Source organism: Misgurnus anguillicaudatus, chromosome 12 (genome assembly GCF_027580225.2).
Source record: "Misgurnus anguillicaudatus chromosome 12, ASM2758022v2, whole genome shotgun sequence".
NCBI classification, from domain to species: Eukaryota; Metazoa; Chordata; class Actinopteri; order Cypriniformes; family Cobitidae; genus Misgurnus; species Misgurnus anguillicaudatus.
This window is the reverse complement of record NC_073348.2, coordinates 9,125,374-9,244,994: the sequence shown is the minus strand read 5'-3', so window position 1 is coordinate 9,244,994 and position 119,621 is coordinate 9,125,374. Positions and strand designations below refer to the sequence as shown.

The following is a 119,621-nucleotide window of genomic DNA, read 5'->3' as shown; positions in this document are numbered from 1 at the left end:
CCTATCGTTGTTTGGACTCTTAGTTGTGTTTTTGTAATCATTATATCATTATAGTAGAAACACAACAAGGGACAAGCATGATAAACTTGCACGATACTTGCTCAATGTTTGTTTACAGCCGCCGCCATTACCTCACGTGTTGCTCATGAAAGCAGTCGGCTTGTTCGCTTTCATGTGGCGCTGCAGGGATCGGCAGCCGGGTGACGTCAGACTACCGCGAGAGTGATCCGCGAAATCATATGGAAGAGTTTGCTTTTAAATCGCTCTCGCGAGACTCTGACGTCATTCGGCTGCCGGTTCTTGTGGCGCCGCACCAAGCCGAACAAGCCTATTAACAATGTGTGCACATGCGAGTGATCCTGTGTTTAATAAACGTGCTGTGCGGAGATATATGCTTAGACGCAACTAAATAAGGATTGTAGTGTTTGCAGTCGCGTATTTTATAAGAATACCAAAAACCGCGTCGATTTCCTGACTCGCGTGTTTGTGCATGCGTTTCCCATCGCGTGAACTGTTTGACGGAAGACAAAGAAAACACTCGCGTCTGGAGATAGTGACACAAATACGCAAGTAAATAAGGATTGTAGTGTTTTCAATCGCGTATTTTATAAGAATACCAAAAACCGCGTCGAGTTTCATGACTCGTGTGTTTGTTTATGTGTGTTCCCCTCGCGTGAAATGTTTGATGGAAGAACAATGAAAACACTCGCGTCTGGAGATACTGACACACATACGCAAGTAAATAAGGATTTAGATGTCATGTTTTGGTGCAATCGGATGAAACAACAAGGAATGGAGAGACTGGGTTGTGGACTGGATTGCGTATCCATTGACTGCAGGAGGCACAAGTTATGCATATGGATGTCTCTGCTCATTCACTTCAATGGCGCGGGGGCGTGGCGATCTCTTCTCATTACAGATAATCAGGTAACATTAGAAAGACGGTCCCTCTCCTACTTTTCATACAGTTTACACCGAATGACAATATATGTTTTCGATCTCACTTACATCATTTAAAAGCTGACATTCCAATCATTATGTAGACATTTATCTTTTGTTTATATGACATGTATTCGTGAATTTACAGTTAATTTTCTGACGCGTTTCTGAAATGGCTTCACTGAGGGAGAGAGAATAAAACGCGCATCATGTTTATTTTCTTAATTTTGCGAAAAGCACAACATTCTGTTTTTATTGGGAGTGGACAGACAAAAAACTAGACACTTTAACGTTTTAAATGATGTATAAATCATATCTGTATGTCCAAAATCAGCAGAGTTATCTAAATCTCTTTACGGAGTGATTGAAAAATAAAGAGTTGGCGGCGCCCGCGCCGCAGTCGACCCCAGAGTGTTAACCAGCGTACTGTTTTATTGTGTTATGGTCATTTTCATTCTGTATACTATTTATAGACTTAAAACAAGATGCCAGTAAAATATTCCTTGAGTTCATCATGTTAGGCCCATATTATGTACTTGTACATATGACAGCCTTATTCTACCTCCCCAGAAAGGGAAAAGACTTTACAAATAAAACTTCAGGAAATTAAAGCCAAGATACCCAAGCCACATAATCTTAAGAGAAAAGTAAACCTTCAATGAAGCTGTTACAGGCGGCCGCGGCAGAGACAGAGATGAGGGAGGAACCAGTAGCTAAGAAAAAGGTCAGTGTTGACTAGAATTTAGTTTCAGTTGAACTTTTCATGACAAAACACATACACATATAATGTATATAAAAACATTAACAAATTAATAGTAGTTCTTTATTGTAAAACATGTGTTAAAGGCACACTTAACGCCAGACGTACATGATCTAAAGGTGTGGAATGAAAAAAAAAATTGAGCATCTACAGCGCGTAATTAAGGAGCTGAGAGAAGAGAACATGGCTATAAGAAAAGAGAATGAGAGACTGAAAAATAAAATACTTGAAAGTAAGTAATAACACTGTTAATATAATAATATATAAACGTGTGCACATTTGTGTGCGTGTTTGTGTGTCTATAAATTACCAGAGTTTGGTCTTTCTGCTTTATTTATCACATGCTATTCACATTTATTTTTACTTTCACAGAAATCCCTCCTCTCCTTCTGGCTACAGAGCACTTACTTAGGGAGGTAAGAATTATGCTCATTTCCTTTACATAATATAAACACAGTTATGCATTTAGATAACTAGACAAAATTAAACTTTTTAACTGCAATGCTCCATACTAACATTTCTGCTTATTCATTTTAGCCCATTAAATCAAGTGCAGATGAAATTGATGTAAGTTTTAAATCTAATTTATTGTTTTGTATAATAATCGTCACTTATTGTAAGTGATTGTTGTGTTCTAATGGTTTTTGTTTGAAAGCAGTTTACAATTATACAAGTAAGCATCAGTGTAACAATCACCAATGTACAAAGTGTTATAACACTCAGCGTTATAGACCTTTTGCGAGTCGACGTCACAGTTATGTCATGCGCGCATGTGGTGGCAGAAAAACAGTGGAAATGAATGAGACACAAATGAAACGAACAATATAACTCACTAGAAAATGTTTTGTTGTGCTGTTGAGTGTCAGAATAGGAATGCCAAAATAGATTACCTTCATTTTTATAGTATACCATCCTCGAAGACACCATTTGAAGATAAACGTAAGTGTTTATGGTTGCAATAAAAGCCCTCAACCGGACAGACTGGAGTGATGAAATCATCTGAAAATCTTTTAATAATTTGAATAGAAAATAATTAGAGAAGATATCCGGTGTTCTGTCGAAGTCTGATCCCTCTATGTGTTTCTTATAGCGTTACGTTTATAATTTATTTAGAAAGATTTGAATTAGTTCATAATATCAATAATATTACCATTTATTAAAGTTTTCATATTTTTTTCGTTTTCTATTACTTCTTTTTACCTTATATCTTAGCCTATGTCTTCTTCATGTTTGTTCTAAATTATTGTTTACTAATAAATAAATATATATACATAGCACACACACACACACACACACACACACACACACACACAATGTAAAGTGTTAATAATATATAAATAGGCCTATACAGATTAATTTGGATGTAAACATAATATTTTTAGATAAAACACGTATGCTAAAAATATAAGGAAGAAATTGAAAACAGGAAATGATGAAATATTTAATAAATGATATTATACAGAATACATGATAGTATTGCTCTTATAAGTAGTTCAGCGATTCATACTGTAAAAATAATTGATTTACCAATAAAGAACAATACATATACATTACATACATGCACACAATTAGTAGCCAAGCCATTTAAACTTTTAATTTATTTAAAAAATAAATGTAACTTGGTCAAGACGTCATAAGAAACATTACACTTAAGAGAAATATAGGGGAAACAGACTTCTGCAGAACACCGGATCCTTAAAAATCACAGTTTAATGCTAAAACACTTCACACAGCTATTGAGAAGCATTCACTTTCTGCCACCAGTTGGGCTACGCCCACAAAAAACGTCATCTCTGTTTGCAAACACGCAAAAGGTCTATATGTATTTTCTTAATCTAACAGCTTAGCAACCACCCATAACACCCTTACATTTACCCAGTTTACTGTCTGTAAAACCTAATGCTTTTATAAAATGCATACATTCAATGCAGGCTTTGTTAAGTCCACACCACCAAAAATATAATTGCACAGTTTGTCTTTTTTGTCCCAGTGTGCTGCTCACTGCATTATTGAACACACAATATTTTTTTCCTGGGGAATTTGTTGCAAGTATCCATGATGTACATGTAATGTTGTTAATGGTGTAACTTTAAATTACTTATGCACACATACACACACACACATATGTATGTACAATATGTATATTTGACAAGTAAAGGAATTTTTCACTTACAGGTGCCAAAGCCTTCATCTTTTAATCCTGTCTCAGTTGCTCCTAAAGTAAGTATAAGATACATTTTATGTAATGTCTGTGTTACAGCATAAATATAACAACCCAGTATCACGAAATTGCGTGACTATTTCATGCATGGACCAGCGTGAAAATGTCACGCTTTGCCGCGTTTGAGCGTGAGCATGTCACGCTTTTCTGTTTGTGTCACTGTCACGTATTGGTTACTCAACTTTTTTGTCCTAATTTCTTACCATTGTCGCTTCGGTTTAGGGTTAGATTTACATAAAATGACATCCTTACCTAAACAAACTCTAACCCCAACGTCAGGTGACAATTGGTTAAAGTTTAGAAAATATAAAAGAATAAGTCTTGTATCTTTTTTTTTATAAACCAATATTTAAAGTGACAAATACTTAAAGTGACATACTGTATAACACAAGCACCAAATCTAACCCTAAACCTAAGCGAGAATGGTTTGAAAATAGGACAAAAAAGTTGAGTAACCAATACGTGACAGTGACACAAACAGAAAAGCGTGACATACTCACCCTCAAACGCGGCAAAGCGTGACATTTTCACGCTGGTCCATGCGTGAAATAGTCACGTAATTTCGTGATACTGGGTTGAAATATTAATGACTAATGACTTTTTCAGACACTAGCTATGTTTGCTGACAAGTAGTTCTGTTAAAAAGTAACTTACATTTATAATAAAACAATTTATTTGTTAATGATAAAATAATCACCTGTATAAACATGTCATTATACACTACTCCTCATAAACCACTTATACCAAACCACACACGCGCGCGCGCACACACACACACACACACTTAAATATGTATGTATTGTATGTATATGTAACATGTACATGGATTTTTTACTAACAGATGCCAAAGCCTTCATCTCTGAAACCTGTCTCAATTGGTCCTAAAGTAAGTATTGGATCCTTTTTTAATGTCTGTGTATTAATGACTGTTTTTAAACAGATTTTCCCAGATACTAGCCATGTTTGCTAACCAATAGGTTTGCTAAAAAGTAGCTTACATTAATAATTAAACGATTTATTGGTATGAGTAAAATAATCACACAGAACAAATGACTGTACATGCAAACTATACTGTGTATTTTCTTACTTATAGACCATTTCAAAAGATGTAAACAACACTGGTCCAGAAACACTTCCTGTTTCAGTTTGTGACTGTTTTTTATTCATTTCACATATATCCTTATCTTTAGGATGTTTGTTTAACTTTTTGGTTCAGTTCTATATGTTCTGTTGGACGAATTTCATCCCAATGTTTATCTAGTGTTAAAAAAATTAAACAGGAAGTGCTTCGGGACCAGTGTTGTTTACGTTTTTTGAAATGGTCTATATCTGCATTTTGTTTTATCATTTAAATATCCGGATAGCACATAGATTTCTGATAAAAGCTTATTTTAGAATAACAATTTCAATATGAATACTGTTACAGTACTAACATATTGATTAATGTTTTAATTGTAGCCTGTGGAATCAAATGATGATGTCACTGATGTAAGTTTTACATTTTTTCATGACTTTTATGTTTAGTGGATCAGAAAGATAAGAGATTATACGATTTATACATATAGACATACAATGCAGACTATGGAGTAGTGTTTATGGAATAAAATATGTGTTTTACAGCATTGTATGTATTGTGTTAATCTATGAATATTCTACAGGTGCTGAAAGCTCCACTCAAGACTCCCCCGTCTGGTGCTGCTCGAGTAAGTATATGGTTTTCGTCTTGGAAGAATACATGGTGTAGTTGCACTAGTGTAAATTATGGATGAAGTGTGTAGAATATGTTTTTAAGCTCATCCTTGTTTCCATCCTTTTTGTAACAGTTTACCTTCAACAGCAGTCTATAATAATATTGTTTACTTTAATTCTGTTTTGTTTTTTAGTGTTCTAGTGATGCTGACTATGTAAGTACTTGAACATTTTGCTAATGTTTTAAGATTATAAAAACAGATTTGTTATTTATTTGCCGTATGCATCTTAGAATGCCTAAATAAAAGCTTGAAAAGGATTTTAAGCAGTGGTTCTCAATCTGGGGGCCATCAGATGGTGCTTGGGATCATTCAGTATATTGTTTTTCATGATCTTAAAAAGCTTTAGATCTGAAGTGTATGTTTAATAAATTTTACCATGTCAGTTTGGCTAAAACAAATTTCACTCCTCTTCAACAAAATGAAAAAACAACATTCACTTTAACTGGTATTTTACATAAACCACACAGGTTTTTCATGTCAAGTGAACATGTAACATCATTTGTTTGCAAATGTTACAGCAGAGTTACCGCTACTTATCACCAGACAAAGTTGAGAATATTAATTTGGAATAAATAATTAAAAAGGTAAAATTTTTAGGAGTGAATAATTAAAATTTTACTTTTGCCAAACATATTAACTTCTTTCATAAGAAAAGTAAAATTTTATTTAAAAACATGAAGGAATTTTTATTAAATATATGAATTTACAGTATCATACGATCTGTGTAATAAAACTTCAATTTCTTTTTATGTGATCACAACTACATGTGGAGTTAGGTCATGGCACAGGCATCAAAATTTTGAGGCATCAATGGACTTCAGCCCTGCATGCCCCAACGGCCACTTCAATGGTCCGTGTTCTTTTAATGGCTGCTTTCCCACTGGATGTGCTTATCCACAGCAATTTGAAAGGTAAACAATTTCAAATGCCAGGTCAACCTCTTAAACATTTATTTGAGTAGTTTTGTTTCTGTACAAGACTGTTAACTATTATAAATAGAAAATGCTTACAAGAAAATAACAGAAAACGCTTACCTGCCAATGACGATTGTGGCGCTCTTACGGAACCATCAAAAGGCCAAAACAGTTATACTTCTGTGTATGTTTTGATCATCACTTTGAATCTGATATCTATCAAAAGCCACTCATTAAAATGCTCTGGTTTTTGCTTAAAGTTGGTATTTAAAAAAAAAACTACCCATATTTGAGAGGTGATAAAAACAGAACAAATGAAGATAGGATCTGTTTTTTCATATATATATATTATATATAATATATCATATATATATGATATATTATGTCTATATGTGTATTTGTTTCCGTGGTAGTTTCACTTTTGATGTTTTTAGGTCAAACCGTTGTTGTCTGTCAGTCATATAATGCAGGCATATAAGAGCATGCACAGAGAAGTCCAAATTAAACAACTGTCTATCGTAAGCACACATCCATGGCCCAAGACACGAAACGAGCGGCCCGTGCGAGAAAACGAACACCACCTATATTGTTTTTGCCCCATTGCACACAACCACGTCTGTGCCCAGTCCGCGCATGCGCCGGAAGTGATCCCCTGGATGAGTTTGCGCGAGCATACGTAATTGTTTTCTTTTACGTCGGATTAAACATCCCGGATAAGCGCAAATTAGTACAATTTCTATTAGCTTCTTACCTACACTGTCTGTTCTGTGTAAACAATGAGTGACGTACACGCACGAGATATCACTTCCGGCGCATGCACAGACTACCCTACTGAAAAATCCAGCTAAACCCAGCATAAGCTGGTAGCTGGTTTAAGGTGGTTTACGCTGGTCCTCCCAGCCTGACAAAGCTGGTCATGCTGGTGGGCCAGCTGGTATTCCAGCATGACCAGCTAAGTCCAGCTAGACCAGCTTAAAATGTGACCAAAACACAGCTAGACCAGCTTACTACACCAGCAAAACCAGCTTCCTACACCAGCAAAACCAGCTAAAACCAAGCTGGGGACCTGCTAAAACCAGCTCACCAGCTTATGCTGGTCTTAGCTGAATTTTTCAGTAGGGTAAGCACAGATGCGGTTGTGTACGAGGCAAAAACAATATAAATAGTGTTAGTTTTCTCACACAAACCGTTCGTTTCGTGTCTTAGGCCATCAATGTGTACTTACGATGGACAGTTGTTAAATTTTGACATCTCTGTGCATGTCCTTTGAGGTAACGTTTAGTAAGTGACCATAGACCTGCATTATATGACTGACAGACAACAACGGTTTGACCTAAAAACATCAAAAGTGAAACTACAGCGGAAACCAAGACACCTACATCTTGGATGCCCCTGAGGTAAGCTAAAACATATCAGAATCATATGATTCATCTCTAGTTGCCAGAAAGGTAACAAAAAGCGTTGGCCATTGCTTTGAGCATTGACACATACACAATATAAATGATTTCTTATTTAAATGATTACTCTAGCAGGCCGTCAGGGCAGCACTGATTCGCGCTGATGATAAAAATTACGTTATGCTGGACTACATATGACACACAGAAACTTGTATCAGACAAGTAAATGACAGATTTACAACCACATGTCAATGCTTGATGTCAAGCCATCATGGCCACCAAAGCAGAAGTGCCTGACAAAGGTCTCTGGCCGAAACGTTGCTGTTTTAAACTTTTTTGAAATAAAGGGATTTTAACAGTGTGTAGATCTTTTTCTGTTTTTTTGCACATGCAATGCAGAAGTGTATAAAAGACTATTTCTAGCCATCCTCCAGTATAGTTAGTTTCTTTACTGTACTGTCTAGAAGCATTCTGAAATAATATTAAAAATATCAGGAAATCCAAAACTAGTTTAAGAAAGATGGCGCAGGCCTTCAACACAGTATTATAATGTTTATGTGTCATGTATTCTTTTTAGGAGGCAAGAGCAAAACCAACAATGGTTCAGACAGAAGAAGTGCCCTTGACAAGGCAACCATGGCAGCCATATATAGTAAGTGTAAAATATAAATCAATTTTTAAAAAAAATCTTCTAAAAAAAATGTAAAATAAAGCTATGACTTTGTCTCTTTCAGTGGCAGTTAAGAAAAGATTCCCAAACGTTTCCAATGGAGCTTTGGGGATTGCAGTAAATTCAAAACTGGGGGAACTGAGACTGCTTGAAAAAAACAAACATATTTAGTTTAATTATCCATGAGGATGAAGCATTAGATCTGAAGATGAAGGCAGTTGTAGAGGTGAAAACAGAGGATGTTAATAAAGAAAAACCCACTTGAATTCCAGAGTTCTGGGTTACAATATAAGTTTAATTGTCACATATTTTGCATGCATTACACATATAACATTTTGCTCACATTGGTTTTCTATATTTACAAATGCTGGAAACATCAAATAAAGTTTATATTTAAATATATTTTGCAATGTATTTTCCTTGGACTGAAATATGTGGAGTGTTAAATATATTTTAAAATATATTTCTAGAAATATACAAAACTTGCCAAAAATATATTGATATGAAATATATTTTCAAAAATATATTTAAAAAATGTATTTCAGCAAATATATTTTTTGGCCAATTTTTGTATATTTTGAAATATATTTCAAAATATATTTTGAAATATATTTTTTTGCCGTATGGGGAGGGCCACTGTCCTGCAGAGTTTTCTTCCAACCCTAATTAAACACACCTGAAAAATCTTGAAATACTTCAGGATCACTTGGAAATGAAATGCAGGTGTGTTTGATTAGGGTTGGAAGTAAACTCTGCAGGACAGTGGCCCTCCAGAGGGCTATTTCATAAAACTCGCTTGGAAAAGCGAGGATTAAAGTTACAAACTCGACTTGAATTAACCTAACAAATGAGGCGAGGCTAAAGCGGTTTCAAAAAAGCAAGTGAAGCTTACGCAATCCAACTAATGTGATCCAGATTTCCCTAGTCAAGATAATTGCGCGTGCACGCTATTCTTGTGCAGCCCTAGAGGTCGAGCGTGGATCAAATCGATCAAAGTTAAAGTGAAAGCGGTAATTTTTGATAAAAATGTATGAAAAATGTACTACTGACTGAAAATTATAATACTGCTTCAATACACAAACACATAAAATAGTTGGAAAGGCCTTATGGATCAAATCCTTGCATGCAGAAACGAAATTTAAATATATTGTCTTATTTTAAAGCGATCACATGAAAGCATGAAACACTGTTAGAAATGATGGGCTAGTGGTTAGTGCTCTCAGCAATGCATGCGGCGATCCGGGTTCGATCCCCGTCAATGCTCAAGTGGCTATACTTTGCTTATTTTTTATATACTGTACTGTTTAAAAAATAACACAAATCTTAACTTTTAAAATACAATTTGTAGTTTACTAAGTAACCTAAATAATACATATTTAGCAGATGAATGATTTTAATACATTTAACTTTAAATGTAACTTACATTTATTTATTTTTAATTTGGGAGTACATTTTAAAAGCAGCAACTTGAGTGGACAAAAAAGTAACAGGTGAAAATAAAACATAAATATATTGTCATAAGAACTGTAGTTGATGTAAGCATAATTATATGCTAGAGGTGTCTAATCTCATTATGTCAGCTGCCAAAGATGTTAACTGGCAATGAGGAGAGCACTGACATCTATCAGCAGCACAGCTTTATTCCTGCAGATGAACTGTTCTTCAAAGAAAAAAATGGGGTCACTGAGAGAATGGTGGGTGAACAGCATATGCATTTCTGAATTTACAGTAGTACAAGAAATGATTGTGTAAAATCATATATGTTACACATATTCTTGACCAGTCATTATTACTTGACATGTTACTCAAAACATTTTTGATGGCAAGTTATGTGTGCGTTATAGAGTCACAAGTCATCATGTTAAACCCTGGGATATGAGAGATTTTAAACCACTGGTTTATTATCACACTGTTAAAAAAAAATTAGCTGTAGTTATGCAGCTGTTTGCCAGTAACTTATGTAGATTTAAAGGTTTATTATTTACTTGCAACAGTTTCTTCAAAGTTAAATCAACATTAAACATTAACAAGTCTATGATTTTACAGCATAAAACTATAAAATAACAGCCTCATGCAAAGCATTTTGAGAACCAGAAATCCTCATGAACCTTTTTCTGTTGTTTCCTTCATATTTTGGTTCCCAGAATGCTTTGCATGAGGCTGTTATTTGATGGTTTTATTCTGTAAATAAAAAGACTTGTTAATGTTTAATGTTCATTTAACTTTGAACAAACTGTTGCCAGTAAATAACATACATATAAATCTACAGTAAGTTACTGGCAAACAGCTGACAGTAATACTGTAAGTTCTACATAATTTTTTAACAGTGTAGTGTTAGTTGTTGATAGATAAATAGAGTTTTATGAATGGTTACAGGGTGAGGATCAGTTGAAGAAAAGCCTGAGGTATAAGTACATTATACTGTAAGTCAGTACAAGCCTTGTGAGCTGAAAAATTATTGTATGCAGGACACTAACAATCTTCTCTGTGAAAAAAAAAAGAATTTTAACTCATTACAACGGTATTCCTTCAGCCATGCAGACACCATAATTTTTTTTTAATTTCAAGAAAAATTTAACAACTAGAGAAAGATACAAATACTGTAGATCTTTACAATAATGTGCATTTTTATGCACACCAAGCATTAAAAAATTAAATGACTGTACTTGACATTTGTGTGTTGTATATTTAAATTAAATTTCCACTTTGTGTGACAGACAATCTGAATTAAAAAAAAAAATATTTCTTAAATTTGTTAATAAACTATTATCCTTATATTGGGGAAGTTAAGATTATCATTTATATTCAACATTTGATAGGCCTATAATTTACCATATTATGAAACACATGTCTATATTTTATTAATTATGCCAGACTTAACAAAATAAGCCTGGCTTATTCTGTAATCTAGTTTTATGAAATAGCCCTCAGGACCCAGGGTTCCCCACTCCTGACATAGTGGATACCTACACAAATATTCATATTATATCATGTTGTTACAAACATGAATTTATAAATGTATTGGTTCTGATGAACAAGAAGGAAGATACTTTGAGTAATGTTTGTAACCAAACCGTTCATGACTTCCTTAGTAGGAAAAGAACAATACTATGGAAGTGAATGGGGCTCATGAAGTTTGAAGTTGTTTTGAAGTTTGTTTACAAGGTTTGCTCAAAAAATCTTCCTTTTGTAGTAGGTCATCAGAACAAATAAAATGTATAATACAGGTTTGTAACAAAATACGAGTGAATAAATGAGGAAAGCATTCATTTTGGGTGAGCTATTCCTTTAAAAGTTTGTCAACAATACACCCCAGGACCACACACGTCGACGGCCAATCAGTCAGCTTAACATCATCTATTTCTGACATTCAGAGTTATTATACCACTCTTTTTTATTTGTTTAAATGTAGTTGCATGCTTACCTGCAAGGTGTGTGCTTCTTCATCAGAATCACTGGTATCAAGGAACAGATGGATGCTTCCGTCATCATCAGCTATATAACGTAACAATACATACAATATTTTGACAACATCTCGTGAATGATTACAGTAAGCACAAACCTGAGAAATCTAGGCAAAAACACATTATTAATAATAATAAAAAGAGGTTTTAAACTGCAACGCTTACCATTGTGTGAAATGTCACATTCTTGATCATGTACTTCTGATCCAACATCTTCGAGGACATCAAATGATTCTGCATGTATTTCGTCAGGATCACAGCTGAATAACTAGCCTGGGTGCGAGCCGATCTTAGCCCCGCCCACAACATTTTGAGAACGGGAAGATCGGTCTGGGGTTTCTCCGTTGAGGAGCTACTATGCTAGACCCAAAGCTGGTCGAACCAATCAAATTGTCAGGGTGGGCTTTATACGATGATGGACAGATGATCAACAGTAACTAATGAACCACGTCAAATGGCGAAATGGCTGCCGCTGTAGAATTCAGATGTGTGGATTCTGACATTGAGTCTGTTCTAAAAGATATCGAAAGAGCATTGATTTTAAAAGAGGAACAGAGAAAAGAGAGCAAGGCATCTGTTGATGTTTTTGCCGTCCTTCCTACGGGATTCGGCAAAAGTTGGTCACAACTAGGGATGTCCCGAACAGGGTTTTTTGCCCTCGAGTCTGAGTCATTTGATTTTGAGTATCTGCCGATACCGAGTCCCGATCCGATACTTCTATAATAAATAAAAAAAGAATAAATAACAGCGAAAAAAACAGAAGGATGTTCCTTATGTCATGCCGCACGCATCGCTGTTTCTGTGTGGAGTCAAAAGAGTCTAACTCTGTGCCAGCGCATAACTACAGATGTGTTAAAAAATAATGAGAATATATATAGTATATGTACAGGGGTTAAATTGGGATTTGTTTGGTGGGGAGGCTCTGTTGGGAGGGAGGGTTCGAGGGGTAACATGTTTAACCCTGATGACAGCAAAGCCACTGGTGTGTTTCAATGACATTTTGGACCTCTGATAGGATTTTATAAGTTTTAGTTTTAAAGCTTTGCCACAGGTTGACCCAAACTTTAAAACCTGAACTTTAAATTATGCAAATCTATGAGTCTGACACCCTATATGCATTTGTTGCACATGTCATTATGCACAATTGATCAAACTTTGAAGGAAGTTATAAGAATCAACCTCCTTGACTAATTCTAGGCATAAGATAGGCTACCCAGACTCAATTATTAAGAAAAACAACATACTGATTCAGCAATATATCTTATAAATTAGCCATAGAGATTCCCTAAGCTGGTCAGCAGTTAGTTATAAAATACCTATAGTTAGGTCGTAATTAATTTGTATAATCAAAATACATTATTTTATTAAACTATACAATGAGTTGTATCCAGTTATCTAGTTAACATATAATGAGATGAGTGAAATGGCTAGACATACTTTAATACTTTGTTTCTAGACTTCTATTAAGTTTTCTCGACGTGGGCACCATTCTTACCTCTCTCTCTCTATCTCTCATCTCTACAGTATCCTGCGCGAATGCGCGTTCTTGAGGTTCTGAGTGAGATGCGGAGCTGCGTCTGAGCACATGGTGACAAAAACGATCAACGTGTCGTTTAAATCAGCGGTAAAAACCCGGTTTTGTCGTGGGTTCCTTGCACGCACGAGTGTGAAGCCTATGAATGAATTTGAAAGCACGTCAATAAGCTTGTTCGTCTTCATGCCGCGGCGCAACAATCGACAGCCGGGGGGCGTCAAACCACCGCGCGAGCGATCCGCGAAATCATAAGGAGGAGTTTGCTTTTAAATCGCTCTCGCGGAACTTAGACGTCATCCGGCTGCCGGTTGTCGCGGCGCTGCACGAAGTCGAACAAGCCCATTCTCTTCTCATCAGTTCACACGCACCATCGCAGCGCATACACTGGCGCGGAGCAGAGCGAGACCTTAATGGATTTTAAACCCTGCATATGTATCCGAGTCCTGATCGGGAGGTAACGTCCGATTCCGATCGAGTCTGAAAGCACGTAATCGGGGCCGATTTCCGATCACGTGATCGGATCGGGACATCCCTAGTCACAACTGAAATTGGTATCACGGCGATGCAACTCGGCGTGCATGACGAGATGGATATAATTAGAGGTCGTTGCCAGCTTCTTTTCGGAAGCCCGGAATCGTGGTTGCTGAATAAGTGGAGGGACATGCTAGGCTCCAATATTTTCAAGGCAACGTAATGGGTATCGTCGTGGATGAAGTTCACCTAACGTACAAATGGTAAGAGATAGTCTTACTGTATGACTTAGTAAACACTTAATGTTGTGATATAAACGAAATGTTGTAAACATAGTAGGTGTTGATGTACGTTCGCTAACTCAGACTTAGTATAATCACAATGTTAGTGTCATTGTAGCGAAATAACTAGCAGTTCCCTCAGGCTGCAAAAGACGTAATTTCAACATATGTCACACACTCCGTTGCTCTGATTGGTCGTAGGTCTATCCATTTTTGCAGAGGCATTTTTCGGTTGAGACACGCCTCATAATTATAGCTCAATGGAGCGGTATCAGACTCAAATTCTAACTGGAATTGAGTATGACAACGTTAGGCTACTGAATAACAGGTCCGGTGGTTGTGTACAAATCTCGTAGGTTATAAAGATCACGACTGGATGACAGGTCTGCTGCATCGTCCTTTGCACATTGTGTATTTTGGTATTTTCTTTCCCAAACTCAATTTTTGCAATAACGTTTCTTATGATCATAGTATTGTGAGCATGACAGTTCATTGTCACAGTGTTCACAAAAACGCTGCTGTCTTTTTGTCTTCGGTTCAGGGAGTTCCATATTTCGACGAGACAAAGAAAGTCTTGCAAAGTTTTTCTGACTGAATGCTCTCAGGCTGATGGTGATGAAGTACAGCTCCAAGCACTACAAAAAAGACCAATGCGTTATTAAATGTAAAACAATGGTGGTAAGCAATCAACAGTTTATATCATCGTAAAACTTACAGCTTGCTCCTCTTGAGTCAGAGCGATCTGCATACTCGAGGTTGTCCCCCTCTGTAAGCCAATCAAAACCCTGTCACACAGCTCGGTCCTGTTCACCCACTCTGCATCCTGGAAAATATTGAAAAGGTGTTATTTACAAATGCATAAGTGAGACATTATTAAAGCATAAAGGGTAAACTCATTAAAATATATGAACTTACCGTCAAGGCTTTCACGGCTCGTGGACACTGCATGTGGACAAACACCAACAGCGCCTTGCAGTAGTAATGGTACACTGTCTTGTCGATATTGGAGAGCTGTGGTTTTGCTGATAGTAATACAATACAAAGGGTCGTCAGTATCAGATGAAGTCAATGAAGTCCAAGTCAAAGCAAAGATGTCCTCCTGCAGGATAGTTTAAAACTATTACCATGGTCTCTATTAACCCTGGGTCTGGATTCAAACTAGTGAATGAGGTCGCAGCATTTCACATGCCCGTGCCAGGTGAGAATTGCACTGAAACTGATCTAGCCAGTGAGGTTCAAGCAGGTGATAATGGCCCCAAAATCTGGTTTGAGTCAGTTATCAGAAAATTGTTTGTACAAGTTTTTATAATTTTCTATATGTTTCTAATTCACATAATTTATGGTTATGTTATTTATTTATTTTATGTTTATAACCTCACATCAGATACCCGTTTACATATGGGACAGGTTTCAAAAAGCTCCATTAGGCACTTCTCAAAAACAATGTACTTTGAGTCTTTGTAGCCAGATCTAGTTCTGTCACTGTGAGTAACATAAACAGTGAAAACATTATGTTAGTTTAATCATTCCTATGGCATTGACAGTGTCTGTCTTTCTATGAAAAAAGCCAATTGCACTTACAAAAGCTGTGATGACTCTGTCATGTCTGTCACATCGGTGACATCTGTCATAGAGTTAGCTGGGTCATATGTTGAGTCATGTGGTTCTTGGATGATTGTTGAATGACTGGTGTCATATTCCTCCTCTTCTTCTAACCGGATTCTTTTAGCTGGCCTTGGATGTGCAACCTTGATTGGCGTGGAGGTCAGAGGTCCCCAAGGTGCATCTGATGTAGTTGTGCCAATGTTCACACTTTCGGAACAGCCAGTAGTTTGTGTTCCTAAAGCACATTGCTGTATATTACTGATTTGTAACAGAATTTAAATAACAGTAACAGACAGGTTACATAAAGTACTGCCTCAGGAGTGTAAACTATGGGTGGTCTGCGAAACATGATAACCATTATCTTTTCAGCCACAACTACAGCACTGCATAACTGCACTTATTTACACACATGAACAATTTAAAAATACAAAACAAATCAATAACCTCTGCTTTTGACATGATGTCGTAGAGTACCCATGGATAGCTGAGTCCCCTGAGATGACAGACTAGGTGGGTCTGTTTGTGAAAATGTATGGCTGAAAGATGTCCCCGATGTGCTCTGTGGCATAAGACACAACACGACGATGTTAGCAGAGAACAACTAATAAAGCAAATCAAATCATGTCCTGAAACCAACTAAAAGGGTGGAAAACCATCTGACCAAAAAAACTTGCATGGATGTAACTCTAAATGCAATAAAAACAAATTAAAACCATGCATGAGATCCTTGTTCAAATTAGGGTTTTACTCTTGATTAACTAACTCAGGGCCGTGCACAGCCCTTAGAGGGGCATGTGCTGAAACTGAAAAAGGGCACCCCCTCCAAATAAATAGCACATAATAATCGTCTTAAAAACGTTATATTTATTTACTATTAATGATTTAAAAATTCCCTATTAATAAATGAAAAATGACATTTTATGATACCTTGGCATTATAAGGATATCTGGCCTTCTAAGTTGGCTTTAATAATTTGCCTCCTGGGTGTTTGTCTGTCCCTGTTAAAAAATCCAGCTAAGACCAGCATAAGCTGGTGAGCTGGTTTTAGCTGGTCCCCAGCCTGGTTTTAGCTGGTTTTGCTGGTATAGGAAGCTGGTTTTGCTGGTGTAGCAAGCTGGTCTAGCTGTGTTTTGGTCACATTTTAAGCTGGTCTAGCTGGACTTAGCTGGTCATCCTGGAATACCAGCTGGCCCACCAGCATGACCAGCTTTGTCAGGCTGGGAAGACCAGCGTAAACCACCTTAAACCAGCTAAAACCAGCTTATGCTGGGTGAGGGTGATTGCCGTGTGTGGTTTTTGGGAATTTATTGACTTTGCTCTGCACCTCCTTCTTTTCTAAATAAACATTGTTAACTTGCTATTGACTCCGAACCCTTCATTGTGACACTTAGGTTGGTTGTTCTCTCTCGTGAACTACACTTTCCTTAAAATAAGCCTGCAATGAAAATGTATAAAAAATTTAGTCTAGTCATTCAGGGCTAACTTTTTGGTGATTTGGAGCACTGTAGCCCCTGACAGAAAATGTTAGAAGCGCAAGCAGAAGATTTTGAGCACACCTTAAATCAGCCTGCAATTATTCACATTTTCCCAAAATAACTGCATTACTGAAAAATACTAAACAGACTTAACTTTGTGCAGTTGATTTCAGAATAAAAAGGTATGAACTAAAGAATCATAGAGCCCTCTTGGCTAATTCTAGGCATAAGATACATACATGTCATATCCAGATAGCATATTGTAATGAGATGAGTGGCAGGGCAATATACATACTTGTATCCTTTACAAGTTTCTCGCCTTCTATGATATCCACAGTTTTCCTTAACTGTGCGTTTCTAATCTGTAATGTTTTTGGTGTTCATGTAGGCTAGAAGTTTTCTCTCTCTCTCATCTCTGCAATGTTTAATTTTAAACCCGCGCGGGCGCATCTTCTCACTGTTCACCCGGGCCGTGTAGACCCATCGGTAAATGATTGTTATAGACATAGTAGTGTTTGCCGCTATTATCTTGTTAATTTAGAACCCTGATTGCCATGTTATGTGCCAAGCTGGAAATACCACAGAGAAACCGAGGATGCACCTAATAAAAGGTAATTTCTTAGAGCTCTTCAAATTCATGTCAAAATATGCTCCAGAAATTGAAAATAGACTTAACGAGCTGCCCCAAAATGGTACATTCATGAGCCACCACATCCAGGATGAGCTGCTTGAAGCTGCAGCATCGATCCTACTCTGTAAGATAAAGACTTGAACTGCATGGGGAATATTTTGCCATACTTGCGGATGAGTGAAAGGATTTAGCTAAACGTGAGCTGGTTGCAGTGTGTGTGCGATTCATACATAGAGGAATTATCAAAGAGTGCAATCCTCATTACAATTCTAATTGGAACTTAGTGCTTTGCACTGCCGCTAAAGCATCTGGACATGTGAGTACTTTTTTTGACACTGTGAATCAAATACACAGCTTCTTTAGCAGAGCCCATCGGTACTCTTCTTTGGAACGGATCGCCGGACCGCATCCGAGCACAGTGTGAAAGCTCTAATATGGACCCTGGCAATCAGGTTTGTATAAGCTTAAAAAACCAGAGACCCCTTGTATATTCACCAGGCCCACCTATTAATGATGTTCTGTATCCGCCACTGGTGAGTAGTTGCATTAATTTGTAATAAAATACAAAAGTTTTATATACTTTTATTATATGTATATATACTGTATTGAAATGTGTGCATTTACACTTTCTATATTAACAATACACAGAGAGGCAGATACAGACACTGAATGATCTTTAAATAAAATCATTACATTATTAAAATAAATGTTGTATGACTTCTTTAGACTGCAGTGGAAGGATGTGATGTGAACAATGTTTATTAAATGTAAACAAAGAGAGAGTATTCAAAGTCAATGCGGAAGTAATCCAGTCCGGTGTTGTGGTGGGCAATGGTGACGATGACTACGGTGGAAGTTGGTGATCTTGAGTGCGGCGTTGGTGAAGTGGTGAGCAGTGGTGATATCCAGGCTGAACACGGGAACATCCACACGAAGACGCAACGACAACAAACATCCAACTAAAACACGTAATCCAAAGTACACGAGACAACCAAGCAACATGGGGACTGAGCAAACAATAGGATCTGGCAGGGACCAGAAAGTCAGGTGAGTATTTATGGAGATGCTGTAATGATGAACAGCTAAAGCGAGACAATCAACACACAGGTGAATGGAATCGCTCTAACGAGCACATGGCAGGGGTGAGTGAACAAACACACACATACAAACATGACACGGAGGAAACAGTGGATTTCCTACCGTGACAGTACCCCCTCCCCTAGGAACGCCCCTTGACGTTCCCAGCCTGCTTTACCTGTTGATTGAATTCATCAATAAGGCGGTGATCCAGTATATCCCGGGCAGGAACCCACCTTCTCTCCTCCGGACCGTAACCTTCCCAATCTACCAAGTACTGAAATCTGCGTCCCCTCCGTCTAGAGTCCAGAATACGGTTAACCGAATATGTGGTCTCCCCATTAACGATACGAGGCGGGGGGGGAACGGGGCAGGCGGATAAAGACAGGAAAAAAATCACCGGTTTAATTTTGGACACATGGAACACGGGATGAACCCTCCTGTACGCAGGAGGAAGGCTAAGACGCACTGTTACCGGATTAATGATTTTGGTAACAGAAAACGGGCCAATAAATTTGTGAGCAAGCTTATTCGAAACGGAACGCATCGGAATATTCTGGGTTGTAAGCCACACTCTTTGACGGACGACGTAACGGGGAGGCTTCGACCGGTGGCGATCGGCCTTAGCCTTGGTGCGCGACCTCGCCTGGAGCAGAGCTCTGCGAGCTCTGGTCCAGGTGCGGTGACACCTCTGGACTAGTGCGTGTGCGGAGGGAATCGACACCTCAGACTCAGTACTGACAAAATTAGGTGGCTGGTACCCTAAACTACACTTAAATGGAGACATGCCCGTAGATGACACTGGCAGAGAATTGTGTGCGTACTCCACAATTGAGAGTTGTTGACACCAGGACAAAGGATTCTTGGAAACCAGACATCGCAAAACCCTTTCGACATCCTGATTGGCTCGTTCGGTTTGACCGTTGCTCTGGGGATGGAACCCGGACGAAAGGCTAACAGTTGCTCCTAGCAATTTGCAGAACTCTCGCCAGAATTTGGACACGAATTGGGGACCCCTGTCAGAGACCACGTCTGTCTGGAGGCCATGTATTTGGAAGACGTGGTCAATGACAGCTACCGCTGTTTCCTTGGCTGAAGGTAATTTGGGCAAGGGAATGAAATGAGTCGCCTTCGAGAACCGGTCCACTACGGTTAAAATCACCGTATTACCCTTAGAGGGTGGGAGGGCGGTAATGAAATCTAGCGAAATATGGGACCAGGGTCTCGAAGGGACAGACAGCGGTAAAAGTAACCCATCTGGAGGACGATTGGAAGTCTTACCAACAGCGCAAACCGAACAAGCCAAGACGAAGTCGTGGACGTCACGAGCCATACCAAAATCATTGCTTGACTAGAAACCTAGTTTTACTAACCCCTGGGTGACAAGCAACACTGGAACAATGACCCCACTGGAGAACGTCTGACCGTAACCCCTCCGGCACAAACAAACGGTTCGGTGGGCAACGAGCCGGGGGCGTTACCCCTTCTAAGGCTGTCAAAACCTTCGATTCGACCTCCCACCTGAGCGCGGAGATAATGATGGTCTCCGGTAAAATGGGCTCGGGAGTAGCAGTACGATCGGAACGCTCAAAAAGACGGGATATTGGGGTTTGGGCATGGGGTTTGATGTTTTTGGAACCCGGCCGGTAAGAAAGTGTAAAATCGAAACGACCGAAAAAAAATGCCCACCGAGCCTGCCTGGAGTTAAGTCTTTTGGCGGTTCTAATGTATTCGAGATTCTTATGGTCAGTCCATACAATGAAAGGTACACCCGACCCTTCAAGCCAGTGACGAAATTCTTCCAGTGCAAGTTTGACTGCCAATAACTCTCGATTGCCAATGTCATAGTTAACTTCCGCAGGAGATAAACGGTGAGAATAATACGCGCAAGGATGCCCCTTTCCGTCTGAGGATGCGCGCTGGGACAACACTGCTCCTACCCCCACCTCTGATGCGTCGACCTCCACTATGAATTGACGTGAGCGATCAGGGGTGACAAGAATGGGAGCTGAAACAAAGCAGCTTTTCAGTTTGGTAAACGCAGCCTCAGCTGCGTCTGACCACCTGAACGTCAAACCAGGGGAGGTCAAAGTGGTCAGAGGTGCGGCTAGTTGGCTGAAATTGCGAATGAAATGGCAGTAAAAATTGGCGAACCCCAGAAATCTCTGCAGGGCCTTGCGAGACTCTGGGGATGGCCAATCTACCACAGCCTTAACCTTCTCAGGATCCATGCGAACACCCTCAGTCGAAATGATGTGTCCTAGAAAAGAAACAGACTGTGCATGAAAAACGCATTTTTCCGCCTTGACAAAAAGCCCATTCTCTAGCAACCGCAGAAGCACTCATCGTACGTGTTGCAAATGTTCCTGGAGAGACGAAGAAAAAAATCAATATGTCATCCAGGTAAACATATATGAACTGATCTACCATGTCTCGCAACACGTCATTAACGAGTGCTTGGAAGACTGCCGGCGAGTTCGTTAGCCCGAAGGGCATGACGCAATACTCAAAATGGCCTCTAGGGGTGTTAAATGCAGTCTTCCATTCATCCCCCTTCCTAATACGAACCAAATGATGTGCATTACGTAAGTCCAATTTAGTGAAGACGGACGCTCCCTGCAACCTCTCAGCCCTCGGTAGTCAATACAAGGTCGCAAGGATCCGTCCTTCTTCCCCACAAAAAAAAAAACCCGCCCCCGCTGGAGAAGAGGAAGGATGAATTAACCCCGCTGCCAGAGAATCAGAAATATATTTCTCCATGGCCTCCATCTCCGGAACAGACAGAGAGTATAATTTGCCCTTAGGCGGAAACGTATCTGGCAATAAATCTATCGCACAGTCATAGCTGACGATGAGGAGGAAGAGAATCAGCCCGCGACTTACTGAACACCTCCTTCAGGTCGTGGTACTCCACGGGCACGTTAGCCAAATCCACTGATTCCCCCTGAAACACAGACTCAGAGACAGAAACACAGGCAGAGACAAGACAGGACTTATGACACTCCTCGCTCCAGCTGGTAACAGAACCCAGTTTCCAGTCAATCCTAGGGTTATGGGAATGAAGCCAAGGGTGTCCAAGAACTATGGGGGAGAGAGCAGTGTCAGTGATCAAAAATGAAATAGTCTCAGTGTGGTTTCCTGATGTGATGAGTGTGATGGGTGCTGTGGTATGCTTGATAGTGGGTAACGGATGTCCATTGAGGGCGAAGGGCGCAATCTGGTGGGTGAGTGGAATGAAGGATAACTTAAGCTTACGTGCAAGTGAGCTGTCGATGAAGTTGCCCTCCGCCCCCGAATCCAGAAGTGCGTGCCCAGTGTGTGACTTGGTGGACCACCGTAGTCTCACCAGAAGAAGAGTAGATGTCATAGAGGTCTTCTGCGCAGAGATCCCGCCCGATAGTAGCCTCTGCCTTACTATCGGGCTTGGTCTTTTACCGGGCACCACTGACATTGGTGACCCGGCTCGCCACAGTACATACAGAGTCCCCGGGATCTCCGCCGCATTCTCTCCTCCCGGGGTAACCGAGCTCGACCCACCTGCATGGGCTCCCGATCTGAGAGATCGCCGGCGGAGACTTCACTGGATGGACCTGTAGACTCCCCTCTCAGCTGGGACGTGGCGTGAATCTTTCTTCTGGCTGCAATGGACAGGCGTGCGTCAACCCGGATCGCCAAATCCACCAGCCCATTGAGAGAGGTAGGTAATTCCGCTGTAACAATCTCCTTCCCGGGAGGAAGACCCTCTTCATTTCTTCGGAAAGCGAGGCGAACGAGGAACAACAGTTGTCCTTGTTTTCCCATACCGCCGTCCCCCAGAGGGCAGCCTTGCCTGTTAGTAGGGAGAGTGTGAAGGCCACTTTCGTCTCTTTGAGAAGAAATGACCGGGGCTGTTGGGCAAAATGCAAGGAACAATGAGAGAGAAAAGTGCGGCAATAGTTGGGCTCACCAGAATACTTCTCCGGGATAGGAAGTCTTGGTTCCGGGGTAAAGCTACCCCCTGGAGGTGAAGATGGTGCGGGCGGCATGGGCGGCGCAGTGGGAGGCGTGATGTTTGGAGATCGCTGAGAGAGCTCGGAAACCTTCGCCACCATTGCCTGGATGGCCTTCCGCATATCTTCGATGACTTTATCCTGATGATCCATACGAGCCAATGATCGCTGGAGAAACTCCTCCAAAGCGGACATTGTTTGATCTCCTGCTGCTTCCATGTTTGGCCAGATCCTTCTGTAATGATATGTAAGAGGCGGAAAAAAGCGCAGATGAAATCAAAACAATGTTTATTAAATGTAAACAAAGAGAGAGTATTCAAAGTCAATGCGGAAGTAATCCAGTCCAGGGTTGTGGTGGGCAATGGTGACGATGACTACGGTGGAAGTTGGTGATCTTGAGTGCGGCGTTGGTGGAGTGGTGAGCAGTGGTGATATCCAGGCTGAACACGGGAACATCCACACGAAGAAGACGACGACGACATTAAACATCCAACTGAAACACGTAATCCAAAGTACACGAGACAACCAAGCAACATGGGGACTGAGCAAACAATAGGATCTGGCAGGGAACAGAAAGTCAGGTGAGTATTTATGGAGATGATGTAATGATGAACAGCTGGAGCGAGACAATCAACACACAGGTGAATGGAATCGCTCTAACGAGCACATGGCAGGGGTGAGTGAACAAACACACACATACAAACATGACACGGAGGAAACAGTGGATTTCCTACCATGACACAGACACCCAGTCTGATGAAAATAAAAGTGAAAAGGTAGGAATTCATAAATGATATTATTTTACATTACTTAAAATTATTGAACTGGATATGCATATATAATTACATACACAAATTAATTATTTCTTCCCACCTTAAATTACGTTACACAGCCTATAAGCAAGATTTTTCAAAATGATACTGTTGTTTGTATGCAATGCATTACACAGAGATCAAATTGAGTAGATGAGATAAATATCCAAATGCAAATACCTTTGATCACATGAGTGCTGTTATGTAAATACAGGCCATGGTGGTGACACAGATAGATGAACTACCAACAACAACCCCAGAGAAAAGTCTCGAAGCAGAACATTTGGTCAGTGTTGTAGTCCAAGCAAACCAAGACTTCCTTTAGCATAACAATTTATATTACAAGATTAAGGAACTCTAATGTACCCTTTGTTCAGAGTGTGATAGTGATGAGTAATAGTGAGGAGTTTGTAGAGAGAAGAAATGAAAGCAGACTTTAAAAACTAATTCTCCGAGGTGAAGACCTTAATATGTTTGTGTGTATCGTATGCTTTGTTTAGACTGCAGTGGAAGCATGTGCTACATGACAGATGGAAACAACAATAGATGTAGGCTACTGATCCAATGTGGTGACACTAAAGGCAAAAAGGTATTAATTTACCAATATTAATGAAATGTAACACTTTAACACTCATTTTAAAAAATGAATAATCTTTAGGCTATGAGTGTGGTACAGTGTTACGCCATCTTATGTAATTGTATTAGCAAAAATCTTGTGAATTTTAAAAATGTTCTTGTTTGATTACTATCCTATTTATGAACTTATAACAATGTGTCTCTTATTTGTTTATTTATTCCTTCTAAACTGATAAACAAAAACTAGTCCTCTGCCTCAGGATGTTAGGAATCTTGGTCCATACTGGCATGGGAAGAACCCCTCTGAAATATTTCCTCTATTAAGACTTTAGAGAACAAAGCAAGTCTCCAAAAGCAGTGCCATAACTTCAATTCTGCACCCACAACATTGGCTCAGATGTGATGGATTTTGCATCTCACCTACTTGGAAAGGAGTACAGTAGCATTGATGGATTTCAGTAATCTCTTTAATTTAGTGTTTTGGAAAAAGGAGGGAATGTGGGTATGCCAACCAGGCAATTTGTGCAAATTTTACATACAGGGGGAAATCAAATCACTGGGTGACAGCAAGCAACCTCTTTGCTGAAAAAAATGAGGTTTGCCTTTATGATAGCCTCTTAACACTGATGGACAACAACACTGAACAGGCCTTATCGTGGCTGTTAAGGCTAAATGAAGACCACTTTGTGGCTTCAACTGTGGCTTCCTTGCTATTCGATTTGCATATGCACTGTGCCGCAACATTAGACCTGAGAACTGTCAGCTCCGTGAGGGTCGAATGAGGGCCTAACTCATCAAGAGTTTAAGAACAGGGAAGATAGAGTTCAATATAGAGGCAAAATTGCATAAACCAAACTCGACACAAACCACTCTCAGTGTCCATTGTGTGTGCAGGACGCACACAACAAAGAATTAATGGTGCCGTGTTCAGTGTGCCATGGGTGGTATCATCCCACCTGTTTAAACATACCCTCAACTACCATTTTGGGAGAAAATGACTGGCAGTGCCAGAATTGTAACGTAGCATAACTACTGAAACACCAGAAATTATTTGGACTGAAAGATCTTCAATGATATACACAAAATGTAAAAAAATAACATTTTATTTTTAAATAAAATTATAATTTATTTATATATTTATTTAAAGAGCACCTATTGTCCGATTCACGTTAAATTTCCTTTGATGTGTAAGTGTGTATTAGTGTGACGGTTAATCCATGGCTGAATCCCAAACTGCCTACTTCCATACTATATAGTACGCAAAGTAGCGCTTTTTACATACTATATAGTATGGAAGTAGGCGGTTTGGGATTCAGCCCATGTCTTGTTTCTGTTTCGATTGTGGTCACCTGAACATTCATTGATTAATTGATTAATTACCTGCCTCATCACACCTGTATGTCATTTAGTATGTGTATTTATACTCCTGTCTGTGTCACACTCACTGCTGGATCATTGTCATTACTTTCATGTTTATACCTGTGCTTCATATTACGTGGTCCTTACCTGCCCGTTGTTGTTTCTCATGTTTTATTTCCTGTTTGTTAATAAATGTTATTTATTTTCGTGAACTCTGCACTGCGTCCTAACTCCTGTTATCCAGTCGTGACAATTAGTACATGTTAACGATATGCAAAAGGTACAAACCCCAAAGTATCGTCTCCAGCGTAAATCTCTTTTCTCAACAAACACACGGATTATAGGCAACAGTTTACTTCCTAGGATTGGTGATGTAGAGAAGACTGACATTATCATTAGAGGTCTACACGGAAGACCCGAAGACACGGGACCCGACCCGGGACCCGTACGGGTTCGGGTCTATATTTTAAATGATCAGCCGGGTCCGAGTCGGGTCTCAATTTAATTCTTCGTGTCCCGGGTCTGTTTAACATTGTGGGTAATACCCGAAGTCGATCGGACTCGGACAACACACACTCACATTTAAATAAAATATTTCAAAAACAGCAACAAAAACTTAGATGAACTGTCGCATACATTTTTTTCTATGACGCTAAAATTGAGTTAAAAAGTTTATATTTGGTTGCTCCAACCAGGCAGCTAACGCGCATGTGCTCTTTTAATGTTTCTCTGGCTACCAGTCAAGAGCTTCTGCAGTGAGACGCAATGACTTTACCTTTGACAATTGGCTCTTTTATTTAGAAGGCGGGACCTATTCCGCCGTACCGCGCATTTTGCACTGACTTCTCTCATTTTTATAATAACATTATAAATTAACCGTCTTGCTGATATATCTAAAGTTTTCGCGACTCTGCTCAAAGAGCACAAAGATGATAGCAAAGAAGTAAAGCTAACGAAAGCAGCAATGGCACTGAACGAGCAATCGTTATTACAGTATTTCACAATTGCTAAACACATTTCTTGAAACCTTCACCCATATTTTCAAAACCTTAAACACAAAACCCAGTCTTTAAACTACATACACAAAACCCCTGACTCCTCTGGCAAATCAAACACTTGCCTCAAAATCATTTGATCTGTGCTCAAAATCAAACAATGCTTTCAAAACATAAACACAGCCAGTCAAAATATAAACACTCATCAGCATTCAATAGACACTAAATTAAAAAATTGTGAACACAGCGACCAGGGCATGCAGTTACAGAGAAAAATGTTTATTGCATATAGAAAATAATTTTGGCATAAATAAAGTAAATAATTCACAACTCAGTATAGCAAATATATTGCATACTGTAAGTACTGTGAGTAATACAGTATTGAATTTAGGTATTTTCAGCATAAAAATAAAGACAACTCTAAATGAAAAAAGCATATTACACAAAATATTGTGCAATTGCAAAATCAAATTCAATTACAGATTCATTCTGCCTCAGCATCTCGTCTTCGTGCTGGGTCCGGCCAGAGGACTTCGTCCACATCACATGCAATGTTGTCCCTTGCTAGGCAACGGGGGAAGAACCTTCTTGTGTGCCGGATCCAGCCTTGACAACACTCCACACCTATGTCATCACAGGCCAATTCCATTGCCTGTAAAAGATTTAACCTTGTATATGGGTTACGGTCATAGACCTTCCATCGCCACGCAGAGAAAAACTCTTCTATTGGGTTAAGGAAAGGGCTGTATGGTGGAAGGCAAACATTCATGAATCGCTGGTTGATGTTGAACCACTCACGTATTCGGACACTACGGTGAAAGCTGACATTGTCCCAAACCACGACATAGACAGGATTCACTGCCTGCTGATGATCCTGCTGCTCACGTTCAAACAAAACATCCCGAAGACCAGCCAGAAATGTAAGAAGATGGTCAGTGTTATATGGCCCCAGGGTTGCATGATGGTGGAGAACCCCTCCATTGCTTATGGCTGCACATAGGGTGACATTGCCACCACGCTGGCCAGGGACTTCCACAATGGCACGTTGGCCAATTACGTTCCAGCCTCTCCTTCTTCTCTTCGCCAGATTGAACCCTGCTTCATCTACAAAAATATATTCATGGGGCCTTTCCATGGAATCCATTTCAAACACCCTCTATATATAAAATAGATAAATAAAAAGTTTTGTAAGTGTTACAGAAAGACATACTTCTGCAAAAGTGTATGTATATGCACTCCTGATTTACATACACAACAACAAAGTGCAGTTACAGTAACAGTATAGGACGATAACTGTAGGCTACAAACTTGTACTGTAAACATCAGTGCTGAAAGTGTACACTTACTTGCACATACTGATATTGGAGATCTTTGACCCTTTCTGAATTGCGCTCAAAGGGTACTCTGTACACTTGCTTCATTCTTACCCTGTTGCGATGGAGGACACGGGAGATGGTAGAAAGGCTCACACTGTTGATACCTTCAAAGTTTTCATTGTCTTCTACAAGTCTTTGCTGTATTTCACGCAGTCTGATGACATTGTTTTGACGCACCATATCAACAATGAGAGCCTCTTGCTGTTGTAAGAACAAAGGAGTCCTTCCACCGTCATTTGGTAGTCTTGCAATTCTACAAAAGGGAAAATGCTCTTATAAATGTATACATAAAGGAACAATAGTAATGGACATCAGATTCACATGTAAAATGTATTGTAAATCTTTTTCTCTTTTTCCCCACTCCCCTTTCTATTGACAAATTGATGTACCTTATCAAACGTATACAGTAAACTTTCAGTTGCAAAATAAAAAAAACAATACATTTACCTGTTCTCTTCTCTGAATGTCCTGATTATGGTGGCCACAGAGAATCTAGACAAATTGGGTTGTACTCTTTGTCCTGCTTCCCTCATTGTCATTCCGTGAACAAGAACATGGTCTGTCACAGTTGCCCAAATTTGATCTGAAATTACTATTCTTGGTCTTGCTCTTCGTGGCCCTTGTACTCTTCCTCCTCGTCCACCACCTCTTACACGAACTCTTCCTCTTCTGTCTCTTACATTGTTTCTATCCATTGTGGTATCAACAATCAACATACCTGGTACACCTGTGTATTCTGAACTGGCTTATATTCTAGACCACTGATTTGATCACATCATTAGAAACAAGTGTGAACAATTTTGAGTTGTTGTGTGTTAACGATGACAACTGTGTTGAAGTTGTGTTTACATTTTGCCACATGTATTCACCATTTTGCATCACAGTGCAAAATGTGTTTTAGTGAATAAGAATGTGTTTAGAGTTTTGCAAAAAGAGTGGATAAGATTTGCAACAGTGTCTTAACTACCTGAACTTGTTTAAGGTTTTGCCTACAAAGTGACTAATTCGACCAATGGGTTTAGGCCACTGAGCATTGGGTTCAGAGAATAGGGTTTAGTGTTTTAGCAATTGTGAAATACTGTATAATCCAAATGGGCAAACATTATTAAGCAAGTTGACCCGATACACAACAAATGTAAAACTGCGTTATCAATCATACTTGGCAAAAGTAGCGGAACATGTTGATCCCTACATATGTAAACTCCATAGTTGACTATCATTATATAAAGCCTGATGTCTGTCAATTATTATATACAATAAAGACACTTTACACCTCTTTTTAAAGGTCATTGTATGTTTTACCCTATACTGGGAAATACCTTCTAATGATCTGCCCTGTCCCTCTCTAGTCACAGTAGCCAGCCTGTTCTCTAGCCGCAGGAGCTCCTGGAATCAAAATCAAACTGAAATACCATAAACATCACAGGCACCGTTCTCAAGGGTGCCGAGGACAACTTGGGGAATTTAGAATTTTCGATTAACCTAACCTGCATGTATTTGGGCTTTGGGAATAAACCAAAGTACCTGAAGTAAACCCACGCTGAAACAGGGAGAAAATGCCAACTCCACAAAGAAAGACCTCCTGTCTCAGCCGGAGCTTGAACCGACTCACAACAGTGCTAACCACCAAGCCACTGTGCCTCCTAAATAAGAAACAATGACAACAAATAAAGCATCTGAATAAACTGTGGCAGAATATTAAGTCAGCTTCATTGTCATTCCATGTATGCATGCATGTATTTGAATAAGAACACAATGTCATGCCTTACAAGAACACAGTGTTACAATTTAACATACAGTTGAAAGAAAAAGTATGTGAACCCTTTGGGCTTACTTGGATTTCTTCATAAATTGGTCATAAAATGTGTTCTGATCTTCATCTAAGTCACAACAATAGAGAAACACAGTCTGCTTACAGTTTGTCTCAATTGCTAAAACACTAAAACCCATTGGCTGAACAAAGTTCTCAGTTGCCTGAACTCATTTATCTAATTGTGCAGTCTGTTGTCAATACCTTAAACCATTTCACATCATAAAACACAATTTGCAGATTTCACTTAGACTTTTTAGCAAAACTCCAAACACATACTCATTCTCAAAACACAATCTGCACTCTAATGCACATGTCATGCATACTGCTAAACACAAGCGGCAACAATCAATTGCAAATATCATCACACATGTCATTGATTAAACACAACCACTCAAAATTGATTTAACCCGTTTCAAATGATGTGACACAACCAATATAAGTCAGTTCACTGTTGTATACAGTAGTACAGTGCATTTTAGGCTGTATACTGTAAAATGAACAAATTGTATGGCCCTGAACATTGTGCTTTCCTTTTGTAACTGTACCCAGATAGCACATGTACGTCGCGGAGACGTCTGCTAAATATCGCTTCATCTTCTGTAGATCGGCTTCGAACATTGAAAAGTAAGACGTCTGCAATATCTCTGCAAGACGTCTTGGCGATGTCTTGAAACATTCGAAATTTTTACGAGCTGAATGCATCTTCGGGAGATCTTGAATCCGAGCAAACGCAGACAAATTAGCTGACGTAATAAAACAACTCACTAATTTCTTTTTTAATTGTATTGAACACAAATATAAGGCATTACCTCGCCACATTTTTTTAAGAGTTTGGCTTTTTTTGCACGCATAAAATATTATACCTCTTATCAACGTGCAATACAGAAACATGGAATAATTCCATTCAATACGTTATGTATACGTGAATACGCAAGTACCTTCGTGTAAATACGTTTAGCAGTTTCACTTCAGGTGGCACCATTTAAATAGCAGAATAATAAAACTAATAAAGGTAAAGTTACTCACAGAAAGTATCTTCTATCTACACTAATCAAACACATTATGTATTTTTTTGACCAGGTATTATCTAGCATTACATCATGAATTGTTGTTCCGACAATTAGATTTATGAAACCTATGTGCTTATTGTTCATTACATCCAGAGCCTACCCAATATGCTGCAAACTATGACATTTAGCACCTCTTTATTTAATCACTGCACACGACCCACGTTACATTTTAGACTCTGCATGTTCTACATAAAGAGGGAATTCTTGAAAAATGTATTAATAATAATCATAAAAATAAAATGCATTAAGAATACAGTGATGTAGTAAGTGCTGAAAGGTACCATGTTACATTGTGAATAGTCACAAATAAAGGAGACTTAGACTTAGGGGCTGTCCACACAGAGACGCGAATCACTGTATACGCATAAATTTGTTATCGTATTGGCGTTTCATCCACACGGATCCGGCGATTTCAGAGAGTGAAACCGCTATTTTTTGAAACCTGGTCCTAAAGTGGATAAATCTGAAACCGACACCCTTGCGGTTTCGTCTGTACAGCCAATCCGTATATTTTGTGAAGCGAAAACGTCATCACATCACGTGTCAGAAGCGTCACACGTAACAGCAACAACAATAACGGCGTACTATGTGATTGTGTTCATGCTACAGAAGCAACTAAAGCCTACTAGCTTTATTACAGCAAACTCTATTGCTTCTATGCAATTGTGGTGACCAACAAGCGATCATCGACAGCACCATACGTTGGTTATGCGCATGCTCAAAGTCTTCTTCTCCGTGTATAGTGTATATCTGTAGCAGATTTACAGCGCCCCATACTGGTCCGGCATATATACTACACCGGTTTCAGTCGGTTTCAGTGGTTTCGTGTTTACGGATTATTTTTTTAGAGCAAGGAAAAAAAATGATCGGATAGGGAATGCACCGGCTTCGTGTGGATATAGCCTTAGATGGGACTTTAATTACAATACAACATTCAGTACACCAGGGGATTTTTTTAAACTGTGGGTCAGGAGGACCCACTTGTGTGTCAAACAGTACGTTACTGTGTGTTGCAGACCTTATGATGCAACAACAGTTTGGCCAAATTAATAATTAGCCATGACATGGTTTTGATAGAATATCAAAATATTTTGGTAAAATAAACATATTTACTCTTACATTATGAAATAGAAAATAAAATGAAAAAGTAGATTACACTTGTCTAATAGGTTGAGGAATGAGGAGTTTGAAAAACTCTGATTTACACAATAATAGTCTCAATTAAAGTTAAAAATAAATTGTAATAGAACTGAAATGATAGCATTTGCAGTTGGCAGTCATTAAATGAACATGGCAGATGAGGTGTGGGAATGATGCTGGGCCAGAGTTAAATCTGTGCATCTTGGCATATCAGGGTGGTTCATCCTTAAGTGCTGCACGAAGAAGAGAAAGGATAAAAAAGATTATTTTATAAGAAAATAGTTCTCACAAATCAACATTGTACCATCAACCCCCATATTAATAATAATGCAATTACATGCAAACAAACCAGTCAATCGTGAATATATATCAGATACTACACACCTGTGACTGATACATTAAGATTCTCACAAAATTTTAGGGCTAGCTTAATACCACAGTTCTGGCTATTCTTCATATTCTGTGTGGTGGTTAGTTTGCAATAGTGACAAAAATGAACTTTTCATAACATTAAAATTTTTAACTTAAACTGACTTTCAAGAGCACAGTTATACAACACAGTCCAAGTGTTTTTATATAAAAATATATAGATTGAGATTTTTATTTTGAAGATACAAGGACAAATGTATCTGCTTGCTGCCTTCATCAGTGTGATCAATGGTTGTGTTAAAAACATGGAGAATAATCAGGTGGTGACAATAAGGTGAAATAATTATGCTGCATTACAGACAACTTGGATTTCGGATGCTATGTCATTAAAACATAATGAAATGGCAGAAACGGTTACTGGATGCTGTAACATTCATGTTCATAAATACTATGTGCTGTAAATATAGTTTAAAGTTTGTTTGCGATTCATGTAAGTTTGTGAAAGGCTGAAAAGTCAGATGACACACCTCGCTGAGGTCGGTGTTGCTTGATTTGCCCGAGTTGAGAGTTTGGATACTCAACTTTCTTTGCAGTTCCAGACTTTTTCCAGGTTTGAGGTCGATGACAGCATTAGTTCAAAGACTCTGTAACAACAGAGCACAATAGGAACATCATATCAGACAAAATATGTCATTTATATTAACTGCACCCACATAAAAATAAAAATATGAAAAATCAAAATCTTCATTTAAACCCAAACGGGGTCGAATGCATTGTTTTCTCAATACTAATACATTAAAGTTTTTCAATATTATGGTTGTAATCAATAAAATGTCAGAAAATTTTATTTAAAGATCATATCCCCTTTGGGTTAAAATTAAGTTTTTAATATTTCATGCCATAAAGGCAGGGGCGTAGGAATAAGTTTAACTTTTGGGGGGGGACACATATCGAAAACCTGACAGATCCATTAATGGCTTGAACAGAAATATGTCTTAAATGAACTACAGTGCAAAACATTCACCAACATACTTTATTCAGGCATGAAAATGGGTTAGGGGTGAAAATGGTGAGAAGGATACCCCTCTAGGGGGGTCTGGGGGAATGCTCCCCGCAAGAAAATTTTGAAAATTCCATATTTTAATCCATCAATCTGATGCATTTTGAGATGCATTTTTTTGCCATTAATGCCATATTGAAGTCTCCTGAGGCATATGGTTACGGTCACTATAAAATTCAGGACAAAAGGTGAGCTACAGCAACAATACGGGTATGGTTTGTGTGAATATACAGTGTATTGATTTAATGTGGTGAGGATGTTAATTAAACTAAATTTAATGACCCCTTAGATAAAATAATTAATGAAATAGTTTTTTATATGTCCTTTCCTATTTTGTGCTGCAAAAAAAACTATAAAGAGAATAATACATGGGTAATAAGGTATTTAGCAAAGGTATTTATCCAATTTGAAGGACTGTCTGTACACACTGTGTATCACAACTATCCAGGTTTGATTTGTGTGACCGCTTTTTCTTTTATCCAAAATAGCTGAATTGGTTTATAGCAATGACGTTGCTTGGATATGTTTAAAATAAAACTGATTGAGTTCATGCAGTGCTGTGCAGACAAATGGGCGTATGACATTAAAAAACAGCGAGAGTGAAGTGCTTTCAAAATCACTCTCACAGTACTTTGATGTCGTACGGTGCCCTGTCAGTGCAGTGCCATGTGAATTCAAATCACTTAATGTTGTCTTACAATATGACAATATGTGTAGCTGTGGTTCTGGACTACTACGTCTAATGAAGCAGAATCAATAACATCAACATCATTACACATCAAAAGTAGCACAATTACCATGCTTCTGATGCAACTTTTGAAATGCTTACATAATGTTCGTGGTGTGAGAATGTGAAATAAGTAAAAAAAGAGGACTAATCCAAAAAGACTGCTTAGAACTTGAAGGGATTTTCTGAAATGGATTTGTAAAATCAGATTTCATGTATGTTTTACCATTCAAATGTTCTAAAAATAAAATAATTTCAAACTGATATGTAGAAAAATAAGATCTGATAATGTGAACAAGGTCCGTCTTCAATTTGCACGGTTTGAAAAAAATCATTCGGTAATTAAAAAAATGTAGCCTAATAAAATAAACCTTACATTTGAAGACATCATTCCAAACAATTCATTACCTTGTCTACATGTGGGAAGAGACTCACAGGTGGAGGTAGAGGTTTGGTCTGCACTTTTCATAGCTGGTGCACATGGATTGTGGTAGGCTAGTGAAAAAAATGAAGAAGATTGGTTGTAAAGCAGAGTTTAAACAAGAAGTTGCATTAAAGTCTCATTGTGTGTCATTTTGACAAATAGGTGAATACCAAATCGGTCAATAAATTCTGACTAAGATATCAACAAAACACTTACAAAATTTACAAAAAACAACTATCTGAATCTGCCTGAACTTAAACCTTGTGGTCTGGATGGACATAAACTGGGTGTTTGTCTGTGTGTAATTAAACCATCATGGAAGTCTGATGCAGTTGCCATTAAGGCTGATTTATAGTCAGACCAATGACGTATAGCGGCTACATGTCACTTTTTATTTACATTTCTGCGTCATTGTTTACATCGACATACAATTTTACATGCAGAAAGCTAGTAGCAGATGTTCATAGGCATTTAACAGAGTATCAACGCAAAAGCCGAAGCAGCAGCAGCTTGTTGTGTACATTGTTGGAAGAACATCGTCAGTGATGGATCTAAATAGACAGACACTTTTGTTGGTGATTTGAGTTGTTGAATATAGCTCCTTAACTTGGTACTTTTTTGTTTTTACTGTTGCAAGTGGACAAATGTATGAGGAAATGAGTCAAAGCAAAGTAGTTTTAAAGAAGTACTGTGCAACCATATTTGTATCCGGCTTTAGATCTCACATTAGCTTTAGAGAAACACAGTCTCGGGCAGGTTTTATTTGGTTATGGAGGCTCGATCTCTGCTCTCTGTTACCTAAGCCACAGGACATAGAAACAAAGAACAACAAAGCATGTCAGTTTAAATGTAGTGTAGGATGGGATATTTTAAGTACAAGTTATTTCTTACTTAATGTAATAAGTAGTACTCCATTCAAAGCTATGTTATAATCATAGTCAATAATGGAGGTACTCAATTTAAGAGTAGCAGATATTACATCCTTCTATTACTAATATCACAGGGTAAAATAACCTAGTTAAAAAACCCACCCTACCTAGGACCACCAGTTCTCATCTGACCTGTTACAGCTGCAATACACAGCACAGCTGCAAAGGAACAGAGGAAAGAGACCCAGTTAACGATTACAGATACAACATACTGTCATTATAGTATATATTACAGAATTTAGTATAATATACAATTGCACCCAGTAATGTGTTGTGATGACGCATCCTTATGATGACATCACCAGAGTGCAATCTACTGTGTCCCTTTATTTACATTGCGTTGCCTCTTGTTTTTCAATGTTAAACCATTCTGTTATCATTTAACATCACTTGGAATTTAATATCATTTGTAAACTATGCTACATTCATCAGTTCATTCTAAGGTATACGCTGTTATGAGATCATAGTGTGATTGAACTGTTCATGTTGAAAGTGTGTGTGTGCATAAAAACAATGTCTTTACTGACTAATGAGATACTTTATTCAATACTGCAATACTGCTTTACCATTGACATGGAATGTACCATTTAAGTGATGGGGGTTGATAATTCTGTGTATGACCCTGTTGTGTCAATTTATATTTTGAGTATTGTCTATATTTATGAGATGCTGATTAAGTCATTTTTTAGATTAAATTATATGGTGTTTTAATGTGCATTAGTTCAGGTAATGCCATGTACTTTGATCCTCTGAATGACGATTGTTTGGTCCCTGCTATTGTGGGCTGTTCCTCAGTGCTGGCGCGAAAGTTCAATTAGTCTGGGAGTGTTTGCAGCTGGACAGTCAGTTTGGCATGGCTGTGAACAGAGAGGTCTGCTGTGAGACATGTTTAGAGAAGTTAAGCTCATTGAGTGAAAGTGTTTGACAAACACTAGTGTTTTGCTGCTTGAAGCAATTTTCTTTATTTTTTTCCTTTATTGTAGTGGTGGGCAGAGCGAGGCTTCGTGAAACACTGAAACAGTTGAATCAATTGTGCCGTATGTTTCGAGGCTTCGAAACATCAATCCGAAACCGCCTCCACAGTGACACCTAGCGGTCGTTTGCAGCCTTGACAAGATTTTAGACGAGCGCTGACAAATTGTATCCCACATGTTGTTTGATTGACACACAAGTGATAGGATGGGAGAGTGGATAGTGCTCTCGACTCTCATGCGTAGATCTTAGGATCGAACCCGGGAAATGCATGTGTTACATCATAATAAAATGCTTTTTGTTGTTTTAACATCTGTTTGACAACTACATGAGCTTTTAGGCTCACAATTGTCGATAACTATAGGCTATTCGGGTCTATTTAATAAAAAAAAATGGAATAGAGATATACCAAATAAATAATAAGAGATTCATAAAATATATCAAGCCATAATATGCCACATTGTTTACATATAAAGATCTTTATTCAAATATATAAATTGTTCTGTGTTGATAAACTCAACCAGATTCTTTTTTACATATAATTTCTCCAGCCTTTGAAAACATTCTCACACAAGGGACTCTTTTGCTGGCATGCATTTTTTTGTAAGTGTTACATACATATGATGAAAAATTACTTCTTTTCAGTAAATTATAGTATTTGATCTTGCCAAAAACGCATCTATGATGTATTGTCAGATTTGTTTCCTACCCTGTCAGTTTAAGATTCGACGCAGATTCGACAGGTACGCCACCTTTCGAAATACTTGTGAAATGCACCGCTTGGTGTTTCGAATCACTTCATCACGTGACATGGGTGTTTCGAATCACATTTCGGAGCAGTGTTTCGAAACATTTACGCTTCGGGATCTCGACACAGTGTCGAAACGTCAGTTTCGCGGGAGCCATGCCTACTTTATTGTTTTGATTTAAAACTCACCAATAAATCACATTGGGATAATTTTTCTCACTCCGCCCAAGTAGCAGTGCTTCACCTTCTGAAAATATAGTTCCCAGTATTTATACTGTTAAAAGATGTCTGTTTCTCATATGACCTTGTTATTTGTACACAGTGTGACTATACAAATCACAACACACAAATAGGAAAATGTTTGCGTTATTTTGTCACTTATTGGGAGCAGGATGATGGCTATAGCCATTCACTTCCAGTCTTTGTGGTAAGCTAGCGGGGGCTGCGTCGGACAGAGTTGCATCGCGCACAGAGATGAGAAAGGTATGTATGGACTTATGTAACTCTGGGGGATACAGTGAATAAGCCTCCCAAAATATGGGCGTGTTCCTTTAAAACAAGTTATTTGGACCTAGACAGACCATTCGGTTTCCTAGTTTATACTGATATTCTGTGAACAATATACTCTGTGTGTCATTGTTGCAACTTAAAAAACAAAAAATTACCTGATAATAGAGAGATAACAGAGCTGTAGCACACCTTTAGGACAATGAACGCCAGAATTCTGTATGTGATGGAAAAGCAATAAAACACTGTAAAATAACACTAGTAAAACACTCAGCTTCTTTTGACAATATTGCCAACAAATAAAAAACAGCATATGCTACACTTAACAACTGCAGTTTTTACAACCTGTAAAATTAATCAATATAATTTATACAAGCCTTAACCATAAAACAATAAAAAATGAAAACTATGTACAATCATATTTAGTTAATTATATGCAAGATGCTTTAACTCCACCAGTCTCAGCTCCAGAAATGCACCAGAGCAGGGGTCCCCAACAATGGTTACCACAATGGATAAGACAATCAGGACAGCTACTTTTTAAAAAAAAATAGTATATGCATAACGTTTTTATTTGTTTTATCATTGTTTAAAAATGATAAAATATGTAAAATACATTGAGGTTATTAACAGAATGTGCTTTGGCAGGCACCATGTTGAAGACACTGCACCAGTGACTTTCCACCAAGCACAGAAGATAAATGCTTGGGGTGAACACCCAGATATTATTCTAATTAAAGGGAAAGATCACCCAAAAATGAAAATTCTGTCATTAACCCAGTGCTTCTCAAATAGTGGGGCGGGACCCCCAGGGGGGGCTCGAAGTGACACCAGGGGGGGCGCGCAAGACCCCGGAGAAAATACTTTTTCAGTAAGTGATTTTTTTTGCACCCTCACTTAAAGACATTACACCCCAATCACGCTGATAAGCCGCTTGAGTTTTTTATTATTATTTATTGATTATATTTAATTTAATTTTTCAGTATCAAATGGTCAAAAAATATTATACTTTAAATAAGGATTGATTTTTTATTTCCGGCAAATTGATGCATTTTTAGTCTTTTCTGTTACAGACTAAAAAACAATGTTAATAAAGTTATTCTTTGTTGTAAGTTGATCGATAGTTCTTTTTTTGTGTGTTTTCTTTAATGTTAATAAGGATACAATGTTTTGCAGATGTGTCATTTTATAGACAAATTATACTATTTACAGTCGCGGCGGAGAGTTGGGGGACGCGAAATGTTTACTTCTTCCTAGGGGGGGGGCATGACAGAAAATAATTGAGAAGCACTGCATTAACCCAACCTCATGTTGTTACATACCTGTTTAAATGTCTTTGTTCTAATAAACACAATACATTTTGAGAAATGTTTGTTACCATTATTTCGTGGACCCCATTTACTTTCATAGTATTCTTTTTTCCTACCATGGAAGTAAATGGGTCCACGAATGGTTTGGTAACATTTATCAATGTATCTTCCTTTTGCGTTCATTTTATTTTTGGGTGAACTATCCCTTTAAATGTGCTGTAATGAACAATGCATATGACAATGTTAATGTAAATTGAAAAGTTTTTTTTTAATTACCTTATAAGGTGAACAGATCTTTAGTGGAAGACATACTACGAAAATGTCTACATGTAGTTGAACACATGCTGTGGAACACACACAAAAAAAAAACATCCGTGTTAAAACGCATATCAGATTAAAACTTACTTTTTAATCCTAAAAATAAATATTAATGCAGCACAAATCCTGTCCCAGCTGGTTTCATACACTGTCAAGGCGAATAAATTGCTAAATTAACAATTTAGAAAAGCATTACACAAATCTTTTGTACAGTAATATATGACAAAAACATCCAATCATTGTAAACACAGTACGACCATTACGTGTCATTTGTGTCCAGCTCTTCTGTGGTATACGTCAAAGGACATTAACGTGACCACTGGCTCTGCACTTTTGAGCATTCACACAGGGCGTCAGCGTTAACGATTCTAATTCACTTTTAATGGGTGACGTCATGCGTTGCCGAACTGAATTGTGGATCCGTCGGCGCCGCGTCAGTCCCGTTGCTCGCGGCAGAAGCTGAACATTTCTCAAGCGGCAACGCGTGCGTCATCCAATCAGATCGCCTTATGCAAATTACCTAGACAAAGCCAGCCAATTACGTTTATGGAAGAACGGAGCATGTGTAGCGGCCACTGTGATTGGCCACGCTTCAGACAAGCCTTCCGTTAAGCTTTAACGCTTACGCCCCGTGTGAACGCGCAGTTGAGATTTTTGCTCGATCCTGCAGCTCATCCTTTAAAAACCTACGGTCGCTTGATCCTCGTCTTTAATTTACAAATAATTTGTGTAGCTTCATCCTCTCATTCAGTTAGAAAATATAATCTGTAAATATATATTGGTACATTTACGTTCATTTTGAATCAGTTTCATTTAGGTTCAATCAGTTTGTCATATTGTTGGTTCGTCAAATTGTTGGGTTTGTTCGTCAAATTGTTGGTGGTAAGTATTAATATTTTGTCATCTAGACTTTTGTTAAATAATTTCATAAATACAACTTATTTGTCACCGTAAAAAAGCGCCTCAAAACGTTAATGGCGCGCTTTTCCTTCTCCCTCAGAAAACCGGCTGATAGCGCGCGCCTAACGAACACCCATTCCCCTACCATTAACAATTACATTTGAGCGTGGTGCTTTCATTTTAACACCCAAACATGAAATAAACGCATAATTTACCACGTCAACTGCTTGAGAGATAAAATAAATAAAGGTAGCAATAATAAAATGCAAGTTCCAGTCAGCTCGAGTATGAGCAGGACGATCCTGTTAGCACTGAGGTAATGAGCGGGTTATTTATTTAGCACACCAGTGCAGCTAAAATAATGGGTCACATGACCTGAAAGTACAGCCCTGCATTGGCGAAATTTAATCTGCAACACTGAATATCACAACAATGCAGGCCCAAACGTTGTATATGCATACTTTGCGGTCAAAACGGTTACCTTAATACTGATGGAGTTCCGAAGCAGATGCTTGTTCTGGTACTGTTGCATTTGTGTGAATCATAAAGTGGTCAACAACATTCTATAAACAGTTTTTTTGTGATCGGATGAACCTACACCCTTGCACCGGCACCCCCCACCCCACGTGACACTGCTTAGCACCCACCCACATATTTCCTTTATTTAAAAAGCCAGGTCATTGCCAAAGAGCTATACAGTTCTTAACTCAGTTTCTGGAAGCCCACTGATCTGCACAGTTTTTATATCTCTCTTCTCTGACAGACTCAGGTCAGTTAATGAGCTGAAGATTTGAATCAGGTGTGTTAAAAAAGGGAGACATACACAAATGTGCAGAGCAGTACCTCCATACAAGTACATAGAAATTTTATGTAAACATACACAAAAGGCATCAATTGAGTTATGCTGATAAAAAGACAATTTATAATTTGAACAAAAACCAAAAGTGATAGTTAACCCATTTAAACAAACTTAAAAGTAATACTTCACCGAATTGAATTGAAAAATTGAATTGAATGGTGCTCATGAACGATTTTGTTACAAGCATTGCTCAAAATATTTTCCTTCACGTTTATCAGAACAAGGAAATCTATACAATTTGTAACATCATGAAATCGAGTAAATAATGACAATTTAAATTTTTGGGAAAACTATCCCTTTTTATACTTTGCAAATTTTTTGACTATGTACAAAAGTGATCTGCGAATCATTGCATTTTAGCTTAGTTATATCTAGCACAATACCAACCCTTTAACTAGCTGAACTGGTATGAAATTTAAATATATAATAAACGTCAGACATACAACTAACTTTACTGTAGTCTTGATGTCTGCCAGCAGAAATTCATTTGTGTAGATGAAAACAGCTTCTTTTGAAATTGTGCGATAAAAATACAGTAGCGTAATGCATGTAACAGTTAATAAATTCAAGTACAGTGTCACGACAATGGATATGCTCATTGGCATGTAACCATGACATAACCCAGCGCCATCCTCTCCCAAAGTCCTGTGAAAACACTGAAAACCACATCCAAATTTACAAATGCACTTTACGGTCTTGCGGCCAAAGCGCAATGAAAATGATGCCACACCAACAAAGCTATTTGACTTTTGTTTGAACCCATCATCCAATAGCCATTAAACAGGCATTTACAGAAAAAGTATGTTAGTGCTAGCAACTTGCCATATTACACTATATATATATTTTTTTCGAATTTAGCAAAGGCCTTTCTCCTCAGCTAGGCACCCACCAGCTAAAAAATAAATTGCGAACTATGTGCCATCCGTTAACTTCATCCTTGTTTCCATGTCTTCCCACCTTAAATGAAGGCTGAAACACAAGAAACATAATAAACTTAGAATGCATTCATCAATAATTCCCATAGCATATGTAAATATCTCAAATGCAGCAACAGTAAAATCAAAACCTAATGGAAAACAATATACAGTACATAAACATTAGACAAACTAATATCCATTTCACACATGTCCACATTTATTAACTTTTGCCTTTTTTCATTTGACTACAGGTGGTTATCTCCAGCCCTCATACACAGTTAATCAAGGTATGCTGATCTTTTATTATTGTGCACAAGGATTGGTATGTCAGTAAAGAAAACTGTATTGTATATGTGTTAATGTCTTAATATAGCATGGCTTGCAACGAACCTTCTTATTGGACACTAAGAAGAAAGGCTAAAGATAAGGTTGCAAAACAACTGCAGTCACTAGAGGCAACAGCATGGGGAGATGAGCCTGGTAACATGCTTAGTGACACAAATAATACCCATGAAAACGATGAGGATGACATATTTATGGACTGTGTCTCTCATGTTGATGACACTGAATACATGTCAAGTGTTCTTGATGACACGGAATCAGAAACCGAGTCTGAACTTGAGGATGATCCAACTTCCCTTGAAGATGATTTGGCAACCTGGGCTACTGAACACAAAATAACACATGTTGCATTAAATTCCCTTCTCAACACATTACGGAAACACAAATTAAACCTACCAAAGGACTCCAGAACATTGTTAGGAACTGTGCGTTCCAACACAGAAATACAAGAAAAGGCTGGTGGCAAGTATTACCATTTCGGTGTCCTAAAGTCAATTGCAGGGGTGCTACGTCAGAACACTGACATTTTGGAGAGGATTAACATTTTGGAGCTTCAGGTCAACATCGATGGCTTGCCTCTATATAAGAGCTCAGCAACACAGTTCTGGCCCATTCTAGGTACAGTGCAAAATTTAGTTAATGAGGAACCTGTGACAATAGGGTTATTTTGCGGAACTTGTAAACCTACCTCGCTGGATGAATATCTCCAAGACTTCATTTCTGAAATCAACGAATTAGCCAATGGTTTCGAGTTCGAAGGAGTGAAGTTGCAGTTACAGCTATCTTCCATGGTGTGTGATGCACCTGCACGTGCATTCCTGAAAAACGTTAAAGGGCATACAGGCTATCACGGATGTGAAAAATGCACCCAGGAAGGTCTGTACCTAGAAAACAGAGTGACATTTCCAAGAAATGATATGCCTTTAAGAACTGATGAGAGTTTCAGAAACAAGACAGATCCTGATCATCATCATGGGACCTCACCTCTTGAACAAACATCCTTGGATATGGTGTCTGGATTCCCACTCGATTACATGCACCTTGTGTGCCTTGGAATCACAAGACGGCTTCTCCACTTGTGGCTAAAGCTGGGTCCACTTAGTTGTAGGTTGTCAGGATTCCAAATAAACACAACAACAGAAAGGTTTATAAATGCTCGGAGAAGTGTGCCCATAGAATTTGCACGTAAACCAAGGTCACTTAAGGAAATCGACAGGTGGAAGGCAACAGAGTTCAGGCAGTTTTTATTGTATACTGGACCTGTCATGATGAAGGATATTCTTAGGACAGAAGTGTACAACAACTTTATGCTGCTCTTTGTGGGAATCTTCATCCTAAGTAACAACAGTTTGATTGAAGATTACTGTGATTATGCCAATGACATACTGGCCCTATTTGTCACTCACTTTGGTCAACTGTATGGTCCACAATTCCTGTCGTACAATGCACACTGCCTTGTACACCTTGCAGATGATGCAAAACAGCACGGCGTCCTAGAAAACTTCAGTGCTTTCAAGTACGAGAATCATCTGAACAAACTGAAGAGACTACTGAGAAAACCAACATGCCCTCTGAGTCAAATAGTTAGAAGATTTTCAGAAATGCAAAGAAGCGTAAGAGACACTCACAAAAACAGGCCACATCTGCTCAAAAAAACAGCATGCAACTGGGGCCCGTACCATGAAAATGGTTAAACAAACTCAGGGTTACAGGATTAGTTTCAGGTTGACAAAACCAAGCCAATGTGCAGGCCTTGTTGGTAAAAGCTATTTTCATGGTACCCAAAACCCAGGATTTGCACAAACTAATCCTAAACAAAGCTGGCTAACCAACTAAACCAGCTTTATGGTATAGGCCCCTGGTCCTCTGCCTCCAACTTTTGATGATGCAACACAATACAAGGAGTTAAGAACAAGCCCTTACACACTCAAGCTAGATCAGGCAAACAGTCATGTATACATCAGTGGGAAAGTTGCTAAGCTGAAAAACATAATTTCATTCAGGAATGAAATATATGTAGCCTACAGTACCTTTAATCACCAGGAATCTTTTTTTGACTATCCCCTGCCATCTTCCACTCTAGGCATCTATTTAGTTGATGACCTCTCAACAACAGTTGACTTCTGCAAGTTTGAGGAAATAGAGGGCAAAATTTTCCTTGTCCCACACCACCATTACTTTGTTGCAATGCCACTTTTGCATACAAAGTAATACTTCAACTGTGCTTTTTGTATTATAGTTTACATTTAGATTACATAGTTAGCTTCTGAAATACATAGATAAAATTTATAAAAAAAATCAACAGATTACACAGTTTGCTACATAGTTTGCCTTGGAATTACATAGTTAAATATTCATCCAATCAAATCAACAACACGGTTTCAGGCTGGCAGCTTTACAACAAAAAATGTACATAATTGTGGAATTTGAGGAAGAAGGGACAACTGGACCAGCTGCAAAGTCCTGGTATGCAGATGGCTATTCTTGGTGGCCACCATATAAGGACATTGATAGGATCCTTAAGTGTGTTAGAGTAATGGAGGCACCACAGCCAGACAAAGGGTGGACACGACCAGGGGTTAAATTGGGAGTTGTTATGTGGGGGGGCTCTGCGGGGAGGGGTACTTCAAGGGGTAACATGTTTAATACTGATGATAGCAAAGCCACTGGTGTGTTTCAATGACATTCTGGACCTCTGATAGGATTTGATAAGTTTCAGCTTTGAATCTGTGCCAGAGGTTGACCCCAAATATTTTATAAAGAGCGTCTGAATTTTAAATGATGCAAATCTATGAGTTTGACACCCTATATCCATTTGTTGCACATGTCATTATGCACAACTGATCAAACTTTAAAGGAAGTTAAAAGAATCAACCTCCTTGAATAATTCTAGGCATAAGAAAAGACTCAAATAAAAAGAAAAGGTGCAACACACAGTACTGTATCATCAACATGTCTTATAAATTAGCCTATGCTGGTCAGCAGCTAAAACAATCATATAGTTAGGTTTGATTTGTGTAATCAAAATACATTATTTTATTAAACTATAAAAGTTATATCCAGTGTCATCCTTAACATAATGTAATTAGATGAGTGACATACATACTTTAATCCTTTACACGTTTCTAGTCTTATGAAGTTTTCTCGACGTGGGCACCATTCTTACCTCTCTCTCTCTCTCTGTTTCTCTCTCTCTCTCTCTCTCGTCAAATGATCCTGTGTGAGAGCGCGTTCTTGAAGTTCTGAGTTTTTTCGCTTAAGTTGCATAACTTGCACGAAGACGCATTTAAAGGGAAAAGCGCGTGTTTTCGCGGCAATTGCGGCGCCCAATTCGCGTCATTGCCATCGCCCCGTGCGAGGACGCGCCTGGTTGCGTCTTTGCATTGACTTTGTATGTAATCTGCTCGCGCAAATCGTTGAACTTGCGTTGGTGAGTATGCCCCATAATGAATGAAAACGCATTATTCCCTTCGCGTCAGTGCACGCGCACCAGCGCAGCGAGTACACACGCACAAGCGCAGCGGGTACACTGGCACAAGCAGAGCGCGACCTTCAGCCTATGTGCCGGAGCTTAGCCCCGGACGGCCCCGGCCCAATTTAAACCCTGGACACGACATAAGGCACGAATTCTGCATGAATCAGGTGAGAGGAGTAAATATTATTATAAATTAAAATGACCTTGCCCAGAGTAAAAAACAATATCTGAAGAGTTTCGATGCAAAATGAGATAACTGCGGGGTTTTATTCAGAAATCTCATTTTTGGTTGTGCATTCCAATTAATATAAATTCGACTTCAGTCGTTTTGTGTTGATTTAAACCTTCATAACTTAAAATCCAGCTAAGTAGCACCATACAACAAAATATTAACATAATAAACACGTTGTGACAAAAATTAAAAAACTTAAGTTTTGCAACAAAACTCTTCATCTGTTTTAAGTTTTTTATCATCTTGTCAATTTTCTGCATTTTCTCTACAAAAATAAATAAAAAATAAACATTACCTTAATTTCATTTTCCAGCATCTTTTCAGAATGTTGCTAGCAATTGGAAAAAGGCCAGCTACACATCAGATATTAATTCGGAATCTGAAATCCCAGAAAAAAGATCTCACAAGTAAGTTACAACAAAAGAACATGACAAAACATGGTTTAACATGAAAACTGCTGTAATTTACCTTAGTTTCAAACATTCAATTGGATTAATCACACATATACTTGCTACATAGCAAATAAAGGGCTATGAAATGTGTGTGCAATTGCCATCTTGTCTTTGTTTTCCTAGAAGAAAAACCTTCTCCGATTTCATGTGTTCCTCAGAAGACGAGGTACAAGAACCTCAACAACAAAAAAAAAGAAAAACGATACACAAAGGAAGTGTTGCACCCGCACCCAAACCTCCAGCAGTACCTAAACGCCCCAAGAAAAAAGGTAACAGAAATTAAATAAATGTATTACTGATAAAACAATGCATTAAAGGCCCACTGAAGTGCCTTGGGACATGCAGCATTATTTTATGTGGTGACGTCAGTTTAAATGAAACAGGATGTCAGTACAGAACTATTGAGAAGACCTTTTTAAAATAGCCAATAAAAATTCATTATGGCCATCCCAGCAAAACCAAATTTAGCAGTTTGTGAGATCAACAGCTGTTTTAAAATAAAATCTTTAAAGAGTCCCGATGTAGATACAATATGAAACACTTATTAGATAATATAAATACAATATGAAACACTTATTAGATAATATAAATAAATTGATGTGCAATGTATGTTAGTGTGTATGCAGAGATGTTTGTCTTCTCTTCTACTCGTCAGTGCTGTTTGTAATGTCAAGGCTGTCTAAACAATTGTGATGTATGATCTCCTTCTCATGGTTTTTAGCAATTATTCTTGAATATGAGCCGCTTTGTGTTATTGCCCTGGAGTGGGACACACCCAGTGATGCAAATTTAGCACACAGAAGACAGTCTGAAGTGTTACTGTGAATACTCGTATACCTATGGAGTTGTTTGGCTGATTGACGCAGAATACACATGGGGCGGTTTCTCACAGTGCTTATTCTATCAACAGAATAAATAAACAGAATAATTAATGTTGAAGCTAGCTTTAATTAAAAAACACCGACTTCTTAACACACATAATGCAGAGTTCAGACTAAACGATTTTAGACCTGATTTTGACTCGCTGACAGGTTTTGAGAATTCGCAGACAAATGCCCGAAAGGTACAAACCATAATATCAGCAAGCATGGTTTTGATTCAGAAAAAGGGGTTCTTTTCTTTTACATTTTTCTTCTAATCGCTGCAAATGAGCACACATGCAATTTGTATGGCAAGCTTCTTCGGGCTACCAATTTTAATATTAATCCCAAGTCTCACGTGAGAACTCCGGTCTTGCACGTGTAACCTCAGGTTGTTCCTTGTCACTTCTCACGTGCGTTTGGTTGCGAGACGTAGTTTGCGGACCAGGACAAATTTGTCCGCGATTCTTCCAATGGTAAAGTCATGCAGTGTGGAACCCCCTGTCAACGATCCATCGTTCAGTGTGAAAACAGCAGTAACTGAACGCTACCCCAGATAGTCATGCAGTGTGAAAAGATCTGTGACCCGACAACTTTGAAATTCATGCAGTCTGAACTCGGCATTAGTGTGGGAAAGTGCCCCGTTATGAATTAAGTTGGCATTTAAGTTCATAACAGTGGAGAAAACAAAAGCACAATTTCTATTTTATCAGATCCTGTTGCACAACCTCCTGTCAACAAAATCAACAAATGTAAGTCAGAATTTTCTTTTTTAATCTTTTATAACTTCACATACCAAAATCTACAAGTGTTTAAAGGTACACTTTGTAACCAAGCATAAACCTGCAACACTACAATTGACATTTGGTCTTTCTTTAATGTGGATAAATCTAAAGGTTAAAGATAAACTAGTAAACTTGTTTAAAGGTAATGCTCTTTAAAAAAAAAGTGTCTAATGACCTCCTAACTGTCGACAGCATTTGTCAATCAGCAAAATTGGACAAGAAAAGAAAAACAACAGACGAGGTGTCAGAGTGTACCCAGTTTTAAAGGTAAATTATTTGTTTTTTCAGGCTTGAGGTGAATTATGAATGTGCTTATAAATTGACTAATTGTGCATTCAGCCTGAAAGTGTAGCTGTCCAAAAAAATACTTGTTCCTTCAGTACCTAGACCTCAAAAAACAAACATTGGCCATTTCTAAATTGCTAAAAATAGTTTAAGTTAAATGCAATTAAGTAAGAAAAGTTAAATTATTTAAGTGAATAGACATCTACTCTATTAGAAAATAACTGATGTTATAAATGATGCCATTAAAGGAACACGCCCAGATTTTGGAAATTTAGCTTATTCACCGTATCCCCCAGAGTTAGATGAGTCCATACATACCTCTCTCATCTCCGTGCTTGCTGTAACTCTCTGACGCAGCCCCAGCCAGCCCAGCACAAAGACTGGAAGTGAATGGCTTTAGCTAGCATACTGCTTCCAATAAGTGACAAAATAACGCCAAGATTTTCCTATTTATGTGTTGTGGTTTATATAGTCACAACGTGTACAAATAACAAGGTCATATGAGACACAGCGATCTTTTAACAGTATATATACTGGGAACCACACTCTCCGAAGACGAAGCACCGCCACCCGGGCGGAGCGACTCGCACAACTCTGACCGAACCCTCTGCTCCTAACCAATGGCTTCTCGGGTGCTGTGAGCAAATCACTCCGTCCAAGTTGCAGTGCTTCGCCTTCTAAGAAAATAGTTCCCTGTATGTATACTGTTAAAAGATGGCTGTGTCTCATATCACCTTGTTGTTTCTACACGGTGTGACTATACAAATCACAACACATAAATAGGAAAATGTTCGCGTTATTTTGTCACTTATTGGGAGCAGTATGCTAGCTAAAGCCATTCACTTCCAGTATTTGTGCTAAGCTAAGCTAGCGGGGGCTGCGTCAGAGAGTTACAGCACGCACAGAGATGAGAACGATATGTATGGACTTATCTAACTCTGGGGGATCAGTGAATAAGCTAAATTCCAAAAATCTGGGCGTGTTCCTTTAAATAGAAAAAAATATTGTTTATTAATGGTTTTCAATGCAAGGGTGCTGCCATCTTGCAATACCGCAGCATGTGAAATCACGAAGTTTGTTATACTGCATTAGCTTGAAAGATACAAATGGCAAAGAGACGGATAAAAACAGACAGCAAATGACACATGAAGGAAGATAAACACTGAAAGCAACAGGGCATGAGAAGGCCCAATCGTGATCATACAATTGTGACCAATGCAATAATGGCCTCCTTTTTGATGTCTTTTAATGGCCTGTTGCTTTTAGTTTTCATCTTTCTTTCATCTGTCCTCCACTGTCTATTTTTTAATTATCTCTTTACCATTGTATCTATTAAGCTTACTTGGGGCAACCAAGCCTGTGACATCACACTCTGGGGCACTGCAAGATGGCGGCACCATTGAGAACTGTAAATACACATTATCTTCTATTAAATGGTTACATTTATAACATTTGTTGAATTTTCTAAAAATGTATTTCATTTACTAAAAAATTATAATTTTCTGCTGAAATACAAAATAAAATTTGTTTTAAAAAAACACGTTTTTTACACAGCAACATTTTTTAAATGTAAACCTTTATATTAAAATATTTACATATGCAGGTTTTGGGGAAATTAAATGTTACTGGAGAGACAGTAATCTCACCAATGTACAAATTATGTGCAACTTACCCACTCCACCTTTCTTAGCTCAAGTAGGCATCTCTCAGGCAGAACATACTAAAGATGGCAGGAATATTGATCTACCCAACACACAAGGTAAAAGAACACAATTATGATGAGAAAATAAGAAAAACATTTACACCATTTAGAGACAATTTAAAAATTATACATTCAATTATCAATTAAATTCGTAGACAAGACCTATTGTGTCCAGAGACACTCAGGGGACCAACAAGAAAGAACAAAAAGTTAAAGGAACACGCCCACATTTTGGGAATTTAGCTTATTCACCGTATCACCCAGAGTTAGATAAGTCCATACATACCTTTCTCATCTCCGTGCGTGCTGTAACTCTGTCTGACGCAGCCCCCGCTAGCTTAGCTTAGCACAAAGACTGGAAATGCATGGCTCCAGCTAGTATACTGCTCCCAATAAGTGACAAAATAACGCGATCATTTTCCTATTTATGTGTTGTGATTTGTATAGTCAAACCGTGTACAAATAACAAGGTGATATGAGACACAGCGATCTTTTAACAGTATACATACTAAGAACTATATTCTCTGAAGACGAAGCACTGCCGCATGGGCGGAGTGATCCGCTCGCAGCACATGAGAAGCCCCTGGTGAGGAGCAGAGAATTCGGTCAGAGTTGTGCAAATCACTCCGCCCATGCGGCAGTGCTTCGTCTTCAGAGAATATAGTTCTCAGTATGTATACTGTTAAAAGATCGCTGTGTCTCATATCACCTTGTTATTTGTACACGGTTTGACTATACAAATCACAACACATAAATAGGAAAATGATCGCGTTATTTTGTCACTTATTGGGAGCAGTATACTAGCTGGAGCCGTTCACTTCCAGTCTTTGTGCTGGGCTGGGCTGGCGGGGGCTGCGTAGGACGGAGTTGCCGCGCGCACGGGGATGAGAGAGGTATGTATGGACTTGTCTGGCTCTGGGGGATATGGTGAATAAGCTAAATTCCCAAAATGTGGGCGTGTTCCTTTAAATGCACATAAATTCAGAACAGAAATCTTACCAATGTACAAATTACATGTTGAAGGTGCAACTTACCCACTCCACCTTTCTTAGCTCCAGTAGGCATCTCTCAGGCAGAACATCATAAAGATGGCAGGAATGTTGATCTACCCAACACACAAGGTAAAAGAACACAATTATGATGAGAAAATAAGAAAAACATTCACACCATTTAGAGACCATTTAAAAATTATATATTCAATTATCAATTCGTAGACGAGACCTATTGTGTCCAGAGACACTCAGGGGACCAACAAGAAAGAACACAAAGAACACAAAGTAAGTTAAATGCACATAAATTCGGAACAGAAATCTCACCAATGTACAAATTACATGTTGAAGGTGCAACTTTCCCACTCCACCTTTCTTAGCTACTGTAGGCATCTCTCAGGCAGAACATCATAAAGATGGCAGGAATGTTGATCTACCCAACACACAAGGTAAAAGAACACAATTATGATGAGAAAATAAGAAAAACATTCACACCATTTAGAGACAATTTAAAAATTATATATTCAATTATCAATTCAATTCGTAGACAAGACCTATTGTGTCCAGAGATCCTCAGGGGACCAACAAGAAAGAACACAAAGTAAGTTAAATGCACATAAATTCAGAACAGAAATCTCACCAATGTACAAATTACATGTTGAAGGTGCAACTTACCCACTCCACCTTTCTGACAGACAATCACAGAGACAGTTGGGATGTTGATAGACCTAGCACACAAGGTAAAAGAGCATAAGGGTTGAGGGAAATCAAACACATTCAGGGTCGGGCTGGGCGGTATATAACGTTACCGCGGAATAAAATGTCAGACGTAACAGATTTTTCTATTCCACGAAATGCAAATAAGTGGGTGTGGCTAACTCTACCCTGCCCCATGTTAGACTTAGTGTGACGGAGAAACATGTAAAATAATTCACTCATAAAAAATGAACGACTTATTTCTGTAATTTTTATAATAAGTGCCAGTGAATCCACCGCGAGTCTCGCAGCGAGACTAGCAGTGAGACTCTAGCGCTCGCTCTCTCTCTGCTCATGCAGCAGCCGGTCTCTCACGTGCAGAGGTCTCTCAAGGAGCTGCAATGCCAAAGAGTTTTGATCGCACATAATAGTAATAGTTGTAAAGTTTTCTGAACTTTAAGCAAGCTAAGACAAAACTTGCGTTTATATCAGTGACACGTGCGCTGCTGGAGCGATGTAGTTTGACATCCCATTTGCTTATTAGGGGTGGGAATCGCAGGGTACCTCACAATACGATTCGATGCACGATACATGTCCCCGATAACGATAGTATCACGATTCACCGATTCTTCGATAATCGATGTATTGCTTGCAAATTATATGCCGATACCAGTGCTGGGCAAGCTACTTGGAAAATATAGTGAGCTAAGCTACCAGTTACTTCACATTAAATGAAGCTTCACTACACTGAAGCTACCCCCCTGGGAAATGTAGCAAGCTAAGCTACATCAATAGTAGCTTGCTACATCCAAGCTACTTTTTTATTTTTAACCAGTTTTATTATGTAATTATTTATTCAGTTTCAATTTATCATTTTGGTAATTATAGGCAATACAAGCATAATGTAGGCCTAGGTACTTCACATTTTCGGGCTGTTTGCTGGACTTTACTCCCAGAATAAAATGCATGTTTGAGCTGCCTTTATTCAAAAACACCTTGCCCTGACGGGTCTCCAACGTGGGCCCGCAGGCAGCAGGTAGCCTGCACAGAGTCTGTGAGGTGCCCGCCAAAGCACATTCTATTAATAGTTTCAATTGTAATATTTATTAATGTTTTTATATTAGCTTGGCTTGGTGACATAACCCAGTCAGAGGTAGAGCACGAGTCTTCACAGAATGCGAGTGGTAATGTTTTGTATGAATGAAGGCTGCACAACTCGAAAATACGGAACAAACGACGTCCTGTGTCAAATGACGCGCTTATTCTCAAATTCAGGACGACTTCAGAAATGTTTGGAAAATTGTAGCTTGTGTGGAAGCTACCTCACTACTTGGTAAAAAAAGAGCTTAGCTACTGAAAAGCTATTCGATTTAGAAAGCAGCTAAGCTACCGCCAAGCTACTGAAAAATGTAGTTAAACTACTAGCTTCGCTACTTGTAGTGAAGCTACTGCCCAGCACTGGCCGATACAAAACGATATCTGCCAAACTATAAAAACAAAATGTCCAGGGAAAGATTAAGTGGAACTTTTCTCTTTATGCAAGTCCACAAAAAGTTTTTAGGTATAGTGTCCAGCCTACCTTTTCTACTTAGAGCACTGTAGCCCCTGACTGAAATTTTTAAGAGTGCAGACATGTTAGGTGCACACGTTATATCAATGAATGCAATTATTTACTTTTTCCCATAATATCTGCATTAGCCTACTGGCAAATACTTTGATAATAAATAGACTTCTGTATGCATTTGTTGCACATGCCATTATGCACAATTGATCAAACTTTAATAGGAAGCAACATACCCTTTTGTCTGTAATGTAGGTGTTCATTTATAAGTTGTCTGGCACGCACTCTCTCTCTCTCTCTCATCTATGCCATATTTAATGACCCTGCATCTTCTTGTGGTTAAATTTGTGTTTGATTTTAAGTTCACGCGGGGCTTTTGTATTTTTCATTTTGTCATAATTTCACAGAAGGCTTATAATTAGGAAATATCCACAACAAGCTAAACGTATATTCTGTATGTATATGTATGTATTTTTAAGTTGAAAACATTGTAAAAATATTTATTTTAAACTCTTCTTAAAAAATATCCTACAGAAAAAAAGGCGTTAAAACCCCATGCGGAGCGAAGTCTGAGTCAGTCAAACCCTTAGTGTCAAGTCGGTCGTTAGTATGAATTCATTACTGTTTGATCTTACATACATTATATTATACCAAATATTATACACTAACCCCAAATCTAAACGAAGTTTGAGGACTTGCGAAGTTTAAAGTTTGAGGACTTGCATCATTTAAACCCTTAAACAGACTCCAAATAAGAGAACGAAGCAAATGAAAAAACACATCTACATAACCAACTGCTCAGTCGCCATATAAATATCTTCTCAGTTTAGTTTGACATGTATTTGTGAATAAAGAAAACCCTATTTACCCTACCTGCTTCGGTGAAAGCCCGTTCTTCTGACTAGATACAATAATGCCGGTGCTGCGGAGAAAACTCTCCCTCGTGATTTTTATTTTATTTTTATTTAACCTTTATTTAACCAGGTAAAATCAGTTGAGAACAAGTTCTCATTTACAACTGCGACCTGGCCAAGATAAGGCAGAAACAGTGCGACACAACAGAGTTACACATGAGAAAAATTATTATCAAATCAAGTAAAAAAAAAAAAAAAAAAAAAAAACAGATGTACAACAGGTGTAGCGCTACATACAATATAAATAATTAAAAATAAACATTACGTTTACTCTGAAATAGACCTTAAGAAATTTATAAATGTATAAAACTTATATTTAAACACTTTTTAAAATACTATAGATCATAACTGGACTGTTAACATGAGCAAGAATCAGTAAGCAGTTTTAAAAGCTGATGCTTAAAACTACCGAGGGAAATCAGTTCGTCTAATTTTAAAGATTTTTGCAATTCATTCCAGTCGTTAGCTGCAGAGAAGTGGAAAGAAAGGCGGCCGAAAGCGGACTTGGCTTTGGGAACGATCAGAGAAATATACTTACAAGTACGCGTGTTATGAATTGGAGTTGCTACCATGACCAATGAGTTAAGATATGAGGGGGATAAGCCTAGTAAAGACTTATAAATAACTAGTAACCAATGAATTCGACGGCGAGTATGTAATGAAGGCCAACCAATTAAAGAATAAAGATCGCAGTGATGAGTAGTATACGGGGCTTTGGTGACAAAACGAATAGCACTATGATAAATTACATCTAGTTTATTTAGTAAAACTTTTGGAGCTATTCTATATATAACATCGCCAAAATCGAAAATAGGTAAAATGGTAAGCTTTACAAGAGCATATTTGGCCGCATAAGTAAAAGAAGCTTTATTACGATATAAAAAACCAATTCTAGATTTAATTTTTGATTGTAGATAGTTAATATGAGTCTGAAAATTAAGTTTACAATCTAACCAAACACCTAAATATTTATAAGAGTCCACTAATTCTAATTTGGTCCCGTCAAGAGTAGTAACAGTAATCGGATAAGCTGTGGGCAGTGAACGATTAAAAAGCATGCATTTAGTCTTTTTCGGATTTAAAAGCAATTGGAGGTCAAGAAAAGCGTGTTGTAAGGCATTAAAACTAGATTGAAGGTTACTTAACACAGAATCTAAAGATGGTCCGGATGTATATAATATGGTGTCATCTGCATACAAATGAATTAACGAATCACCAGCAGCACTAGCAATCTCATTAATATAAATAGAAAAAAGGGTTGGCCCAAGAATTGAACCCTGAGGCACTCCCATTGAGACTGTCAGAGGTCTGGACAGCATGTCCTTAGATTTTACACACTGGACTCTATCTAAAAAATAATTTGTGAACCAAGCAATGCATTCTCTTGAAAAACCAATGCTATTGAGTCTGTCCATAAGAACACAATGATTTACGGAACCAAAAGCCTTGGCAAAATCAATAAAGACAGCTGCACAATAACATTTGCTATCAATTGAGATTATAATATCGTTAAGTACCTTTAGCGTAGCAGAAGTGCATCCGTGACCGGCTCGAACACCAGATTGTGTGGCTGAAAGTAGATGATGTGAATTAAGATATTCAATAATCTGTTTATTAAGTAAACTTTCAAAAATTTTAACAACACATGGCAGAATAGATATTGGTCTATAACAATTTGGATCTAGACTGTCTCCCCCTTTGAAGAGGGGGGTGACCGCGGCAGCTTTCCAATCTTTTGGAGTCTCGCATGATACCAAAGAGAGATTAAATATACTAGTAATAAAAGGTGCAATAATTTCAGCAGATAATTTAAAAAAGAAAGGTTCCAAATTATCCATCCCAGCAGATTTGTAAGGATCCAAAGTAGATAATTCTTTCAAAACTTCGGCTGTTTGTATTTGCGCGAAGGAAAAGTGAGGACGACTTGAGCAAGATACTGTAAATGATGCAGAACTCGCTACCGAGTCGGATGTAGGTGAATGAAAAACATGACCAGCTTTAGCAAAGTGTTCATTAAAATTTTCAATTATCAACTGTTTGTCTGTAGTAACAGTATTTCCAAACTTCATTGCAGCGGGCAACTGGGCGGGTATATTTTTATTCTCCATAGACTTCACAGTGTCCCAGAACTTTTTGGAATTAGTGCTACAGGATGCAAACTTCTGCTTAAAGAAACTAGTCTTTGCCTTTCTAATTGACTGTATATATTTATTTCTAGTTTCCCGAAAAAGTTGCATATCCCGGGGGCTTTTTGATACTAAAGCAGAGCGCCACAGAAGATTTTTCTGTTGATTTAAAGCGGACAACTCTGGAGTAAACCAAGGGCTATACCTATTCTTAATTCTCATTTTTTTTAAAGGAGCATGCTTACTTAATATATTTAAAAATGTATTTTTAAAAAGAAACCAAGCGTCATCTACTGATGGGATCAGTTCAATTTCATTCCAAGATGCCTGATACAAATCAGATAAAAAAGCCTGTTCACAAAAATGTTTTAAAGTACGTTTAACAGTAATAAGAGGTGGTCCTTTGGCCACAGACCCTTTTCGAACACAAGCAATTAAGCAGTGATCGCTTAGATCCTGGTTAAAAACAGAAGAAGTGTAATTGAATGGCATGTTAGTCAGAATAATATCTATAATAGTGCCCGCATTTACAGATTTGGGATTGTATCTAGTAGGTTCATTAATGATTTGTGTAAGATTAAGAGCATCTAACTTAGAATGAAAGGCTGCCGGAGCGTTAAGCATGTCCAGATTGTGATGATGGTTATCTGATAAAAACAACAGACGGATTGAACAAGATTGAATATCTGTATTTAACATTATTTTACAAATAATGTAAGCTGGCTCGATAGATTATTGTTGACTGTGCAAAGTTACTAACGTTAGCTTAATTTAACAACAGTTCACAAAGACGGAGCTTTGCTTTTAAACTGCCATGTGCAGTTATCTTGTTCATTTTCGAAAGAGCACTGCATATAATAAATGTTCTCTGTTTCATTTCTGTCACGGTACGTATAAACCGGATTGTAGTAATAAAAGGAAGAACCCAAACGCAGAGGAATGTATGAAAAATATAACTGTATTTGAATAAACTGAACAAAACAAACCCACGTGGGGGTAAAACAGAATATGAAATAATAACACGGTGTTGGAACACAAATCAGAAACTGAGAATTACAGGAACAAACAATGGAGTACATAAACACAGGATATACAACAACGCACGCACACCACACAGAGAACACAAGGGCATTAAATAGACAGCACATCAATGGGGAACAGGTGAACATAATTAATCACTTAAGACATGATTACATAAGGGAGTAGGGTAAAAGTGACAAGACACTGGGAATACGTGTTACACAGATATGATGTGAATACACACGTATTCCCACATAAAACAATGCTGCCCTGGTCCTGCCCTCTGGATAATAACCAAGGTCAGGCAAGACCATGACAGCCACAAAACACTGGGAACACGTGTCACACAGATATGATGTGAACACACGTGTTCCCACGTACACACACACTGCTGCCCTGACCTTGCCCACAGAACATAGACCTGATCTACACTAAGGTCTGGCAAGATCACGACAGCAACAAGACACCGGGGACATGTGGCAGCCACACACAGAATGTGATCCCACATGTTCCCACACAGAACATGATACTGCCACGGTCCTGTCAGATGCACTCAGACCTACATCTAGCACGGATGTCTGACAGGACCATGACAGTACCCCCCACTTAAAAGACGGATACAAGACGTCACAAACAAAAACATTAAACACGAGGAACTAAAGACTGCACAACAGAAGACAACCACGACAACATTACTACAAACAACAAAGGTAAACACACATATGTGACAAACGGGTTGGGATGGTGTAACAAAAATAATAAATGATGAAGGGGAGGTGGGGAAAAAACAGGGGAAACAAAATGTCCATGGGGAACCTGAGTCATAAAGTCCTGCGGCTGAGAAGCCGACTGGTGACTTGTCCCCGGCTGCGTCGGCGGGTGACGTGTCCCCGGCTGCGCCGGCGGGTGACGTGTCTCCGGCTGCACCGGCGGGTGACGTGTCTCCGGCTGCACCGGCGGGTGACGTGTCTCCGGCTGCACCGGCGGGTGACGTGTCTCCGGCTGCACCGGCGGGTGACGTGTCTCCGGCTGCACCGGCGGGTGACGTGTCTCCGGCTGCACCGGCGGGTGACGTGTCTCCGGCTGCACCGGCGGGTGACGTGTCTCCGGCTGCACCGGCGGGTGACGTGTCTCCGGCTGCACCGGCGGGTGACGTGTCTCCGGCTGCACCGGCGGATGACGTGTCTCCGGCTGCACCGGCGGGTGACGTGTCTCCGGCTGCACCGGCGGGTGACGTGTCTCCGGCTGCACCGGCGGGTGACGTGTCTCCGGCTGCACCGGCGGGTGACGTGTCTCCGGCTGCACCGGCGGGTGACGTGTCTCCGGCTGCACCGGCGGATGACGTGTCTCCGGCTGCACCGGCGAGTGACGTGTCTCCGGCTGCACCGGCGGGTGACGTGTCCCCGGCTGCACCGGCGTGTGACGAGTCCCCGGCTGCACCGGCGTGTGACGAGTCCCCGGCTGCACCGGCGTGTGACGAGTCTCCGGCTGCACCGGCGTGTGACGAGTCTCCGGCTGCACCGGCGTGTGACGTGTCTCCGGTTGTGCCGGTTCCGAAGCCCCCTTCGTCCTATTCCTTCTCCGTCTGGAGACTGGACGGACCTCTGGTGAAGGCGTGGTCTCCGGTGCCGGAGAGATGGGAGGCGACCTCCCCAGTCTGACAGCCCCGGTCCAGATGGCTCTCGGGTTGGATTGAGTCTGGCGGGATTCAGCCGATCCGGGCGGTCGCCACCTGGCATTACCCTCGGACCCGCATACGAGTGGGTCATAGAACTCGTAACCCGACTCGTATGCGGGGCGGGATCTCCTTCCCCGAATCGCCAGGCGGCTGCCAGCAAACCTCCCTGCTGGGTTCAGTTAGGTGCGTGCGTTCTGTCACGGTACGTATAAACCGGATTGTAGTAATAAAAGGAAGAACCCAAACGCAGAGGAATGTATGAAAAATATAACTGTATTTGAATAAACTGAACAAAACAAACCCACGTGGGGGTAAAACAGAATATGAAATAATAACACGGTGTTGGAACACAAATCAGAAACTGAGAATTACAGGAACAAACAATGGAGTACATAAACACAGGATATACAACAACGCACGCACACCACACAGAGAACACAAGGGCATTAAATAGACAGCACATCAATGGGGAACAGGTGAACATAATTAATCACTTAAGACATGATTACATAAGGGAGTAGGGTAAAAGTGACAAGACACTGGGAATACGTGTTACACAGATATGATGTGAATACACACGTATTCCCACATAAAACAATGCTGCCCTGGTCCTGCCCTCTGGATAATAACCAAGGTCAGGCAGGACCATGACAGCCACAAAACACTGGGAACACGTGTCACACAGATATGATGTGAACACACGTGTTCCCACGTACACACACACTGCTGCCCTGACCTTGCCCACAGAACATAGACCTGATCTACACTAAGGTCTGGCAAGATCACGACAGCAACAAGACACCGGGGACATGTGGCAGCCACACACAGAATGTGATCCCACATGTTCCCACACAGAACATGATACTGCCACGGTCCTGTCAGATGCACTCAGACCTACATCTAGCACGGATGTCTGACAGGACCATGACAATTTCGTTCTCCGTGTCTGTCTCGTTATTAACAAAATAAAGTAGACTTTATAACAGAAAGCTTACAAATCTCTCATGATGTGTTGATGCGGGCGGCGGAGAAGCACGTTTAATAACACGTGAGCCAGTGGCCAAATACGGCGCAGCCAAACCCGAAGATAAATGGAAAAACTTAAATTCGTCTGCAATCTGCATTGCCAAACAATCAGAAATACATACGAATTAATGTTCATGTATATCTTACATTTAAGTATGTAAAAGACGGTATAGATGGAGTGAAAAAGCATCAAATAAGTCGTAACCCTTTGGTGGCACATTAAAAAACATTCTAATAGCATTTTTTAAATTCTAATTATTATTGCCGATCGAATATTGGAATGTCCGTGCCCATCCCTAATCAAGACTAAATCTGTTATCTTCTGGCCATTTTCACTTTGACATTATTAACTTTAAATTGCTCATATTTTAAAACTGCATTGAGCATTTAGTTAAAAGCTAGAGTGAGTGGCAAATTTCTGTAAATTTTTATAATAAAAAACAATATAAATTGAAAAACATGTATAGCGTGAAATATACCGTTCCTTGAAATAAAATGACTCATTCCGTGAAATAGATCTTTGGACATTCCGCCCACCCCTAATTCAGGGTATTTAAAACTAAGGAAGGGACTTGATCAACCCTCATGAAACAATTTAGAATTTATTCAAGGGATCGATCCAAATTACACAAGGTCACATGACATTAAAACATTGCAGGAGTTCACATAAAGGTGAAATTCTTGCGATATAAGCATAAAGTTGATTTTGTAGCAAAAACTTTAAAAGTGCTTATTACACGGCTCTCTGGAATGCTTGATTCTGATTGGTCAGTTGAGACATTTGCAGGTTCGTTCTTTTCAAATAACCGCTCAAGTAATAACGCATAGCCGGTACTACTTTTACGAGTAAAATCTCTCCACGCCAATAAAGATTACCGTTTGGCGCCATCTTGTGACAAACACTGGACAACCACAAGAAAGAATGGAAAATTTTGACATTAATTTTAACATGTACGGAACAAACGAAACATTTAAACAGTGGATAGAAGAACGAACAACGACAAGACACAGAGAGCTTACTGAGACTAAACTTGACAAAATAGAGCATGACAGCTACGAAGCCAACACACAAATGGGCATTAAAACTTCTCAAAGACTGGCTAAAAGAGAAAAAATGGAGACAGACAAGTGTGAAGCAGAGAATCTTAATAAGGTATTACGATCATTTTATGCATCTGTGCAAAGTTTCGCGGAAGGATAAAAATGTTTCAAATTCATATTCATGTCCACTTTTTTTCTCATGTGGCAAGTAGCTGTGTAATAAGCGGGATAATGTAGAGGCAGCCGGTAGTTATTGGGAAATAAGCCCCTTCAGTGTGATACAAGATCTCACTTATTTCCTGATAACTACCAGCTGCCTCTACATTATCCCTTACTTGAATTATACTGTTCTGTCTTTTACTTCACTTTTTTGTTTGGATTTCTATTAATCTTTCAAAAAGTCTACGGCACATTGTGTTTGACTGTTAATCACTAAGTCATAGACCATCTCAGCTGTTTGAACACTTGCTTAGAGTTTACACTTCTTTGATTTCTGCATATTCTTGCTCAAGAATTACAGTGGCTGGACAATTTCAGTTGTAACGTTGTTGTTCAATATCAGCATGTGTTTAAAAACTAAAATATTACGGATTATATAGTTAATATGGATGCTGAAATAAATGCGTGTAAGCATTATGAAGCAGGCAATTTGTTTTTACAGATGTAACAAGTGCAACTTATCAACCTACTCCACCTTTATCAGCTCCAGTGGGCATCACTCAGGCAGACCATCACAGCTGGAGTGTTGATCCACCTAACACTCGAGGTAAAACGCATCAACTAAATAGGAAAGAGTAAACAAAAACATTTTATTCACTGCATTTTGCACACTGCATTTTGCACATTCTAATACAGCACAATATGTCTGTTCAACCCATAGAACACACTTTATCTGTTCTAAGTCCCTTGGGGAACCAACAAGAACGAACACCAAGTAAGTTACCTAAACACAAGTTGTTTTATTTACTGTGTTTTTCAAGCCATCATAATTAGCTTACTTTAAGTTTTAACTTTGAAGCTCCATTTCAGCTTTGCATCTCTTAGGGGCCAGTCACACCAAAAGCGTTTATGGCAGTTGCAGGCGCCTTTTTTGAATGATATTCTATGGGCAGGGCGCGTTTGCGCGCTGTATGCGCGCCGAGCGCCTTGCGGTTTTTTGCCGCCTGCCGCGCACACGTTTTTGAAGGAGCGCTGAGAGCAGAAAAGCACCCGACGTCAGTCACGGCTTTCCATTGTCCAATCGAATGAGGGGAGAGGCGGGCCTTACGTTGTGGTGAGGGAAGATTACAGTTGCTTTGAAGAACCGGACTCCACTCGCTCACTCTCTCCTGCGTGTTTGTGGACCTCTCACCCTCAAACAAGGTCAGAGCAAGCGCCCTCTTTTTAAAGTTTCTGCCAATATGACAGTTAACAGCAAAAGAGTGCTCACGCTTCAATAATTGATTGACAAAACAGCTGACTCGGTGGTTGCTTAGCAATATGAAAAGCCGCGTCGCACTGCTCTTTTTTTAAAAAAGGCAGTGTGTCGCGCCTTGCGTTTGCAAGCGTTTAAAGTGCTTTTGGTGTGACTGGCCCCTTAAGCAAATCAAATTAGGGCAAACCATATATATGGGTGGGACAATTTTTTGAAAATGTCAGTGTTACATTTCACCCTAAATAAAGTAACATGTTCTTAAGATCCACCAGGGAAGATGCACATGATAATACATCTAACAAAAAACCTTACAAATATATATAAGTCATAGACCCTCTCAGCAGTTTGAACACTTGCTTAGAGTTTACACTTCTTTGATTTCTGCATATTCTTGCTCAAGAATTACAGTGGCTGTACAATTTCAGTTGTAACGTTGTTGTTCAATATCAGCATGTGTTTAAAAACTAAAATATTACGGATTATATAGTTAATATGGATGCTGAAATAAATGTGTAAGCATTATGAAGCAGGCAATTTGTTTTTACAGATGTAACAAGTGCAACTTATCAACCTACTCCACCTTTCTCAGCTCCAGTGGGCATCACTCAGGCAGACCATCACAGCTGGAGTGTTGATCCACCTAACACTCGAGGTAAAAAGCATCAACTAAATAGGAAAGAGTAAACAAAAACATTTTATTCACTGCATTTTGCACATTCTAATACGACACAATATGTCTGTTCAACCCATAGAACGCCCTTTATCTGTTCTAAGTCCCTTGGGGAACCAACAAGAAAGAACACCAAGTAAGTTACCTAAACCAGTGGTTCTCAAACTTTTTCTGCGTGCGGCCGCCCTTGTGACCAGTATGTTCCTTCGCGGCCCCCCAAAGAAAATTTATGACAAAAAACTGTTCTAAAATTTAACATTTGAATTAAACAAAAAATATTAAGTTATACAAAGTAGTGCTGTTGGTTAGTAGCTTTATTTTTTCAGGTATAATTACACAGAATTCATGGTAAATTAATGTATGTTATAAAATGTCATAAAACTGGGGCCCCCCTGGCACTACCTCGCGGCCCCCAGTTTGACAACCACTGACCTATACACAAGTTGTTTTGTTTACTGTGTTTTTCAAGCCATCATAATAAGCTTACTTTAAGTTTTAGCTTTCAAACTCCATTTCAGCTTTGCATATCTTAAGCAAATCAAATTAGGGCAAAACATATATATGGGTGGGACAATTTTTTTAAAAATGTCAGCGTTACATTTCACCCTAAATAAAATGTCATGTTCTTAAGATCCACCAGAGAAGATGCACATTGATAATACATCTAACAATAAAAACCTTACAAATATATACTTGCAGGTACTTCTGGCATGAGTCTGGCACCATTTCAATGTACAAGTAAGTTTTTATCAGTTTAAATAAACTGTAAAATGAATTGTTTTATTCATCAAAGCTACATAAATTATATTACTACCTGTATTGCAGCTGTTGAAAGGGCAATTCTGGAAACAATAGAGAAAATGGACATGAAGATCAACCATTTGACTTCACTGGTCCAGTCTCTATTGGGAAACAGGCGCGTTGTACCCCAAATGCAAATGGATGAAGAGGAGGAAGGTGGTGTCTTTCCTTTAGCATCCATTGCAGACCTAGACAGGCTAGAACAAAACCTAGCAGACAAAGGGTTTATGCAGAGAATGGTAAGAATTTTTGGAATCATTAAACCTACAACAATTTTTGAATTTATGACATCTGTTAAGATGTGATTATGCTTTCTGAATTAATCCTTTCTTTACTAGGATCTTTTCTTTGATTGTAGGGGGATAGACCCACATTTCTAAGAACTTTCTCAATTTTGTCACTAGCAGGAATTCTTTGCGCTAAGATTTTTTATGAATACGGGCCCAGGACTCAAATGTAGATTTTAACAATGCTGAATTTAAAGACTTAAAGTGCTTTGCGCTTGAACCAGCAATAAGATCAGTTCTTATAAATTCACAAAATTGCTTTGGATCAAATAGAAGCATCCTTCATGAAGAGTTTTACAAAATCTTAACTTAAGTCATTACTTTAAACAATGCAGGTCAATCTTAATGCTAACATATTACTTCAAACTTAACCTGTTGAAGGTGAACAGACTATCAATCAGCGGTGGGCCAAATATGAAGAAGACAGTATGGAGAATTTGCTCCAAGGTGTTCACCAGTAATGTTGCCCGGCAACTGAATTGGTGTGGTAGGGGAGACAAAAGAGGAATCCGTAAGACAAATATTGGTGCCCTCTTAATAGGTAAGTTCAAATGTTAAAATGTAGATAAAATAGCAGGGCAGTCATTCTATGAAAACCAGCCATTTTGTTGCACGTTTTGCCACTCAACCGGGCGAGCTCTCGCGTGGTCACGTGGTAAAGTGAAGTCAATGCATACCCTCTGGCTTCACCTCATGTGTTTAGCGTTCTATGCGCAATCGAGTAATTTATATAAATCAATGATACCCTCTGAATTGCGCGCATACAGTATGCCGAGCAAGGAGACGCGGATCCCTTTTGTTTCAACACCGTCTGAAGCTTTTTTTTAAGGCGTAGTAATCAATAGTGTATTTGCATTTTGCGTGGGAGTAGAAGATCGGATTCATAGCAGTTTTCCCAAGTCGCATTTATGTAGCCAAATGTCAATGGATGGAATACATAAAGTGACCACGTGTATAAAAGGCTCTTAGTTGGGCGCGATTAACACTTTTCATGTGACAGCACAATTGAACACGCCAAGAACGTACCATTGACGCTCTCTATCCACAAAATAAAACAGGTGTTAGAACCACTAAAATGACACGACAACAGATTACATATTAAACGTTAAACAATTTTACATTGTATGTGCAAGTATGCGACTTGTAATGGAGTGGGTGAGGTGCAGTTCACGTGCGAAGCGAGAGTGGGGGAGGATCACACGAAACCAATATAGAAGGTAGCATCTAATCCCGCATATTGTAGGTGGAAAATACCGATATATCACAAAAAACTTGCTGTACAAACAAGTCATAACCTTGTTAAGAACTACTGGATGTTTAAATCGCCAGGTAAACATTTCAGAAATCCCGTTGCCCAACTACAGAAACTTAGCAAATACTCGCCCACTAGACAGCAAACAGGCGATTATGATATCCCCCCCAAAAATATTTTCAAGTTATTAACCGATCCCATGCCAATACATAAGTACGGTAGTATTAAAATATACTTAAAAAAACGTCCAATGCAGCTCACCTTTTGGCCCACATGTCTTCTCCGCATTTCTGCATCCAGCCTCGTGCTACGTTCTTCTTCTACTGTTCTACTTCTACTTTTGGCGAATAGCAAATCAATTTCGGTTGCACTACCGCCACCTACTGATTAGTTACTAATTTTACCCTCACCATTTAGAAAACACCAAATCCTACAAATAAACTGGTGCAGTGTATGATAATCGAAAAAATATTTTAGGCTGTTTTTAAATAATAAAGTACATGATGCCCTCTTAAACACACACACAAATTAGGGCAGTCAAAAAATAAATCACAATTAAGCGCATACAAAATTAAAGTTTGTTTTTGCATAATATGTGTTCAACAGCCCAAAGTCAATTATTCCCCGCTTATACTACGCTTACTACACCTCAAGACAATGATCAGATGATATATTTAAAGGGATTCGTCCGTTTTTTGTACTTAAATCGTTATTGTGAGTAGGACTATTTCTTCTGTGCCTCATTCAATGGCTCTTTTGCTTGTTCTAAAACATAATTTTAAAGCTGACAATGAATAGCATTCTAATGTAGTTATTAATGTAGTTATAAGAGAGAGAGAGAGAGGGAGAGAGAATGATTGAGTTTTTAACAAAATTTTGAATGTTATACCCATGGTATGTATTGTTAGTTAAATCTACCAACACTTCTAACCATCAGTGATGCTATGAGTCAAAAGTGTGTTTGTAACAAACTTTTTTGTAATAATAACGTGTATTAACAAACACCATCACCAATACCACACACTACATAATAAAAATAAAGAGTAAAACTACCCAAATAAAGGAAACACTCGTTTTGTCATCTGCAGGATGATAAAACATGTTCAATAAAACATCAGAATCTTGTGAATTCTCAAAAACGAACAGTGGAGAATTGATAGAAATAAAGTCAAATTTTCAGGTTTGTCTAGTCAGTATGGTCCTAATGCTTATGAAATAGTTTTAGAGAATGTACATTTTAACAATTATCCAGCGAGAGCAAGCGAGTGAAGGAGAATGAAGTTCACGTCACTTGATTCTAATTATAGAGCAAGATAGGGAAAGAGAGAGAGAGTGTAACATCAACATACATAACAAAGGCAACTTACTTGATCCAGCATTCCTCTTGTGAGCATCCTTCATGCAGATCCTTATGCAAATGGTTTACATGCTGAGCCACCTAACATGCAAGGTAAAAGAGCACTTAATTAGCATAATGAGGAAGGAACTAGAAACATGATATTCATGGTATTTAAAACAACACAACACTTGGCAATACTAAATTTTCTGTTCAATCCATAGAGCACTTATTTTGAGTCTCCCCAGAGTGACCACCAAGGACAAATACGGCGTAAGTTACCTACAAATTAATATTTTAGGTTTACTTAAAAATCAATATGCTGCATATTCATGGCAACATACAGATCAGCATGTTATGCTCAAATATGACAGCGTGTCAATAAGGTTTAATCTTGTGCTAGTTGTAATATGCGTGGTTAGTCATTTTTGAGCAATGTTTGTAGCCAAACTGACAAGAAGCGTCATTGACTTCCATAGTAGTCTTTTAACCTATTATGGAACTCAATGGGGCCTCTGATCGGTTTGGTTACAAACATTACATAAAATATAATCCTTCATGTTCATCAGAACAAAAACATTTATACACATGAAAGCGAGTGAATTACAGAATTTTAATTTGTGTGAACTATCCCTTTAAGAACTTTATCTTAGTACCCTTTATGGTGGACCCCTAATTTTAGTTCTGACATGTTAAAGTTGTGTTCACACACCCATTGCTAGTCTAAGAAACTTGACCTCCACAGGGGTTAGATGTTTATGATTTGTGATTGTCATGTTATGCAGCATTTTTGCATTTAAGGTTCAGAAAAAAATGTGTTGCTGGAATCAAGACTAGTTTCGTTAGGACTCAGCATTAATTTTTAGTGTGTCAACTTGTAACAAGTGTTCAACTCACCTGCTTCATCTTTTTCAGCTCCAGTGGGTGTCTCTAAAGCAGATGCAGGTGGTTGGAGTGTTGATCCACCTCCAACAAAGAGCATTAATTAGTACATTGGGGGAGCAAACAGGAACAATTTTAAATTTTCATAACATTGTCACAAACAACATAACACTAGATATTACATTGTTATATTACATGTTAACGTTAGATTCAGAGAACACTTTCTGTCTCGAGACCCTCAGCTGATAATTCAGAAACAATACAGGAAGTTAACAAAAACTGACATTAGTTTTTATAATAACATAGCTGAATATATAGCTGAACACTGGACATTTAAGATTTGTTAGTCTTTTAGTTGGTTAAAACCAAAACTACCCCAAAAAATCCTTTAAAATCAGAACCCCTAGTTAATTTGGACTCTAAAACATTTGCCGCATAAACCTTAAGCCTCATTCAGACACCCAGCGACTTTCTCGCTGTGTGTACCTTGTCTCTTTTAATAAACGTTTCTAAATCTGTTTGTAATAAATAAATGAGTACCGTCTACTGCTGTAACTGACGAGAGAACAATGACACGAATTCCACAGCTTTTTTGCTTATTGGTAGTTGCTCCCGAAATTCGCTCATCATTTGCGTAAAGTTAAACTTTTTTTAACTTTCTCGCGTTGCTGGACACTTTCGCTCTGAGTGCCGGAAGTTGCCAAGCTTTTATTGAAATGAACAAGATTGTTTCGCTCTGCTGCTACTGGTCGCTGGATGTCTGAATGGGACATTAGAGCTTGTTTCTTGCTAAATGTAACAAATTGTCACATTGTGTGCTCATGATGATGTTATGTCTGGTTTTCTGTCAGGGTTGGACATGGAAGAGAGAGATGGAATAAAGACTAACAGGCAAGTTTAGTGAATTGTATAAACACAAGGTAGCTGATACCATGGGAAGCAGATCTCTGATGGAGAGCGCAGGTGAATATCATCACATATTTCTTTACTGTCACTGTAAATAACTTAAGTAACTTTCATCTACAAAAGCAAATGAATACAGGATCGAGTAGATGGGAATCCAGATGGAGTGGAAGAGAAATTGGTAATGAGTTAAGAGTTGCTGAGGAACAAGTGGTGATGATTAGTAATCAGGCGAGAGTGAACATTAAAGGCCGAGTCCACAATGTTTGAAAAACCGACATCTTTGCTGGGGTTGCATATGTGTGGGGCGGGTCCAAATTCTTTTGGGGTAGGGGTGTGTATGTTTAGGTGATTTTTAAATATCAACATTGGCTTTCAAACATTGTGCACTCTGCCTTTTAAGCCCGGAATACACTGCAGGATTTTTACCCTCCTATAATACCTTATTACACTGTGCGACATGGATCGTTTAAACTCAGGTACGACAAGCATGTAGACTGTACGATGATGACACGGAAGCTTAACGTCACCAGCATGCGCTCATAGTAAACAAATACCAGCGCGCAGATCGTAGCAGCAAACGCACTGTGCGGTGATCATGACCAATTTCAGACACTGTCAGAAAACCATCATAGGCTATCTCTGGACGCAAGACCGGGAAAACGGCCGTCTTTGAACCTCTCTTATTATACGACAGGACAGGGGTGTACAAAGTCGGTCCTGGAGGGCCAGCGTCCTGCAGAGTTTAGCTAAAACTTCTCTCACCACACCTGCCTCAAAGTATCTAGTCTGCCTATTAAGACCTTGATTAGCTGGATCAGGTGTGTTTGTTTAGGGTTGGAATAAAACTCTGCAGAGACACCAGCCCTCCAGGAGCAGGATTGGACATCCCTGACATAGGACCACCGATGAAAAGCCACGATAACAGAAATCGCGACGATTGTTTCACAATGGCAATCTTTCGTCTGGGACAGCCAATAATCATGCAGTGTATCCCGGGCTTAAGGGGAACTGGGTTGAGAGCCTGGTGATTGTGTGACAAGTGAAAATTACCTGATCAACAATTCCCAGCTCCAGTGGGCATCCTTATTCTGACCCTCATGCAGATGCTTTGAGTGTTGATCCACGTAAAATGCTAGGCATTTAAAAGCAACAAAACATTTAGTAATATAAAATGTTCTGTTTAATCCATAAAGGACTCATAAGCAAGCACTCACTAAGTTACCTAAAAAACATGAATAACATTCATTTATAAAAGCTTTTACGAAAAACCTAAATCAACAACTAGCACGAAGTGTCAAACAGATGCAGGTTTGATGATCCAATCAGCATTCAAAACTCCACAATAAAATGTATACTTACATGTACATCTGGTATAAGACAGACAAATTCAGTTATGAGTACTGTACCCAATTAATGTGCACACTTGTTGACTTCGATTTGATTTTCAGTTTAAAAATATAAAAATCATGCACTTAATAGTAAGGGCATTTAAAAAGCTACTCTACTAATTGAATTATCTTTGCTATTGCATCTACAGAAAATGCAGTCCTAATGATCCTAAGGCGAAAGCAAATAAAGACAAACCACCTGACTTCAGTGGCCCAGTCTCTTCAGGGAAGCAGCCACTTGTTACCACAAATGCGGATGGAGAGAGGAAGAAAATGGTGACTTTCCTCCAACCTTTACTGAAAATCTAGACAGGCTGGAGACAAAGGTTAACAAACTGAGTGTTTTTAACTGTCAACCCTACTTATTACTAAGGGATGTAAACATAAAATGCATTACAAATTATTATTTATGTTTAAATATTACTTTACATTTATATTTTTAAGGTGAACAAATAATCCATCAGTAGTGGACCAAACATGAAGAAAACAACATGGAAAATCTGTCCAGATGTTTGAAGAAGCAAGTAAGGAATCCAAATAAACAAATATCAGTATTTGTAGATTCAAATGTTGTAAGTTACACTATGTGACCCTGCTTGTGAAAACAAGGTTATACAGTCAAAAATCTAATTCTGAGATGAGCGTCAAAGTTTGATTTCCCCTATTAATGTCATTATGTTTTGAGCTTTGACATGGTTTCACTAAGCCAATATTTCACTGAATGTTCTTTACATTATGTTGGATGAATTTATGTAAAATCGGTAAATTACAAAAAGACTTAAGCTGGGTTTTCACAGGCGCACACACACACACACACACATGTACATGCATGGTCTTATCATTACAGCATAATCAGATACAACTGAGTATCGTTTACAAATAAGGATTTAATACAAATAGCAACCATAATACCGAAGACAAACAGTTTTAATTAAGCGATTATATTTTAGAAACGTACCCAAGACTCTGTTAAATGAACGATCAAGCCAAATTAACCACAGACAGTGGACATATCTAACTAGCTTCAGTAGCTAATCACATAATTGCCAGTTATCAACGCAATTTCTAGTTATTATTTAACTGATCCCGCACCAAACAGTTTACTATTTAAATTAATGATTATACCTTAAGCAAATGTTCCTGAAATCATGTTCATCAATGACGCTCTTCTTGGCATTGCTCATATGGTGTTGTTAGCAATAGCATACTTTTTTGCATACTGGCATGAACTTGACGCAAAGACGCACTTATCAGGGACTACACATAAACTTCCGGAATACTTTTATCCTTGTTCGACAACCAATTTCAAATTATAATAACTATAATTACAATGATAAATAAAAAGTATAAAATAATAAAGTTTATGAAATGAATTATGTCGTAAACAATTTTTGTAATGGTTTCTTTTAGAATGCACCTTCAGCTATACAGAATCTCGTCCTTCTGTCTTCTGCAGCAGACGCAGAAAAATCAGTTCAAGATTTCTTACTTGGCCTCAGAAAGTGGTTGATTTTAAATATGTTGTGGCTTTGTTGTTTATTGTGGATATGTTGGATTTACCGTATATATGCTTATTTGTAAAGTGTATTATATTTTGTGTTATGTGTTTATGTTTTACATACTCTCGTGTAACGTGATGCAATACATTTTTTCTTTGTTTAATTTTTAATAAATGTATTTCATAAAATCAACAACTCTCTGTTTTATCATAAGTTGAAAATAGTGTTTAAATTCTTATCGATGACATTGGTAATAGCATGCTGAATGTGTGAGAGTGAGAACATCTGGGAAAGAGCGGCTTACCGTCTTTCTAAGCTCTTCTAAAGATCTGGGAAAGAGCGGCTCCGCATCTTTTAAAGCTCTTCTAAAGATCTGTGAAAGAGCGGCTTGCCGTTCTAACATCTTGTAAAGATCTGGGAAACGGCGGCTCGCCATCGTTCTAAATAACATACATCTTGTAAAGATCTGCTGGGTGTCTTGCAAACAGCTGGGTCGGACGTCTCGGCGACGCCTTCCAGATGAGCAAACGCCCTAAATAATACGTCTTCCAGACGAAAAACAAGACATCGCGCAGACATCTCCACGATGTACGTGTGCTATCTGGGTACTGACTGCTTTACAGTTTTACAGGATCAAAGAAACAAATGACAAGTTTGTGAGATGCAGGGTACAGTACTGTAAAAAATAGGGGTAAAAATCCTCAGATCATCTCTCAAAAGTAAATTTTTTCATAAGTGAACATGTCAATCCCATCAAAATGGCAAGTCCGTGTGTCATTGTTCATGAACAAGACAGTCAAAATGTTGCCGTGTTGTCAATATACCAAGTGTACACATTTATGTGTCAGTATTTTTTGATGTAAACTGTGGATGACTTTACATTTTCACCTTTTTTCTGTAAACAAATTACACAAATTGTGATTTTTGAAAAAATTACAATACAAATAAAAAATTACAAAAAAAATCTGGATTGTCTTGGCAGGAATTTATCGATTCAGTTCACATTTACAAAAAACCAAAGAAAACATGCTTCATGCTTATAGTAACAGATTATGACACATATGGTCAACAATTTTGCATGACATGCCTTGCACAGTGAACTAATTCCTAAATGTTTATCAGACATTTTTACATAAACATCTGCTTGATTGTATCAAAGCGTTTGCAATTTGTCCAAAACAATGAGAGTTACACTGTAAAAATATACTCCCTGAGAACTATATGTTTGAACAATTTTTTTTTTTTTTTTTTTTTGGTGTAGTTTTACTCACTGTTTGATAGTGTATATAATTTCGATCACTTTGTTTATGGATTGAGAGCAGAGTTTGATTTTGAAGACAGGTAAAACTGTTTTGAGAACAGTGCTTGATTTTGAACACAGGTAAATCTGTTTTGGGGCGAAAGTTTCATTTTGCAAGAGGAGTCAGAGGTTTTGCAAATAGTGCTTGAAGATGAGGTTTTGTGTTTAACCCTCTGGGGTCTAAGAGGTTTTTAGGGGCCTGGAGAAGTTTTGACATGCACTGACATTTGTGCTTTTTTCAGTTGCTTAAAAACATAATAATGGCAAAAGTCTTATAACACTGTGTTCAGCACAAACTGGGCTACTATATTATATGATCAACATGTATGTACATGTTTGTATTTTTGAGAGAACATGTTTATGCGTGGTTTTTGAAAAAGCTAATTTTTTTAAGTGACTGATATAAGTCCAAAAAAAAACATACTAAACATGTTTTCCCAAGACTTTTCAAAACAGGATCTAGTAGTCTAGAGTTTTTTTCTTTAAAATGATGTGAAAATCATTCTGCTTACTCATTTACATTAGACAATATATTGATTTACAATTTCAAAGTCACTTTTTGGTTAGGAAGGCAATATGCAAGGAGGCTGGAAGCTCTTGAATAGTCTGTGATTGACAGCTGAAGAACAAAACACTTGCATAATGAGCTGCATAATGAGCCTTTAGGCAGTAAGACGACGCCTTGTTACATGTTTGTTTGTGAAAGCAACACAAAAGAAATGCCTTCCCATGTGTGATACTGCGTTAAATAAACTTACTGTGCAGAGATATACGCGAACAAACAGGGTTTTAGATGTGTTTAGATGCGTCTTAATACAAAAGTGCCTCAAATATGAGACATTGTGTGTGCGTTTGGCCGTCGACCGCGTCTGAGTGAAGCACAAAGAAAGCGCCTGTAACTTGTATTTACAGGCGAGAGAGCATATTTTACAAATTTACCACAAAGCGTGTCAAATATGAGGCATCGTGTGTTTGTGTTTGTGTGTGCGTTTGAACATCAATCCCGTCACACTGACGAAGCACACACTCGCGTCTGTTTGGAGATAACTTTATGCGCGAGTAAACAAGTAGATGTGATATTTGCAATCGCACCTTTTATAAGAATACCACAAAGCGCGTCAAATATGAGGTATTTGTGTGTGCGTTTGGACGTCGATCGCGTCTGTTTGATGAAGCACACACACTCGCGTCTGGAGATAACTTAAGTTACAGTCTGAGTAAACAAGTAGATGTCATGTCACCAACACTTGGATAAAAACTCAACGCATCACTGAATGGCTATAGAGACGGAGTCTCCATTGACTGGGGTTGACTAATGAATATGGATGATCTCTGCTCTAGAGCCCTGCGCGGGACTGTTTTTTTAAACCCATGCCCGCCCGCACCCGCTGAGTTTATGACCAGTCCCGCCCGCTCCCGCAACCTGCGTGTTCCACTCCCGCCCGCGCCCGCAATATTTGTGTCCACTCCTGCCCGCTCCCGCGGATTTTCTCAGAGTTTGTGAAAACTGTACACAAATGCATGCTCATACAAAACACTGGTTCAGATTACCATCCAGAAAAACAGACTTTCAACACTATTGTGTTTAAAATTAGGGATGTGCACGAATGGTCGAATATTTGATCTGCAATAATAATTCTAATGGAAAAGATGCTATTGGAATATTAGTTTGTTTGTTTTTAATGCGCCACCGCAGGGTAAATGCTACTATTAATTTAATGTTTTCACTTCATGTATTGTCTTTTACAGTCTTTAATGTAAATATACATCAAATATAAATTACATATACATGAAAATGTATTTGTTTGTATGTCTGATTGTTTTGGCAATTCAAATCGCAGACTAATTTAAGTATTTCGAGTTTTAACAACGGGTTATCTGTTTTTGTCCACCGGCTCAGGTTTAATTTAGACGTGCTTCTCTGCCGCATCAGCGCGCATCATGAGAGATTTGTTAGCTTCTTGTTATGACTTATTTTATTTTGTTATTACAGCTAAATGAGACAGACATGGAAAACGAAACAGAGAACATTTATTATATGTGGTGCTCTATATGGAAAATGTAGCGGAACTGCAAATGCCTGTTTAAGGAGAGTTTTCTCTGCTGGCATTAAGAACAGGCTTTCACGGAGCACGTAGGCAAAATATGGTTGTCTTTCTTCATAAAAACATGTCAAACCAAATAAAGAAGATATTCATATGCCGACCGTGCAGTCTGTTAAGTAGCCTATGTTTATTCGTTCGCTCCGGGCTCTTACTTGGTGTTTCGAGTCTGCTTGATAGCGTACTTTGTCATGTACTCAAACTTTAAACTTTGCTTGCGTTTGGGGTTAGAGTATAATATTTGCATATTGCATATAATATAAACTATAATTTCTATAAGATCAAACAGTACTGACTTCGTACTAACGTAACGACCGCATTGAAACCAAGGATTTGATTCAGCCTTCGCTCCACGTGGGGTTTTACGCAGTTAAAATTACATAATTTTTTAAGCAGTGTTTTGTAACATTAACGGTTAAAACAAAACCCCAGTTTTCAACTGTATACTGCATGATACACACGCACCAAATGATTAATTAAACTAACAAACAAACAGTTTAACTGTTAACAACCTGATTTGTCACTAGTGCTCACCAGTTCTTCCAGATGCGAGGCACATCTATAACAGCATTGGGCATGTGCTCCCCGAAGTTGCCACGGTATGTCCCACATAATGTTTAGCTGCAAAATCCCACCGGGACCCACGGGTCCCCGCAAAAAAATTCTGACCGCCCACTCCCGCCCGCAGCAAAGGTGAACCCGCCCGCCCCCGCGAGATTTGCGTTGGGTCCCGCGGGAGTCCAATCCCAATCCAGCCCTCTACTCTGCTCTTCTCTTCAATGGAGCGGGGCGTGGCTCATTATAGATAATGCAGTAACACGAGAAAGACGGTACATCTCCCTATTCTAACACAGTTAACAATGAATTACAATATTTGTTTTCGATTTCACTTACATCTCCCAAAAGCAGACATTCCAAGCTTTATGTAGACATGTATCTTTTGTTTATATGACAAATATTCGTTAAGTTACAGTTAATTTTTCTGACGTGTTTCTGAAAAGACTTCACTGAGGGAGAGAGAACAAAACACGCATCATGTTTATTTTCTTAATTTTGCGAAACGCACAACATTCTGTTTTTATTGGGAGTGGACAGATAAAAAACTAGACACTTTAACATTTTAAATGATGTATAAATCATATCTGTATGTCCAAAATCAGTAGAGTTATCTAACTCTCTTTGCGGAGTGATTGAAAAATAAAGACTTTGCGGCGCCTGCGCCGCCGTCGACCCCAGAGTGTTAATGTTTTCAGAAAATGGAGCAAGGTTTCAGAAATTGTGTTTTAGCAATTGAGAAAAACTGTAAACTAATACCGCACAAACATTATACGTTTTCATGTTTTTATTGAACACAACATGTAAACATTCATAGTGCAGGGTGGAAAAAGTATGTGAACCTTTGGGTTTAATAACTGGTTGACCGTCCTTTGGCAGCAATAACCTCAACCAAACGTTTCCTATAGTTGCAGATCAGACCTGCACAACAGTCAGGAGAAATTTTGGACCATTCCTCTTTACACAAGTTATTCTTGGGATGTCTGGTGTGAATCGCTCTCTTGAGGTCATGCCACAGCATCTCAATCGGGTTGAGGTCGGGACTCTGACTGGGCCACTCCAGAAGGCCTATTTTCTTCATTGAAGCCATTCTGTTGTTGATTTACATCTATGCTTTGGGTCGTTGTCCTGTTGCATCGTCCATCCTCTGTTAAGCTTCAGTTGGCGGACAGATGGTCTTAACATTTCTTGCAAAATGTCTTGATAAACTTTGGAATTAATTTTTCCATCGATGACAATAATCCGTCCAGGGCCTGAGGCAGCAAAGCAGCCCCAAGCCATGATGGCCCCTCCACATATTTCACAGTTGGGATGAGGTTTTGATGTTGGTGTGCTGTGCCTTTTGTTCTCCACACATAGTGTTGTGTGTTCTTTCCAAACAACTCAATTTTGGTTTAATCTGTCCACAGAATGTTTTGCCAGTAGTGCTGTGGAACATCCAGGTTCTCTTTTGCAAACTTCAAACATGCTGCAATGTTTTTTTGTGGACAGCAGTGGCTTCCTCAGTGGTGTCCTCCCATAAAGTCCATTCTTGTTTAATGTTTTCCTTATTGTAGATTTGTCAACATAAATGTTAGCATGGGCCAGAGATTTTAGAAGTCTTTAGCTGACACTCTAGGATTCTTCTTCACCTCAATCGAGCATTTGAGCTGTGCTCTTACAGTCATCTTTACAGGACGACCACGCCTAGGAAGTGTAGCAACAGTGCTGAACTTTCTCCATTTGTATTTTGTAGACAATCTGTCTTACCGTGGACACATGGAATCTAGATGCATTTGTCCTCTTTTTATAAAAATCTATCGGTCATACAACTATTTGCTGCGTGTGTAGCATACTTATTTTGTGGTCTCTTTAACATACTTTACAGATTATATATTCAGTCTAGCCTTACAAGTCGAGTGTGAAAGACAAATATATTGATTAATGAAGGCTAACGTTAAATGTAATGAGCATAATCGTAAATAAATCTAAGAGAGTTGTTTTAATCTCTTCATTGCAGAGCCGGATGTGACGAAACGCGGGTCTCCTAGATATAAGATGCAGTCTAAGGAAAAAAGATGGCTGTATAAATAAATACATTAAAAGCATTTGAGGGGCAAAGCCTTCATTACTGTAAAATTCATAATTTTTTTGTAAAAAAGTACAATTTAATTTCAGTACATGTACATTAAAAGCCAATAAATAAATGCATATGAAGCACATTAATAAGAAGAATTTATTTTTACAAAATTAATTTCATTATTGGTGTAGAACAGTACATGCAAAATAAAAGTCCTCTGTATTTATACATATATAAAATACAATTTGATTAAATTTGAAAAATTCATAATTTCGAACAGAAAGATTGTAGGAAAACATGGAGATATTACACTATACTGTTGTTTCAGGAATTCTTCATGATGAGTGAGGAAAAGAAAGAAAGATCAAGACAATATCTTAGATCATGGAGAGCTGCTAAACGAGTTTTTAAAAATATAGAAAAAAGAACACATAGGAGGATTACCCAGATCTACCACCAATGGGTCAAAATGACTCGGATGAAGCCATTGGATGTCTTACGGAACACCACCTGTCCACTGAGGCATCATCTTCATCATCATCTTCTGAAGACAGTGACTGGGATGATGACTTTATAGAAGCCATGGACCTTGAGGAAGCCATGGACCTTGAGGAATTAAATGACACATCTGACTCAGAAGAAAAAGGATCATTGGGAGCAGATCTGGCTACCTGGACATCTCAGTTCCAAATAAAAAACAATGCTGTTGACCATTTGTTACATATTCTTCAGCGACATGGCCACAGAGATCTTCCATCTACTGCCCATACTCTCTTGAAAACATCTAGAAACATAGCAACAACACAGCAATCTGAAATGGAATACTTACACTATCCTTTGCATCAAAAGTTACTGGACTGCCTGGAGAAGTACCCCGAGGACAAGCTACAAGACCACAGCATCATTAACTTGTCTTTTAATATTGATGGCTTACCATTATTTAAGAGTTCAAACAAAGTCATGTGCCCTGTTCTCTGTGCTATCCATTTGGATCCTGTTGTTGTTTTCCCTACGAAAAAAGCCAAGTGATCTACATTTTTTTGGTGATGTTGTTGCAGACCTGAAAGACCTCTTGTCTAGAGGCATTGAAAGCAGAGGTAAAACTTACAGTGTACATGTTCTCTGCATTGTCTGTGATGCTCCAGCTAAAGCTTTTGTTCGTGGCACATTTCGCCATTTATTCAGATGCCCATTAATTTGATCAAATGCTTCCCAATTGATTACATGCATCAGTCATGCCTGGGGGTGATGAAAAAGTTGGTACTTAGCTGGACTTGTGGAGAAAGATGTTTCAGGCTTTCCGCTACACAAAAACAGGATGTGAGCAATAAGCTTCTTAACCTACGGAGCAAAATCCCATCCATCTTTTCTCGCAAACCTCGAAGCCTGGAGGAGCTGGAACGGTGGAAGGCAACAGAATTTCGTCACTTCATGCTCTACACTGGCAAGCTGGTACAAAAAGGAATTCTAAGTAATGACATGTATCAACATTTTCTTACATTCAGCGTTGCCATGTGCTTGTTAGTATCTCCAACGCTAGTCAATTCAGAGTACGCACAAAGCCTGCTGCACTACTTTGTCTGCAGAGGAAGAGAGCTCTATGGCAAGGAGTTTTTAGTGTACAATGTCCACTCTATGCGCCACATCACTGACGATGCTGTACAATTCAACGGCCTTGACAACTGCAGTGCATTCAAATTTGAAGTATACCTGTACACCATGAAGAGGATGATACCCAGTGGAACACAGCCTCTGAAACAAATTCCCAAGAGGTTAGATGAAGGAAAGTCATCTGTCCTTCTAAACTGCAAAAAGAGAGAAACAACGCATGTCAGGGACAAAGCATTCTTGGTGGAAGAGAACGGCTGTGAAGTTACAGAAGAAATGGAAAAAGATGGAAAAGTGCTTTGCAGGGTTTACCATAACCCAGCACCACTGTTCATGGAGCCATGTCACTCTTTTCTTCTTGGAGTTTACAATTAGAAAAAAAAAGAAAAATCAACGAGATGGATCCCTAAACAAAACATTGAAAAGAGAGCCATAAGATTAAGCAATGGAGACACAATGACATTCATGGCTATCTTGCCTCAACACTAACTTCCTTACAATTGTCTAATGTAACAATTTTTTATTTAAAATGAATTAAAGAGTTATCGGTTTCACGTTTACAATAGTACTATTAAAGAGCCACACAGATCCAAAATCGAAACTAACCTTTATTGCAGTGTGTCATGTAGCTGTCCATCAATGTAAACAATGTGTAAAGTAGTTGAACCAAAAAGTGCACGATTAAAGCCGCTCTATGCATTTCTGCGTTTTTGTCAAACAGCGACCCCTAGAGTCGCTGGAGAATACTTGCATCTGTCGTAATTTCCCACTCTAGTACTCCAAAGATAATGACCAGGTAATGTTTCACAATTTCATACAAATATTAGGCTACTGCATAGTCTACTTAACTGCAGATGATGGTAATAGGACAATAATAAGTTTATTCCAAGTGCATATAATAATAAAGTACCCCGTTTGCTAGCTTATAACATTTTTACATGATTGCAGCTAAATCACAAATAAACATGACAAAGTTAATTGTGTACGTTGCATTATTTCATAACATTGTTCGCTATAATGTCACTATACATGATTATTGCTATTTATCATAATAGTTTGCAAATTGTGCATATACATATATATACATATATATATACATATATATATACATATATTTATACATATATATATATATATATATATATATATATATATATATATATATATACATATATACACACTCAATACTTCAAATTCTAACTGTCATCGGGTGTATTTTGATTTACAAATATTTTAATGCTCAAACAAATGCACTACTATGTCCCCTATCAAAGACATTCACTTACATATGATGCTATGAAAACAAAACACATCAGCATCTGTATAATCTCTGAAGTGTACTCATAAACACATAAACTGAATGTGTTATCAACATGTCAGTTTATTATAAGAAAAAAAGACTTTAACAGCCAACAGGTTTACAGCTGGGGAAACTGGACTGATTTTTAGACTGGTTTAGTGTTAATCAACATCTAACTCAAGGCCAAAAGTTACTCAACTGTTAATTAAAATTAAATAAACTGTTTACAAGTATTATTACAAGACCATCATGTAGCCTAACATTAGACACCCAAACCAAAGTGAAGGAAATGATAATTTGCAAGACTGAACTGAACATCAACGCAGAAATGAATTTCCTCACAGAAGTTTAAGATCATATACATCTTGAACGTAGATATATAAATGAACACAGAGAAGGGAATTTTAACACTATAGCACAAGCAAACATGCTGAAGAGGAACTGAAGGCGTAGTGATGGGTCGTTCGCGAATGAGCCGGCTCTGAGAGTCGATTCTTTGAAGTGAACGAGAAGAGCCAACTCCCGTCAACAAAAGCCGAATCTTGTTCTTGAATCTTATTCCGAAAGAATAATGGGGGATATATGCTGCAAAAACCCAGTGTAGTGGTACAGTAACAGGCCAGTATAATGTAAGCGCATTGGGACTTGGGAGGAAGTTAAGGCATTTACCAAAAAGAAGACGAAAGTTGAGGCAAGCTGAGGCATTTAATATTTTTAAATGCTAACCTGCACTAAATACTAATTTTGACTTTATTTATTTGGTTTGCTGTGGTTCTGTGTTCATTGTTTAATTAAAGTTTTATTATGATGTTAATTAAATAACTATGTATTTTTTGATGAAAAAAATCATAAAGATACAGCTTTTATAAAAACAATTGATACAAAAATTGCATACCCATACACAAACCATTCACAATTGCTATATTTGGCTTTAAAAAGAAGTCTCCCAGATACTAAAAATTAATAAAGAGCTGGAGCCGTAAGAGCCGGCTCTTCTAAGGGAGCCGAGCCAGAAGAGCCGAATCATTGTGCTGGTTATCAACTTTCTCTCTCAATTCAAATATAACCCTAAATACGTGACATTGTGTGTAGAGATGAGCCGGATACTCGGCTGAAACAAGTATCCGGTACGGATAAAGCATTTCTGCCGAGTTACGAGTATTATACGAGTAATACGAGTCAATATCTGTGCTCGGATTAAATGAAAATCATCATTGGGTAGCTGATTGTGTCAGCGTTCTATGATAGGCTTGTAGTAACAGCGCCGCCCCTCCCCTACACAAAAACAGATGTATTGTGTTGCTGTGTGTCCCGCAGCTCCGCTCTGCTCATTCACACACAGAAAAGCTCTCTGTCTCTCTCCCTCAGTCACTCGGGTTTGCGGTTCTTTTCCGTTAAAGTTTAGGGTTTCTTCAGCTTTTTACTTCGGGTTGTAACGTTAATACGTACTAACCAGCAGAGTTCTGGTAAACGTGGGTTCGTTCAGACGTGAATGCAACTCGCATTGCGTCTCTGCCTGTCGGAGAATTTTTTTTCTTTTTTAAACCTTCAGCTGTCTCTAACCAGTAACCAGACACTGAGTGTCTGGCACATCTTTGCTGTATTTCATACAAAAATAAAGGTATTAAGCTATAATATAAATATTACAAATTAATTTAAGCTACACTCTCTCTCTCGTCAGTTTTTTCTCTCTGACACTTTTTTGCTGTATTTCATAAAAAATAAAGGTAGTAAGTTAAAGTTAGCGTTATAAATATTACAAATGAATTAAGCTACACACACTCTCCTTCTCTCTTCCTCTCTCTGCCAGTCATCTAAGTTTTTTCGTTTTAACCATCAGCTGGCTTTAACCAGTTTTTTTTACTTTACGCACTGAGTGTCTGACACTTTTTGCTGTATTTCATAAAATATAAAGGTAGTAGTAATAATAAATAATATTACAAATTAAGCTACACACACAAACAAACACACTCTCTCTCCCTCTTATGATTAGTGATACAGAAATATAACAATTTCTGATCAACCCATATATTAATTGCATGCTTAAAATAACATACCAGTTAAAGCCCCGCCCATGTCAAGATAAACCCTGCCTACTTCCGGGTTAGGCCACACCCACTCCGAGTACAGATACAGATAATTCACATGGTTTACAGATACAGATAATGCTGTACTCGCCCATCCCTAATTGTGTGTGCACAGTCAGACGTATTAATTTGATTTAACTTATAATTTATAATTAATTACTATTATATAACTTAGAAATTAGTTGTTATAACTACAGACAAGTTGTTTTAACTTATACAATGAGTAGTTAGATAGATAATAATATGTTGACATGACTTGTAAATCTTAGTTGATTCAACAAAAAATATAAGGCAGCAAAGATATTTTACAGTGTATGAACAAAGTCACATTTAATATACTGAAAAGGTAAAGATAATATAAAACAAATCATGGGGACAGTTGCATGAATTGCTTAGACTAGTCTTACAAGTAGCCATGTAATTTTCTCTTTAAAAAACAAAATCATTAAACTGTCTGTCTTATATCTTATATTTACACAAAAAAGTTTTTTTGTAGGTTTTTTACTACAATTTACTAGTCTGTACGGTTAAATGCCGTTAAAAGTGCGTGACGTCATTTGCTAATAAAGTGATTGCTTATATGGTGGTGCGGATTATCCCAGGCTTGGCTGTGAGCTCACGCGATCTCTTTATCTCAGTCACACACACACACTTGCAGCTGAAGAAAGAGAAAATCTCATGCCTATATCCTGGTGCTAAGTTTTTTTTTTTTGGGGGGGGGCAACAAACGATAACTTTAACATTCAGAAAATTGAACATATTTTTGACAGACATTCACTGCCCTTACGCAAATCAGCCTGAGGATGGCGCTCTGAGGTTGACTGACAGGCTCTAAAATTATCTCTCTTATCTGCATTATAATGTATAAAACGTTACGTGTTGTGAAAAATTCAGGAGAGGTAAATAAAATTACAGAAATTCTCAGAACAAGTAACCAAAAGTAACAGGTGGATGGGGAACCCTTAATAATAATAGTAATAATGATATTAAAACATTTATACCACTGTAAAGCTGATGAAAAATATTTATGAATTATAATTAATTCAAGAATAAAACTACTTTACATAATGTGGCTTCTTTTTTGTAAAAGGTGGAAGGTCTCATCAAATGCAGTACTTTCAATTATTTATCCATTTTTAGGGGCTGGTTTCCCGGACAGGGCTACTAGTCCCAGAGTAAAATGCAAGTTTGAGCTGCCTTAAGATAACAACACCTTGACATATTGAGACAAAACAATGGCACTTATGTTAAAATGTGCACATGAGAAATGTTTTTGTAAGATATGTTTTCAAAAACTACTACTAAAATGTCCTAATAGACCCCTTCACGGTTCACGTCACAGGCAGTTTACACTGCGCATGTCAGGGTCTGAAAAGCCATTACAGCAGATAGAGTTGAGTATTATTCGGTATCGTCAAAAATGCCTACTTACGTCGTGGGTTGTGAAAATCGCACCAGGGCTTTCGTTAAGTTTTCGCGATTCATGCAGAATCTCAAAAACTGGAACAATGCAAATATCAAAGAGGCTTGTGTTTGTTGTGTTCACTTCATTTGAGGTAAGTCATAATTTTTCAGCCCTGTTAGATAACATTATAAAGCATGGATGGTATGAACAGTTTGACCCCATGCTGCGCGCGCACCCGATAGTCATTCAATGTTTACAAACTTTGAAGGGGTCTATAAGGCCTACCCTACTGAAAAATCCAGCCAAGACCAGCACAAGCTGGTGAGCTGGTTTCAGCTAGTCCCCAGCTTGGTTTTAGCTGGTTTTGCTGGTGTAGGAAAATGGTTTTGCTGGTGTAGCAAGCTGGTCTAGCTGTGTTTTGGTCACATTTTAAGCTGGTCTAGCTGGACTTAGCTGGTCATGCTGGAATACCAGCTGGCCCACCAGCATGACCAGCTTTGTCAGGCTGGGAGGACCAGCGTAAACCACCTTAAACCAGCTAAAACCAGCTACTAGCTGGATTTTTCAGTAGTGTAGTCCTGGATTCATCTAAACCCTGTTTGGGAAACTCCCTAAATATTTTGTATGTTTTTATAGCCTACATATATATTTTTTTCTTCTCTTTTGCAGTGTCAACTGATTGTGTAAGTGATTAATCTGTCATAATTATGTGATTAACCATATTCATTACATACACTGTCAAAAATAAAGGTACAAAGCTGTCACTGGGGCAATACCCTTTAAAAAAGGTCCTACTATGTACCTTTTCAGTACTTATATGCACTTTTTGTGTACAAAGTGTATACATACAAACATGCAACATGCATAAGAGCCACAACATAAAGTATTTCTGGCTTTGTAAGTATAAAGTTTTTTAATGCATAATTAAATATTTGGCTTTGTAAGTATATGGGGGTAATATGATGCCAATATTATTGAAAATGGACAAACTAAAAGTCACAAATAGATATTACAACTTGTAAACACAAAACGCAATCTACAAGTAGATTAAAAATTCACAAACACAGTCCTCGTGATCCACAAATGTAAAACAAGATCTACGAATCGTCTTCCTGATCCACAAATATAAAGCATGATTTACAAAAAAGAAATCAGTGACTTGTACTTGAAAACCAGAATTTGAATGAATGTAAAGTGACTTCTTTGCAGACGAATATAATTTTCTATTTGTAGATTGTGTCACATTTGTTTTCAGAATTCTGACACTATTGTTTCGCTTTTGTGACAAAATAATGCCATAATCGTTGAAAATGAAGAGACTAGAAGTAAAGAATGCATATTACAACTTGTAAACACGAAACAAAGCTGTAAGTAGTTTTCAAATCGGCAAACAAACTCCTTATGATCCGCAAATGTAAAACGAGATCTACAAATATATAAAAAATCCACAAACAGACTCTTCATGACATACAAATATAAACGCGATTTACAAATAGATTTAAAATCCGCAAACCAACTCTTTATGATTCACAAATAGAAATCATTGACTTGTACTTGACAACCAGAATTTAAATGAATGCAAAGTGATTTGTCTGCGCATGAGGGTCATTCTTTGTTTGTAGATTGTGTTGCATTTGTTTTCAGAATTTTGGCACAACTATTTTGCTGTTTTTCCATGTAAAAATATACAAATGCCCTCCTCACAATTTACAAACAAACAAAGTCTAACTTGTATTTTCCAACCATTGTAAGAAGACATTCTTACACATTCTGTGCAAAGTTCAGCGTGCAAGTGTTGAATCTGTGTTTGCAGATCACAGGGCATTCACGGATCCTTCTGAACACGTCTACAGATCTTTTTGGCACTATCTTTTCGCAGAGTGTATGACTACGATCTACGCGTGTAGTAAGCCAATGAGTGGTTTTGCTTCAAAGTGATGCTACGCCCCCTCAATAAGCTCTTTTCAAAATAAGAGCTGGGCTCACTGCCATTTACCGTTGCCGGTGTCACAGCGCTGAAAGGCGGCCAGACCGGGTTATCGATATTATATGAATGATATTAAAGCTTTTATGTATAGCATGGCAAATATGTGGCATTAACGTGAACTAGAACAACCCCTCGTTTAAGTTATTATCTGTGCCTGCCAATTCAGCTGGTTGACTGTATGTGAGTATTATTTTTCCATGAAAGTGCTTTTGTGAATAACAAATCCGTGTTGGAAATAACATAGCTAGCAACCGGAGTGCAGCTAACGTTAGTGTGTGTTTACAACTAAGCGTTACCTCCGGTTGGGTGCTCAGTGTGTTTTGAGTTCAGGAGGTTTCTACCGGGAGACGAATTAACACCGAGGTCATGTCCAAAAGTGGTTGTTGCTAAATTTCTATCTGGATAATTTAGATCGGTCCTGTGTCACATCCTGTTGGCATTGATGGCAACATTGCCCAGAAACATTGATCAAAATGTTGCCCTGTATCATCACATTGACTCTTTATTGTTCAATAGACCAATCTGTTTGGGCGATTAGGAACATCTAATGCAAGGTTTTAAAAGCTTTGTAAAGGGTGTCAATGCATCATTTGAAGTATGTAAATTTGTAAATATGCGATGTATGTCTACTGTAGGCAGTAGCAACTTCACATGTAGTGTCAAAAATTGCTGAAAGTATTACAAATGTTTTATCGTAAACCAATTTAGACAAAAAGTTGTTCTCTGATTTCATGAGTGACAAAATAACCTTTCCATAATATAAAAGAAGCTGACAGCCCTGCTGAAAAAAAACATTAAAAACCATTTCAGAAAATTCTAATGGTTTCCATTAAAATACCAATAGGAACCATTAGCTTTTACCATTAAAACCACTACACTGTATAGGGCCATATTCCATTAGAACCAATAAAATTCCCAATAAAACCACTAAAGTTTCTGTGATGGTGTCTATTGGGTTTTTTTTTTACCAGGGAAAGATTTTGAAAACTCAGGTAAGTTGTAAAAGCTCATTCAACTTCACATGCACTTTTTTACAACTTAACTTTGCATCTTGTAATTTTCCTTTGTAAATTTTCACTTTTATTACATATTAATTATTTAAAGAAGGTTTTAACAAACATCGGTGACACTGAGTAGCACCTGCCTGCACAACCGGAGGCTGCAGTTTCAGGACCGCAGTTTGAGGACCCTAGGTTTTTAATGACAACGCCACCTAGCGATTAGAGGACCAGCAAAGATAGATGACCATCAGAGTGTGAGTATCAAATGTGAATAAATTTGAACATTAAATACAATCGTGATGCATTTCATTCGAAAGTTAACGTATCCGAAGTGACCGTGATGTGCTAAATAGACTTGAATGCATAGCCATCATACGAATATTAGATAATTCTGTAAATGAATTGTTAGCCCATTCGTTTATCTAAACTGTTGAATGAAAGCTTGTGTTGACTTAGTGACAGCACAAGAAAAATGTATAACGCTGGTTGTGAAAACTTAAAAAAAATAATCTAAATGTTTTAACTGTCACATGCTCACAGTCAGCCGTTTTAACGTTACCACACAATACATGTTATGAGTAAGTCTCTTTATTTAGATATTGTTTTATAATGTTGATTGAAAACCTTTTTTACTCTGTTGATACTTTTTGAAAAAGTTTTTAATCAAGTGAATCCAAACAGTTTTAAGATTTGAGAGGAAATACATTTTAAACATCTTTTTTAATCTTCCTTTATTTAATTACACTTTATTCTCGCAATTAATATAGCCTTAGAAGCTGTTATGGCATTTAAAAGAATAGAAAGAAAGAATAATTTTGATTGAGGCATATGAAGTTTTTTTTATAATAAGTCATATCAGTAGGCCATCATAATAATTGACTGTTTAACCACGTGTTTGATTGTGTCGTGTACTGTACTGTACCACTTTTCTAACAGCATTTTTGTTAACCAGTGATTATGTTCTTTATGGTTTATTTCAGTGAAGTGGACGAATTTAATCGAATCATAGACAAACAATTGAGAAAAGAGGGGAGAGTATCCAGTTGGTATGTAGTGCTACTGCATGCATGTGTGCTTTAAATATTTTTATTTATCTCTCTCTCTAGCACATTCATGGAGTTCTTCCTATGTTGTTCACGTCATGAACAAATTAATTAAATAATTAATTAAAGTTCAACTGTTGCAATGTAAAATTTAAAAAAATGTATACAAATTTTAAATCTACCGTAATGGTGATCCATGTGTATTCCCTTTGTACTTGAATTTATAAAATGGTTAGTTCCATAATCCTTGATTCTGATTGGTCAATAGCTGTGCTTTATTCACGATAAAACAGGGCTGTGAACGCTTCACCCAACGGCTGTATTTACTGTGCCCGTAGCAACACCCTGAGCAACCACACATATTAGTTTGAGGACGGTTTGTTGTTTCTATTTGAGTTTTATTTGCAGGCACTCCTCTTCGCATTATGCCTAACAACGACCTTCAGCCGTTACTTATTCACGATACAGCACTTGCCTCGAGTACATTATTGCTTACATGTGATTGACTGGAAAGGCTATAGGCCTACCATGATTCCTTGTTTATTTTACTTTGAGTTAGTAAATAATGCAGCTTAGACCCAATAATTACTCAACATTCCTAGAAATCAGATTTAATTTCAATAAAGAAAGCAGTATTTTGGTGGAATACATCTTTAAAAACTTCTAAAACTGTAAAAGTAGTTACAATTGGGTTAAAATACTGCATTGGTGGCACTTCTTTCGAGTAGCATCTGCCTGCACAAACAGAGGCTGCAGCCTTGTGCAATATTAAATAAGTAAACCTAAAAACATAAAATTCTGTTATATTTTTTGTATATTCTGTTTTTTTGTATACTATCCTTTTCAATGTTTCACCTATAATCTTGCATGTTTCCTTTTGCACTGCATCCTAAATATTCTTTGCTCTGTGGCAAATTGCATGTTATGTTTGTAGATTTGTCCATGCTGATGGCCATGCAGCAGAGTTCAAGCAGACTTGTCAGAAAACTTCTCTAAGGTGCTATGTATAAAACATATGGCTAGTAAGTAAAACCTCAAACTTAAACACTACTGTTCAAAAGGCTGTGATTTATTTATTTGACAAAAAACCTGTGAAAACAGAAATGTTGTAAAATATCATCACAATTTTGATGTGCTGTTTTCTTTGTGAATATGCATTTAAGAATCTTTACTCTCATTTCTAACAAACAGTAGTGCAACTTAGAGACAGTTTTGGCTTCCCAAATAATGAGGACAAATTTACTAAGGGATCCAGAAAAAAATTTGATGGGGATTGAACCAGATGATTGCTTAATAACGTCACAAAACTCTTGGTAGTACCCAGGATGTCAAAGTCCACAAAAGGAGGCAGAGCTTTTTCACATTTTTCTCCCAAACTCTTCCAGTGTAAATCTAGAAAAAGACCTTCCTTTTTAGCCAAGCATTCACATAACACATTTTATAACCTTGTCCTCAAGTAATGAAAAGTATTAAAAAAGTGCACATGATCATCTTTTGCTTGAAATAATATGAACAGCAGCAATGCTAATCCTTTTGCTTTCCTGTTTCTATCTATAAGAATACATGTTACAGAAGCTCCAGTATGGATCCAGCCTCACTTGTAAAGACTTCAGACGACGCCTACACTCTCAGAGACATCATAAGGCAACAACGACATCAACATTCAGACTTCAGATCAGGGGTGTAGGCACTGGTGTGCTAGGGTGTGCCAGTGTGACCCACAGTGGCAGCTGGCACACCAAAAAATGGATGAATAGAATAATTTTTTATAGTCTCAACAAAAATGTTTACTAAACTTGGGCTGTTGTTGTTTAGATTATACATATATTTATTTATTTATTTAAAATCAACTCAAAACGCAAAAGTTTAAAATATTTTAACTGACCCCTTGTGTCCATAGCGACGCGTCATGATTGTCACGTAACACACCGCAGCCACAATAACTATAATGTTATTCGTTTTATCGTTTATTCGTTATTAATACTTATCATACAAACAAAAAATAAACGTCTACATAATGCTTGGACTGTCTACTTTAAAATGATGTAAGTTAAATTGTACATTGCTAATACTACATGATTTAAGCGTATATAGGCTGGAATGTGTGTATAGTCTTGTGGACAGAATAAAGTCTAATATTATAATTTATTTGTACAACAAAACCCAACACAATGTTTTTATTCTTTAAGTGATCTTTATATGCTACTGTATGATTATTAGTTGGACTGGATTGACACCTTGAACTTGAAAGCGCGACGCGCATCATACCCACCGATAGCGCGTGTGCACAGCCAGAGCTTAAACCACTTTATGTTGATGTAATTTTGGCTTAAAATGCTCATATGCATAGAGGTGTAGTGATTTTTTTGTAGTAAAAAATTGGTTACTGTACAGTATGTCTCAAACAAAAAACAGTTTATTGCATTCGGTCTTATAATAAGCCTAACTAAGTCTGTCATCAAAGTTAATTTATTACCAGAAGAAAAGAAAATTACTCACTGCTCCTGACTGACTAACTTCTGTAACTTCGTAATAAAGATTACTTATGTTAAGCTCTGCTATTTGAATTAAGTTTAAGGTTTATAATGGAGTTCAGATTTCCTGAAAAACTTTTACTGAATTACTGCAGTTAACGTTAGATATTTAGCTTTATTAAAGGGATAGTTCACCCAAATCTAGACATACAAAACTGCCAAACATTATGGGCTCTATCTTACACCCGGCGCAATGCGCGACGCAAGTGTCTTTTGCTAGTTTCCACCCCGCTCAATTATCATTTTCACGTTTAGTGCCACGTTGTTTAAATAGCAAATGCATTTGCGCCCCCTTTTCCGCACATGGGCGTTCTGGTCTGAAAACGAGGTGTGTTCAGACGCATTGTTGGCGCGTTGCTATTTTGAGGCAACTAAAATAGACTACGCCATTGACCAACAAAAACCTGGGGCCTCCTTTATAAAACTTTGCGTAGGATTTGCGTCAGAAGTGGCGTACGGATGAAACATAGGACGGGCGTACGCACAGAAATATTCGGATTTATAAAACTGTGCGCACGCACATACTACGCATTTTTCCCTTAATAAATCACAATCAATTCTAAATGTAGCGCAGCTTTTGCGGCTTCATGACACGCCCATAGTTGCCCATAAATAGTCCGTGAAACGCCCACAAGTTAATATGCATTGATTGCGAAATCATGTGGCAAACACATAGAGGAAATAAAAAAAAACGTAAATTCACTCAATGTGAACTAGAAGTTATTGTTGGCGAGGGGGAAAAGAGGAGAAAAAGGTTGTTTGGAGGGCACCGTGTGGGCATTACGCATTGTGATGGGGCATTTTATTTCCATTCATTTAATTGCATCTGACAAGCTACAGATGTCGGTAATAATCGACGTGGAAATGGGACATTGTTCAGCGCAAATGTAATTTCTTGTTGCTTCCTGGATGGTTGAGACATACGCCATACATTGTTTTATCAAAAATAAAACACACTAAAGGCATATGCATGAATACCATAATTCCGTAGATTATGAAGATATGGTTTACTATGAAAACAACTTTCCCCAGTGGACAATTAATACATCTATCTATTTATTTATCTATCTATCTAACTATATATCTCCTTAATTATCTATCTATCTGTCTATGTAATTGCATCTATATCTGCTCCGCCAGACGGACACATTGACGAGAATATCAGTTTTGTACATTATTTCGTTCTGTTAACTATATTCTTTATGAGGATGAATTGCACAACATGCCAATATTATTGCAGAACATATTTCACTTTTCTTTTAGCAAATATGTGTTCATTTGAATTTCTGTTGTAATTTTCGATTTCTTTATTTTTTTGTTTCACTGCTGATCGATCAAACGGGTGTTAGTGTAGGCTGTTAATTGTAAGACTTGCTTTGTGAAGTGTTGTGTCGAACTCAGTTCCCCCTATGTTTCCCTTTAGTGTAGTGCTTTTATAGCGTTTTCATCACGTTACATTTAGAAAGATTAAAGATTTGAATTAGTTATACTAAAAAGGCATAATATCATGTATTTTATAATACAATTTATTAAATATTTCATACATTTGACAGTTTTCTATTAGGGTATTTCTTTTAAAATATAGCCTGTCTTTTTCTTTTTTTTTCCCTTTACTGTTTGTTTTAAAAATGTAATGTTTGCATACATAATTAAATAAATATTATACATATAATATTATTCATACTGTAAAAATAATTGACTTACCATTAAGAACAATACAGATACATTACAGAAATGCACACATATACATCTCAGTAGCCATTAAAACTTTAAATATATAAATAATAAAACCTATAACGTGATAAAAACGCCATAAAAACACTACACTGAAGGGAAAAATAGGGGGAACATAGGGGGAACAGACTTCGACACAACAGAAGTCTTCATGTTATTTATGAGAGGTAGTGTTGTCATTTTTACTTTCACTTTCACGTGTTTCTTCCATCTGCCGTCGGTGTCGCCATTTCTCATTTCACCCGTTTTTGTGCGTACGCCTGGGTCAGAGCTTGCGTGACGGACAGCACATTTTCCCGTCAAGTTTGCTTTTTATAAATAACAACTATTGCGTAGAGAGTGGCGTACGCCTTCTTTTGTGCGTACGCAACGTTTATAAATGAGGCCCCTGGTCTAAAGTCAATGGTGCAATCGTGGTTTTTGTTATTTAAAGAGCGCATTAGTAATATACGCCTATAAACGGGATATACGGGACGACAACGCGGGTTTGCTTATCCAACACATAAATGCACAGCAGCACAAAAACGATTTTAAATATGAAAGATTAAAGGATTGAATGTAAAAGATTATTATTGAGTCTCTTGGACATAAATGAGGACTGATTATGAGACATTAGAAGGCGCAAAGAGCTGCTTCACCTGCAGCCTGGTAAGTAAATAAATGCTTTGCTTTAAACAAATGCATCTGTTTTTAAATGTTTTTTTTTAAATGGTAACTCACGGATTTATTGTGTATGATGACTCTGTACCTGTGGATATGGTAAGATGAGAAACATTTTTAAGTAATGCTTAAAAAAAACTCAGGACGCTGTCCAAGTGCTAAAACGGCTTTCCACACGTTTCTAAATTCTTTATCTCCTGTTTATTACAAATAAAGTATTTTTAAAGTTCAAACCTTTTCTTACATATGTGGCAATGTGGAGAACAAAGGAAACTACAAATTAAAATGTCCGACTACGCCACCGGAATCTACCGGGAAATTTAACAATAAAGCACGAAGGTTCATTTGCCATAGATGGGGCGAGGAGGAAGCAACACCAAATTAAAAATATAAAGTCTTTATTTTACATTTAACAAGAACAAAAATAACAATGATAATAATAAAAATAACAACAACAGACAGAACCAAATGACAATATAATTTAAAGTGGAAGCTGGTCAGCAGGGAGCGTGTACCTTACACATCACACTCCAAAAATACCACAGGAACGTTCGTAAAACACTGCAAATTCCCAAACAACCCTTGGTGAACTTTAGCCCACAACCAACGTCTCTCACTTTAAATACATTCAAACAAAATACAGCTCAATAACACTCACATAAAATACAGCAATAACCAAAACAAAAGAAACAAAAAGAAATCACAACGATTTATTAAAGCAACCAAAAACTCACAAACAAACAACAGAGTTACAGTCAAGTTCATCCCAGCGCGACCAGAGGGAAAGACTTACAGCAGAGAGTTCAATACGAAATTTCCTTTTCAAAATACCATCCTCACGCGGGCAGATGACCAGGAAACGCAATCACTGCTTTCGAAACACCGGTTCGGTGAAGGGACGTGAACTCAGCCGTGGTCGCCATGCGCGTCATGAACGTGCGGTACAATTAAAATAGGGAATCGAAGCCCAGGCAAGGCAGCAGTGCAGTCATCTCAGACGATCCAATTCCGCCCCGTTTACTAGGTGGCGGACATCCTGAAGGTGTGCATGTTACCTGCCAGGCACAGAACACTTCATTAAGTTAAAACACACACACACACTAAATAAAGACTATATGCTACATACCAAGAGGGATCCAACATTTCTAAAACACCGCCAGAGCGATGAGACCCCACGGAGCGATCATTATCCTGGCAGCAACATATCACGTTAATTAAAAACATTAATACAAACACGAATTTACGCGTACAGCCAACACTTACCATCCATTCATAAAAACCCGCGTCCACCGAAAGGGCGGTAACGCTGGATGACGCTTCACGTTTACAACCCACTCAGAGCTCTTATAGCCTCTAAAGTGCTCTCTAATTGGTTCGTGGATTTGCCACACGTCAACCAATAACTACGCTATACGTCATCCTGCTACACATACTTGTAAATTATTTTGTGATGATATTGGATAGCCATACATTTAAAACAACTAAAAGCCTGCTTTTTTGCTTCCATGACTAAAAGAAAAAGGGTTTTAAAGTTTTTAATAAAAAAATAACAATTTCAATACAAGTGAAAAACAACAAAATAATTTAACATTAATCTTAAACTGGGGATTGTTGTGGTTTTCCTTTTTGGGTTCTTTAAGAATAAAATACTCAAGCCGTAGGTTTAATCTTCAAAAGATAGACTTTTATTAACCAGACAAATAAAAGCCAAGCAGTCCTGCAAAATCTCCAACAAACTTCTTCATTCCCCGCTCTGAGGCTTATTTAGCCTCAGTTTTCCTGTTTATTTATTTTAATCCGAAGTGCCGTTTCATAACTCAGTGTCTCAGTTATTACTATATCTTGTGACTAAAGAAAGCCACTGTACATTACCAATTACCAAATTATGCCACTGCACTTCGAACTATGGACAATAAGAGCAAACATCTTTCCATTCTTATTTTGTCTTTGAATGTAAAAGTAAAAGAACTTAAGTCCCCTTTATAAACAGTTTAAAGACTGTGTGTGCAATTGGTTCTGCACAGTTATGTAGAATATATTGTTAGGTTAAAAGTAAACAAAATAAAAGCAAAGAAAACCAAAAAGCAAATAAAACAACATTACTGAAAATAAAACAAAAAGTAAATCATGAAAAATATGAAGTTAATTCCTCATCATCATCAGATGTACTTGAATACCCATCTCCCAGTTGTAAATTCAATATTTTTTTCTAACGTACGTCCTAATAACATTCTTGTTGATTTCAAGTTCATTTCTCCATCATACTGATATTTTAACTTCCATTTGGTTTTCTAACCAGACACCTACCCCTCATTTACCCCTAAGCGCTAATTAAAGTTGATTCAGTATATTTTGTCATCTAATTCTATTGGTTGCATAGTTGTTCCCCTAAGGATACTAATGCCTTATTGGTATGCTTTATAATACTCTGTTGATTATAGTACTGTATAAAATGTATCAATTCTGATATTTTTATTCTGACAAAACTTTATTGAATTCCCTATTTAGCTTAATCCAATACCTTAATCTAATTTGGCACCCATTTGGTTAATCAACAGAATCTACATATATATTTTTATTAATTGTTTTGTTCATCCTTTAATGAGGATTTTAAATTCCCTTCTATTGTAGTGATTTTGTAGTACCGTTTCCCTCCCTCCTAATCATAACGAGGTCAAACATTTTCTTTTTTTTTCTTTTTTAAATCCAAAATAATTCTCCAAACAATATTGTTTGATTTTCAAATATCTTCATTGTATATGTTGCTCTGATTTGATTATAGTATTCTTCTAATAGCATTTCTCTTCTCCCTTTTACACTTTAAGCTAGACTTTTTTATGTCTTCATAATATATCTAGAGTTTTTATAGTTGATTTATTCAAGATTCCTGTTATAAAGCATTTCCCATTGAATTTTTCCTAAGTCTATAATTCCTTAAGTTTTACATATTCTTGATTGTAATCTTTACTGTACCATTCTGAAATCTCTATCCTTCCTTTTTCTATTTTTAATGTTTTGTTAATATACTAACAAATTATCAAATTGTGGCCTACAAAATATATCTTTAAACTCAGAATATCCCAAAAGACCTAAATATTTATCCAGACAAGTTGACCTTAACTTTTTCTCTAATCCATAAGAATTCTTGTTGAATTTATCACCTTTATCATATTTATGTGGACTTGAAAATTTTATTACCTTGTTAAAATCTGATTTAGTTTAGAGCATAAAAAGCAACTTTGATTTTAAATATTGTCCATTTGTATCATTTGTCATCATTGGGATGTTTCCGTAAAATGTCCACCTTATGTTCTCTGTTCAATGTCTCTGTGTAGTTTTAATGTTTTCAGTCTTTCTTTCAGATTAAGTTCCTTTGAGATTTTTACAGATGTTTCACTGGGCCTCGTTGAAGGCAACAGTCATTGCCGAGAAGTTTGATTGACTGTGGCCATGCAAATCTTCTGTAGTAATCAGCTTCGTTCTTTTCAATTTCTGTTGACAATTTCTCTTTTCCACTTCTCCTCCCGGTGCTCAAAACTTTGTTCATCCGTGGTATACTTGAATTGCTTTTGATATGATTTGATATGTTTTTGAAGTGTCTTTCATATCATGTGTTTCTCCTCCTCTCCAACTGCCATCCTACGAGCTCTGATGCATTGGTTGCTCCTCCCATTTGGACTTCCACATAGAGCTGCTCTCATCACTCTGCAGCCCCCTTTGACTGTGTTTGGTCCGTTTTGCCAGGTTCGCTCCTTCCACATTCTCCTGCAGCCCCTCTGACCTTTCGACCCTCCGATAAGCAAGATCATCTCGCACCATGTGGCATGTTGTCTCATCTCCACTCCTTTTATTTTCTGTACACAAATAGCTCAATAGATAGACAATTAGTTTCTTCATATAACACTTAATTCCATATGGTTTCTCCAATACGCATAGGTCGATCGGCGAACATTTCATGCCGTGTTAAAGGTGTACTTTATGGTAGTTTACATGCTCATTAATTCAAGAGGTAAACAATTGATCCAGGTAAGATTAGTATTTTCACACAATTTGTTAAGTATGGGTTTGAGGATAATTTCTTTTATATACCATTTTGTCTACCATCTCTTGTGATTGTAGATGATAGTCAATTCTTCATTCTTATGATAATCAAATCAAAATTTTCATTCTTATTACAAATTAAATTTTAATTCTTATCACAAATCAATAATCCCATTTTATTCCAATTCTTTGTCTCATGTGCATCTCTGATAACGGTATTCATGACTGAGATATTTTCACTTCTGTATGATCTAATAGGTTTTTTTTCACTCTGAGGCCCTTTTAGCTTCCACATCTGTTATGTATTTGCCCATGCTGGCAAAAATCAACTGTTCTCCTGTGAGCCTACTTAAATGAAAAAAAAATCACTATACATTTTAGCAGCAATCAACCAGACTAACCTTTCAGCATATTGGAATGGTGTTTCATCAATTCTAAACCTGTATAATGTTTTCCTTCATAAGAAAATACATAAATGCAAACAAGTATCTATTTCCTAAACAAATCAAAAACACGGTAAAAATGTTTATCAAATGGAGAAACATTTCTCAGCCAAGTATGGTTTTTTGGAACATCAATCTTCTTGTCACTAATTGCTAGAGATGAGCCGGATACTCGGCTGAAACGAGTATCCGGTACGGATAAAGCCCTTCTGCCGAGTACGAGTATTATACGAGTAATACGAGTCAATATCTGTGCTCGGATTAAATGAAAATCATCATTGGGTAGCTGATTGTGTCAGCGTTCTGTGATAGGCTAGTAGTAACAGCGCCGCCCCTCCCCTACACAAATACAGATGTATTGTGTTGCTGTGTGTCCCGCAGCTCCGCTCTGCTCATTCACACACAGAAAAGCTCTCTGTCTCTCTCCCTCAGTCACTCGGGTTCGCGGTTCTTTTCCGTTAAAGTTTAGGGTTTCTTTAGCTTTTTACTTCGGGTTGTAACGTTCAAATACGTACTAACCAGCAGAGTTCTGGTAAACGTGGGTTCGTTCAGACGTGAATGCGACGCGCATCGCGTCTCTGCCTGTCGGAGATTTTTTTATTTTTTTAAACCTTCAGCTGGGAGCTGTCTGTGTCCCGCTCTGCACACTCACACACAGAAAAGCTCTCTGTCTCTCTCCCTCAGTCACTCGGGTTCGCGGTTCTTTTCCATTAACGTTTAGGGTTTCTTCAGCTTTTTACTTCGGGTTGTAACGTTAATACGTACTAACCAGCAGAGTTCTGGTAAACGTGGGTTCGTTCAGATGTGAATGCAACTCGCATCGCGTCTCTGCCTGTCGGAGAATTTTTTCTTTTTAAACCTTCAGCTGTCTCTAACCAGTAACCAGACACTGAGTGTCTGGCGCGTTTTTGCTGTACTTCATACAAAAATAAAGGTATTAAGCTAGTGTCATAAATACCACCAATTAATTTAAGCTACACACACCCACTCTCTCTATCTCTCTCTCTCTCTCTCTCTCTCTCGTCAGCTCTTTCTCTCTGACACTTTTTTGCTGTATTTCATAAAAAATAAAGGTAGTAAGTTAAAGTTAATGTTAAATATCACAAATCAATTAAGCTACACACACTCTCCCCCTCCCCTCCTCTCTCTGCCAGTCACCTGAGCCTTTTTTTCGCTCTAACCATCAGCTGGCCCTAACCAGTTCCTTTTAAATGTCTGACACTTTTTGCTGTATTTCATAAAATATAAAGGTAGTAGTGGTAATAATAAATAATAATACAAATTAAGCTACACACACAAACAAACAAACACTCTCTCTCTCTCTCCCTCTTATGATCAGTGATACAGAAATATAACAATTTCTGATCAACCCATATATTAATTGCATGCTTAAAATAACATACAGGTTAAAGCCACGCCCATTTCAAGACAGACCCCGCCTACTTCCGGGTTAGGCCACACCCACTCCGAGTACAGATACAGATAATTCATATGGTTAACAGATACAGATACAGATAATGCTGTACTCGCTCATCCCTACTAATTGCTCTCAAATTGTAGACTAGATACAATTTAGATTTATTTGCTTAACTTATGGTAATGCTAAGTTTGTCACAATAATTAGTTATTTTCTTTTCTCTATTTTCCCAGCTTTTTCTTGTTTACCTTTTATAATATCCTTTGGTGTTATTTTAATGTATTTATTTAATCTATTTTATTTTCCTTTCTGCCATAGCTGTTCTATTTGCTTTTTAGCCTAATACAGTCATTCAAGTTCTAACTTCCTCTGTAGAATAGCAAATTTAAAAACCCCAAATTTTCTTTATGCATTTCTTCCTGTCAGATTAATAGGAGTCTGATTTGATTTCAGAACAGGTAGTCACACCTAACAACATAAATTCTTTATCAGCCTTTAAATTTGTCTAGCTGATTTTCCCCTAAAGATTGTATATGTCCCTATAGATATAAGGTCCTAACTAAACATTGAACGGCTGTCTCACTCTTCTCCTTTTTCACTCAAAGGCTTGTATGAAGATGAAAAAGTGTTCAGTGTCCAGTTTTTCTCTTGTCTCCAAGAACAATATTGTCTTTGTGGGTCTCCTTCTGGATTCCACTCAGTCTTTTTGTTTTTCATCTTGTAATTGTCTATGAACATATGCGCAGTGCCCCCTTCACTGCTTGAGATCAATCATAGTCCCATTCAGATAGTATGTGTCCTCAGTCCAGTTTATGAGTTGCTCCTCTCTTTGCAACTCCAACACTTAGATGTCACACAGTTTTTGCCATTGTCTGTTTATCGCCAGCTTTTATTCACGTTCTTGAATGTCAAAGGATGAGAGCTTTCAGCCCTTCAAGGTTCAGCTTAACCCATGCAAAATATTGCCTTTCAATTTAAAATAAAATTTATTTTGTGACCACCTTCCATCATCAGATGAAGACTCCTTTTCATTTAGTTAAGTCTTTTTATCTTTATATAATTTATCTGTGTCATTCACCTTTTAATAATTTTTCTGTCCTTTTTAATTTTTCTCTTTATTTTCACCTGTAATAACTTGATCTCTACTCTTCTCCTTCTAACTTGTTTTTTCTCTTTCAAAGCTTCATCTCGTCTTTCTACTAGACTTTGCCTTAAAACTACAATTCCCTTGAGCATTGGAATTGGCCATTACAGACCACATCTGGTGATCATCAGTACCCCCTCCCTTTTCCTCTTCTCCTTCTCTCTCTCCCTTTCTCTCTGTCTCTCCTCAAGCATTTCTCTGTTTTTAAACTTTTTCTTTCTTTTTAGTTTGTATTTTTATGTAGTTATATTTTTTCTCACACAATGCCACATCAAATGTTTCCCCATTTGAATAGTTTCATATCTTCCAATTCTCCACACAATAGTTGTCCATTCATGATTTTTCCATTACTGTGACTGCCATGATCTTTTCTTGCAATTTAACAAACCTTATATTTTATAATTATTTCTCATTCTAACCACTTCACAAACTTATTGTTTTTATTTGTCCAATTTATATATTTTCCCAAATAGTTAATCAGATTCTGAGTGTCTTTAAAACAAGATTCTTTCAAATAATGTCAAACTCCATCACACACTTTTGTGCTTTTTTGGGCAATCAATCATTTAAATGAATTATTCAGATTTTAGAAGTACCTGTGTACTTTACTATAATAATTTATATTTTTGGCTACAATAACTCCACAATACCTTCAAATATCATATTTATTACCCAGCATTTATAACTGTCTCTTATTCTTATCGTATTTATAACCATACTTATATTCTTACTCATATTCACATACTTTCACAAACTGTATTCTCTCTCCACAGTTTTAGACATTTATTCACTCCACTTAGTGTAACACAACACCTCTCTGTGCTCTCTGCAGAGCCACAGAAGAAAGACACACCCACTGCTCACTCAGCCCCCACTTTTCCTCATCTCAGACATGCACTCACAGACGCATGCTAGCACAGACACATACATACACTCTCACACAGGAACAAATAGAATTAAACAAAACAAAACTGTATTTTACCTAAAGTACCCTGCTAATTAAAACAACACAACCACTACACTTCCTCAACGTGGTTATACGACTAAAACAACAGACCATTACACTTCCTCAACATGGATCTGAATTAAAACAATAAAAAATACCACTTTAAGGCGGTATACTGTCAATTTTGATACACTTTCAACCACACAAAATTGACCTCTGTGCCATACACTTCCGACCACAGGCACAGACTTCTATATCATACACTTACACCCACAGATATAGGCAACTCTTACGCGTTTTCTTCACTTAAAATAAAAATAAAAATTCGCTTCGATTTACTGTGATCATCAAAGCCATCTCAAAAAATTAAAATAATCATCTGTTCTAATACTACCAAGTCCTGTTAGTAACAAAACAGAGGAGTGCATGCACACATTTCCTTTGAAAATAAAAACCTTTATTCTTATCATTTAGTCTAATAATCATTAATTTCTTCTTTTTATTCTTAAATTTGGAAGAGCAATTGTGATTAATCTTACCACCATGAGCCATCTCAGGTGAACAATACAATCTTTGAATAAGCAAAACGCTTACCTCTTTTAGGTGGCCACCTGATTGTATTGCCCATCGAGAAGCCAGCTGTGGTCTCTGGTTCTGTGCTCTTTTCATGTCCCCTCTGGGTTGCCAATTGTTGTGCTCTTTTCCAGACCCATGTTGGGCGCCAATTGTTGTGGTTTTCCTTTTTGGGTTCTTTAAGAATAAAATACTCAAGCCATAGGTTTCATTTTCAAAAGATAGACTTTTATTAACCAGACAAATAAAAGCCGAGCAGTCCTGCAAAATCTCCAAGACTCACTGAAGTCTCCTCCTATACAGCAGTTATTTAAGCCTGTCTTCGCACGCAAACCTATTCCCAAGGGTTTGTAACATGAAGAAACATATGGTTTATATCATATAGAAACACATGGTGGTTACATTCCTGGGACTGTAGGTATTTTGTTTCTACCCCTGTAATGCATACTGGTAATTTTCCATATAGAAAAACATAAAAACATAATGGTAAAGTAACTGGTTATATCCATATAGAAAAACATAAAACCAATAAAAAAAATGGTAAATATAAACATAATGGTAAAGTATTTGATACCCATATTCGGATTAAAACAAACTTCAGGATCTTCTTCCTCCGCTTAGTTTTTCAGTTTACAAAGTCCGTCACCTAAATAGGAATTAAACATAGCACCAGCGCAACTAGCTTTTAAAGGGGATAAGAAGTGAGACTCTCATTGGTTTATTGCACGTTACGCCCAAACCACACCCATTACTCATTAGGAAAATATGTACAACCCTTTTCGACCCTGCGCTCGGCGCACAAACCATTTTTTCCCGTCGTTAAATTAGCAAAAGTGGATTCGGACACGCCCATTTAGACGTTGCGCTATGCGCTTTACAGGGTTCCCGCGGGGTCTTAAAAAGTCTGAAATTTAGAAAGTTAAATTTAAGGCCATAAAAAGTCTTAAAAATTGCCAGATTTTCACCCTAGGTCTTAAATTAAATTAACCCAAGTCTTAAATTTCTTACCTCCATTTATTCCCGAAAAGGTTGTCCGAAAAAAAATAAAATGGTAAATTAAAATGCCTCAGTGTCGGAGGAAGAATGTATTTGATGGGTGGGCCTCTAAAAAGAAAAGTTCTGCACTTTGCGTGTCACTGAATGTCTCTTCAATCCAGTTTTTAATAATTATTTTTTAAAGAGAATACAAATGTAGGCTATTATAATCCACGCAATTCATGCCATAAGCTATATTTCAGATGTTGTGATCCGACTGTATACTGTAGGTTTGGTGAGAAAAATCTTTTCTGTGTTAATTTAACCAAATAGCCCGTGGCTTACCAGAGCATTTGCAAGGTTCTAAAACGGAGGACCCAGAAGCAAAAAAATCAACACTGCTTTATTAAAAATCAACTTAAACAGTCAGGCTGTCAAGTCCCGCGCCATCAACAATGAGTCAACTTTAGTGTTACACAGTTTTCATATGCAGCCTACAAATGCGACCTCTGGAGGCTACAGCCTTCGGATTAAGAAACGGCCTTGTTTGCAACACACAACAAACCACGAACAGCCTTTTAATAGTAAATTTCCTTTTCATTTCATTATTGTGTAATTAGAGAGGGGAATAAATGCGATGGCGGTATAGTGCATATTTATGCACATAACGTATGGGTGGAGAAAGTGTAAAACATGTTAACAAGCCACATATCAGCAGCTGACCATACTGATCTTCCCATATTAGTGGATTTTATTTGTCAAAAAAATAAATAAATAAAGATATAATAAAAATATAATGTTTTGAGAATTTCTGAGATCATTGTGCCGCTTTGGTCTTAAATTTCACTCATAATGGTCTTAAAAAGGTCTTAAAAAGTCTTAAATTTGACTTGGTGAAACCTGCAGGAACCCTGCTTTAGACAATGCGCTTAGATCGTTAAAATAGAGCCCCAAATATTGCAATCACTACCTCAAAGCATAAGGTGGCAGATTTTCAACCCGCTTTATATTTTTACAATACACTGGGGTGTTTGAATGGACCATTTCGTTTAGTATTGTTTTAAGTAAACGTTTCCAGTGTTTGTATACAATTATTTTAACCTGATATGTTATGGCGTCTTTGTTCATAATATTTTTAATTATGTTGTGGTAATTAGATGTTTTGACATATTAGATTGCATTAAATGAAATCCTTATAGTTCTTTGGAATTTTGTTACCATAATATATTTTGTTCAGTGATTCAACATTTTTCAATGAAACAATAGAAGACAGATTAGGCAGAACCAACAGTTCAGGTCTACCTACAGAAGGATTGAGAGCTCACAGGTTTGATGGTTAACGTGTTCTATTAACTCCCAACATGTATCGGGTGAACGTGCAACATGAGAGGCAAGGTTACCTTTAAAGTTGCGCGGTGACGTTCAGATTACGTTATTCAAAGTTTTTTGCAAAGTTGTGAAATACGTATTTATATAAAGTACCCCCCCGACATTTGTCGTATTAAGTACGTTGGAAAATAACGTTATCACATTTTCACAACGTGAAAATAAAAACGTTTTAATAGGCTACAGCAGTGGTTCTCAAACTTTTTCAGCGGGCGGCCCCCCTTTTGTATGGCGCATTCCTTCGCGGCCCCCCCAAAGAAAATGTTTTGACACAAAACTGTTCTAAAACATATTGAATGATACAAAGTAGTGCTGTTGCTTAGTAGCCTTATTTTTTTATTTAGGTTTAATTCCACAGAATTCATGATAAATTCATTTATTTTATGAAATGTCATAAAACTGGGGCCCCCCTGGCACCATCTCGCGGCCCCCCTGGGGGCCCCGGCCCCCAGTTTGAGAACCACTGGGCTACAGGAACATCGATCATAGTCATGAAACACTGATGTGATCATACTCCATTTGGACTATTTTTACTGTTCATAGTTTAGGTGAATGTCAATACTACTTTCACTTAACCCTATAACTGTCACTGCCCCTTTTGAGTGGGGGGGTGAAAAGGTGATCTGCACGTTAAAATGACTATAACTCTGGCATTCTTTGGTTTAGAAGCAAAATCTTGGTCTCTTTTTTAAGAAGACAATTTATAGTTTTACACTGAGGTGTTTGAAGTTGTAAATATTAAATGACAAAAAAGTTATACCCGTTTAAATTTATTTTCAATAATAAAAATAATGCAATAAATTATATACTCTCTAATCAAATGTATATAAAAATTAAAATGTTTTACTCTCAAAACACCACACCAATAAAGACACAAGTCTCAACTAGTTCTGAACCAAATTTTAGGTGAAAATAACAAAAAAATGAAGTTTCTGTCACACTTTTAGTGGTTTTACCAACCAAGGCCACTAGGTGTCAACGGTTAGTTGCAATATCTGGTCAAAAGTTGATACATTACTGTCTCTGCATTGTGTTTAATGGAAAAAGGTTTTGAAATATGAAAACTACATTATTAGAGCTTTCCAACGATATATAGTTTGTCAAGATTTTTGAAGATTCATATATTCATTTTGAAGAATATTAGAATTATGAATATATACGAATTCATATGGACTCCTACTGGGTAAGTGACAAATAACAAAATGACTGTCCCTACTAAATTTCCATCATCAAATGGCCTTGAAATATGAAAACTACATTCCTAGAGCTTTCCAACAATATATAGTTTGTCAAGATTATTTTGAGTTTATAGGGTATTAGTGTTATAAATTTATAATCATTTATATGTATTCCTATGGGGTGAGTGACATTTAACAAAATAACTGTCCCTATACAAATTCTATCATCAAATGGCCTTGAAATATGAAAACTACATTCCCTGAGCTTTCCAACAATATATAGTTTGTCGAGGTTATTTCAGGTTAATGGGATATTTACAAATAAATATGTAATAACATTTTGGGCCCAACTGTTGGTCTGCGACATTTTAGAAAATGACTCTTACTACATACTTTTTTTTTTTCAAAATGGTGTTGATATATTAAAACTACATTCTTAGAGCTTTCCAATGGTATATAGTTTGTCAAGATTGGTGTAGGTTTGGACTATGTAATTATTGTTTTAAATATGTAATGCCAAACGTCCCACCTGTGGGCCAGTGACAGTTATAGGGTTGTAAGGCTGGGTACACACCAAAAGATTTTTTACATCTTATAAGATTTTAAAAATGTGATGGACCACAAACTTGAGGATAAAAAATCCTCGATTTAACCGTTTTGCTCCTATAGCTCCTATACAACCAGATTTTCAACCAGAGTCTCTGCTGTGAACACAGGAAATATCGCAAAGTCTCGCAAGACTTCAGAATAAGTATGGCGGACAATATGCAGGAAGACATTTCAATTGTAGTGTTTGGAATGATTTTAACAGAACAGTCAAGGAAAAAAAAGAAAAGGTTTGGGTGAAGTCGTGGAGACAGCGGGAACATGGGCTGTACAAGTTACAAAGTGAGCTAGAGGTAAGCAATGGTCAAAAAATCCGCAGCTATGTTTTTTGCTAATTGTTGTTCTCAGGTCTCTTTTGGAAAAGAGGTCTTATTGTCTTTGAAATTGCCTTCATAAATTGCCTTCATTTAAATAAGTGATTTTATACTCTGAGTTTCTTACAGTTCATGACTCTTTTATGTTATTACAGAATGTTTGAAGATATGTTTACTCTCATACAAATATACTTGAGTATTCTTCACATATCACAGTAATATCAGGACATAATTAGAATGCTTTCAGTAGTATTCTCCAAATATGTTATTCATTTTAAGGAGGACACATACAATGAGGGTTCTTGTCTGTAATTCTTTTGAGTTCATTTGTGTAATTATTTTGACAGGTAGATGACAGAGCGGGTTTCAGGGGCCTTCTTCGAATGAATGCAGAGGACTTTGAATTTATTCTCAATAAAGTGGCCCCACTTATAACCAGACAACACACCAAATGGAGATTGGCCATTACTGCTAAGGAGAGATTGGCAGTAACACTGAGATTTTTGGCAACAGGTCCGATATTCATATTGAACCACATTTACTTCTACTTATTTAAGGTAATTAAGTGTGCTTGTAAAAGCACACTTGTTGTTCTTCTTAAGTTTTATTCTTCTTCTTCTTATTATTATTAAGTGTGCTTGCAAAAGCACACTTATTGTTCTTCTTAAGTTTTATTAAGTGTGCTTGCAAAAGCACACTTATTGTTCTTCTTAAGTTTTATTATTATTATTTTTCCCGGGTAGATTTTTTTGGCCAGCTCTAGCGACCAGACCGTTTGACGCAGAGACACCGTTCAAACTTTAAAATGTTCGGGCAGTACCGGTGCAAGTTGCTTGAGAGGATGAAGTCACAGATCCATGTCGTTCGGCCGCCATATTGGAGAGAACACAAAACCTTAAAAAAGTTTCACAGGTCACAAATTTTGTCCAAACCTCATGAAATTCCACGTACGCGATCCTTGGACCGAGCCTCACAAAAGTTACCAGAAGGATTTTTGATTTTCGGAAGCGTTTGCGCGCCACAGCCCAAACTAAATGTGCGTCAACGCCGCCAGAACAGGAAGTAGTTCAAATCTCAATATGTCTGTAACATTTATTAACCAAAATGTTTATATGAACTCTTTACTCCAATGTGAAGATGCCCAAGATAAAAAAAACATTGCAGAAACATGTCTATATTATGTTATTTTCACTTTAAAATGTCCAATTAAAACCTGTGTAAAATTAAAAAATGTCATTAGCCTTTACCAGTAGAGGGCAGCCTTTACGTTCAAACGTGTTTTTTAGACAGAATGTAAAGATAGCGGCAGCCATCTTTAGAAGCTAAGCTAACAGGCTATTGCTCCGTGGAAAAGTTTGAATAACAATGGCGGGATGTAGTTTTAATGTTAAAATGGCAAAATGGAATATAGAAGAGCTGTTGAGAGAATCGGGGGTTCCTTTAAGAGCCACAATACAGCGAAGAGCTGAGGAAGAGAAAGCAGAGAAGCCCGGGGAAGAGGCGACAGCCTCAGACTCTGCTGCGAGCCCGTGGAGGACTCAGTAACCTCGGCTGCCACTCAAGCTTCGTATCGTATATGGACAGATTCCTGGATACATATTTTTAGAATCGTAAACTTCATCTTATTCACTATACAGTATGCGGTTTCGGACGCAAAACTGCAAATGGATTTTATATTCTGAATGCTTGAATCAACGCGAGCTCTCTGGAGAACGTGCATTTTCACATACAGGTAGGAATTATATGATTCAGGCATATTTTAATCCCTTTCTTTTATTTCAGTGATATATGGCACGACAAGTTTAATTCCCTTTTTCATCAATGTAATACATTGTAAACGTATTAGTTTGTAAAGACGTCAGTTTCGCGTCATCGGGTAGCAGTGATCGTTTGGCATCGGTATTTTAATTAATTACGAAATTTGTATTTTATTTTTAAATTGCTATCTTGTGTTTCTGGCGCATTCGCGGATTAATGACTCATTTGAGTCGTTTTCATTACAAAGTGTTGCAAATAAATGAGTCTTTTGAGTCGACTCTTTACAAAGCGAATGGGCCAAATGTTTTAAATGGTTCAGATCGCTTCAAACACGGAATCGTCCGAAGCTGTTTTACTCGTAACCTATGTAGAAACACGCAGAATATAACCAGTGTTGGGTGACGTGGAAATGTATTTACCAATCTTTTAACTAAAAGCAAAACTTCACACATGTACCCGCCATTACATACGCGCGACCGCCGACCTGTTCGTCGTCAGACACAGTTAAACGCGTGCAACCTCCAGAAACACTGTAGCACAGATTGAAGAAAATCCATCGATGATTGACGTCTGATTCGCTGTTTAATGTACTGTATGATGTAAGTGATTCTCACAAAACACACGTGACATGACAACGTAAGAAAACATGAGTTTTGTCTAAGTGTAAACTGTCAATGTCCTCAGACCATCTTAGGAGATTCCAACTTTATACATATACAAAACAAAACTGTTGTCAGTTTACTTGTCTGATATTTCAGCTACAAGCTACATTTTTCTGTATACTGTTGGTGTATGTTGCAGTTTTACACATACTGTAGAAATGCCCTTCATAAGTATTCTTCTGTTTGCTGTGGAGTCAAGAAATGTCTAAACATTAAAAGATGAACATGAGACAAAAGTACAGAATCTGTCGCATTATTTTTTTTAATGGGCACTGAGCTGTGTCCTGATTGTTTACACATGAAAAGCATAAAATATGTAGGATCAGTTTGATTCACTTATGTGCATTTGTGTACAATACACATAAGTCAGCATTTAATGCTGTTGTTCTTTGTTGTTAAAGCATGTATGTGTTGAAACATAAACAAAGGTTAATAAAATGTGACATTCTAAACTTCTGGCATACTGATATTTATCTTACCAATTTCTGGTCTCCACATCAAACAGAAAAATCTTGTCTTTATTGTTCTGATACTTATGGAGGGCACTGTGTGTGTGTGTGTGTGTGTGTGTGTGTGTGTGTGTGTGTGTGTGTGTGTGTGTGTGTGTGTGTGTGTGTGTGTGCGTGTGTGTGCATATATCTAGATTTATTTTTTCATGAGTAACTAGTAACTCGCTACTTGAGTATTATTTTCATTGCATACTTTTTACTTCTACTTGAGTAATTATTTATTTAGTTACTTTTACTTTAACTTAAGTAAAGTTTTTGGCTACTCTTTCCACCTCTGTTAAAATCTTCATGAATCTAGGCTGAGTTTGCCACGTTGAAGCCTAAATAATCAGACAGATAGTAAGTTAATCGCCCATCGCTCACAGCCCAGCACCTGCACCACTGCATGCGTATCGCGCTGACAAACATACACCTGATTTTACTGCCCTGACGAAATCTAAAAGTATAATTTCTCTTATTAGAAGCTAGCCTAATGTTTGCCAGTTATTAAAATGGCGGTTGTAGTTTAAATAGAGGTCGTGAAATAATTAGCATTGACAAAAAACTGCATAAAACAATGTTATATTCCATATTATAAACTTTTGGTTATGTGTACTTAAGTGAGTAAATAAGTTAAATTCTCAATAAGTGTGATATGGCTCTTATTTACCCCTTTAAATGTAGAATAAAGCTTACTCGGGTATCTTACAATGCACTTATGTTGTTATGCAGTTTTAAAATACAAAATACGAACATGTCTGGATGTAGATAAAGCCTACTTGGTCATATTACAATGCACAAGTTTTGTTGTATGCAGTTTGAAAATACATGTTTGTAGAAAAAGTATATTGTACAATGCACTGATTTTGTTGTTATGCAGTTTCAAAATACAACATGAGTATGTTTAAATGTATATGTAGTCATCATCACTGATATATCTCTGGCCCTCATGACAAACTAATTGAATAGCCCTGTCGTAGATGCTCAACACACAATCATATTCATAAATAGTAAAGAAATGCAATGATATTAGGCTATCAGTGCTGCTGTCGCTCTCTCCTATCGCTTATTTTAAAAATGAGCTTATGATCAATAAAATGCAGCTTATATCTGCTGCTTTTGGTGACGTGAACTCTGGCCTACATTAAAGGTGCAGTGTGTAATTTCTGGAAGGATCTCTTGACAGAAATGCAAAATAATATACAAAACTATATTATCAGTGGTGTATAAACACCTTTCATAATTAACCGTTATGTTTTTATTACTTTAGAATGAGACGTTTTTATCTACATACACCGAGGGTCCCCTTACATGGAAGTCGCCATTTTGTGCTCCCATGTTTCTACAGAAGCTCTTAATGGACAAACTTTTTTATTAAGTTGTCTCCAATCATGACATGTTTGTCCTGTGGTGGCTACCGTAGCTTCTCTATGCATTTCAAAAGCGAGGGGTGAGCTGTGAACTGAGCTGTTGGTTGCAATTTGGAACCTCACCACTAGATGCCGCTAAAATATACACACTGCACCTTTAAGTCTCATGTTTTTAAGATTATCTTAAGTACTAAAGGATTTTTGGTATATTATGTACAAAACTAGTGTGTGAAAATAGGGCACTTTAAAGGGATTGTTCACTCAAAAATTAAAATTATTTAAATTACAATTCTAAAAAAAAATTAATAAGAAAACACTGAGGGCTTGACATTAACTTTTTGAGGAACTTGTCCTTCGGACAAGTAAATTTGTGTTTCACTTGTCCATGCACAAAAGTCACTTGTCCGGGTAAAGTTTTATAATATAATGTATTTTTTGTGTTTTGCTAATCAGTGGCAGAGCAAGGGATTTTTCATAGAGGAGTCGGACAACTAATTTTTTCTTACACTTGTCCTACAAAAAATCCACTTGTCCCGGACAAGCGGACAAGCCTTAATGTCGAACCCTGAACATGTGCAGCACAGCCGTTATAGTTGGTTCTAGGCTAGCTAGAGCGGGTTCTCTAGGCTTGTGATCCCTGTATTTACATAAAATGGTCTGTGCTAAGCCCCGGATGTCCTTAAATGCTGGAAACACCCCTGGTTACAAGCCTGTATACATTTCTGTGTGTGTGTGTGTGTGTGTGTGTGTGTGTGTGTGTCAGGAATGCTTCCACGTATTGAAACCAAACTTTGTACATGAACTTGGGACTCCAATGCGAGGATGCACAAGATAAAAAACATTCTAAAATTTTACATTTCACAAATCACGTTAGTGACCGCACCAGAGCAAGCACACTTTTGCGGTTCCTCTGGAAGTGCATTTTCTAGTTATTCTTATTATTATTCCCGGGTAGATTTTTTGTGTCAGCTCTAGCGACCAGACCGTTTGACGCAGAGACACCGTTCAAACTTTAAAATGTTCGGGCAGTACCGGTGTAAGTTGCTTGAGAGGATGAAGTCACAGATCCATGTCGTTCGGCCGCCATATTGGAGAGAACACAAAACCTTAAAAAAGTTTCACAGGTCACAAATTTTGTCCAAACTTTATGAAATTCCACGTACGCGATCCTTGGACCGAGCCTCACAAAAGTTACTAGAAGGATTTTTGATTTTCGGAAGCGTTTGCGCGCCACAGCCCAAACTAAATGTGCGTCAACGCCGCCAAAACAGGAAGTAGTTCAAATCTCAATATGTCTGTAACATTTACTAACCAAAATTTTTATATGAACTCTTTACTCCAATGTGAAGATGCCCAAGATAAAAAAAACATTGCAGTAACATGTCTATATTATGTTATTTTCACTTTAAAATGTCCAATTAAAACCTGTGTAAAAATAAAAAATGTCATTAGCCTTTACCAGTAGAGGGCAGCCTTTACGTTCAAACGTGTTTTTTAGACAGAATGTAAAGATAGCGGCAGCCATCTTTAGAAGCTAAGCTAACAGGCTATGGCTCCGTGGAAAAGTTTGAATAACAATGGCGGGATGTAGTTTTAATGTTAAAATGGCAAAATGGAATTTAAAAGAGCTTTTGAGAGAATCGGTGTTCCTTTAAGAGCCACAATACAGCGAAGAGCTGAGGAAGAGAAAGCAGAGAAGCCCGGAGAAGAGGCGACACCCTCAGACTCTGCTGCGAGCCCGTGGAGGACTCAGTAACCTCGGCTGCCACCCAATCTTCGTATAGTATATGGACAGATTCCTGGATACATATTTTTAGAATCGTAAACTTCATCTTATTCACTATACAGTATGCGGTTTCGGACGCAAAACTGCAAATGGATTTTATATTCTGAATGCTTGAATCAACGCGAGCTCTCTGGAGAACGTGCATTTTCACATACAGGTAGGAATTATATGATTCAGACATATTTTAATCCCTTTCTTTTATTTCAGTGATATATGGCACGACAAGTTTAATTCCCTTTTTCATCAATGTAATACATTGTAAACGTATTAGTTTGTAAAGACGTCAGTTTCGCGTCCTCGCGTAGCAGTGATCGTTTGGCATCGGTATTTTAATGAATTACGAATTTTGTATTTTATTTTTAAATTGCTATCTTGTGTTTCTGGCGCATTCGCGGATTAATGACTCATTTGAGTCGTTTTCATTACAAAGTGTTGCAAATAAATGAGTCTTTTGAGTCGACTCTTTACAAAGCGAATGGGCCAAATGTTTTAAAGTGGTTCGCGAATCAGTTTGAATGAATTGTTCAGATCGCTTCAAACACGGAATCGTCCGAAGCTGTTTTACTCGTAACCTATGTAGAAACACGCAGAATATAACCAGTGTTGGGTGACGTGGAAATGAATTTACCAATCTTTTAACTAAAAGCAAAACTTCACACATGTACCCGCCATTACATACGCGCGACCGCCGACCTGTTCGTCGTCAGACACAGTTAAACGCGTGCAACCCCCAGAAACACTGTAGCACAGATTGAAGAAAATCCATCGATGATTGACGTCTGATTCGCTGTTTAATGTACTGTATGATGTAAGTGATTCTCACAAAACACACGTGACATGACAACGTAAGAAAACATGAGTTTTGTTATAGTGTAAACTGTCAATGTCCTCAGACCATCTTAGGAGATTCCAACTTTATACATATACAAAACTGTTGTCAGTTTACTTGTCTGATATTTCAGCTAGTTACAAGCTACATCAACATTGAGACTAAAGTTAATTTGTTAATTTGAAATGCTTGTCTATTCTGTGCTTGTATTCTTTTTCTGTACTGTTGGTGTATGTTGCAGTTTTACACATACTGTAGAAGTGCCCTTCATAAGTGTTTGTTGTGGAGTCAAGAAATGTCTAAACATTAAAAGATGAACATGAGACAAGAGTACAGAATCTGTCACATTATTTTTTTTAATGGGCACTGAGCTGTGTCCTGATTGTTTACACATGAAAAGCATAAAATATGTAGGATCAGTTTGATTCACTTATGTGCATTTGTGTACAATACACATAAGTCAGCATTTAATGCTGTTGTTCTTTGTTGTTAAAGCATGTATGTGTTGAAACATAAACAAAGGTTAATAAAATGTGACATTCTAAACTTCTGGCATACTGATATTTATCTTACCAATTTCTGGTCTCCACATCAAACAGAAAAAGCTTGTCTTTATTGTTCTGATACTTATGGAGGGCACTGCGTGTGTGTGGGTGTGTGTGTGGGTGTGTGCGTGTGTGTGTGTGCGTGTGTGTGTGCGTGTGTGTGCATATATCTAGATTTATTTTTTCATGAGTAACTAGTAACTCGCTACTTGAGTATTATTTTCATTGCATACTTTTTACTTCTACTTGAGTAATTATTTATTTAGTTACTTTTACTTTAACTTCAGTAAAGTTTTTGGCTACTCTTTCCACCTCTGTTAAAATCTTCATGAATCTAGGCTGAGTTTGCCACGTTGAAGCCTAAATAATCAGACAGATAGTAAGTTAATCGCCCATCGCTCACAGCCCAGCACCTGCATCACTGCATGCGTATCGCGCTGACAAACATACACCTAATTTTACTGCCCTGACGAAATCTAAAAGTATAATTTCTCTTATTAGAAGCTAGCCTAATGTTTGCCAGCTATTAAAATGGCGGTTATAGTTTAAATAGAGGTCGTGAAATAATTAGCATTGACAAAAAACTGCATAAAACAATGTTATATTCCATATTAAAAACTTTTGGTTATGTGTACTTAAGTGAGTAAATAAGTTAACCGCAAAAACTAAATGTGCGTCGACGCCGCCAAAACAGGAAGTAGTTTATATCAGGAACGCTTTCACGTATTGAAACCAAACTTTGTACATGAACTTGAGACTCCAATGTGAAGATGCACAAACTAAATCGGCGGCACCAGAGCAAGCACACTTTTGCAGTTCGTCCCGAAATGCATTTTCTAGTTAAGTGTGCTTGCAAAAGCACACTTATTGTTCTTCTTAAGTTTTATTATTCTTCTTATTATTATTATTATTATTATTCCCGGGTAGATTTTTTGTGTCAGCTCTAGCGACCAGACCGTTTGACGCAGAGACACCGTTCAAACTTTAAAATGTTCGGGCAGTACCGGTGTAAGTTGCTTGAGAGGATGAAGTCACAGATCCATGTCGTTCGGCCGCCATATTGGAGAGAACACAAAACCTTAAAAAAGTTTCACAGGTCACAAATTTTGTCCAAACTTCATGAAATTCCACGTACGCGATCCTTGGACCGAGCCTCACAAAAGTTACTAGAAGGATTTTTGATTTTCGGAAGCGTTTGCGCGCCACAGCCCAAACTAAATGTGCGTCAACGCCGCCAAAACAGGAAGTAGTTCAAATCTCAATATGTCTGTAACATTTATTAACCAAAATTTTTATATGAACTCTTTACTCCAATGTGAAGATGCCCAAGATAAAAAAACATTGCAGTAACATGTCTATATTATGTTATTTTCACTTTAAAATGTCTAATTAAAACCTGTGTAAAAATAAAAATGTCATTAGCCTTTACCAGTAGAGGGCAGCCTTTACGTTCAAACGTGTTTTTTAGACAGAATGTAAAGATAGCGGCAGCCATCTTTAGAAGCTAAGCTAACAGGCTATTGCTCCGTGGAAAAGTTTGAATAACAATGGCGGGACAGATTCCTGGATACATATTTTTAGAATCATAAACTTCATCTTATTCACTATACAGTATGCGGTTTCGGACGCAAAACTGCAAATGGATTTTATATTCTGAATGCTTGAATCAACGCGAGCTCTCTGGAGAACGTGCATTTTCACATACATGTAGGAATTATATGATTCAGACATATTTTAATCCCTTTCTTTTATTTCAGTGATATATGGCACGACAAGTTTAATTCCCTTTTTCATCAATGTAATACATTGTAAACGTATTAGTTTCGCTCGCGTCAGTATCGCGTCCTCGCTCGCGTGATCGTTTGGCGTCGGCTCTATGACAGCTGCATAATTTAAATGATTGTGAATTGACGCGAAAAAGTGTCACTTTACCTTAAATCATGCATGTGATGCCAAGTGTATTTAAACAGTCATGACTTTCAGAAATGTATGACACATTTAAAAACACAGCTTTTGCCAGAAGACTGCGTATATGCCATTTACATGATCTTCAGGTAAGAAGATACATATATCTAAATCGTATGCTTAGCTACTGTTGAACGGGAACACGATTGATTGCATTATGCTGTCAATCACTGAGGGAAATATTTTCTTTTATCATTAATTTCACAGTCTGGGTCGACAGAGGCGCGGGCGCCGCAAAATCTTTATTTTTCAATCACTCCGCAAAGAGACTTAGATAACTCTGCTGATTTTGGACTTACATATATGATTTATACATCATTTAAAACGTTAAAGTGTCTAGTATTTTTTCTGTCCACTCCCATTAAAAACAGAATGTTGTGCTTTTCGCAAAATTAAGAAAATAAACATAATGCGCGTTGGTTCTCTCTCTTAGTGACGTCCTTTCAGAAACACGTCAGAAAAATGAGCTGTAACTTAACGAATTGTTTTCATAGAAACAAAAGATAAATGTCTACATAATGCTTGGAATGTCTGCTTTTAAATGGTGTAAGTGAAATCGAAAACAAATATTGTACTTCGTTGTTAACTGTATTAAAAGAGGGAGATGTACCGTCTCTCATGTTATTGCATTATTTATAAAGAGCCACGCCCCGCTCCATTGAAGAGAAGAACAGAGATCATCCATATTCATTAGTCAACGCCACAACGAATGTTTTCTCTGTGCTTGCTCATACAGCAAAGGCTCAAATATTATGCGAGTCATCGTTCTCACAAAAGAATGCAATTTAAACGAGTAAGTTAATCGGCCATCGCTCACAGCCCAGCATCTGTCCTGCACCACTGTATGCGTATCGCGCTGACAAACATACACGTGATTTTACTGCTCTGATGAAATCTAAAAGTATAATTTCTCTTATTAGAAGCTAGCCTAATGTTTGCCAGTTATTAAGATGGCGGTTGTAGTTTAAATAAAGGGTTGTGAAATAATAAGCTTTGACAAAAAACTGCATAAAATAATTTTATGTTCCATATTATAAACTTTTGGTTATGTGTACTTAAGTGAGTAGATATGGCTCTTATTTACACCTTTAAATGTAGAATAAAGCTTACTCGGGTATCTTACAATGCACTTATGTTGTTATGCAGTTTTAAAATACAAAATACAAACATGTCTGGATGTAGATAAAGCCTACTTGGTCATATTACAATGCACAAGTTTTGTTGTATGCAGTTTGAAAATACATGTTTGTAGAAAAAGTATATTGTACAATGCACTTATTTTGTTGTTATGCAGTTTCAAAATACAACATGAGTATGTTTAAATGTATATGTCGTCATCATCACTGATATATCTCTGGCCCTCATGACAAACTAATTGAATAGCCCTGTCGTAGACGCTCAACACACAATCATATTCATAAATAGTAAAGAAATGAAACGATATTAGGCTATCCTATCGCTTATTTTAAAAATGAGCTTATGATCAATAAAATGCAGCTTATATCTGCTGCTTTTTGTGACGTGAACTCTGGCCTACATTAAAGGTGCAGTGTGTAATTTTTAGAAGGATCTCTTGACAGAAATGCAAAATAATATACAAAACTATATTATCAGGGGTGTATAAAGACCTTTCATATGGCTCTTATATGGCCGTTATGTTTTTATTACTTTAGAATGAGATGTTTTTATCTACATACACAGAGGGTCCCCTTACATGGAAGTCGGCATTTTGTGCCACCATGTTTCTACAGTCTTAATGGACAAAATCACGACATGTTTGTCCTGTGGTGGCTACCGTAGCTTCTCTATGCATTTCAAAAGCGAGGGGTGAGCTGTGAACTGAGCTTTTGGTTGCAATTTGGAACCTCACCACTAGATGCCGCTAAAATTTACACACTGCACCTTTAAGTCTCATGTTTTTAAGATTATCTTAAGTACTAAAGGATTTTTGGTATATTATGTACAAAATTAGTGTGTGAAAATATGGCACTTCAAAGGGATTGTTCACTCAAAAATTAAAATTGTTTAAATTACAATTCTAAAAAAATGTAATAAGAAAACACTGAGGGCTTGACATTAACTTTTTGAGGAACTTGTCCTTCGGACAAGTAAATTTGTGTTTCACTTGTCCATGCACAAAAGTCACTTGTCCGGGTAAAGTTTTATAATATAATGTATTTTTTGTGTTTTGATAATCAGTGGCAGAGCAAGGGATTTTTCATAGAGGAGTCGGACAACTAATTTTTTCTTACACTTGTCCTACAAAAACTCCACTTGTCCCGGACAAGCGGACAAGTCTTAATGTCGAACCCTGAACATGTGCAGCACAGCCGTTATAGTTGGTTCTAGGCTAGCTAGCTATCCCTGTATTTACATAAAATGGTCTGTGCTAAGCCCCGGATGTCCTTAAATGCTGGAAGCACCCCTGGTTACAAGCCTGTATACATTTCTGTGTGTGTGTGTGTGTGTGTGTGTGTGTGTGTGTGTGTGTGTGTGTGTGTGTGTCAGGAATGCTTTCACGTATTGAAACCAAACTTTGTACATGAACTTGGGACTCCAATGCGAGGATGCACAAGATCAAAAACATTCTAAAATTTTACATTTCACAAATCACGTTAGTGACCGCACCAGAGCAAGCACACTTTTGCGGTTCCTCCGGAAGTGCATTTTCTAGTTATTATTATTATTCCCGGGTAGATTTTTTGTGTCAGCTCTAGCGACCAGACCGTTTGACGCAGAGACACCGTTCAAACTTTAAAATGTTCGGCCAGTACCGGTGTAAGTTGCTTGAGAAGATGAAGTCACAGATCCATGTCGTTCGGCCGCCATATTGGAGAGAACACAAAACCTTAAAAAAGTTTCACAGGTCACAAATTTTGTCCAAACTTTATGAAATTCCACGTACGCGATCCTTGGACCGAGCCTCACAAAAGTTACTAGAAGGATTTTTGATTTTCGGAAGCGTTTGCGCGCCACAGCCCAAACTAAATGTGCGTCAACGCCGCCAAAACAGGAAGTAGTTCAAATCTCAATATGTCTGTAACATTTACTAACCAAAATTTTTATATGAACTCTTTACTCCAATGTGAAGATGCCCAAGATAAAAAAACATTGCAGTAACATGTCTATATTATGTTATTTTCACTTTAAAATGTCCAATTAAAACCTGTGTAAAAATAAAAAATGTCATTAGCCTTTACCAGTAGAGGGCAGCCTTTACGTTCAAACGTGTTTTTTAGACAGAATGTAAAGATAGCGGCAGCCATCTTTAGAAGCTAAGCTAACAGGCTATTGCTCCGTGGAAAAGTTTGAATAACAATGGCGGGATGTAGTTTTAATGTTAAAATGGCAAAATGGAATTTTAAAAGAGCTGTGAGAGAATCGGGTGTTCCTTTAAGAGCCACAATACAGCGAAGAGCTGAGAAAGACTGAGAGCAGAGAAGCCCGGAGAAGAGGCCACAGCCTGAGACTCTGCTGCGTAGAGCCCGTGGGGCACGCAGCACCATCGGCTGGCACCCAAGCTTCGTATCGTATATGGACAGCGGAATCCTGGATACATATTTTTAAAATCCTAAAACTTCATCTTATTCACTATACAGTATGCGGTTTCGGACGCAGCCTGACTGTGTGAATACGGTATTTAAAAACTATATATATTGAGCATTATTTGATACTAATATTTCTCAAATACGTTTGTGCAAATGGATTTTACATTCTGAACGGTTATGAATCAACGCGAGCTCCTGGAGAACGTGCAGTGTCACTGTCACATATACAGGTAGGAAGACATTCAGACATCTTTTAAACCCTTTATTTTATTTCAGTGATATATGACAAGTTT

The 119,621-nt window shown here is 37.8% G+C and overlaps 3 protein-coding genes and 5 long non-coding RNA genes across 11 annotated transcripts; 4 read left to right on the top strand and 4 right to left on the bottom strand.

The window, feature by feature from the left end:
* The first annotated feature begins 6,441 nt into the window (after positions 1–6,441).
* On the top strand, positions 6,442–9,217 carry LOC141369000 (uncharacterized). The gene is made up of 3 exons (XR_012372449.1): positions 6,442–6,582; positions 8,560–8,634; positions 8,717–9,217. It is a non-coding gene; the product is annotated as an uncharacterized lncRNA (long non-coding RNA).
* Positions 9,218–26,920: 17,703 nt separating this feature from the next.
* Positions 26,921–29,393, bottom strand: LOC141369165 (uncharacterized). The gene is made up of 3 exons (XM_073874720.1): positions 28,745–29,393; positions 28,268–28,550; positions 26,921–28,077 (listed from the first exon to the last, which is right to left on the bottom strand). Exons 1-3 carry the CDS (start codon positions 29,011–29,013, stop codon positions 27,406–27,408), a joined length of 1,224 nt encoding a protein of 407 aa, XP_073730821.1. The 5' UTR covers positions 29,014–29,393; the 3' UTR covers positions 26,921–27,405.
* Positions 29,394–32,084: 2,691 nt separating this feature from the next.
* Positions 32,085–37,174, bottom strand: LOC141368999 (uncharacterized). Its single transcript, XR_012372448.1, has 6 exons — positions 36,570–37,174; positions 35,937–35,988; positions 35,626–35,698; positions 34,885–34,971; positions 33,217–33,333; positions 32,085–32,553 (listed from the first exon to the last, which is right to left on the bottom strand). It is a non-coding gene; the product is annotated as an uncharacterized lncRNA (long non-coding RNA).
* Positions 37,175–40,271: 3,097 nt separating this feature from the next.
* On the top strand, positions 40,272–44,396 carry LOC141349130 (uncharacterized). Its single transcript, XM_073873878.1, has 3 exons — positions 40,272–40,566; positions 42,612–42,647; positions 42,734–44,396. The coding sequence occupies exon 3, from the start codon at positions 42,735–42,737 to the stop codon at positions 44,394–44,396; it is 1,662 nt and encodes a 553-aa protein (XP_073729979.1). The 5' UTR covers positions 40,272–40,566; positions 42,612–42,647; position 42,734.
* LOC129446137 (uncharacterized) lies at positions 41,244–44,372 on the bottom strand. Of its 4 annotated transcripts, XR_012372447.1 has the most exons (7): positions 44,109–44,246; positions 43,963–44,036; positions 43,687–43,799; positions 43,391–43,586; positions 43,176–43,316; positions 42,751–43,026; positions 41,244–42,412 (listed from the first exon to the last, which is right to left on the bottom strand). It is a non-coding gene; the product is annotated as an uncharacterized lncRNA (long non-coding RNA). The 4 variants fall into 4 exon arrangements; XR_012372445.1 differs by adding an exon at positions 44,331–44,372 and having other exon boundaries at positions 41,245–42,412; positions 43,687–44,252; XR_012372446.1 differs by adding an exon at positions 44,331–44,372 and having other exon boundaries at positions 41,245–42,412; positions 43,687–44,249.
* Positions 44,397–44,566: 170 nt separating the features above from the next.
* On the top strand, positions 44,567–65,274 carry LOC129446135 (uncharacterized). The gene is made up of 17 exons (XM_073873679.1): positions 44,567–45,275; positions 46,318–46,344; positions 46,723–46,816; positions 46,985–47,130; positions 48,435–48,473; positions 48,699–48,773; positions 50,482–50,550; positions 51,546–51,614; positions 51,708–51,761; positions 51,863–51,931; positions 62,206–62,310; positions 62,425–62,478; positions 63,506–63,610; positions 63,711–63,764; positions 64,328–64,366; positions 64,454–64,668; positions 65,098–65,274. The coding sequence occupies exons 1-17, from the start codon at positions 45,110–45,112 to the stop codon at positions 65,272–65,274; spliced, it is 1,557 nt and encodes a 518-aa protein (XP_073729780.1). The 5' UTR covers positions 44,567–45,109.
* A 2,955-nt stretch (positions 65,275–68,229) lies between these two features.
* LOC129446141 (uncharacterized) lies at positions 68,230–72,174 on the top strand. The gene is made up of 4 exons (XR_012372442.1): positions 68,230–69,149; positions 70,630–70,806; positions 70,925–71,004; positions 71,891–72,174. It is a non-coding gene; the product is annotated as an uncharacterized lncRNA (long non-coding RNA).
* On the bottom strand, positions 70,143–71,749 carry LOC129446140 (uncharacterized). The gene is made up of 3 exons (XR_012372443.1): positions 71,606–71,749; positions 70,680–70,794; positions 70,143–70,224 (listed from the first exon to the last, which is right to left on the bottom strand). It is a non-coding gene; the product is annotated as an uncharacterized lncRNA (long non-coding RNA).
* Positions 72,175–119,621: the final 47,447 nt, after the last annotated feature.

Bases quoted from the DNA above. Each gene is read 5' to 3' on its own strand.
- LOC141369165 (XM_073874720.1), bottom strand. From the start codon at position 29,013: ATGTTGATTGTTGATACCACAATGGATAGAAACAATGTAAGAGACAGA. The intron at 28,551-28,744 runs GTAAATGTATTG...TCCCTTTTGTAG, and splicing joins ACATTCAGAGAAGAGAACAG to AATTGCAAGACTACCAAATG. The intron at 28,078-28,267 runs GTAAGTGTACAC...TTTTATATATAG, and splicing joins TCCAATATCAGTATGTGCAA to AGGGTGTTTGAAATGGATTC.
- LOC141349130 (XM_073873878.1), top strand. From the start codon at position 42,735: ATGGCTTGCAACGAACCTTCTTATTGGACACTAAGAAGAAAGGCTAAA.
- LOC129446135 (XM_073873679.1), top strand. From the start codon at position 45,110: ATGTACATAATTGTGGAATTTGAGGAAGAAGGGACAACTGGACCAGCT. The intron at 51,762-51,862 runs GAACACAAAGTA...CACCTTTCTTAG, and splicing joins CCAACAAGAAAGAACACAAA to CTACTGTAGGCATCTCTCAG. The intron at 62,479-63,505 runs GTAAGTTACCTA...TTGTTTTTACAG, and splicing joins CCAACAAGAACGAACACCAA to ATGTAACAAGTGCAACTTAT.